Below are 136,993 nucleotides of genomic sequence, written 5' to 3'. Positions count from 1 at the left end.
CTGTCCCTAAGAAGAGTAATGGTTGGCACTCTTATGGCGACTGTCATCAACTTATCAGCAGACTGATACTTGATCGTTATCCTGTGGCACATATTCAAGACTTTGATGTGCACTTTCATATACAAACTGTACTGCGAGAAATGCTGAAAACCACTGTTAACACGCCTCTTGGACTTTACAAATTTGTGTGAATGCCTTTCTGACTGTCCAGTGCCACTCAGACTTTACAGCACTACATGGGTGAAGTAACTAGAGACATAGGATTTATTATGTCTACACTGATGGTCTAGTTGTAATGTTGTCCAGCTAGGCAGAGCATCTAGCACACCTGCAGCGGCGGTTCACTAGACTGCCACTAGAACGCCATTTCTTGGGTCTGACGAAATTTTATCTGCGTATTGTGTGGAATCATGCAGTGACTGTTGTCCATCACCTTTCAACGAAACACTGAAACGTTGGGCTGAAACTGGAGACACGCTACAGTGTACTGATGAAAAGTAAGTATCTTTGGCCTGAGTAAAAGCTGCTATTACAGATGCTAAAACTGCAACTGAAGCTGTGTTACAACAACATGAGCAATAGGACTGTCGCCTTTGACAAAGAATTTGGTCAACGTACGATTGCAAGCCCTATGTGGCATATGCCTCAGTCAAGAATCTTAGGCAAATGATTGAAGGTAGATATTTAACACTCATCACAGCCTGTAAGTCACTTGTGTTTGTTTTCCGTCGGAAACCAGACAAGTCATCACCATGCCAATGGCGGCATTTGGAATTCTTTGTGCAGTGTATTACTAATATTCAACAGGACGATGGTGAGCATAATGGACCACTAACACGATTGTGAAGAAACTTGAATTCGTAGCATTTTCCAACACATATGAAGGAGACAGCGAATTGAAGAATTGAAGGCATATCTTGGAACATCATCTGGCTTACAGTTCTAGTGTACACGAATGCTGAGCTCGAACGTAGCGTTATATTGTGCCATGTCAAAGTCGCAAGTGTGATCATTTGTTATGGTAGATTTTCGTAAACAGGCAATGTCGTCTCTTCAGAGCATCACTCATCCATGAGTAAGGGCTGCTGTATGACTTGTGAAGAAGGCATATGTTTTGTCAAACATCGAGAAAGATTATAAGTCATTCGTTCGCTGATTCAGTGCTTGTCATCACAACAAAATAATGTAGCAGTTTACAATTCCACTTAGTACTTTCATCCCACTTGAAGCATGTCTACAGTGCCATCATTGGACCTTTACACCACCAGAAAGGTACAAATACTGCCCAACAGCGATTGACCATTTCTCTCATTGTCTAGAAATCTATCCTATGCAAGATGCAATGATAGTAACTGTAGCCACAACTTTCGTTTGTGAGTGAATCCCACATTTTCGCATTCGTCTTGATATCACTACCGATCAGGGCAATCAATTGGAGTAATATCTCTTTAAAGTACTTCCGACATTGCTTGGTATGAACTGTATTCGAGCCTATGCTTACCACCCTGCCACTAATGATTTAATGAGACTTCTCCATCGACAATTAAAGGCCTCACACATACGTTGTGCCACAGAGCACTGGACTGACAGCCTTTCTAATGTCATACTTTGGCTCCAGACAGCAGCCCAAAGATCTCAATGCAACAATGACTGAATTAGTGTATGGACACATACTTTGAGTACCGAAAGAGTTTGCTGACAGATCAAACAGTTTTATTGAAGTCTTCAGCTTTGCACATCTTTACTTGCAGATCTGCAAGCTTCTTGCTGCCATTTCAAAAGAACATTCTACCGAACGATCATTCTTTTCTATGGCTCTCAGTTCTTGAGGTTTTCATCTGACACGAATTCAAAAACCTCTACAATCGCAATTCAGTAGTCCATACACAGTATTTGCACATCATGAAAAAACATTTAATGTTGCCATCAGTAGTTCTTCTGTCACGATATCATCGACAGACTCAAGCCAGCCATTACGTCAATGGAGACTTACACCAGTACAGAGGCAGCAGCTAACACCCGAGACACTGCCTATGATTGTTCCATGAGGACACGAAACACACACAGTCTTCCACTGCCACAGCAAGTCACAACCCGTTTTGGGTGCCATGTACATTTGAAAACCAAATATTATTAAGACTTGGAGCCGAAGGGATATGGATAGTGAATTATCTGCTACGTTTTATGTGTACAGTGTAAACTCTCTGATTCTTCATGCTGCCTCTAAACTATGAACAAACGTTAGATATAAGTGGCCCTTGCAGTCTTATGATTATGTGCTGTAACTAATCGCTTATGTTATTTTGAACAAATCAACCGCCTTTTCTCACAACATACTCAGTAGATAACATTCGGAACTCATTGGGGAGCTGGCTGGCAACCCTATGAGTTATGCTTAGAATGTTTAGATGTATCAGATATCCATGAACGACGAAGTTGTCTTCATGTAAAGTCGCAATGTTACGGGTTGCAGAGCCTAACAATGTCTCATAGCATCGCAAAGTAAACTTTTCTTGTCACTTTAGTTGACTTTATGCTTTTCTGTCTTCTTAGTCTTTATTTTATTGTTAATTGTTTTCATGATACACTAAAAATGCTCCATGACGACTCGGATATTTATCCTATGAGCGTTCTACAAAACATACCAGATATTTTAAAGCAAACAATGTTGAAGGTTTTACAAAGGAAACCCTGTATGTAAATAATAACATAACTTTATCGGAGAAATTTCATTAAATGGGTTATCCTTTTTCAATAGTGAACAAGTCATCTCTGCTGAAGGAGAGGTATTAAGTTTTTTTTATTTAATATGGTACTTAGATAGAAAAAATGCAACTTATGAGCTAACGAGGAACTGTGTATTGAATTCTAAATGTTGTCTGACGCATTTGTACATCTATATTTTTTTTGGCAAATAAATGTCGATGTTTTGAAATGTTTCAAAGAGATTTTTCCTACTTTTTTCACTCCTTGGTGTTTACCATTCAAATTTTGTCGTAAATAACCATATAAATTTTTTGTTTGTTTGTGAATAAACATTAATTATCGTTAGTTTCTTACATCTGATAGGTACTACATTCCAATTTTTTATATTACAAACCATGTCGTAACCTCACCTGCAACGTTTGGCATTGGGGAAATCGAAATGACATGTTGACATTCCTTCTAATGTGCACACATACACAACCGACTCTACACAAGGCAGTGTCGTGAGAAGTGCCAACTCTATGAAGAGAGCATATCACTGATGTATAGCACTGTGTCAAGAGAAATATAAACTGTGAACATTTTGAGTGTGATTGTTGTGAGATGTGCAGTGTCTGATGAACTGATTCTATAAACGTTCAAAGACCGCTTCTCTGTCTATAAAAGGGAGTTTTCAATTGACTTAACAACTCAGTTTTTTCCAAACTATTCAAGTGAATCGAGTAAATCTGAGTCTGAAAAAGAACCAAACGAAAGAAGTCTGAAGTGAGAAGAATATCTTGATTGGAAAAATGAAGAGAGTTGCTTATTCGCAACTATCATTTTACGTCCAAGCAGTTTATTATTTCCAAGAGATTAATTGCCTATTGGAAGCATTTTGGAGAAGAGGACATAATAGCAATTGATACTCTCAAAGATTTCCGTGGAAATCAGCAGAGGTAATCATGAGCTCGGCCAAATGTACATGAAAGAGAGAGTATAAAAATTATCCCCAAGGTACCACATTATTCAAGTGAATCTACTCAATCTGAGACTAGAAGAGAACCAAATGAAAGAAGACTGAAGCGAGGAGAAAATATCCATTAAAGAAACGAAAAGTGTCTTAGAGAGAATGTGATTAAAAGCTTTACAGACGTGTGTGATAATGTAGATGAGATTATCGACAGTGGCAATGGTACCACACTGCAAGAACAAGAATCACTAACTTTCTGCAGGATGACAGCGGAAAAATTTAAAAAATTCAAAGTAGTGTAAAGATTGATAGCTACAAACTTAGTGCTCCCTTAACCATTTCACATGAAAATAAGTCATATAAACTTATTTCTAAATAATCTCATGATCAGTTCTTATATCCCAATTCTAGTCTTCAACAGTTGGTGTTCCTGATTAAGAAACTGTGGTGATATAACAGAACAAAGTACAGAACTGTATATACCAATTCAAATAACGCTAAGCATCCCTTATCCTGCATAAAACCGTTAAACTTACGTGACTGTACAATAAAACAATAACCGCATGGTGTGTGTATTACATGTAATACGCGGTAGCTTTTTACCAACATATGGGAATATGTGTTAACATAGTGCATTTCCTCCTGCATTCCCTAGTCTTTAGATTTCCCTATGAGTAACTGCTTCTGGACATACAGATACCAGGAATGAATCTATCAAAACAGCTCATCAGAAGTGCATTGACTGTCGAATCAGACATTCTGCTAAATTCTACTGTATGTACCAGAGGTCTCCAACCCATGATCTGTGGGCTGCATGTGGCCCCAAGCAAGTATCAATGTGACCTAAGAAATGAGCATCGATCACACAACCAGAAGAAAATACGTTGATATATATATATATATATATGTTGTTGTTGTTGTGGTCTTCAGTCCTGAGACTGGTTTGATGCAGCTCTCCATGCTACTCTATCCTGTGCAAGCTTCTTCATCTCCCAGTACCTACTGCAACCTACATCCTTCTGAATCTGCTTAGTGTATTCATCTCTCGGTCTCCGTCTACGATTTTTACCCTCCACGCTGCCCTCCAATACTAAATTGGTGATCCCTTGATGCCTCAGAACATGTCCTACCAACCGATCCCTTCTTCTGGTCAAGTTGTGCCACAAACTTCTCTTCTCCCCAATCCTATTCAATACTTCCTCATTAGTTATGTGATCTACCCATCTAATCTTCAGCATTCTTCTGTAGCACCACATTTCGAAAGCTTCTATTCTCTTCTTGTCCAAACTATTTATCGTCCATGTTTCACTTCCATACATGGCTACACTCCATACAAATACTTTCAGAAATGACTTCCTGACACTTAAATTAATACTGGATGTTAACAAATTTCTCTTCTTCAGAAACGCTTTCCTTGCCATTGCCAGCCTACATTTTATATCCTCTCTACTTCGACCATCATCAGTTATTTTGCTCCCCAAATAGCAAAACTCCTTTACTACTTTAAGTGCCTCATTTCCTAATCTAATTCCCTCAGCATCACCCGACTTAATTAGACTACATTCCATTATCCTTGTTTTGCTTTTGTTGATGTTCATCTTATACCCTCCTTTCAAGACACTGTCCATTCCATTCAACTGCTCTTCCAAGTCCTTTGCTGTCTCTGACAGAATTACAATGTCATCGGCGAACCTCAAAGTTTTTATTTCTTCTCCATGAATTTTAATACCTACCCCGAATTTTTCTTTTGTTTCCTTTACTGCTTGCTCAATATACAGATTGAACAACATCGGGGAGAGGCTACAACCCTGTCTTACTCCCTTCCCAACCACTGCTTCCCTTTCATGTCCCTCGACTCTTATAACTGCCATCTGGTTTCTGTACAAATTGTAAATAGCCTTTCGCTCCCTGTATTTTACCCCTGCCACCTTCAGAATTTGAAAGAGAGTATTCCAGTCAACATTGTCAAAAGCTTTCTCTAAGTCTACAAATGCTAGAAACGTAGGTTTGCCTTTCCTTAATCTTTCTTCTAAGATAAGTCGTAAGGTCAGTATTGCCTCACGTGTTCCAGTGTTTCTACGGAATCCAAACTGATCTTCCCCGAGGTTGGCTTCTAGTTTTTCCATTCGTCTGTAAAGAATTCGTGTTAGTATTTTGCAGCTGTGACTTATTAAACTGATAGTTCGGTAATTTTCACATCTGTCAACACCTGCTTTCTTTGGGATTGGAATTATTATATTCTTCTTGAAGTCTGAGGGTATTTCGCCTGTTTCATACATCTTGCTCACCAGATGGTAGAGTTTTGTCAGGACTGGCTCTCCCACGGCCGTCAGTAGTTCCAATGGAATATTGTCTACTCCGGGGGCCTTGTTTCGACTCAGGTCTTTCAGTGCTCTGTCAAACTCTTCACGCAGTATCGTATCTCCCATTTCATCTTCATCTACATCCTCTTCCATTTCCATAATATTGTCCTCAAGTACATCGCCCTTGTATAGACCCTCTATATACTCCTTCCATCTTTCTGCTTTCCCTTCTTTGCTTAGAACTGGGTTTCCATCTGAGCTCTTGATATTCATACAAGTCGTTCTCTTATCTCCAAAGGTCTCTTTAATTTTCCTGTAGGCGGTATCTATCTTACCCCTAGTGAGATAGGCCGCTACATCCTTACATTTGTCCTCTAGCCATCCCTGTTTAGCCATTTTGCACTTCCTGTCGATCTCGTTTTTGAGACGTTTGTATTCCTTTTTGCCTGTTTCACTTACCGCATTTTTATATTTTCTCCTTTCATCAATTAAATTCAATATTTCTTCTGTTACCCAAGGATTTCTACTAGCCCTCGTCTTTTTACCTACTTGATCCTCTGCTGCCTTCACTACTTCATCCCTCAAAGCTACCCATTCTTCTTCTACTGTATTTATTTCCCCTATTCCTGTCAATTGCTCCCTTATGCTCTCCCTGAATCTCTGTACAACCTCTGGTTCTTTCAGTTTATCCAGGTCCCATCTCCTTAAATTCCCACCTTTTTGCAGTTTCTTCAGTTTTAATCTACAGGTCATAACCAATAGATTGTGGTCAGAGTCCACATCTGCCCCTGGAAATGTCTTACAATTTAAAACCTGGTTCCTAAATCTCTGTCTTACCATTATATAATCTATCTGATACCTTTTAGTATCTCCAGGGTTCTTCCATGTATACAACCTTCTTTCATGATTCTTAAACCAAGTGTTAGTTATGATTATGTTGTGCTCTGTGCAAAATTCTACCAGGCGGCTTCCTCTTTCATTTCTGTCCCCCAATCCATATTCACCTACTATGTTTCCTTCTCTCCCTTTTCCTACACTCGAATTCCAGTCACCCATGACTATTAAATTTTCGTCTCCCTTCACAATCTGAATAATTTCTTTTATTTCATCACACATTTCTTCAATTTCTTCGTCATCTGCAGAGCTAGTTGGCATATAAACTTGTACTACTGTAGTAGGTGTGGGCTTCGTATCTATCTTGGCCACAATAATGCGTTCACTATGCTGTTTGTAGTAGCTTACCCGCATTCCTATTTTCCTATTCATTATTAAACCTACTCCTGCATTACCCCTATTTGATTTTGTGTTTATAACCCTGTAGTCACCTGACCAGAAGTCTTGTTCCTCCTGCCACCGAACTTCACTAATTCCCACTATATCTAACTTCAACCTATCCATTTCCCTTTTTAAATTTTCTAACCTACCTGCCCGATTAAGGGATCTGACATTCCACGCTCCGATCCGTAGAACGCCAGTTTTCTTTCTCCTGATAACGACATCCTCTTGAGTAGTCCCCGCCCGGAGATCCGAATGGGGGACTATTTTACCTCCGGAATATTTTACCCAAGAGGACGCCATCATCATGTAATCATACAGTAAAGCTGCATGCCCTCGGGAAAAATTACGGCTGTAGTTTCCCCTTGCTTTCAGCCGTTCGCAGTACCAGCACAGCAAGGCCGTTTTGGTTATTGTTACAAGGCCAGATCAGTCAATCATCCAGACTGTTGCCCTTGCAACTACTGAAAAGGCTGCTGCCCCTCTTCAGGAACCACACGTTTGTCTGGCCTCTCAACAGATACCCCTCCGTTGTGGTTGCACCTACGGTACGGCTATCTGCATCGCTGAGGCACGCAAGCCTCCCCACCATCGGCAAGGTCCATGGTTCATGGGGGGGATATATATAATGTCAGATAAATATTGTATCTTGATCTTTCTAGAATAAAGAACCATATATTAACAAATTTACTTAAATCTGTTACCTATGTACCTCTGACCATCCTTTTTTTCAGTAGTTATTGTAAATGGTATTGTGAGTGTTGCCTGAAAGTACTCATCTTCTGCCAATGTGGTCCAGGTAGGATGAAGGGTTGGGCTCTGCGGTTTATACTGACAAAACTGATGATGAATTTCCTTTGACTTAAGTGACTTACAACTACATGCTGTGTGTTCCATGTAATACACAGTAGCATCCCTTAATCCTTAGCATATAATATCAAATAAATGATGTATCTTGATTTTTTTTAGAATAACGAATATTATATTAATAAATTTACTAAAATTTGTTAACTATGTCCCCCTGATCATCCTTTTTTCAGCAGTTACTGTAAAGTGTATTATGTGTGCGGCCTGAATATACTCATTGTTGTTGTTGTTGTGGTGGTGGTCTTCAGTCCTGAGACTGATTTGATGCAGCCCTCCATGCTACTGTATCCTGTGCAAGCTTCTTCATCTCCCAGTACCTACTGCAACCTACATCCTTCTGAATCTGTTCAGAGTATTCATCTCTTGGTCTCCCTCTACGATTTTTACCCTCCACACTGCCCTCCAATACTAAATTGGTGATCCCTTTATGCCTCAGAACGTGTCCTACCAACCGATCCCTTCTTCTAGTGAAGTTGTGCCACAAACTCCTCTTCTCCCCAATCCTATTCAATACCTCCTCATTAGTTATGTGATCTACCCAGCTAGTCTTCAGCATTCTTCTGTAGTACCACATTTCCAAAGCTTCTATTCTTTTCTTGTCCAAACTAGTTATCGTCCATGTTTCACTTCCATACATGGCTACACTCCATACATATACTTTCAGAAACGACTTCCTGACACTTAAATCAATACTCGATGTTAACAAATTTCTATTCTTCAGAAACGCTTTCCTTGCCATTGCCAGTCTACATTTTATATCCTCTCTACTTCGACCATCATCAGTTATTTTGCTCCCCAAATAGCATAACTCCTTTATTACTTTAAGTGTCTCATTTCCTAATCTAATTCCCTCAGAATCACCCGTCTTAATTCGACTACATTCCATTATTCTCGTTTTGCTTTTGTTGATGTTCATCTTATATCCTCCCTTCAACACACTGTCCATTATGTTCAACTGCTCTTCCAAGTCCTTTGCTGTCTCTGACAGAATTACAATGTCATCGGCGGACCTCAGAGTTTCTATTTATTCTCCGTGGATTTTAATTCCTACTCCGAATTATTCTTTTGTTTCCTTTACTGCTTGCTCAATATACAGATTGAATAACATCGGGGAGAGGCTACAACCCTGTCTCACTCCCTTCCCAACCACTGCTTCCCTTTCATGCCCCTCGACTCTTATAAGTGCCATCTGGTTTCTGTACAGATTATAAATAGCCTTTTGCTCCCTGTATTTTACGCCTGCCACCTTCAGAATTTGAAATAGAGTATTCAAAAAATGGTTCAAATGGCTCTGAGCACTATGGGACTCAACATCTTAGGTCATAAGTCCCCTAGAACTTAGAACTACTTAAATCTAACTAACCTAAGGACGTCACACACACCCATGCTCGAGGCAGGATTCGAACCTGCGTTCGTAGCAGTCCCGCGGCTCCAGACTGCAGCGCCAGAACCGCTAGACCACCGTGACCGGCAGAGAGTATTCCAGTCAACATTGTCAAAAGCTTTCTTTAAGTCTACAAATGCTAGAAACGTAGGTTTGCCTTTCCTTAATATATTTTCTAATATAAGTCATAGGGTCATTATTGCCTCACGTGTTCCAACATCTGATCTTCCCCGAGGTTGGCTTCTACCAGTTTCTCCACTCATCTGTAAAGAATTCGCGTTAGTATTTTGCAGCCATGCCTCATTAAACTGATAGTTCAGTAATTTTCACATCTGTCAATACCTGCTTTCTTTGGGATTAGAATTACTGAATTCTTCTTGAAGTCTGAGAGTATTTCGCCTGTCTCATACATCTTGCTCACCAGATGGTAGAGGTTTGTCAGGACTGGCTTTCCCAAGGCCATCAGTAGTTCTAATGGAATGTTGTCTACTCTTGCGGCCTTGTTTCGAATTAGGTCTTTCAGTACTCTGTTTAACTGTTCATGCAGTATCATATTTCCCATTTCATTTTCATCTACATCCTCTTCCATTTCCATAATATTGTCCTCAAGAACCGAGCGAGGTGGCGCAGTGGTCAGCACACTGGACTCGCATTCGGGAGGACGACGGTTCAATCCCGCGTCCAGCCATCCTGATTTAGGTTTTCCGTGATTTCCCTAAATCGCTCCAGGGAAATGCCAGGATGGTTCCTCTGAAAGGGCACGGCCGACTTCCTTCCCCATCCTTCCTTAATCCGATGAGACTGATGACCTCGCTGTTTGGTCTCTTCCCCCAACCAACCAACCAACCTCAAGAACATCGCCCTTGTATAGACTGTCTGTATACTCCTTCCACCTTTCTGCTTTCCCTTCTTTGCTTAGAACTGGGTTTCCATCTGAGCTCTTGATATTCGTGCAAGTGATTCTCTTTTCTCCAAAGGCCTCTTTAATTTTCCTGCAGGCAGTATCTATCTTACCCCCAGTGACATGCGCCTCTACATCCTTACATTTGTCCTCTAGCCATCCCTGGTTAGCCATTTTGCACTTCCTGTCGATCTCATTTTAGAGATGCTAGTATTCCTTCTTGCCTGCTTCATTTACTGCATTTTTGTATTTTCTCCTTTCATCAATTAAATTCAATATCTCTTCTGTTACCCATGGATTCCTATTAGGCCTCGTCTTTTTACCTATTTGATCCTCTGCTGCCTTCACTATTTCATCTCTCGTAGCTACCCTTTCTTCTTCTACTGTATTTCTTTCCCCCATTCCTGTCAATTGTTCCCTTATTCTCTCCCTGAAACACTGCACAACCTCTGGTTCTTTCAGTTTATCCAGGTCCCATCTCCCTAAATTCCCACTTTTTTTTACAGTTTCTTCAGTTTAAGTCTACAGTTCATAACCAATCGATTGTGGTCAGAGTCCACATATGCCCTGGAAATGTCTTACAATTTAAAACCTGGTTCCTAAATCTCTGTCTTACCATTATATAATCTATCTGGAACCTTCCAGTATCTCCAGGCTTCTTCTATGTATTCAACCTTCTTTCATGATTCTTGAACCAACTGCTAACTATGATTAAGTTATGCTCTGTGCAAAATTCTACCAGACGGCTTCCTCTTTCATTCCTCACCCACATTTCATATTCACCTACTACGTTTCCTTCTCTTCCTTTTCCTACTGTCGAGTTCCAGTCACCCATGACTATTAAATTTTCGGCTCCCTTCACTATCTGAATAATTTCTTTTATCTCATCATACATTTCATCAATCTCTTCGTCATCTGCGGAGCTAGTTGACATATAAACTTGTACTACTGTGGCAGGTGTGGACTTCGTATCTATCTTGGCCACAATAATGTGTTCACTGTGCTGTTTGTAGTAGCTTACCTGCGTTCCTATTTTTTTTATTCTTTATTAAACCTTCTCCTGCATTACCCCTATTTGATTTTATATTTATAACCCTATATTTACCTGACCAGAAGTCTTCTTCCTTCTGCCACCAAACTTCACTAATTCCCACTATATCTAACTTTAACCTATCCATTTCCCTTTTTAAATTTTCGAACCTACCTGCCCAGTTAAGGGATCTGACATTCTACACTCTGACCTGTAGAACGCCAGTTTTCTTTCTCCTGATAACAGCATCCTCCTAAGTAGTCCCTGCCTGGAGATCCGAATGGAGGACTATTTTACCTCTGGAATATTTTACCCAAGAGAACGCCACCATCATTTAACCATACAGTAAAGCTGCATGCCCTCGGGAAAAATTACAGCTGTAGCTTCCCCTTCCTTTCAGCCGTTCGCAGTACCACCACAGCAAGGCCGTTTTGGTTAGTGTTAGAAGGCCAGATCAGTCTATCATCCAGACTGTTGCCCCTGCAACTACTGAAAAGGCTGCAGCTCCTCTTCAAGAACCACACGTTTTTCTGGCCTCGCAACAGATACCGCTCCATTGTGGTTGCTCCTACAGTATGGCTATCTGTATCGCTGAGGTATGCAAGCCTACTCATTTAACGTCAAGGTTCATGGTTCTTGGAGGAGGGCGGAATATACTCATCTTCTTCCTATGTGGCCAAGGTAGAATGAAGGGTTGGGGTCTGCGGTTTATACTGACAATACTGATGATGAAATTTCTTTTACTTAAGTGACTGTACAATAAATCAAAAACCACATGGTGTGTGTTACATGCAATACACAGTAGCTAGTTACCAACGTATTTTACACTTATTGGAGTAGAAAAGAAAATGCAATGTGTTTTGAATGTATATATCATACATGTTACCGCATACTTGATAGCTGCACGACATTTTTTTGTTTTTTCGTGTATAATAATTTCCATAATGTGTTCAGACCCAAAGCCAGGCTCTGGGAAGCATCGAAGGGAAGTAGGGTATGATTAAAGAGGCTCTACAAGACACTGCAGAAGCAGCTTTAGGTTTAAAAGAAAGGGTGAAAACGGCAGGATGGTACAATGAAGATTGTAAAAAGACATTGGAAGAGACAAATGAGGCAAGGAAGAAAATGATAAACAGGACAACAAGATCTTATACACAAGAATTCATGAAGAAAGGGAAAGAGTCAGATAGGATTTGCAGAAGAAAGAAATGAGAATTAGAGAGATGGATTACGAAGCTAGAAGAAGAGTATAATGATCAAGAAGTAATAAAATTCTACAAGAGAGTTCAGGAACAGATGAAAGACTTCGACCCACATACAGTATTCTGCAGAGATAAAGAAGGAAATTTTATAGGAGAATAAGAACAGGTTCTAGACCTATGGGGCGAATACTTCAGTGAACTGCTGAATATCACTACATAAAGAGAAGTTGTGGAAGAAAATAAAACAGAGGGTGACCAACTGTGGCAGAATGTTAGTCAGGATGAGAGACCTCTACCTATACCAACAATAGAGGAAGTTAGGAAGGCAATTAAAAGCCTAAGGAATAATAAGGCTCAAAGTAACGACAACATTTCAGCAGAGATGATCAAGTGTTGAGGTGAAGACCTAACAAGATTGGTATGTTAGCTGATAGTGGAAATACAGGGAAAGGAAGAGATGCCAGACGAATGGAACATGGCCATTATCTGCCCGATTCATAAGAAGAAAGACAAAGCAAACTGTGAAAATTATCACGGTATTGCATTAGTCAGCATGGTGTGCGAAGTATAAGCCAAAGTCATTGCTATGAGACTTGCACCAATTACAGAAGAAATACTCGGAGACTACCAGTGCTGTTTTTGATGGGACAGGTCAACAACTGACCAGATTTTCATTATAAGGCAAATAATGGAAAGGTGTTATGAATATAATGTGGAGGTACACCAGTTTTTTGTAGACTTTAAATAGGCCTATGATAGTGTTCAAAGGAAAAAGCCATATCACATCTTAATGGAGATGGAATTCCGAAGTAAACTTATCAGACTGGTACAAATGACACTCACCAGCACAAAATTACAGGTAAAAGTAGAAGGAAAACTTTCTAAAGAATTTGAGGTCAACCAGGGATTAAGACAGATGATGTATTATCCACGTTACTCTTGAACATAAGGTTGGAGAGAGTGATGTAAGCGTGGAGATTGATAACCGAGGTGGCACTCTGTTTAACCATGTGCACCAAAAACTAGTTTATGCCGGTGATGTGTGTATGCTGTCTAAAAGTTTGAAAGAAAGTATTTGGCATACTGGAAAAGGAGGTAGAATAGTTAGGATTTAGAGTAAACAACATAAAAACACAGTATCTCTTTGTTTCCAGCAAAAAAGCTGTTGTTAAAGAGAAATATATTAAGTTAAACAGAGGCAACTACGAGAGATTTGAGAAGTCCTGGTTACAGAGGATTATAGAATAAGAGAAAAAATAAAATCTAGAATTGCTGTTGGAAATAGAGCTTACTGGGACCTGATCAAGATCCTTCAATCATGTAGCCTGAGCAGAAAATCGAAGACGACTGTCTATCGAACAGTTATAAGACCATTGGTAATGTATGACTGAGAAACATGGACAATGACTGTAGCAGAAGAAGAGCTCTTGGGAAGATGGGATAGGAAAAGATTAAGAAAGGTTTTTGGTGGCGTGCATGAGGCAGTGCAGTGGAGGATGAAGAGGAACAAGGAATTGGAAGAACTGTATAGAAATCCTGACTTTGTGACTGAAATTAAGTGTAACAGATTGAGACGGCTGGCCATGTAGAGCGAATGTTGGAGGATCGAGCTATCAAAAAGATTTACTCAGGAAAAACCAGGTGGCAAAAGGAGCAGAGGGAGACGCCGGAAACGATGGCTGGAGGATATGGAAAATAATTTGAGAAAGAGTGGAGTCAGGAAATGGAGGAAACGATCAGAAAATCGTCAGGATTGGACTGTGATCATCAGAGAGGCCAAGGCCCTATACGGACTGTAGCGCCAAGGGTTCAAATGGTTCAAATGGCTCTGAGCACTATGCGACTGAACTTCTGAGGTCATCAGTCGCCTAGAACTTAGAACTAATTAAACCTAACTAACCTAAGGACATCACACACATCCATGCCCGAGGCGGGATTCGAACCTGCGACCGTAGCGGTCGCTCGGTTCCAGACTGTAGCGCCTAGAACCGCACGGCCACTCCGGCCGGCTAGCGCCAAGGGATAAGTAAGTAAGTAAGTTCAAATCTAATAATGTACCATTTAAATGGGATTAATAGTACTGTTTTGTTCTTGTACACCTGCATCGAAGTATTGTGCTTATCTGTGTGCAACCGACGTGTGCTACAGTATACTTCACTACTACACAATGTTCCGTTTTCGTGTTTCGTAACTTTCCAACTCCTGTCAAAATTCCGTTTCTGGCTATTTAAATGGGAAGACATTAGTAATCAATTACTGCGTGCGTAAGTTAATCAAATTAATGCATATATTAAAGAGTGTAACCATCGTGTAAGTCTGGCCATTTATTTGACAGCTACGCGATGTTGTCATATTGAAAGCATCACCGACCGAGGTGGTGCAGTGGTTAGCACACTGGACTGGCATTCGGAGGACGACTGCCCTTGCCCGCGTCCGGACATCCTGATTTTGGTTTTCCATGATTTCCCTAAATCGCCTTAGGCAAATGCCGGAATGGTTCCTATGAAAGGGCACGACCGACTTCCTTCCCTACTCCATTGGGACCGATGACCTCACTATTTGGTACCCTCCCCCAAATCAACCAACCAACTAACATAGTCATACCATGATTTGACGGCGACGTCGCCTTTCGTTCCGTTAACGTCCAGTATGAATCGACCGTAACGATATATCGTAGTAATGATTTCATGTGATATCTTTCTGAAACCTCTGTGAGCCAACTGAGAGTTTAGAAAGGTCAGAGAGTGTGGTCCGGAAGAGTTGTGTGGTGTTGCGGAATACCGGTGTTGATTTCTGTCATTCGGTGTTCGTCGTGTCGGTAATAATAAATACACAAAAATGACGGCTTTCGAAGGTGTGTCTGCATTTGTATATTTTGTGTTCCAAAGTGAGATAGATAACAAGGTTGTCTTGCAATGAATTAGGAATTGAAGATTTTAACTCATATTTGCTGTCACGATAAATAGTCATTTGGCTTCGAGAAATCGTGTGTGCTGATGAATTTCGACTTTTGCCAAAGCATCATCCTTTGAAAAAACCAAAATCTTAAAAATTCGTCTGTCTTTAATCGAAATAATATAGCCAGTGCATTAATAGTGGAGCAGCTCTTTTGTGCCGTCACTTTACATTATTTGTATTTCTCGGTTACAGTGGAAGGTGTTCTGTGGGATGTTGAAAGAAATCGAGAATGTACATTCTATTTAAATGCACTGCAGTGAAAATACATTACATTACCGTATTACAGTGGTTATTCTAATTATACATTAACTCAAAAAATTTCCATGAAGATACTTTTCAGTGGAGAAGGAGCCACCATAAAAGTTTTTAAATTTGGTTTTAAGCCCAACTACATTATCTGCCTGATATTGTATTTGGTCCTGTAGGTTGCTGAACACATACCTACCAAAGTGTGTGACTCCTTTCCGTACTAATATTGACCCTAATGAGGTCTCTATTGAAATGATTTTACGCCCGGATGCTTTTCTCGTGGTTTTCACTATTATTTGTAAAATAAGAAACATTGGTAATGACAAGACTTCAATATACGTTTTGTGAAGTAGGTGTCAAAATGAATTTTGAATACATTACTGCGGGACATTCTTGAATTAACACCACATATAATTCTTCTAATACACTTCAGATTATTGAAAATACCGTTCTTATAACTTGAATTTCCCCTAAAAAGTAATTCATAACTCATTAGTGAATGGAAATGGGCAGGTCAAAACTAGTTTCTCCATTCTTAAATCACTTGTAGCAGTTGTGAAGCAACTGCATGCATATGCGAACAAAGCAGTTCATTAATTCTAGTTGCAGCAAGCGTCAGCTGCAAGGCTCTCTATCTTCAGTCCCAAAAAATTAACACTTTCTCCTTCATGTATATAATTCTGACAAACATTTTTATAGCGTGAGGAGTACTGAACTGTATGTACCAAATGTTGCCACAATTGACTGATAGTCAAGTTTGTATTCAACTGTATGTCAGTGTTTTTGAATGTTTAATCAGGTGCCCTTTGAGTAAGAGGACTGGTGCTGTATTTTATTTCTGTAATTACATCAAGTTAAATGCAAAAAGTACAAAATTTATGTGTATAAAAAAATTAGTTTTCATTTACTCCTGAAGGATATTGTACGAAACCTATCAAAACAGATTGGTTTCCACTTCCAGTGCAATGTTATATTATCATTAGCATTTCCAGATTTATTCTTACGTTGCTGGTGAAAGAGTGAGAGCGTTTGATAGTGTCTGCCACTTCTGCTGACAGAAAATCAGAAATATCATTAAGCAAGTGTTGGTAGGTGTTCCTGAGACAAAGCAAATTGACCTTGTGTTCTGAGGCATCAAGGGATCACCAATTTAGTACTGGAGGGTAAAAATTGTAGAGGGAGACCAAGAGATGAATACACTAAGCAGATTCAGAAGGATGTAGGCTACAGTAGGTACTGGGAGATGAAGAAGCTAGCACAGGATAGAGTAGCATGGAGAGCTGCATCAAACCAGTCTCAGGACTGAAGACCACAACAACATCACGTTGATATGAAAGTCAGAACAGTTTTGTTAAACGACATTCATATTTGACTAGTTTTATTTTTGAGAATAGAGAAAGATCATCCAGGTCTATGTCTGAGCTGTAAAGTGGAGGTCGAAATGTGTAGATAAGGGCATCTCTGAGAATGGAGTGTGCGTACCTGGATTTTGTGCTTTGTTGAAATGCATTACAGCAAACCAGTCTGCTGTTGACATTGTATCCTCTGAAGTAATGTTTCTGAAGAGAGACAATTAGCTTGTTCTCACAGCTTATACTATAAAGTTTTTGTAGACAGTAATGATGAATCCCTTGATAAATGACTAGTTTCATGTGTGATTGGAATGGTGCAGCCATGTTTTGTCACCAATTGCAATGTTGAATATTGATTTTGATCTACTGGAATTAAACTTACCAGCTGCTTGTATTCATATATCCTAATTCTGAGCATGTTACACCTGCTTAGACTCCAAGGTTTCGTGAGTCTCAAACCAGAGTTAGCTTCCAATCCAATCTGAGAAGTAGGGTAAGCGGGCTGTCTCATCTTCACTCTTCAAAGTAGACATTTTTTCCTTAACGTTAGCTGTTGCTAGATACATAGCTGATTTAATATGCCAGAATTTTAATTCTGTCAGATTACATGGAACAGTAAAGACTGGCTATGGAAGGATTATAATTCCAAAACTCAGTCACAAAAGACACGCATTGATACCCAAACTTAATTTGAGAGTGTTGAAAAAGTCATTGCAAAGAAGTGCTCTCATTATAATGCAAAAATTAATATATACTGAACACTATACAGGGTTTTGACAATGGAAGCTGTTCCACTGATTATAACTGACACCAGTGTCAGAGCTTGCAAGAAAGGAGTGTTCTGATATTAGTGAGTTTCAGAAAGTGAAATAATTAATCTGAACTCTTTCTAAAAATCGTAAGTGAATCACATAATGATGAGAAGGATAAAAAGTCAGAAGTGCACTGTGGTATCAACAACTTCTCCATTGTGTAAATTTTGGTAAACAAGTGAGAAAACAGTGTTCGATAGAAGTTATCATTATGTTGAATGTATGAAATTACGTGGCGCCATGATGAAATATATTGTGTTGAATGCTGTCATGTTAAACAGAATATTCCGCAAAATTTAAACTGTGCTCTTAGGTTCTAGCCAAACCACCACCTTGGAAATTGGCGATTACAGAAGCGTCCGATTCCACCTGTCTGCTTTGACCCATGGCATCACCAATATGGCAGAAATTCTCAATGTTTTCAATATGGTGCCTATGATGTTATTACATAAACACGACAGCAAACACGAAAATACGTGTAAAACCAACACACACATCTCCCTCCAAAAATATAATCAAACTAGCGGTACCAGCGCGGGAAATAGGGGTTTTTGGGTGGGGACAAACTAAATATAAACACTTACAGACACACACCACAATCCCAAACCACACAAAACGACGACGTAAAAACACCACAAAATTCCCAAATTCTGCTACACTTACAATATCGACAGGAATCGGTCACTTCCCTTTACCTACATAGCTCAACCACAATTGTCAATACCACAAAATAAAAACCAACTATTCCAAAAATAATAACACTGTGACTGCCGATACCCCAAAACCAACACCTACAACAACAAAAATTGAAATCGTACATTTCCCTTGAATTATATAGGTCAACAGCAGCTCACAACACCAAAACACACACAACTATGACGACAAATTAGAATCGGTCACTTCCCATGATTTATATAGCTCAAATACAACTGAAGATACCAAAAAAAATTGAAATTGAGTACTTCCCCTAAGATACATATTTCAGCCACAAGTGCCGATACCAAAACATGAACAACCAACACATGCATTAAATAACATTGGCCCAACAGCACGTAAAAACCCCACCGAACATCATAACACACGAACAGTAGACCCAAAAAAAAGACTACCTACCACAAAAAAGTTCCAGCGCTACACACTAGGTCAGCCACCCCAATCACACACGCCAAAAAAAAAAAAAAAAAAAAAAAAAAAACAACAACTTGCATATTGTACTTGCATACGCTGCATTTCACTATCTCTGCCAGAAGCCCAAAAAGTTGCAGAAACTTAATGATGGACATGTCATCTCCCATTTCAGCCCGCAGATGCGCAATATTAAACTTTTAAGTCATTCCATACCTAACAAAAAAGCCACAAATTGAATTAAACGACTTACACCGTGACAAACAGCAAACCACTAACATCAAAAGACATCGCAATAACATAAACACAACGGAAACTTAATTCTTAACTCACTGAAACTAATGTCCGTTCTTCTATAACAGTCACAACCGATAAATGCACACTTCAAGCACGGACACCCAATACACCACATAACACACAGACCATACACACACCACCAGAGGACACCACCAACTGCAACAAGACATCTATACAACACAATGCACTCATAAACTTAACTCTGTGCCGTCATGACGTCACTCACAACACCCCCCCTTGCGTCACGGGTCAAAGCCAACGGGTGGGATCGGACACCTCCGTTGATGGGAAATTGAGACAGTCTGAAAATATGCCACAAATTTTTTGAAATGATCGTGTTACACTGCAGATCAGTATGTCGTGACAACCAGGTTTCTTATATCCACATTTGTTGGCTTCATCAATTCACAACCAAACTATAACATTGGGATACAAAACAGTATCCCAAGAAATCCTTTCATATTCTCAGAAAACCATTAACAAACCTTGTAAGCTATAACACACAGTTCAAAAATTGTCAGTCACGCACTCTTCATGTTGAAAGTAATTCATTCATATCTTCTACCAAAACAAGTCATTAGATTCACTGGTTCTCATTGGCTACCATATACTATACTTGATTGGCTACAGCCAGTGGGAAAGAATTGCTGACATCAGCACGCAGCGACACAAATGCGCCAAACTGCACTGTAGCAAAAAAAGTATCCTCAGCATAGACTGTGTCCCCAAAGCCAATTTATAGTTGCAGTATAATCCTGTGTTCTACAGAAAATGCTGGTCAAAATGTTTCCACAGTATGAAAGGATAAAGTGTGATATTGGACATTGCTGTTTGATTGTTGTGACAACCTCATTTGTAACATAGCCCAAGTTCTAGGTTAGGTGAAAAGTTGATAATTTGATTGTGAGTTGGCAAAACCAAGAAATGTGAATCACTGAATTTGTGGTAATAGATTGACCTGTAGACTATCCTAATGTTTATGTTTGCGCTGTATTCAAATGCACGTTTTGTCATAAAAACTAAAACTGGAATTCAAAGTCAGGAAATGTTGATGCCCCAACACATTTTACACAGTACAAAAATAGAAATTCTTATATGGAATTCAAGAGTTGTTAAGAGGAAACTTTTCCAGATTGTTTTCAAATTTAACTTGACTATCTGTCAGACACATTGTGTCATTGGATAAATGATCAAAAATTGTGGTAGCAGTGTTGTGCAGTCTTGTTTGTGCTAAAGACAATCTTAATTTGGAGTAATTGTCATTCTTTCTTCTGCCATTGTAGTAATGTACATAATCATTCCTTTTGAACTGAAGTGGATTATTCACAGCAAACTTTGAGGGGATAAATATGTTGTATTACAATAGTCTAAATCCAAAATGAATTTTTTAGTCTGCAGTGGAGTGTGCACTGATATAAAACATCATGGCAAATTAAAACTGTGCCAGACAGAGACTTTAACTCAGGAGCTTCGCCTTTTCGGGCAACTCCACTGAGTTGGTTGAGCACTTGCCAGACAGAGGCAAAGGTCCTGAGATTGAGTCTCCATCCGGCACACACATTTAATTTTCTGGGATGTTACATTAGTCAAAATGCCTCTCCCCTTAAACAGTTGTCTAAACTTATTGATTTGCCGTTCCCCAAGATTTGCTACAATTGAAAGTGCAAATGTTGCTGAAATAAGATTTACACAAGTTCCCAAAATGTGTGTTTTTCCAGTTTAAATTCTCCTCAATTTGGACACCAAAAGTTTTTTAATTTTCCACCCTAGTGATTATGTCCTCACAATATGTTAAAATTATTGTTGCTGCAGTACCTCTAGTGTGCGGAACTGAATGTACTGCGTTTTTCTTAAACTGAGAGTGACATCGGCAGAAAACCACTCAGTAATCAGACCTTTATGTGTGTATTGATTGCTTTTATTATTTGTATGGCATCTTCAGTGGCAAATTTTGTAGATACTGATCTAAATGTGTTTTTCCTGTCTTACGTATGTTGTTCTGCTTTCTGCCGTACAAAATTTCATTTTCACATCACACATGGAGATTAGTGTGTATGAAATTTGCCACTGAAGGTGCCTCACAAATAATATAGGTGTAACATACATGGTAAGAAAAATATGTTGTACTCAGTTGTGAGTAGACAGTTCTAAAGTAATAATCAACATAATATTATATGCAACTGAGGAAAAGAAATAGTTCAGCCTTTCTGCATTCTTTAAGATTGATATGACATACATTGATTGACCACACCATCAATTCCATAAAACCTTAATTCAGACGAGAAAGTTGTTGTTGTTGTTGTTGTGGTCTTCAGTCCTGAGACTGGTTTGATGCAGCTCTCCATGCTACTCTATCCTGTGCAAGCTTCTTCATCTCCCAGTACCTACTGCAACCTACATCCTTCTGAATCTGCTTAGTGTATTCATCTCTTGGTCTCCCTCTACGATTTTTACCCTCCACGCTGCCCTCCAATGCTAAATTTGTGATCCCTTGATTCCTCAAAACGTGTCCTACGAACCGATCCCTTCTTCTAGTCAAGTTGTGCCACAAACTTCTCTTCTCCCCAATCCTATTCAATACTTCCTCATTAGTTACGTGATCTACCCACCTTATCTTCAGCATTCTCCTGTAGCACCACATTTCAAAAGCTTCTATTCTCTTCTTGTCCAAACTAGTTATCGTCCATGTTTCACTTCCATACATGGCTACACTCCATACAAATACTTTCAGAAGTGACTTCCTGACACTTAAATCTATACTGGATGTTAACAAATTTCTCTTCTTCAGAAACACTTTCCTTGCCATTGCCAGTCTACATTTTATATCCTCTCTACTTCGACCATCATCAGTTATTTTGCTCCCTAAATAGCAAAACTCCTTTGCTACTTTAAGTGTCTCATTTCCTAATCTAATTCCCTCAGCATCACCCGATTTAATTTGACTACATTCCATTATCCTCATTTTGCTTTTGTTGATGTTCATCTTATATCCTCCTTTCAAGACACTGTCCATTCCGTTCAAGTGCTCTTCCAAGTCCTTTGCTGTCTCTGACAGAATTACAATGTCATCGGCGAACCTCAAAGTTTTTACTTCTTCTCCATGAATTTTAATACCTACTCCGAATTTTTCTTTTGTTTCCTTTACTGCTTGCTCAATATACAGATTGAATAACATCGGGGAGAGGCTACAACCCTGTCTCACTCCTTTCCCAACCACTGCTTCCCTTTCATGCCCCTCGACTCTTATAACTGCCATCTGGTTTCTGTACAAATTGTAAATAGCCTTTCGCTCCCTGTACTTTACCCCTGCCACCTTCAGAATTTGAAAGAGAGTATTCCAGGTAACATTGTCAAAAGCTTTGTCTAAGTCTACAAATGCTAGAAACGTAGGTTTGCCTTTCCTTAATCTTTCTTCTAAGATAAGTCGTAAGGTCAGTATTGCCTCACGTGTTCCAACATTTCTACGGAATCCAAACTGATCTTCCCCGAGGTTGGCTTCTACCAGTTTTTCCATTCGTCTGTAAAGAATTCGTGTTAGTATTTTGCAGCTGTGACTTATTAAACTGATAGTTCGGTAATTTTCACATCTGTCAACACCTGCTTTCTTTGGGATTGGAATTATTATATTCTTCTTGAAGTCTGAGGGTATGTCGCCTGTCCCATACATCTTGCTCACCAGATGGTAGAGTTTTGTCATGACTGGCTCTCCCAAGGCCATCAGTAGTTGTAATGGAATGTTGTCTACTCCCGGGGCCTTGTTTCGACTCAGGTCTTTCAGTGCTCTGTCAAACTCTTCACGCAGTATCTTGTCTCCCATTTCGTCTTCATGTACATCCTCTTCCATTTCCATAATATTGTCCTCAAGTACATCGCCCTTGTATAAATCCTCTATATACTCCTTCCACCTTTCTGCCTTCCCTTCTTTGCTTAGAATTAGGTTGCCATCTGAGTTCTTGATATTCATACAAGTGGTTCTCTTCTCTCCAAAGGTCTCTTTAATTTTCCTGTAGGCAGTATCTATCTTACCCCTAGCGAGACAAGCCTCTACATCCTTACATTTGTCTTCTAGCCATCCCTGTTTAGCCATTTTGCACTTCCTGTCGATCTCATTTTTGAGACGTTTGTATTCCTTTTTGCCTGCTTCATTTACTGCATTTTTATATTTTCTCCTTTCATCAATTAAATTCAATATTTCCTCTGTTACCCAAGGATTTCTACTAGCCCTCGTCCTTTTACCTACTTGATCGTCTGCTGCCTTCACTACTTCATCCCTCAGAGCTACCCATTCTTCTTCTACTGTATTTCTTTCCCCCATTCCTGTCAATTGTTCCCTTATGCTCTCCCTGAAACACTCTACAACCTCTGGTTCTTTCAGTTTATCCAGGTCCCATCTCCTTAAATTCCCACCTTTTTGCAGCTTCTTCAGTTTCGATCTGCAGTTCATAACCAATAGATTGTGGTCAGAATCCACATCTGACCCTGGAAATGTCTTACAATTTAAAACCTGGTTCCTAAATCTCTGTCTTACGATTAATAATCTATCTGATACCTTTTAGTATCTCCAGGATTCTTCCAGGTATACAACCTTCTTTTATGATTCTTGAACCAAGTGTTAGCTATGATTAAGTTATGCTCTGTGCAAAATTTTACCAAACGGCTTCCTCTTTCATTTCTCCCCCCCCCCCCCCCCTCAATCCGTGTTCACCTACTATGTTTCCTTCTGTCCCTTTTCCTACTGACGAATTCCAGTCAGACGAGAAAGTATAATTGCGTAAATAGACAGCCCACCCCCAAACCTTTCTTTTCAAACAGTTACACACACACACACACACACACACACACACACACACACACACACACACACACACACACACACACAGAGAGAGAGAGAGAGAGAGAGAGAGAGAGAGAGAGAAACACCAGTATCTGTCCTCTTTGGCCAGACTGCGGATTACAGCTGCATCTGACGTGAGCAGCAATCTGTTGTGGGTGGTGGGGACAAGGAACAGACATACATGGGGCAAGAGGGAGAGAGATGGCAGGCTGTAGGTGAGCGAAGGTTAGTGCTGCTTATAGGCATGTGCAGAGATGTTGTGGGTACATGGCTAAGGCTACTAGATGCAGTCATGAGGTTTGGGGTGAGTGAGTTGGAAAGGAACGAAGTAAAGTAGATGAGGAGAAAGGGACTAGTGGCTTTGTTGGAAAAATAGAAGTCTGAAGAAGTCTTTTCTTCCCATCCCATCAGGGAAGTCTCCCGACTGGGAGTTCTGCAAGACTTTTCCGTAATTCTCTCCATTTCCTAAATCTCACCATTCTTTTTCCTCTTTGTTCCCTCTCCACTCTTTTGCCAGGAAGAGCCTCTGACTCCAAAAGCTTACACATTTCCTTAACTTTTGTACATGTTTGCTCCTGCCACCACTTTGTGAGTAGATTTTTATCCATCCAATTATATTATAATCTATCCTTTTCAAAGTATTGCTTTTATTTCGTCATAGACTTTCCATTGTATGATAACGGTAAGCTTTGGTTGGAGTGCAGACAATGAAAAGAATAAAAAGTAACAACTTATGTTGTTGAGCCATTGAGTTGTCATACACTTATACCCAAACCTTCCTCAGAGTTTTTTAAGAAAATAATCAATTATGTTCCAGCACGATGGTCTGTGCTATTGATGCTTGTGGAGCTATGTAGTTTGAGGAGAAAGGTATGCTCCCACAGGAAGCTAACTGCTTACTGTTGCAGTGTGACACCATGCAGTATTTAGTCTTTTGGATTTTATTTTTTATTATGTGCCCTACTTATGTTATTAAACAATAGAAAGTGCGGGCTGGAATAACCAGAATCAGCCATAGTGGTCGTGTGTATGCGAGTTATGCTTTCTGAATGTTAGTGTATTGTCTACTTCAGAAGAATGCCTTTGGTCGAAAACTAAAATATGTATCAGTCTTTTCATTGTGCCTGTCGGCAATTCAACACCACATGTATACGAGTTGTAGTAGCAGTCTATTGTTTCCATGATATTGTTATATTTATTTACCTTATTATATAGTTATCTTTGGGATTATCGCCTACCACATTGTGTAAGTATTTAGGAGTAATACTGAAAAGCAGTATGAAATGTGGTGGCCACATAAAATAAATACCAGTAAGATGAATGTGAAAGAGTTGTTAGGAGAGTCCTGGGAAAATGAAGTACATTTGTAAAGAAAACTGCATACAAGAAACACGTGCAATAAATTTTACAATATTATCCCACCATTTAGTCATTTTCAAATAAATTTGACAGCATACATTGAACGAAATGAAGTGCTACTAGACTCATAACTGTGTGGTGCAGCCTTTTTGAAAGTGTAACATACATGCTCAGAGAACTTTAATGGGAAAAAAACACAGTTCTCATGAAACTCTGTCGGTTAAATTTAGAGTATGTATTTTTTGAGAAAGACTGTTTGCAACTGTTGTGTAGCTTGCATAGGGATCATGAGAATAAGGTAAGAGGAATTAGGGAGTGTGCTGAAGGGTATGGACAGTCATTTTCAATACACAAATGTAATAGAATAATGAATAGCCGATATTAGTATGAAGTGTCCTCCACTGTGCTCTTACAGTAGCTTGCGGAGTATATGTGTAGATGGAGAATATGATGTTGCAGATGGATTTAGGTAGCAGATTACTTGTGAAGTCTAAGGTATCACTGAAGAATGTTGTGTATTTTTCAATATAGTGTATGAGACATTTCATTCCACATCCTTCTTCTCTACTGTTTTATGTATCCTTTCAAATTTCATTATTTTGTGATTTGTAGACATGGTTCCTCATCCCTTTGTTAGCTTCCGTATTGTGAATGTTAGTATGATTTTATATAAATATTGCACCTGCCAATGCATATAATTACTTCTCTTCCCTCTCCCTCCTCCTTACCCCCCTTTACACAAATTACAGTATTTTTTTGATGTGACAGAGGGTCAATATCTCTGTTCTGTTCACTGATGGAGAAGGAGAAAGTGTGTTGCTTGGTCTCATATTGGGTGCATAAATATATAGTAAATCTGTAGGACATTTCAAGCTAACAGTTTCAACAACACCAGAATGAATATGAAAAAAAATTATTTGGTTGCAATGTAAATTGTTTTCACTTTTTTGATATAAAGTAAAATACATGTATGTTCTATTACAGAGATGGGTGTATTGCCAGAAATTGCCAAAGCTGTTGACGAAATGGACTGGATGTAAGTTCTAATAGTTGTCTTTCATCTCTTAATTTAATTTTTGACAGTCACATTATGTTAGGTATTCCCTGGAAGCTTCTTTAAATATACATTTAATAAATTAAATTTTATTGATTCGTGTTACGTGTGTAAAAGAATAACAGTAGTTTGTCAGCATACAGACTCGGTTTAAAATAGTAATTCTCTGTAGTGATACATTTCTTGAGTCATTCCATTCATTCATTGACATTTACAGTTACACCAGATCCAATAAAAGTCAAGAATGGGTGAATAGTGGAGAGAGAAAATTACATGACAGAATTGAAATTTAGTGTTACTTTTGAATTCAGACATCAGTGTCCACAAATCTCAAAATAAGTGGGCAGCTTTTTGAAATGTTTTTATTCATTTAACCTATTTTTCTATAGGAAATATTTTAACTTGCATATAACAGTCGGAAGTTTGAACATAGCACTAAGTTACACATAATGGCTAGTATTTTACAAGCCAGAGACTGGATATTAGAAAATAATGTTAATTTCCAGAGTAATTTGTGTTAAATTTAGTATTAGATGTTTCCTATATGAGTAGCATGATTTTACAGCATAACTACTTCATTTAATAAAAATGTACATGTTAAATACAATTTAAAAATTGCTTTTTTACCAGTCAGGCAATTAATGTTATGAGGCAGATTACCAGAGACTTTTGTGAGCCACTGGTGAATTTTTGTATGTTGGTGTAACAATATTGAAAAAATGAAAGTTGCTACACACCATCGAGTGGAGATCCTGAGTCGCAGATAGGCACAACAAAAAGACTGTCACAAACTGAGGCCTGAAACTGCAGTCGTGTGTGTGTGTGTGTGTGTGTGTGTGTGTGTGTGTGTGTTTTGCTGTCTAATTTTGATGATGGCCTTACTGGCCGAAAGCTATTATTTGTGACAGTCTTTTTGTTGTGCCTATCTGCGACTTAGCATCTCTGCCATATGGTGGGTAGCAATATTTCCAATATTGTTACATTCCATCCTGGACTTTCCATTGTTTGATTTGTATGTAGATGTGTAGCTGTGGTAAATTCTTCTCAGTCTTCAACTGATCATTTTTTGATGCATTTAAAGGGTGGTGATTTTTGATGAATTTTATTAATGATACATTAGAAATAATATTTTTAAGGGCATTAGGCTGTGGTCCAAGGCTTATTTCTCTGTTTAACATTGTCTTCCTGTGTTGGAGACATTGAGGCTATTATGATTGAGGAAGCAGTTAGAGTTCAGCACACCAAACTGTTTATCATATAAATGGGGGTGTTCAGATAGGCTGTTATCTAGGTGTACAGCTCCTCGAAACACACACAGTGGCACAGTTGCAGGTTGGTGGGTGCAGTATTATGTTATGTGGAACATCCCCATCGGTTTCCATGGGCTGTGACAATATGCAAGGCCATCATGTAAGATGTGGACTACATGAACATTATTGTGGACCTCCTGCATCCCTTAATGCTTGATGTCTTCCCTGGCAATGATGGCATCTTCTAGCAGGATAACTCTTCATGTTACAAAACCAGAACTGTGCTACAGTGATTTGAGGAAAGCTGTTGGTGAGCAGTAGCACCATAAATGTGCACATGTTTGTAAGAAATTATTAAATGAATGATAACTGTCTCTTGTCAGTCAGACATGAAGATGCAACCTGCGCATCTCTTTCAGCTTCTGTCTACAGATTAATATAGTTACCTTGCTAAACTCTTGCTCATGTCACACTGTGTTTAGGATTTGTAAGTACATGTGAATAAGGCTGTAATTTACTACAGGCGGAAAGTAGTAACGTGTGTAGAAACCCGCATAAAAGTTGCCGTTCAGGTTGCTGGGATGAGTGTTACGAATTATTTTGTAGCTTTAACTCAAACAAAAGTTGTTTCATGTATTGAAGCTTTAAGTGAACTTACATCAGCATATATTAATTACCAACAACAAAATCGTTGCTTAATAACCATGTCTGTGTATGTTAAGGTTACCAATGGACGTCCAGGCTGAGGCAATACCATTGATTTTGGGTGGTGGAGATGTTTTGATGGCTGCAGAAACTGGCAGTGGTAAAACTGGTGCCTTTTGTCTCCCAATAATTCAAATCGTCTGGGAAACTTTGAAGGATCTTGAGGCTGGCAAAGGCAGTAAAGTTATTGCTCAGACATGTGAGTAACAGTTATTGCTTTCAAAATATGTTTTGTGTTATTACACTAGTGTCAGCAATAAAGGAGAAGAATAAATTGCACACACCCTTACCACAATAATAATAATAAATCCATTTGGCTCAATTGTATAGTGCAGTTCTTTCGACTAGCTGCCACTTCAGGGATTTGTGCGCCCCACCTACTCTATAATCCTACCAGGGAAAATGGACCTACAGTTTAATGTGGAATGCAAACTACATGTCATTACTAGTGAATCTTCACCTCATCTAGAGGTGAAGGCTAAGTTGAAGGCAGACTATAATATTCTATGGTCTGGCTGAGATTTGATCCTGTAAACTTCTGGTTTCCATGCATGCACTTTATCAACAGACCGTCAAGCGAGACCTTCATGCTGTGAGTTCTGTCTTGTCTGGTATTACATTATTAATTCAATCAAATTACATTGTAGCTATCAGAGCCAAGCACATATTATATTAATCTACCACATATTTCTATAGCAAGTATTGTGACACAGTGCATAGTGCACACTTTTCATTTGAAGTATTGGAGTTAAATATTTATATTCTCATTTTACATTTGTATGTATATTGTAGCACCAAAGGACTGTATACCCTTTTATTTTCTGTGTTGTTTTAGGCTTCATTAAAAAATACAATATATGTTGATATGACACCTACACTGAGCCAAATATATAGGATGTACTGTAGCTCACTTTCTGTTGGTTTCCTGTATTGCTCTTGAATAATCTTAGCTTGTTAGTTACTTGTTTCCTATTGATTATTCCCGTTAATATGTATCTGAATCATTTTTATTTAATCTGAATGGCTAACAAATGGGTGTGAGGATACAAAGATATTTTTTGAATCAGTACATGCTAGGTAATAAAGTTAAGTCAAGTGTCAATTGATAAATGGAATAATTTTGCTTATATGACTGTGTAAAACAGTCATGGTATGCATGCGATTGCAGTTGATAGTATACCATAAGTGTTTTGTATAGTTAAGCACCAAAAGCAAAAATGCATCTTAATTGGTGAAATGTCATAAGAAGTCTATAATTACAGTTTTGACACGTGTTCACATGAGTACAGTGTGAAGGACATCCCAAAACTGAAACCACTGAGATTTAAAGTATAAAATGTTGTGACAGCCACCCCATTCACAAGACATATCCTTCAGTTTCCATACACTATCTTAGCAAAATTATCCAGTCACCCCTATGTAATTCAAAATTGACTAACAAATGCCATGAAAGGCAGACCTGCCAGTGTAAAAGGTGGGTAGTGTTGAGTTAGCAGACTTGGTCGATCAGGAGAGCTCAGCGAGAACATGGACTAATCAGTTGACGTCACTTGACTAATAAAATTGTGAAGTGGAAATGCGAAGGAATTGCAGTTAAACAGAGACAGGGCAGACCCTTGAGCACTGACAGACAGGGTCTGTCGAACATTGTGGAGGGTGGTTGTAAAAAAATCACATGAAATCTGTCAAAGGACGCTCTCATGAGTTCCAAACTGCAACTGGTAGTCCAGCTAGCACAGTGACTATGTGTAGGGAGTTAAAAAGAATGAGGTAGAATGGTCGAGCAGCTCCTCGTACATCACACATTTGTTGTGTCAGTGCTAAGTGATGGTTCAACGAGTGATTGGGAGTGATGGATCCGCTACACCCTGTGGAAGGTATGGTGTTAGCGAATGCTTGGAGAATGTTAAAAACTGTCATCTGTGATGCCAACAGGGAAATATAGAAGAGGTAGTATAATGGTAGGGAGGTGCTTTTTGCAGTGAGGATGCACTTAAGAAAACATTAAGTGCAGAAGAATAAAAACACGTTTTGCAGCATTGTGTACTACGTAAAGTAGAGGAACATTTCAGAGATGACCTTTTGTATCAGCATGACAATGCACTCTATCATAAAGCAGCATCTGTGAAGCAGTGATTTGTTTACAATAACATGACTGAAATGTACTGGCCTGTCCAGAGTCGTGACCTGAACCTAATAGAACACATTTCAAATGAGCTACAACGTCAATTTTGCTTCTGACCCCAACGTCCAACATCACCACTTACTCTGGTTTCTGCTTCTGATGAAGAATTGACTCCCATTCCTCCAGAGATATTCAAATGCCTCATAGAAAGTGTCCCTAGCAGAGTTCAAACCATCATGAAGATGAAGGGTGGACACACCCCATATTAATGTCCACCAATAGGTGTCCAAATACTTTTGATCAGATAGAGTATATTTTAGAGCTAAAGAAATTTTTGCTGTGAAGCATTTGAGAGTTCATTGAAGTTGTTCTTGTAATTGTAAATGAGTTTTTGGCGACCTTCTGGACTAACACTTCACATATAGAATGTGCTTATTGCAAAAACATTGAATAAAGTGTTTGGTCTAAGAGGGAACTTTATTGAAAAATAAGTGTCATTTTGACACTAAAAATGAATGAATATATCGTTAAAAATACTTCCTCCCAGGCTAGTAGTGAAGCATCAGTTAACACAATTGAGTACTGGGCTCTTTGCAATATGTATGTCACAGAATCCTCTGTGTTCTGGCATATCTTTAAGTACCTACCATTTCATCATAACCTTATACAAGGTTTACAAGGAGGACTGGTCAATATTCAGAGATATGAAAGGGATGCTCATTTGAAGCTAAAAATGTATGGACATATGCCCTATTCTTGAATTTTTTCTAAGATAGAATACATTTAATGCACATTTGTTTTTGGGCTTGTGGCACATACATATATGTCTTACACACCCAACCTCTTTGACATTTTATCCTGGTCTGAGCTACCTCTTTCATCATCTTTGCTTGAGATGTCATTCTGGTATTAAATTAGCCCATTGTACACCCAGTTGTCCGTGGTGAGTTGTGTGAATTAGTGCGAAGGATTGAGAATGTATCGTAGATAAGCATCAGTTAACTTGTCAAATGTTACATCTGGAGCATTGCAATGTATGGTGCAGAGACCTGGACGTTGAGGAAGGAAGATGAAAGAAGATTGGAGGTACTAGAGATGTGGATATGGAGAAAAACGGAAAAGTGAAATAGGAAGACCGTGTAAGGAATGAAGAAGTATTAAGAAGAGTTGGAGAAGAAAGAAATATGCTGGAAGTCATCAGAAAGAGAAAACTGAACTGGATTGGACACTGTTTGAGGAGGGACTGTTTATTGAATGAAGAAATAGAAGGAATGGTGGAGGGAAAAGGAGGAAGAGGAAAAAGGATATCGAATGCTGGACAATATCAAAGGAGACAAATATTCAGAAATGAAAAGATTGTCCATGGACAGACAAAAGTGGAAGAGGCTTAACCCATGACAAGACATGCTGTAAGGCAGAATACCATACTACCATTACTAACTGTGTTTGTACATGCAGTGGCTAAAATGCACTTATGAAGAGTATGCAGGTACGGTGTATGTGCATAGCATCTGCGACAGTAGTGCTCCGTCTGCTGTTGAATAATACCGTTGGACCATTCCGGCTGACGAATTTGTGATCGTTGAGCGTTTCTTCCAAATTCCCTTTTTTCTTCTGAAGTGTAGTTCAACAATCTGTGCAGGAACAGCAACACATTGTTGAATGATGCAGCATAGTCCTGCTACCAGCACCTCAACTTTCTGCAGCTGCAACGAACACATTAGATATAGATGATTTGTGCCTGTTTTACATACAGCCATGTATCAATGTCCAACGAACACATTAGATATAGAAGATTTGTGCCTTGTTTTACATACAGCGTGTCCACAATATTTATATTGGTGCCAATGCCACATGACTGGAATTTCGTCACTGGTTAAATGCCAGTCATCTGTTTCTGTCAAAATTATTCACTGATACAGCCATGTTTACATGAAGGGAATCCACACACAAAATAATCATCAGTGGTTGCAGGAAAATCCACATGCTTCAGTAGAAACCAGGTTTGTTTTTTGAACGGTGTCTGGTGGGACGTTATTGGTAACAAGTTGATAGCTGCAGTCATTTCAGAAGAATGAATGACAGGCAGATTTTCTTGCATTTTTCGGGAAATTTGTTTGTAGAACACCTTGAGAATGTTTCTTTGTCCATGCAGGCTGCAGTGTACTTCCAGCAGGACAGAGCCTCCACATTTTACCAGATTTTCTAGGGAACGTCTCAGCTGCACTTAACTTAATCAGTGGACTGGCCTTGGTAGTACTATTAACTGGCTACCAAGATTGCCAGGCCTCATGCCATTAGACTTTAGTTTGTGGGGGTTTGATGAAGTCTGCGGTCTGCAAACGAAAGGTGATTAAGTGAAATAAAGTGCTTGTTTTCCTCGTGACTCCTGCTGCCATCATCAGGAAATGTGCAGAGACACTCAGACAACCAACATTACATGTTCTCCCTAGAGTACACAGTTAACACTGGGATATTCAAACATGTATTGTGAGCTGTACAATAGCTAGATTGTGACATGTATGATAATGCTTAGAGGTCCTTAGATGTCAATGTGTTAAAAATATGAATTTTCAACTGACACTTTGTTGTAATGTTTACTACCTCTTGTACATGTGTAAACTAGATGAAGTGGTGTACAATACAGAAAATCAATAACAATGTACATTAAATATATTCTATCACTGAAAATGTTTGGACTAGGGTGTGTGTCCATATGAAGTTTTTTGCTTCAAATGATTGTTACTTTCATATCCCTCAGCACTAACTACTCCTTGTGGGACACTGTGTGTACAAAGATGAGTATGTATTTTCTAACGGCTTTGGAAGATAATTTGATACCCAAACTTCCACTTCTTTTACGAGATGACTTACTTGAGACGCTCGGCCGACCTTCCTTGCTGGTTAGCCTGCTGCTGCAAACTCTTTTACCTCTTCTCCAAAGTATGCTGCTAGGTACAGGAATCTCTTAAGACTCTTTCTACTCACAAAAATAAGTAGACATACAAAGTTTCGTTTGCTTCAACTAACGACGTATATTTGAATTTCACACATTTTACAAATCCCACTCTTCACATAAATATAAACTGTTTAGTAAGTCTTTCCTGTCTCCAAATGTCAGAAACAAAATAATTTACATATAAGAGGAAGGTGGCTTAAAAACCCTGTCCATTCTCAACATGAATCGGAATACCCATCTTCCCTTCAGCAAGGCTAAGACAAGAGTTTTTCCCAAGAGTACCTTCTCAACTGTTCCTTTTTCACTATTATCACAGAGTTACATAAATACTCCGTGGTCCTCTCATATGCACTTTCTCTGAAACTTCCATGGATTGCCCGACAGGTACTTGTTGTTGCCGTTTGACCGCTGTGTCTACATTCTCCTCGCGACTGAATTTTAAACCTGCACACACAAACACATGATGTGCAGTAGGAAGGATTCTATCACCCCACCCTCACTTCTAAAATATCGTTACTAACAACAATTTTCCCTTGTATGGTGTAATTAAAACATTTTGCTGTGCAAATTGGAACTTTTCACCCATAGTACTACGTCACTGTTTCTTCTCTTGCAGACTTCCCACTAACTGCAAAAGTGTTGCCAATGCAGGATTTTGTGCGTGAACTAAGTCTTGATTATGTCTCATAAATGTTCAATGGGATTCATGTCGGGTGATCTGGGTGGCTAAATCATTCACTTGAATTATCCAGAATGTTCATCAAACCAATTGCAAACAGTTGTAGCCTGGTGACATGGCGCATTGTCATCCATAAAAATTTTGTCGTCGTTTGGGAACATGACATCCATCAGTGGCTGCAAATGTTCAAGTAGCCAAATATCCAGAGGACCAGTCCATTCCATGTAAACACAGCCCACACCATTATGGAGCCGCCAACAGCTTGCACAGGGCCTTGTTGACAACCTGGGTCCGTGGTCTTGTGGCGTCTGACCTTACTTGAATCTTACCAACTGAAATCAGGATTTATCTGATGATGAGGCCACGGTTTTCCAGTCAGCTAGGTCCAATCAGTATGGCAATGAGGCTGGAGAGGCACTGCAGCAATGTTGTGCTGTTAGCCAAGCCACTCACATAGGGTGTCTGCTGCCATAGCCCATTAATGTCAAATTTTGCTGTGCTGCCCTAATGGATATGTTCAATATGTCCCCACATTGATTTCTATGGTTATTTCACACAGTTTTGCTTGTCTGTTAGCAGTGACAACTTTACGCGAACGTCACTGTTCTTGGTAGTTAAGTGAAAGCCTTTGGCAACTGTGTTGTCCATGGAAAGAGGTTATGCCTGAAATTTGGCATTCTCGGCGCACTCTTGACACTGTGGATATCGGAATGTTGAATTCTCGTAACGGTTTCTGAAACGGAGTGTCCCATGTGTCTCCAAGTACCATTCTGCTTGCAAAGGCTGTTAATTCCCTTCGTGCTGCCATAACCACGTTGGAAAGCTTCTCACATGAAACACCTGAGAACGAATTATAGCTCTACCAACGCACATGTAGGTGATACTACCACCACCTGTATATGTGCATATCACTATCCCATGACTCTTGTCAACTCGGTGTATATTATCCGCCGTTGGTGGTGGCCTTTTGTATGAAAACACAGTGGGAAGGTAACTGTCTCAGCTGATTTTACAAACAAAATTGTGTAACGCAATTGTATCAAAATATTAATTCATACATGCGTCTGATTCAAAAGGAATGTCTTCAGAGAACTCAACATAATCTTGGCACATTGAAAAATTGAAAGCTTCCATTCTAGTCATGGTATTGTACTTATTTCTGAAAGGAGCAGAAATCAAATCATTGCCCTAACATCCTGATTAAGTTTCTAAAGTTTATTAAAAAAAGAAATCAACTGAATCTGTGATGGGTCTGTAAGTAAGCTATTCCTGTTTTTCCAACAGAACTAATGTTAGACCATTTGCTTGCAGTTGCTTCCCTCTACTCCTGAATTAATCTTTTTGTTGCCCTCGTAACCTCTGTAATATTATGGTAAGACTGTGCCTAGTGCCTCAAAACTATCCATCTCTTTTGCCTATGTTGTCAAAAAGTCATATGTAGAAAACTATTAACCATCAATATTTACCTTATTGTCATAACATGGTGTACATACAATCCAAAAGTTTACCCCCTCCCCCTGAGAGCCTACCAGCATTCATGTCAGTGACAGAGTTACTTGTTGCGTATGTGAACAGTCCACCACATTATCAAGGAAAATGAATAGTAATAAGTGGATTGTACTAGTAGAAAAGAGCATTTAACTTCAAACCAAATTCTTATTATCATTCAACTGCAACTCCTCAAATAAAAGTGCAACTGGTGCTCTTATTTGATTGCAAACCTTCACTGTATGTGCATACATGTGTGTAAAGATTTGAGTTTTCACTCTTCATGCCCTCTTCTTGTTGCAGATGTGGTCGCCTTAGTTCTGAGTAAAGTGTGTTAATCTCATTGAATGTCACACATTAGATTCTTGAGTTCTTGTGTGTGGTAACTAGTCCTGTCAGGGGGTAGGAAATTTGGTCAGTTCAGCTTTAAAATGTTTTTTCCAAATGGCATCAAGAATTGTTGTGTATAGTTATAAGGCTGTTGATTCTAGACCACGGTATAAAATACATCAAACAGAGAACATAATCCATTATTATCATTATTATTATTATTATTATTACCTACCAGCTTCAAAATTCACTCATTTAGTTGCTTCAGTGCATCAAATTGCCTTACACTAAAGTGATACAATGGTTTGCATGGAAGAAATGTTAGAATGATAGTGCTGCTAGAGACAAATTTAACTGTTTGTCCACCCCTTACTGAAATCAATGAAATACAGTCAATTCAATAATTTTTCTCATGGTGACTTTAGAAGTGACCTGTTTCTTGCTCCATCTCTTGGGTACAGGCTGCCTGAAATCATGTATTGTCCATACGCACAAAGATTTTTAATATGGAAGTAATCCCCACCAACACGGTGTCAACATTAATTTTATCTGGTACTAGTGTTGAGTTGTTGGGTACTGCCAGTTGACATACAAATGTCAATAGACTGCGAATCAGACTCTTAATGTGTGTGTGTAGTTGTGCTCTCAAATTTAGTTGAGAACTAGTTGTAAGTGAAATTTGTTGTTAGGGTTACTCAGAATGCAAACAGTTAGTATCATTAACAGTTGGCAATTGAATTTACTGGAGGACACTGTTATTGGAGAAGATGGACTACTTTTGAATCCATCAGGAACTGCCTTGTCCATTGTATTAATTACAGTGATCGGTGGCACAAGATAACAAAATTAAGGGACTCTGAACGGAATGTGTGGAGAACAGTCTGCTAGCCATACAGATGAAAAAAGTCACTCTAACAAGATTGAAAATATGGGCACTGTGCATTAATATACAGGCACATTTGGTGTTAAAAGGGCTCACTACTTTTCAATGTTTGTGCTGTACCAGCCACATTGCGTCACAGTTCTAATCGTGTTTTATATATTGACAAGAAAACATACCTCCAGGTTGGTGGACACACCTGCACTGTGTTCACTGGTGTGAGTTGTGCAAATTTTAGAATTCTGTATGGAGTTGTTTGTTATAGGTAATTGTAAGCAGATTATGATTTTGCCTAGTGGCTCACTCGCCCACTTTCATTAATCAAATAACATCTATTTTCTGTCAGGAATTCGTTTATGTATGTATTGTTGCTCCCTTCAAAAATAAATTTTAACCCTACAATTGGGGAGGGGGGACTAAATAGTCAATTTGTCTCTGTGTATTAGGGTTGCTCCAAAAGAAAGGCACTATTTCTTTAAATATCCAATTTATTTTCCATATCTTCAATATTTTTATAGTATGTGGATGCCTTACTGAGAGACAGTGTCATTTTTTCACATAATTTCTGTCCCTTTCAATTGTCCTAGTCCACTGCGAACCTAGGGCTTGTATACTTACACATTAGGATTCAGGAGCAGCACCTTTGAGCCACTGTTTAGCAGCCTTCACAAGATAGTTGCAATCTTCAAATCTCATTCCGCTAAGGGATTACTTCAGTTTTCCAAAGTGGTATTTGTCACATAGTGCCGGATCGGAGCTGTAGTGTGGATATATTTCCATGTTGTCTACCCAAGCTTTGTGATCTCAGTGGTGGTTTTCGCACTGGCGTGTGAACGGACGTTACTACGCAACAGATAAACATCGTGTTTTTGCCAATGTTGTCAAATGCAACACATTCAAGCATGAAGTTTTTTATTGCTTGCTACAGGCAATGGTCCTTCTGAATCAAAAATACACAGTAGCCACCACTTCTCCAGCTGAAGATGCGGTTTTGTGTTGCTTCTCCTTTGGCAAGTTTGCATTATGCTATTCTGTCACTTGCCTTTTCATCTCAGGTTCAGAGTGATGCAACTAGGTTTCATCTCCCTTCACAATTCTTGCAAGCAAGTCATCTTCAAAATTTTCGTACTGTTCCAAAAGTTCACTGTGCAGTTGCCTTGCATGTTTCTTTTTGGGCATCCATCAGCACTTTGGAAAACTCCTAGTGCAAACTGTTTTCAGCTTCAACTGTCTCAATATTATGCACGTACTTGCTACTTCTTCTACTCCAACTCAGAATGACAGTTTGTTCACTGTTAAGCATTTGTAAGCAAAATCAGATCATGAATACGCTGCACGTTGTCAGTGCAGTGGTCAGTCTGCCGCTCTGCGGAAGGTCCTTGACTATCGCCACTTCCACATTCACCAGGGATAATCTGCTGGCCCAGCAACTTACTTTCCTTCTATGGAAAGTTATCATCCCCATACATCTTCTTCAGTCTTGTGTGATCGTTTGCCACTGTCTCATGCTCACAATACAGGATGCACATAGAGTGCAGCAGGCATCTTGATGGAGTGCTGTGACAGCGCAACTTGTGGAAACTGGTTGAATTGCAGTTGAGTGCAAGTGGCAAAAATGTATTGATGACCGCTGTGAATAGCGAAGGTGTAGAACAGAAGGTTTTTTTTTTTTTGGGGGGGGGGGGGGGGGGGGAGGTAATGCATTACTTTTGGAGTGACTCTCATATAACATGTTATTTTACTGCCACTTTACGTTTACATGTTGTTTTTTGTGGGTATTCAGAAGAATAACAGATTTGATACTTGTCAAAGGCAGGCAGCTGACTGCTTCTTCGAAAAGTATAAGAACCCTTCTTCACTTTCTATAACATTTCAACCAATCAGGCATTTCATTCTTGGTGCATTTAAGGAATTACTTATATTGCATGTAAGGCATTTCTTATAGTGGCTTTACATTAATGTTTGTTTCATGCCATTTTAGAAACTTTAAATAATTCAACAAGACGGTCAACTATAATCATAAGCTTTCTCTCTTCTTAGCACCACACTGGACCCTCAGTTTCTTTGATAGGGGTCATGCAATGGCTGTAACACCAGATGGACTGAGGTGTCAATCACGGGAGCAGAAGGAATGGCATGGATGTAGAGCAACGAAAGGTGTCCAAGGGAAGGGTCGTTACTATTACGAGGCAACAGTTACTGATGAAGGCTTGTGCAGAGTTGGGTGGTCCACACTACAGGTCAGCATGACAACACATACAGCAAAAAAATTAAGTTTCACATTTTACAGGATTTGTTGTTCTAAACTGAAATAAATTTGATTTTGAAGGCTAACCTCGATCTTGGAACTGACAAATTTGGCTTTGGATTTGGAGGCACTGGGAAGAAATCAAACAACAAACAGTTTGACAGCTATGGTGAAGAATTTGGGATCCATGACACCATTGGGTGCTTTCTTGATTTGGACTCAGGGGAAATAAAGTTCTCAAAAAATGGTGTTGATTTAGGCAAGGCTTTCTCAATTCCACCGCAAATAAAAAACTCTGCATTCTTCCCAGCAGTTGTTCTAAAGGTAAGTGTGTGTGTGTGTGTGTTCAAGCTTAATTAAGAAATGAGGAAATCAGTATTCCAACCTTACTCTTGCTCTATCTATAGTATACATGTGTCACTTGCCTACTACGTGTGAAAGAAGAGTGTGCATTTCAAGATTTCCTATGGCGTGTCCTCGTACCACCTTTAATTAATTTGATTTAAGTGATTGCTTGTCTATAGTTTTATTTTGTTATTTCTATCCTGGAATGGCCTTTGTAACCAAATTACTCTTCTGTTGTGTCAGCTTTCTTAATAGAAAGAATGGCGTACCGTGATATTGTGTTCCACAGTGTTGTCTTCAAAATGCTACAATGATCTACATTATCAAATACATTGTTTCTGGAGAGCAGAAATTTTGTTGGCTCTCAAAGCAAATGATTTGTCATACATTACAAAGAATTCTAAGAAGCACTGTGATGCTCCTGGTGGAAAACTTACTGTGTGCTTCTGTTAATGGTCAGATTGATCTAGATATGACAAGAGCTTGGTGTTTGTGATTTAACTTCACACAGTGCCACATTTGAAGAAATAAGTGTACTAATGAGGAGGTTTGTGGAAAAGCTTTACGTAACAGACTGTCTACTACACTGTTCATTCAGATAGTTAGGAGGGTTTCAGAGGTTAGCATCAAGCTCAAGGCCGCTCAGGCTGAGTATCAGTCACTCGAGAGTGCTGTAGCAATGGGGAAGACTATTGTCTGGTGTACCTCCAGTAAGTGAATCCTTGGAATTATTTTGGCATATAGTGCTGCCATCTGAGAGACCATATTATAAGGAGAATTGAATGTTAATTGTAAGCAGAACACTCACTGGCACAGTAATATGTGATTCAGTCTGTATTTTGGTGCGAATAAATGCTTAAAATTATGCATTTTCCAATATGAATGTCATTACAGGGAAAAAAGACCTAAACCTATTTATCAGACAAAAACTGTTTATGTTGATGTCCATATATAAAACTCACAAAGTGAAGGCTAGAAACTGTATTGATGTAGACAAAAAGATGCAAACATTGTAAATAACGAAGACAAAGTATCAAGAAAATCGGCAACCAGACAACAAAGAACATAAAATCTTGAAGTCAGTAGATGATCAATCAGCTTCTGAAAAGGGGTAGGGAGGGGGAAGATTGTGGTTTTTTCCTCACTTATCAACAAAGGCTCAGTAGCTCTAAACACAAGTTGCTACATTTTAATGCATTTTATTTCATTTACATCTATACCCTGGTAATTACTGTGAAGCACGAGGCAGGGTGCTTTTTTTCCATTCCGTTCACATAGGGAGCATGGGAAGAATGATTGCTTAAGTGTGTGTGTGTGTGTGTGTGTGTGTGTGTGTGTGTTTTTGTTTTTGTGTGTGTACTGTAATTACTGTAATCTTATCTTCGTGATCCGTATGGGATATCAACAATGTAGGAAAAGATAGATTGCTACTTACTGCAAAGAAGACACATTAAGTTGCGGACAGGCACAGTTAAAAACACTCGCATATAGCTTTTGGCCATAGCCTGCATCAGTAGAGAGAGAGAGACTAGCAATCTATCTTTCTCTACGTTGTTGATTTTCCTACCTGGAGTCTCCATTGCTTGATCCCTATGGGGGCAATACATAGGGGTTGAATTTCTTTCCTAGATTCATCACTTAAAATTGGTTGGTTGATCACATCTCAAATCATACAGGCCATGTCAACTCATGGTCGTGAATTTCTCTGGAAAAAATATATATTAGACCTCTATATCATAAGTGTTGAGAAATAAAGTATTTTCATTTTATCTTAATTTTGTAAATTGTACAGCCTTTTGAAAAATGTATGTTTTGTAAATAACTCTTAAAACAGTAGTGAACAAAAAAATAAAACTAATAAACCAAAAGTACTGGAGACCTGACATATTTTTGGGTTAAAGCTCCATCTTAGTGTATTGAAATTTAGTTGACGCCTGCACACTTATGGACTTGCCTCAACTTACAAACTTAAGACAAAATACAAAATTAAAGTTAATTTTTCTCTTAATTTTTTTTCTAATTTGGAAAGTCACAGAATGCCAAATTATCAGATACTACTGATGTAATTATAAACAGTATCTTCTCTGCTCCAGCTATCTGTAAATATTTATTACTAAAATTGTAAAAAAATTAATTTTTTATGAGTATTTATGAATTATTTAATTGAAAAACCCCCATCCAAAAACTTTTGAGAATTAAACAAAATATTATTTGTCAGTGAAAACACAGTGGGCAATATTTTTCTGTGTAAAGTGTTAAAAATTTTTCAACATTCTGCATATTTCACATCACTGAATTTCTAGTGTAAAATATGCATGTTGGCACACTGTTTCCAGCACTCTTCTGTTTATAACAAACGAGTTATAACTTGCACATAAACCATTCTACAGCGAGTTTTGTGTTTGGTTTGAACTTTTTTGTTAGATACAGTGTCAGTGAGGAAATACAATAGTGAAAGTGAGGTGTGTGAACTATGAAAAAAGACACAAGAAGGCAGTGTTTAATAAAAGTGAAAAACACTTTACAGTTGTTGGAAATCTGTCAAAGGTATTCCAGAAATATCTTTATCTCCAAGCAACAGTATTAAGATCGCATCCATTGTGCAGGAATTGCTACATTCACTACGAGAAGAAATTTAATGACAACCCACCTGAACGATCACTACTACCCAAATGTGAAACTGAAGAAAACAGTGCAGATGGTTATATTCCTGGGTGTGAAGTTGTTATTGCATTGTAGGTTAGTGTTTCTGCTGTAGCCCCTACTATATCCCCCCTTAAACGTCCAGGAAAGGTAAGAAGCACAAGAAGAAAACAATATGTAAAAAGAAATGTGGAAGAAATTGAAACAAGTTTTACACAAGCAAAATCTTCAAAACTTTGTGGAGTTTATAATGTCGATGCACTTGAGAACCTGAGATAGTGATATATGCACGAAATGTGATATGTGGTTTCAAATCCTAAATACTGATATTCAGCAGTGACCTACATTGAGAAGGTACAGTTACTGATACCAAGTAGCTACTCTAAGCAGCAGATACAGAAGTACATACCCACTTTATCACATTGATTTCAAAAGCTCATAAAATGAAGAATGAGAAAAGCATGCCCAGATTCTTACTGTGGGCATCCATCGCAAGATGATATGCTTACTACTGTTCTGGAATATCACCTAACCAGGCTGATGTTACCTCTGTTAGTGAAAACGGTGAAAAAGTTAAGAAGGTAAAAAGATATATGACAAAATCGATAAGAGAAATATCTCATAATGAAAAAGGAGAACCTGAATTTAAAAATTGGTCTTACAAAATTCTACTCCTTACGACCAAAATGGATAAAAAGCCAGCCAGTGAAGGAAGTATGCACATGTATTTACTGCACTAATTTGAAACTTGTTTGTTTCATACTAAGCAGTGTCACAGGAAAGAAGTACACAGCTGGTGCTGAAGTGATGACTGTTGAAGCATTGCACGTTCAGGATACTGACAGTGACGTAACCTATGCATTGTGGGAGGGAAGAGAGTTGGTGAAGAAGACAATAGAGCCAGAGAAGTTTGTTACAGAGGTTAAGCATTGGGTCGTGTGATCATCATATCTGGAGGATTCAGAGACAGGCCATAGCAGAAGTAAAGCCAGTCACATTTCAGAATACTGACATATTTCTTCAACTCGACTTTGCTGAGAAATGTGGTCTGTTGCTTTGCAGAATGAAATTCAAAATTACCACTGACAAACCACAGGTATAAACATACACGTGTTGCTCGCTTTCTTGGAATATCACACTGTTTTGATATTGTCAGTGATGATCTCATTCATGACATTGCACATGCATGCTATGCTGTCAGCATGATAATTGATGACTGGAAGCCATGCATTTCCTAAAATGTGTATATGACTGATGGTGCAGCATCTCATTTTAAAAACCACTTTCAGCTTTATGAGTGCAGGACTTAAGACAAAAAAATTGATATTTACAGCTGCAGGTCATGGAAAAAGTGCATGTGATGGGGTAGGAGATCTCTTAAACATCTTGCAATCTGCAGCATGAGGCTGTTGATGCTACAAGGGATGCTGCTGGATTTACACACTATATCAAAATTAGTAACAAAATGAAACTTTTTAATGCTAAATGAAAGTACATTAAGGGAATTCCATTTTAAAAAAGAGAGAAGAGTGGTCTACTATGAAGCCTGTGGTAGGAATTCAGATCCCAGAGTGGCACATACATTGCAAGAACGGTTATCCACGAAATGCAGCCTGTTACTGTGTATGAAATGCAGAAACCACAGTGTACATTAGAAGACTTTGCAGTGAGCCACTTCATTTCTTGAGTGCATGACAATTAGTGGTGGGTGGGACAAATAATAAGTATGTCTCATGAGCTGTGAGATATAACCGTCTCCCATGACACCTCATGCTCCTGCTAATGCTTTGAAATGACCATCATCAAAAGATCAGTGTGCGATTTCCATTTCCCAAGTACTGCTCTTGTTGGATCATCTTTGCCTGTGTGCAAACTCAGCTCAGCTGTACAAGTTCAATGACAAGCAGATGAAAAAAACAAATGAACTCTTTTCAACAGTGTAGTATTGATTGTTACATTGTAGGCAATTTTAATCCATCGAAAGTCCTGAAAAAGTAAAATCATGATAGAGGACAATAATAATCAGTGAATAATATCATAAAAAGAAAAGTGGGTATAAGTATTCTGCATCTCATTTTTGTTATAAAATGCTTTTGAACAAGATTATGAATTATTTTCTCAGTCACGTATAATATTGTAAAGTAATTATTTTGATTCAGAAATACCAGTTTTTCATGGCATTTACTTAAAATCAGCGATCAATATTGACCTTGAGAGTAGAGCTAGGTCTACCTACAAAATTTTTCACATTTTGTACAGACAAGTATTGCCCACTCTGATGGTACATTCCCAAAGTACATTGACCAGCTAATGTACCATGATGTTTTTAGAACATTTAGGATGGAGGCTTTGGGGAAAATAATTTCTAAATAACCAAAAAATTTCGGATTCTTTCATCTTTATGTACAAATATTTTGACAGTTTAAAAATTTCATGCGTTAACATCATAACTGACAGCAGTCCTTCCACTTTGCCATTTCACATGACAGTTAACATTCTGTGACTATTCATATTTTCAAAACATAACTCTGTAATTTACAAAAGTTACAAATTTTCATCGTTTATTATTCTAAAGAAAAAGGAAAAGAAGAAAAGCTCAGAAGTATATTCATCATGCCTCATAGTATGGGGAACAAAGTATTTATTGGAAATAAATTCAGATCTGGATCACTTTTGGTTTCGTACCATCTACATCTACATCCATACCATCTACATCTACATCCATACTCCGCAAGCCACCTGACTGTGTGTGGCGGAGGGTACCCTGAGTACCTCTATCGGTTCTCCCTTCAGTCTCGTATTGTTCGTGGAAAGGAGGATTGTCGGTATGCTTCTGTGTGGGCTCTAATCTCTCTGATTTTATCCTTCGCAAGATATACGTACGAGGGAGCAATATACTGCTTGACTCTTCGCTGAAGGTATGTTCTCGAAACTTTAACAAAAGCCCGTACCGAGCTACTGAGCGTCTCTCCTGCAGAGTCTTCCACTGGAGTTTATCTATCATCTTCGTAACGCTTTCGCGATTACTAAATGATCCTGTAACGAAGTGCGCTGCTCTCCGTTGGATCTTCTCTATCTCTTCTATCAACCCTATCTGGTACGGATCCCACACTGCTGAGCAGTATTCAAGCAGTGGACGAACAAGCATACTGTAACCTACTTCCTTTGTTTTCAGATTGCATTTCCTTAGGATTCTTCCAATGAATCTCAGTCTGGCATCTGCTTTACCGACGATCAACTTTATATGATCATTTCATTTTAAATCACTCCTAATGCGTACTCCCAGATAATTTATGGAATTAACTGCTTCCAGTTGCTGACCTGCTATTTTGTAGCTAAATAATAAGGGAACTATCTTTCTATGTATTCGCAGCACATTACACTTGTCTACATTGAGATTCAATTGCCATTCCCTGCACCAGGTGTCAATTCGCTGCAGATACTCCTGCATTTCAGTACAATTTTCCATTGTTACAACCTCTCGATACACCACAGCATCATCTGCAAAAAGCCTCAGTGAACTTCCGATGTCATCCACAAGGTCATTTATGTATATTGTGAATAGCAACGGTCCAACAACACTCCCCTGCGGCACACCTGAAATCACTCTTACTTCGTAAGACTTCTCTGCATTGAGAATGACATGCTGCATTCTGTTATCTAGGAACTCTTCAATCCAATCACACAATTGGTCTGGTAGTCCATATGCTCTTACTTTGTTCATTAAACGAGTGTGGGGAATTGTATCGAACGCCTTGCGGAAGTCAAGAAACACGGCATCTACCTGTGAACCCGTATCTATGGCCCTCTGAGTCTCGTGGACAAATAGCGCGAGCTGGGTTTCACATGACCGTCTTTTTCGAAACCCATGCTGATTCCTACAGAGTAGATTTCTAGTCTCCAGAAAAGTCATTATACTCGAACATAATACGTGTTCCAAAATTCTACAACTGATCGACGTTAGAGATATAGGTCTATAGTTCTGCACATCTGTTCGACGTCCCTTCTTGAAAACGGGGATGACCTGTGCCCTTTTCCAATCCTTTGGAACGCTACGCTCTTCTAGAGACCTGCGGTACACCGCTGCAAGAAGGGGGGCAAGTTCCTTCGCGTACTCTGTGTAAAATCGAACTGGTATCCCATCAGGTCCAGTGGCCTTTACTCTTTTGAGCGATTTTAATTGTTTCTCTATCCCTCTGTCGTCTATTTCGATATCTACCATTTTGTCATCTGTGCGACAATCTAGAGAAGGCACTACAGTGCAGTCTTCCTCTGTGAAACAGCTTTGGAAAAAGACATTTAGTATTTTGGCCTTTAGTCTGTCATCCTCTGTTTCAGTACCATTTTGGTCACAGAGTGTCTGGACATTTTGTTTTGATCCACCTACTGCTTTGACATAAGACCAAAATTTCTTAGGATTTTTTCAATTTTCCCTTTCAGTGCAACATTTTCACAAATATTCTCATTTAAAGAAGTCTGTAGTGTTTTATTTATATTTGAAATAGTGGTGTGACACATTCACTCTAGATCTGTATGATTTGAGATGAAATTGTGCAGTTCATCTGTTGATGTAACTAAGGTAGTGTTGAAAGTATAAACTACTAATCCATTTTAATGTTATATACAGAATGCAGAGATGTCATTCAATTTTGGGACACAACCTTTCAAACATCCACCAACTGATGGATATTTGGCCATTTGTGAAGCTCCTAAAGAATATGTAAAGCAAAATGAAACTGGAACTGGCGCTGCTTCATCACAGAGCAAGTCAGTGAAGAATGCTCCTCAGGCAATTGTTATAGAGGCAAGTGGTCTGCTATTAAAATTAATAAGAATATTTGAGTAATATGCAGTGTAAGTAGGACTTATTATTGCTGAAGAAATAAGTTTGATTTTCTGTGTGCATCATTTATTTTGCCATCAGATGTCATGAAGAATATTGCAAGTGCAAGGTAAATATTGTATAGGATATTATGTGCATTTCTTTGAAAGCTAGAAACTGTAATGACACTAGACAGCATTTTGCTTACAGTATTTTTGATGTAGGGCTGGGTGGGGTAGTTTGAAATGATTTACTAGCTTCCTATATTCAAATGAGTTATTTTTGTAATTTTTAGATGTAGTAGGCCTGAAATACAAACTCTGCTCTCTGATTATTAATCTGTTGATTCTAACTGTCACTTGTTTACTTTTACCATATGTCTTCACATTTATCCCAGGTAAGGAGTGAATGGAAACAGCAATCTCAGAAGTGTGGCATGTATATGGATTTGCCAGCAGGAGTAACTGTAAACCAACACTTGCAAGAGTTTGACCAATGTGTATGTTGCTAAGAAATGACACACCTGCTCTGTAGTACTCGTCAAACACCTGACTAGATGAAATCTTCTGAAATCTTGATTCAACACCAACCTCTACTAAATCAGTCCTCAGACAGCTGCAATAAGATTTTATTAAACATTGACTGTAGATCAAATGAGATTCTTCATTTATACAACAAAAAGACTGTTCCACACTCAGCTTTCACCCAAAGTTTTCTTCAGAAAAGAAAGGAAAACAAATCCATCCACATAAGCAGGTACACCTCATTCATACATGATCACTATCTATGCTTGATCTAGCCAGGCTGCAACTCTTGCATTGTTTCAATGTGGTAGTAGGGGCTGGGAAGACGGAGGCAGGGACTAAGATGTGGCTGGGCAAGACTTACAGGTGACAGCCACTGCCCCTAGTTCCTGTATGATCCACCAGACAGTGCTCTTTTCTCCCACCATCCATACCCCACTCTCAAGTGCCTGCTTTCTTTCAGTGCAAGAGTTGCAATCGAGTCAGAGTGCTGGGGTAGTTTTAACGTGTGGGTGAGGTGTGCTGTTTTGTTTCCATTGTCCCTATCTGCAACTCAACATGTCACATTTACAGTCAATGACAGTCTATCCTTTCATAATTGTTGATATTCCAATCTGGACATCCATTGTTTGTTCATTTATATATTACACTAGTATGGTTTTTCCCATTGGTCAAATTATTTTTTTTTTTTTAATTTTTTTTTATTTTATTTTATTTTTTTTTTTTTTAATTCTTACCAATAAAATACCAGAAAACTTTGCATCCTCTCACACTGTGCTAAGACTTCTGAACAGTTTCCTGAATGAGTATATCAATATTTACAGTTAATTTATCAAAAAACAAAGATGATGTGACTTACCAAACGAAAGCGCTGGCAGGTCGAAAGACACACAAACAAACACAAACATACACACAAAATTCAAGCTTTCGCAACAAACTGTTGCCTCATCAGGAAAGAGGGAAGGAGAGGGAAAGACGAAAGGATGTGGGTTTTAAGGGAGAGGGTAAGGAGTCATTCCAATCCCGGGAGCGGAAAGACTTACCTTAGGGGGAAAAAAAGGACGGGCATACACTCGCACACACACACATATCCATCCACACATATACAGACACAAGCAGACATATTTGAAGACAAAGAGTTTGGGCAGAGATGTCAGTCGAGGCGGAAGTGCAGAGGCAAAGATTATGTTGAATGACAGGTGAGGTATGAGTGGCGGCAACTTGAAATTAGCGGAGATTGAGGCCTGGTGGGTAACGGGAAGAGAGGATATATTGAAGAGCAATTTCCCATCTCCGGAGTTCGGATAGGTTGGTGTTGGTGGGAAGTATCCAGATAACCCGGACGGTGTAACACTGGGCCAAGATGTGCTGGCCGTGCACCAAGGCTTGTTTAGCCACGGGGTGATCCTCATTACCAACAAACACTGTCTGCCTGTGTCCATTCATGCGAATGGACAGTTTGTTGCTGGTCATTCCCACATAGAATGCATCACAGTGTAGGCAGGTCAGTTGGTAAATCACGTGGCTCTGCCTTTGATCATGTACACCTTCCGGGTTACAGGACTGGAGTAGGTGGTGGTGGGAGGGTGCATGGGACAGGTTTTACACCGGGGGCAGTTACAAGGGTAGGAGCCAGAGGGTAGGGAAGGTGGTTTGGGGATTTCATAGGGATGAACTAACAGGTTACGAAGGTTAGGTGGATGGCGGAAAGACACTCTTGGTGGAATGGGGAGGATTACATGAAGGATGGATCTCATTTCAGGGCAGGATTTGAGGAAGTCGTATCCCTGCTGGAGACCCACATTCAGAGTCTGGTCCAGTCCCTGAAAGTATCCTGTCACAAGTGGGGCACTTTTGTGGTTCTTCTGTGGGAGGTTCTGGGTTTGAGGGGATGAGGAAGTGGCTCTGGTTATTTGCTTCTGTACCAGGTCGGGAGGGTAGTTACGGGATGCGAAAGCTGTTTTGTGGTTGTTAGTGTAATGGTTCAGGGATTCCGGACTGGAGAAGATTCGTTTGCCACGAAGACCTAGGCTGTAGGGAAGGGACCGTTTGATGTGGAATGGGTGGCAGCTGTCATAATGCAGGTACTGTTGCTTGTTGGTGGGTTTGATGTAGACGGACGTGTGAAGCTGGCCATTGGACAGATGCAGGTCAACGTCAAGGAAAGTGGCGTGGGATTTGGAGTAGGACCAGGTGAATCTGATGGAACCAAAGGAGTTGAGGTTGGAGAGGAAATTCTGGAGTTCTTCTTCACTGTGAGTCCAGATCATGAAGATGTCATCAATAAATCTGTACCAAACTTTGGGTTGGTAGGCCTGGGTAACCAAGAAGGCTTCCTCTAGGTGACCCATGAATAGGTTGACGTACGAGGGGGCCATCCTGGTACCCATGGCTGTTCCCTTTAATTGTTGGTATGTCTGGCCTTCAAAAGTGAAGAAGTTGTGGGTCAGGATGAAGCTGGCTAAGGTAATGAGGAAAGAGGTTTTAGGTAGGGTGGCAGGTGATCGGCGTGAAAGGAAATGCTCCATCGCAGCGAGGCCCTGGACGTGCGGAATATTTGTGTATAAGGAAGTGGCATCGATGGTTACAAGGATGGTTTCCGGGGGTAACAGATTGGGTAAGGATTCCAAGCGTTTCCCACAGGTTTTAACGTCATTATTTCTTCGTCAGACAATTGTTAGCCTCATTTTCATAATCTACCACCACAAAACCACTCCTTTTAATACATTACATGCAGTTTTTTCGAAAATTTCCCGAATTTCTCCGTCCTTCAACTTGTTTTGGCGGCAACACAACCACCTAACCTTTGTGCACATCGTTGTCGACCAACCCAAGTCCAACATAGCCCAGCTGTAACCAACACCTTTTCGCCTTTTTCACACCAGATCTCCAGTTACTTTCCAGTTCACCTTTACTCTCCCCATATATTTTTATTTTCATTTCAGCCTCATGGTACACTTTCCACCTTCTAATACCATGTCACCCTTACAACACCCCCACAACGACCCCATTAAGTTTTATTTACATTCCCTCCACAAACATGCCTTCGCCCTAGCCAGATTACGCTCCCACATTCTATTTTCTCAGGCTTGTCTAACATTTGGCATCACCCCCAAAGGCCTCACACTTAAAGTTTCCATCTCTGGCTGTAATCCTTCCTTCCATCAGTCCCTATACCAGTTCCAAACTGAACAATCCATTGCCCTCACCCACCTAATCCTTCACCTACACATCAACTTAGCCAATGAACACACCCATCAACTCCTACCCTTAATAAAAGTCCTTAATCTTTCCTCTCCCACATCCACACCGGCTGTTCAGAGCATCCTTCTACAGGCCAACCGCAATTTAGAACAGCATGCCACCCTCCACCTCACAAAAGTATCCAATCTCCTGGTTTCCCACCTCCGGAAAGGCAACTCACTCACCCTTCACAACCTTTCCAGCAAACCTCAACCTCCACTCATTGCACACAAACCCAGTCTCTCCCATCTACTCAATCTCCCACTTCCAGTTCCACTCCCTCCAAAACCTCAAAATTCCAATCAACACAGTCGGGAAACAAAACACCCTAATTCAGTAGTTAACTTTTCCTCCAAACCTCTCTCCCAATCCGAAACCTTTGTCCTATCCAAAGGCCTCTCACCTTCAGCCCCACTCCCAGATTCAACCAAACAGCCCTCGTCAAAGATTTACTGTCCTACTCTCGTACTCTCTGCTGGAAATATCACTTTGCCACGAAGAAAAATGATCCCAATCCTACTCCTAATGATCCAACTCCCCAAGACACCATCCAAATTGAACCCTTCCTGGAACAGTTCCGTCCTCCGTCACAGCGGGACCCACCTCCTCTTCCTCAAAATCACCCTCTCCAAACCTTCCAGGAATTTCTGACTTCCAGCCTTGCATCTCAATCCTTCTTAAAAAACCTTAATCCTACTCCCAACATCACCACTGCTGAAGCCCAGGCTATCCGTGATCTGAAGGCTGATCGATCCATCGTCATTCTTCCGGCGGACAAGGGTTCGATGACTGTGGTACTTGATCGTCGGGAGTATGTGGCTGAGGAACTGCGTCAGCTTTCAGACAACACCACATACAAAGTTTGCCAAGGTAATCCCATTCCCGATGTCCAGGCAGAGCTTCAAGGAATCCTCAGAACCTTAGGTCCCCTGCAAAACCTTTCACCTGACCCCACCGACACCCCGCACCCCTACCTTCTACCTTCTTCCTAAAATTCACAAACCCAATCATCCCGGCTGCCCCATTGTAGCTGGTTACCAAGCCCCCACAGAACGTGTATCTGCCTACGTAGATCAACACCTTCAACCCATTACATGCAGTCTCCCATCCTTCATCAAAGACACCAACCACTTTCTCAAACGCCTGGAATCCTTACCCAATCTGTTACCCCCGGAAACCATCCTTGTAACCATCGATGCCACTTCCTTATACACAAATATTCCGCACGTCCGGGGCCTCGCTGCGATTGAGCATTTCCTTTCACGCCGATCACCTGCCACCCTACCTAAAACCTCTTTCCTCATTACCTTAGCCAGCTTCATCCTGACCCATAGCTTCTTCACTTTTGAAGGCCAGACATACCAACAATTAAAGGGAACAGCCATGGGTACCAGGATGGCCCCCTCATACGCCAACCTATTCATGGATCGCCTAGAGGAAGCCTTCTTGGTTACCCAGGCCTACCAACCCAAAGTTTGGTACAGATTTATTGATGACACCTTCATGATTTGGACTCACAGTGAAGAAGAACTCCAGAATTTCCTCTCCAACCTCAACTCCTTTGGTTTCATCAGATTCACCTGGTCCCACTCCAAATCCCACGCCACTTTCCTTGACGTTGACCTGCATCTGTCCAATGGCCAGCTTCACACGTCCGTCCACATCAAACCCACCAACAAGCAACTGTACCTGCATTATGACAGCTGCCACCCATTCCACATCAAACGGTCCCTTCCCTACAGCCTAGGTCTTCGTGGCAAACGAATCTGCTCCAGTCCGGAATCCCTGAACCATTACACTAACAACCTCAAAACAGCTTTCGCATCCCGTAACTACCCTCCCGACCTGGTGCAGAAGCAAATAACCAGAGACACTTCCTCATGCCCTCAAACCCAGAACCTCCCACAGAAGAACCACAAAAGTGCCCCACTTGTGACAGGATACTTTCCGGGACTGGACCAGACTCTGAATGTGGCTCTCCAGCAGGGATACGACTTCCTCAAATCCTGCCCTGAAATGAGATCCATCCTTCATGAAATCCTCCCCACTCCACCAAGAGTGTCTTTCCACCGTCCACCTAACCTTCGTAACCTGTTAGTTAATCCCTATGAAATCCCCAAACAACCTTCCCTACCCTCTGGCTCCTATCCTTGTAACCGCCCCCGGTGTAAAACCTGTCCCATGCACCCTCCCACCACCACCACCACCTACTCCAGTCCTGTAACCCAGAAGATGTACACGATCAAAGGCAGAGCCACGTGATTTACCAACTGACCTGCCTACACTGTGACGCATTCTATGTGGGAATGACCAGCAACAAACTGTCCATTCGCATGAATGGACACAGGCAGACAGTGTTTGTTGGTAATGATGATCACCCTGTGGCTAAACAAGCCTTGGTGCACGGCCAGCACATCTTGGCCCAGTGTTACACCGTCCGGGTTATCTGGATACTTCCCACCAACACCAACCTATCCGAACTCCGGAGATGGGAAATTGCTCTTCAATATATCCTCTCTTCCCGTTACCCACCAGGCCTCAATCTCCGCTAATTTCAAGTTGCCGCCACTCATACCTCACCTGTCATTCAACATAATCTTTGCCTCTGCACTTCCGCCTCGACTGACATCTCTGCCCAAACTCTTTCTCTTTAAATATGTCTGCTTGTGTCTGTATATGTGGATGGATATGTGTGTGTATGTGTGTGTGCGCGAGTGTATACCCGTCCTTTTTTCCCCCTAAGCCAAGTCTTTCCGCTCCCGGGATTGGAATGACTCCTTACCCTCTCCCTTAAAACCCACATCCTTTCGTCTTTCCCTCTCCTTCCCTCTTTCCTGATGAGGCAACAGTTTGTTGCGAAAGCTTGAATTTTGTGTGTATGTTTGTGTTTGTTTGTGTGTCTTTTGACCTGCCAGCGCTTTCGTTTGGTACGTCACATCATCTTTGTTTTTTGATAAATTTTTCCCACGTGGAACGTTTCCCTCTATTATATTAATATTTACAGTTACCTCAATGACCATGTAATAATTCCAAAATGAGAAAATTTTGAAAGGAATCAGTTAAAAATAAGTAACGTTTGGAAGGAATTCAATAACATCATTAAAACTGAGGTGGTAGATAACATACTCATTGTGAGTACCCATAAACAGAACACACAAACACTAAATCAAATCTTAGCCAAGCTTAGCCAAATATTTTTAACAGGGCCAAACACATATTTGTCAGAAGGCTGTGTCTGTCAGGTAAGTAATTGTGAAATCACACTGAATGTTGTTTTGTACAACCATATCCACTAATTGTAGACTAACAAGTCTAGGACGGAAATCGTAGCAGCGCTTTTGTTATAACCCAAGAACACTGTAATTCATTGCTCGAACAGTACACAGACATGGAAGGCAATGTGCAATACAATTAATAATAAATAAGTGGCTGGTAGAGCCGTGTGCTCTGGCCTATATATTCATCATTTTGAAGAGGGGCGTAGCCGGCAGGCTGCGCACACAGCTGCTGTCATATTATCAGCTGGGTGGCCTCTAGTGGCCGAATCAAGCACAAACTTCATGCACAAACTGTGAAGTGACACATACATACAAAATTGGTAGTTACAGTTGACTGGGTAATTTGTGAATTGTATGACTTTTTTATATATGAAGGATATAAGTTGTAGTGAACCAGTGATAACATCCTCCCATTTGTTGAAGCAGCATAAAGTGTCCATGGGTAAGTATTACTCGAAGTCCATTGACTCTGAACTGCTCCATCCTTACATGTGATCAGCTGTGTCAAGTAAATGTTATCTATAGCAAAGCAGACCAAATCAATTGTTGATTCCCTGAATGATCCAGCAGAGACCCTATTCAGTGGCTTTCCCTCTTCTCCAAGATCTCTGGCCCTAGTTGGGTCTTTGCCAAACCCAGACTCACCACAATTCTAGACAAAACATAATTTCTCATTATCTATTAGTCTACATATTTAATCAGTTCGTTGTAGAAGGTATGAACTATAGATGTCTATCTAGCATCCTTTTGGGACTTGCAAAGGCATTCAGGTTTCTTCAAAGAAATGCAGGGATTGCGCTTCATAAAAGGCTTGATAACAATCCTCACTAGGGTAACCATGCTTAAATGTTGTTTCAGTGAACTCTGTTTAACATATAGTTGTACCAATGACTTAAGTTCCTTTTTGTCATATGGATATCCCATTCCTACATGAGCAAAACGTGTTTCTGGCAATGTAATTTCCTTTGTGCAGTTTATTGATGCTATTTTGCCGTGATGGTTTATCATTTAGATCGTAAGTTAAGATTTCACCTAAATATTTAAATTTATCAACGATTTTGATCTCTCTATCTCCTATTGTAATTTTGTTTGCAAGTGGTGGGTCAGTTAGCATAATCTGAGGCCAGTTTTCTGTGCTGTTTCTTGTGATTTAACTTGTTGCCTGGTTTCTTGAACATTGTTGGATAGAAGAGAAAGATCATCAGCTAATCCCAAGCAGTTCAAACTTACTTACTTTTAGCACTTCCAGTTCATATGTTCTTTGGGTTATCCTAGTACGATTCTCTCGTTATGTATTCCAGGACACAGTTGAACAGTAATGATGATAGTCACCTTATATTAAGCTTGTTTTTATAAGCAGTTGTTCAGAAATTTCTTCTGTAAATGTAACTTTCGATTTGCTGTTGGTTAGAGTAAGTCCTATTAATTTAGTTAGTTTTGGTTGGAGTCTTACATTCCGTAAAATTTTTAGTACTGGCGGTCTATGGAGGCAACCATATGCCTTCTTAAAATCTACAAATGTTATTGCAAGCAATTTGTTCCATTTCATGTAGTATGCCATAATCATTTTTAAAGTAATGATCTGCTCCGCACAGCTGCTTCATGGTTTGAGACCTCCCTGTTGTAGTTGTTCCTTGACTGTTCCTTGATTGTTGCGTATACAATCTCGGATAAAATGTTGTGTGTGCAGCCTAGGAGTGAGAGATTCCTCTGTAGTTGTCTGGATTGCTTATCCACCACCTTGTGTAGTATGCATATGATGGTCGTGGTCCAATGTTCAGGGAATTGTTCTGCTATCCAAATTTTTGTGAGAGCATTGTGTAGTGAGGTCCTGACTATGTGTCTTAAATATTTCCACATTTCAACAAAAACCTGATCTTCTCCACATGCCTTATGGCTTTTTTTGTCCTTTGAGGACACACTCTACCTTTTGGAAAGTTGGGGGTCTAATTTGTTAGGTTCAGTTTTGATTGGGGTATTTACGTCAATTTGTAAGAGTTCTTTGGGTTATTCACAATTCAGAAGTTCATTAAATGCTTTTGCCATTATTTCAGCATTTTCTTTGTCAGTGTGTGCCGGTCTGTCATCTTCATTTTTCAGCATTAGTGTCAGCAGCCCATACTGTTGTAGTTGTTTCCCAAAGATAGTTATTGGAATTGGTTTTGTGGTACTTATCTTTTACAGAGTTTATTATGTCTTTATGGAATTCTCTCTCAATTCCCCTAACGTTTTGTGTGAATTTTTTCTTTTCATTTTTGAGGTTGATGCATTTTCTTTTGTTTTGCTTGTTTGAAACTTTAACCATGCCTGGTCTCTTTCTTCCTGGAAATTCACATTCCTGAGTCCACCATGCATGTTTTCTTCGTGGATTTAAGGGAGCTAGATTATTTGATTGTTTCTTGAGACTTGGTACCAGTTCTTCTGGATCATCTGTTACTTTAATGGTTTGTGTTGTGTGTTGGTATTTGTCATTTTTAATTATCTAATGTGGGTCATGCCTTCTCCTTGTTCTGTTGCTTTCTCATTATTTTTCTTTGAGTGAATTTGATTTTAATTTTAACTAAGCAGTGGTCTAAGCCTATGTCTACTACTCTCAGTACGTTAACATTGTATATTTCGTTATGAAAATTTTTGTCTATACAGACACGGTCTAGCTGCCACTCTCCCTTCCTCCAATCTGGGTGTTTCCATGTTTTTAAGTTATTTGGCTTCCTCTTGAAGCATGTTGTTCTATAAGACTTTGACCATTCTTCTTTGTAAAGTTATGTGGACTCCATTCTCCTTACTTTTCCCAGCTTGGCGTTGAAGTCTCCCAATAAGACTTCTATATTCCTTGTACTTATTCTGTTTACAGGTTGTTTGAGAAGATCCCAAAATTGCGGCATGAGCATTTATAATAGTGTAGGTTTTGTTCATTGTTTTAAAAGTCAGAGTTGCAATTCTTGGTAATATTATTCAAAAATCCATTATTAAATCTATTATTTTTACATTCACTATAAATCCTGTTCCAAATTGGGCTGTCGCTTCATAACCCTGTCTTCGTTTTCCCATAATAAATTCTATGAATGGGTCCTCTATCATGTTTCTTATTTCTTGGAACCTCCTTATTAAAATTTTTTGCTCATTTAATTCATCTGGGGAATTCCGGTCTTCAGTAGGGAGTTGATGTTGCTTGTTGGTACGAGGGTGGTTTGAAAGGTTCTCAGAATCACCACAAGAGGTCAGCGCTAGCACAACGTATTGTTTGGACTGTTCCCTGTAAACTCGTGCCATGTCAGTGCCTTGGAAGAGAGCTGTGGTGGTGATGTGGCTCTGTGTAGTGGTTTGCAAAGATGGAAAAAATAGAGATTCAAGCAGTGACTAAGTACTTCATAAAGAAAGGTATGAAAGCAAAGGACATTCACGCTGATTTCCAGAATATGCTGGGCGGACTCTGCTCCTTCTTGTTCAACCATTGCCAAGTGGACAAATTAATTTAAATTTGGTCGGGAGAGCTTAGATGATGATTTGCACAGTAGTTGGCCAAGATGTGTTACTACTCCAGAAATCATTGCAAAAGTGCCAAAAAAGGTCATATAAGATAGCCGATTGAAAGTGCGTGAAATTGCTCACACTTGCCAGATGTCATCTGAAATGGTATATCACATTTTAACTGAATAATTAGAAATGAAAAAATTTTCTGCAAGATGGGTGCCACGACTCTTGATGCTGGATCAAAAATGTTTGAGAATGGACATATTGGAACAATGTTTGGCCCGTTTTGATTTTTTGCACCGGTTTGTGACCACAGATGAAACTTGGATGCAATACTATACCCCCGAGACAAAACAGTGAAAACATGCTGATTCTCTGCCACCAAAGAAAGCACAGACAATTCCATCAGCAGAAACTGTCATGGTACCAGCGTTCTGGGATGCGAAGGGGATTCTGTTTGTAGATTATCTCCCCACTGGGCAAGCAATTACTGGAGAATATTATGCTAACCTCCTGGACAAATTGCAATGAAAGATATGCGAAAAAAGGCCAGATTTAGCAAGGCAGAAAGTCATCTTCCATCAAGACAATGCGTGTCCGCACACATGTGCTGTCGCCATGGCAAAATTACATGAACTAAGGTATGAATTGTTGCCACACCTGCATTATTCACCTGATATGGCTTAATCGACTTCCATCTCTCTTCAAAACTGAACATCTTTCTTGGTGGATGAAGATTCAGTTCAAACAAAGAATTGATAGCCAGAGTTGAAAACTATTTTGCATGTCTGGATGAAACTCATTTTCGAGATGGGATCAAGGCACTGGAACATCCTTGGATCAAGTGCATTAATCTACATTGAAAAATAAAAAAAGTTTCAGTGATGTAAGTACTTTCTTTCTATTCCATTCTGAGAACTTTTCAAACCACCCTCGTATATAATTTAATTTCTTATGTTGACTCTTTCTTATGTGTGTCAGTTAGCATTTGGATGATTGCAAATGCTCTGATTCATTGCCGTCTTGGCTACCCACCAAGTCCAATCTAGCCCTTACCTTCCTTTTTGGACAGTATGATGGAATTTTTTCCCTAAGAGACCTTTCCATAATTAACTTTCAAAGATAATTAACCTTAGCTGGTGCAAGCTCCAATTTACAACTGCGGTTGTTAACTGCAGAGGGTGTTTGGTCTGTGGGAGCAATTTAATTTCACTAAAGTCCGCCAGTAAGCTGGTTAGGACCCCCCCCCAATCAGCCACTTCGGATATGCCACATCACCTTTCCTCTTGTTACAACAGCATAGTATGTTTGTTAGGTCTAATGAACAGAATGCGATAGCACAATTTCTGAAGTTGAAAGTTACAATACTTGATTCAGACTGACAGACCTTGAGTGAAGCATCATTTGGTACCAAGCCTAGGGGACTCGATGATGACGGTCATCCATGGAGGCCAAATGCAGCAGTAAGCATAGGGTCCTTGAGGAAGGACGTAGTCTGTGAAGCTGCAGTTAGTGGTAGTTGCTTGAGGCCTCGGTCGAAAGTGAGCAATTGGTGCTCGAGGATGGACGTGGTTTATGGAAGCCCCATTGTCCATGGATGCTGCAGTGAGAGCCTCCTTGTTGACTAAGAACTGCGAGTAGTGAGCTGCTAGGTGCAGGCAGATCAGAGCATGTACTGGTTGCAGAGGTGACGTACACACTCACCTGATGGGAATATCGAAGGAGGCACATGGCTTGTGGACGCATGGTAGTGCTACTACGGCAGCACCTGTTCTTATGCCAGTGGCGAGAGGCTGGTGCCAGGTGCTGTTGTGGCTGCTGGAGGTTCAGTTGTAAACAGTCTGGCATGTTTCTGCTGACGAGTAATTGTGTTCCATCTCCGGAGGAAAGAGCTTTAAGCAAGCTGAAGTTGCAGCAGCCCATGATACACGACTCTGTGATTGGTGATGATGTTATAAGGCGGTATCCAGAAGATTCAGCATTCCTTTGCCTCTGAGGGGAGAGTGCATAGCCATTACTGAGATCATGCAACGTCCAAAGGAAGGAAGTGCTCCAGGGTCGAGGAGATAGTCCGTGGCATGGATGCTCGAGACAGTAGTTTGGACCTAGAAAGTGTTGGCTGAAGACAGGCGGCTTCAGTACAACTGTTGAAGATGGGTTTGGCTCAAACTAGGACTTGTAAGAGTGAACCCTGAAAAAGGCACATTCAGTGTCACTGTCTGGGAAGGACGATTTGGCTGGTGATGATGATGGCGACTTAAGCCGCACCCAGCATGGTCTGGGCTTTCTTCAGAGGTTCCAGGGATGCTGAATCAGAGCCTGAGGGAAGTTCAACTGGTGGCCATAGAAAGGCATGCACACAAGGAATGGCTGTAGCTTTAAGTGATGCAGAGGGCCCTGGCTGCGAGTTGTGCAATCAGAATGAGTGGTCTTGGAGAGGCGACCTGGCAGGGATGGTTCAGGGTTTGGATCATCTGAAGTCTTGTTGGTTATTGCAATGTCAGTGTCTGAAAATAGTGTAGGAGAATTAGGCATGTGGCCTTTCCAGGAGGGAGGATGATGGGTGAAGCATGTGAGGTCCCATATAATGGTGCAGAAGAGATGTGCAAATTATGGGTTTGTGAGCAGATACAACTGGAAGTGTGTGGGGTCTGCGGTGTGGAAAGGAGCAGAGTGTGCTGCAAGATGGTGAAGATGGCAGCTAAAGGAGTGAGGGGGGGGGGGGGGGGGGGTTTATGTGTGGCTCTGCCCACACAGCGTCAAAGGACCTCGTCCTTACTACTAGAGTTCGTGGCAGATGGATAGAGAGTTAAGGCCAACCGGTAGCCAAAGTACAGTGCAAAGGACAATACAGATTTTATTATGTGCAGATGAGTGTGGAAAACTGGAAGTCTGGTGCTTTGGACACCAGTTGCTTTCGGGACAAAATTCTGGAGGCAGTTATCGTAGTTGCCATTCATAGTATCGGAGACTGAAACAGAACAACACACTACAATAGAAGTGGGAAGTGTAGTATAGAACAGTTGTATGTTCATCAAAGCTAATGAGCAAAATACAGTAGCAAGATTTCTTTAGAAGTGAATTGTTTACTTGGTCCAGGAAGATTGTCAATGAGTAGAGCCGCACTCTGCAGCAAACGTAGGGTGCTCAAGGGTGGGAGTAGTCTTCTGAGCCTTGGTCAGCAGTAAGCGTTTAGTGCTCAAGGCTTTGATTGAGGAGGATCTGTCAGTTTGGCGAGGCACTGTCAGTGCTCATGGCCTACCTCGGCAAGGTGCTGTCGGTGTGCGAGGCCTAGCCCGGCAAGGTGCTGTTGGTGTACAGGGCCTAGCCCGGCGAGGTGCTGTTGGTGTACGGGGCCTAGCCCAGCGAGGAGCTGTCGGTGGGCGGGGCCTAGCCCGGCGGGGAGCTGTCGGTGGACGGGGAGCTGTCAGTGGGCAGGGCCTAGCCCGGCGGGGAGCTGTCGGTGGGCGGGGCCTAGCCCGGCGGGGAGCTGTCGGTGGGCGGGGCCTAGCCCAGCGGGGTGCTGTCGGTGCGCGAGTCCTTGCCCGACAGTGAGCAGTAAAGTGCCTGAAGATTGATGATGTCCATTTATGCTGGGGGAGAGATTCCTTAGTAGTTCAGTGCGCACCTCAGAATGATGAGTTGCTAGCTGCAGCTGGCAAAATCCCAGAGCACATACTGGCTGCAGAGTGGTCAGACAACAACCTAAATACTTGCACATTTGGGGGGGGGGGGGATATTATGTGTCTGCTGGTCGTTTGGTTTTGAACAATGCGGTGATTATTGTTCATGTTTTATCTCCAGGGGAAATTGTCACAAACAGGAAGTAGTTGCAGCAACCTATGGTATATGAGTGTATGGTTGGTGGCTCTGCTGTAAGGCAGTATGTGGGAGATACAGTGTAGATATTGTGTGATTTTTAATGTGGTTAAAAAATTGGTATTGTTGACTACAGGACTCCAGCATTTCCAAGCCACTAATAATTGAAATAAGTGTCTAAACACCAAAATGGGAACAAATGTAGCAAGACTTTACAGACTAGCAGAGCATATACAGTATCCCTTAAAAATAATGTACAAATGGGTAGACTGATTTCATTTCAAAACATACAGCTCAAGAATGAATGTGTTTCATCAATATCTCAGAATTTTGCCAAAAAAAAAAAAAAAATCATTGAACTTGCTCAGGACCGCCTGTGAAAAAATTGAAAATTTTAATTTTCTTTTGATTTGTAAAAATGTTATAGTCCTATCCAAATGAGGATATTTGTGAAGATTTCTTAATGGAAGGGTAAATGAATACAATGTAATTAAAAATTTAAAAACAATGGAGATCTGAAGTCATTTTGAATGAAAACCTTGTGTCAAAACGGTCAGACATGGTTTGTAATGTTTTGCAGACTTAAAAATTGTGTTTCAGAAGTATGGATAGCCATAGGATGATGATATGTAAACTCAACAGTCAGCAGTGACATTAATGCTTTAACTTCTTAAATTATCCAAATGTTTCTTCATAAAAATGAGATAATCTGAAATGTTTTGAGCCTTTATAAAAAAAATTTCTTAAAAATCCTCATTCTGAATATTCTGAAAACTGCATGGGATACTCTTTGTCCATTGTACTTAAGGAAGGTCCAATCAGAATAGGCAACTTTTGGATTAGGCCTAATTACATTCAAGATCAAAAAGTATGAAATACAGGGCGCAGCTAGATAACTTCCTGATTTCAGAACACAGTAAAACCTGTTTTATAAATCAGAATTGTTTTTAGTAATGTACAGTTTTGAAAATCGGAGGTAGGTGATGGCCCCCATTGCCCATACATTGAATAAGTGAATTTCTGGCATTTCTTGTGACTCTTACCAGCATCAGGTCTTTTAGGGTCCTTGGATGATTGTCATAAACATAGGATTTTAAAAAAAGAAAAAAATATATATACCAGGGGGCCAAATTGGGGGGACTGGGCTGGCCTCATCAAATCGCCTCATATCGAGATGAGGTGCTTCGGGGAGTGTTCCCTGAAATGTGAACTGTTGCTCCATCCTGTTGGAACCAAATGTCCCCTAAGTCCAATTCATCAAGTTGTGAAAACAAAAATTCCACCAAAATGTTCACATATGGTTTGAATTCAATGTCATTGTTATCCCATTTTCTTCAAAAAACCGGGGCCAACACTCCTAGCTGAGGAAATTGCGCACTACACTGTGACTAGATGACTGTGGAGCCCTTTGATGCAATTCCTGGGAATTGGTTGTCATCTCAATAGAACTTGTTCTGTTTGACATATCCAGTCAAGTGAAAATGTGTTGTATCACTGAAAAAACAGTTCTTTCTTCAGAAATGTTTTTGAAAAGTGCCTCACGTGGTTTCTTCAGAGAATTGAAGTTTTGTTCAGAGTGTTCTTGCATAATCATCAACTTGTAAGGATGGTTTTTCATCTTGTCATAATCACTATTTGTCGGAATGTAGTGAGCCATGTAATAATTGATTTCTGGTCCAAGACATGGTGCAATGGTGCTACATTGAAGTGACTTTGGAAGGCTTGCTGGATTGCAATCACAGCATTGATTCGAAAAGTAGGCCGCGATGACAAACACATGGTCCTCACTGTTTTGACGCTTGAGGTGACTGACCTGGAAGAGAACACCATATCAGAACTGCACTGTCAAATGAGGCATCCTACCCTGCTACAACCACTAAAGCCTGAATGGTACGCATGTCAAACAAGGAAGTTATGTTGCCTCACCCGAGCAGTGGGTACACCACCTATGTGATACGATTTTCAAACTGGTGTAAAAAAAACTCCTAGTGCCTACATGACTAAAAAAAATTTTTTAAATCTGATTCATAAAATGGGTTTTATTACATGTTGAAATCATAAAGTTGTGTTGGTGCACCCTGTATTTTAAATAATTGCTGCCATTGAGTTAAAGTAGTGCAAAATTAGATTTCTAACAATTGTGAAGTGATTTTCACTTTTCTTAAACATAATCTTCTTGTCTGTTTCACTAGTCCACATATCTAACCCTTTCACTTCTTTGCTCTCTCACTGACTTTGTATATGAAAAATTGAAACCACACACACAAATCTAAAAAGAGAGCTGAAAACAGTATTGCCAACATGCTTAGATTACACTAGAGGTTAAATGCTACCAGGTGTACTGGTATGAAATGAGCGTTAAGATACAAATGTGTCGATAGGGAACATTTGTTGTGAACAAGCCTTAATTTTTTTTTTTTTGTTTGGTTGGTATGACATCTGTCAAATATATGTAGTATACATCAAGTCATGGAGCAAACATCATCATATGTTTTCGTCGTGTTAACAACGTTGAATTTTGTACCAGAAAGTGATGATTTGCGGAAAGCATTGATTTTTTGTTTTCATTTGAAAAAAAGTGCTGCAGAGTCCCATCGAATGCTTGTCGAGGCATATGGTGATCATACTCTATCAGAAGCAACGTGCAAAAGATGGTTTCAATGGTTCAGAAATAATGATTTTGATGTAAGAAATGAAGAACGTGAAGACCACCAAAAAAGTTCGAAGACGCCGAATTGCAAGCAATATTTGATGAAGGTGATACTTTGAGTCAGAAGCAAATTGCAGCAATGCTAAATGTTGCACAACAAACAATTTCTGACCATTGAAAGCTATGGGAAAGATCCAGAAGTGTGGAAAATGGGTGCCACATGAATTGAATGAGAGACAGATGGAAAACCGAAAAACCATTTCTCAATTTTTGCTTCAAAGACATGAAAGAAAATTAATTTTGCATCGAATTGTTACTGGCGATGAAAAATGGATTTATTTTAAGAATCCTAATCGGGAAAAATCATGGGTTAATCTGGGACAACCATCAACATCGACTGCAAAACAAGATCGATTCAGCAACAAGACAATGCTCTGTGTTTGGTGGGATCAGAAAGGTGTGGTGTATCATGAGCTTCTAAAACCTGGTGAAACTGTGAATACTAATCGCTACAGACAACAAATGATCAATTTGAACTATGTATTGATCGAAAAAAGACTAGAATGGGCCAGAAGACATTGCAAAGTAATTTTTTTACATGACAGTGCACCTGCACACAAAGGAAATCTGGCTCAGGATACAATCAAAACACTTGGCTGGGAGCTGGTACCCCACCCACCGTATTCACCAGACTTGGCCTCTTCTGACTACCATTTGTTTTCATCAATGGGACACGCATTCGCTGAGGAGCACTTCGATTCCTATGAAGAAGTCGAAAATTGAGTGTCTGATTGGTTTGCTTCAAAAGAGAAACATTTCTGTTGGCATGGTGTCCACAAATTGCCAGAAAGGTGGTCAAAATGTATAGAAAGCAATGGTCAGTACTTTGAATAAAATGCTTTTACTTTTCAATTCAAAATTAGTGTTTCATTTTCACAAAAAAAAAAAAAAAAAAAAAAAAAAAAAAAAAAAAAAAAAAAAAAACACGCTCATTTCATACCGGTACACCTGGTAAATACATAGTGTGCTGAAAATTTTCTGATACTTTACACACAAAAAAATTGCCTACTCCAATTGTACTAACTACTGACACAGTAACCAGGTAATTTACACTGCAGTTCTCATAAATTTTTAATTGGGATTTTGAGTAAATAATTTGTTAAAAGTGATTTTTTAAAATTGTTTAAATATATATTTACAAAATACAGGTAGCTGGAGCAGAGAAGATATTGTTAACCTTTTTAGTGGTGTCCACTTCACAGGTGCACAATTTTTTTATTTCCCTTGCCACAGTTGGTGGCCGTATTGTGGTGCACTTTCTCTAAGTATCCTCCAGATCTTCATACTTATGATGGCCAGTTGCGCCACTGCCCGTGATAACAGATTGTCTGTACAACTGGCTTGCTCTTAGCCTCACAGGTGTTGTGACACCATTTGTGTAAGTTTTCCAGACAAGAGTTTTGCAATTTTCTTCTCCATCTTATTGTTCTATCATCTGCGAGTGTGTTGGGGAGTTAATTTGATCATAGAATAAATTGCAGGTACAAAAACAGGGTTGTTCCTAGTAAGTGTAGTGCCACCATACATATAATTTCATATGTTATATTGCACAATGGAGACTTCATGACGAGCCTCCGGTGGCATCATCCCTCAAGATATTGGCAGACTGTACAGGGCTCTGTTTGGTGAGAGACTTTGGAGGATGATAACCAAGTTGGTGACCCTCCTGATGCCAACACTGAACACAAAATTGAAGTACGTGCTGAAAATTCAGAACCTGAACCAAACTGTGAAGAAACAGATGACACCGAAGAGCCCAGTGATGATTTGTAATACAGGTCTAAACAACTGAGGACCAAGGGGGTCATTGGCCTAATCCAGTGGAATAAAAGTTCCCTACCTAACAGGAGGAAACTTGGTAAGCAAAAGCTACTTGCTCACTTTCCTTGGGTGGAAGGTGAAGATAGGCATGGGAAAACCAATGCTGAAACATGGCTTCTGCTTTTCGATGACTCAGTTCTGAACTCAGTCATTACATGGATGAACCAATACAGTGACGAACTGAGAACACCTTTCACCCGTCCTAGGAATGCTATGTACACAAATCTGTTTGAAATTAAAGCTTTTATTGCTTTGTTATACCTCAATGGTGTTTATCACATATCGCGCCTAAATTTGGAAGAGCTGTGGGATACCAAAGGAGATGGTGTGGAGCCATTTAAGCTCACCATGTTGTTGAGGAAAATTTTTTTTTTAGGAGATGCTTTTGATTTGGCAACAGCAACACACAAGCAAAAGAGAGGAAAATGACCAACTGTCTTCCTCCAATAATAAAATGTTTGAAATATTTGTTGCTAACTGCCAAGAATATTACTCCATTGGAGAAAATTTTACTCTCAATGAAAAGTTCAAAGCTTTTCATGAGCATTGGGTATTCATCGTTACATCACATCCAAGCCAGCAAAGTATGGCATATAGATATTTGCCCTTGTTGATGCAGAAATGTACTACACCTGCAAGATGGATATACATGCTGGTAAGAAACCGGAGTTGGAGCATCGTGTCAGTAATCACACTTCTGTCATCCACAGTATGGTAACACAAGTAGTCAATAAACCAATCTGTTGGCTGTTGATGACTGGTTCAGTGATGACCCCCTGATGAAAGAACTGGCAGGTAAAAGAATATCAGTCATTGTCACCTTGAAGAAGAAAAAAATGACATTCCAGTTGAGTTCAAAAATGTGTAAAGGGGCAGAAAATATTCCAGCCTTTCTTGTTTCAGGGGAGAGGTAATGATGGTTTCAAGTCTGCACTTGGCGATATGATTGAGGACACAACTGGGCCCATGAAAAAACCCGAAATTATCACATTTCACAATCAAATGAAAGGGGGCATTGACATGGTTGATAAATTGTGTGCTACCTTTTATGGTTACACACAGATGGCAATAAACAATGGCTTTTTATACCCTCCCCCCATCCCCCTCTCCCCTACCTCAATGTGGCTGGTATAAACATTAAGGTTATACACACAAGAATCCACTTTGACTCTGGCAGCCAGACGGTCTCCTTGTGCAAACACCCCCCCCCCTCCCCCCCCTCTGGTCGAGGAAGGTTTGTCCGCCTCTGGATGACCCAAAAAGGGGCACCACTGATGGAAGATTAATAGTTACAGCAGTTATATGTGGTAATATAACATGTAAAATAACATTGTGTGCATTTCTAAATAAAAAAAAAATTATGTTGAAGATTAGAAAAATCTTAAACTTAGGAATTTTCTTGTTAAATTTGTAATTCATAAAAAATCTATAACTGTATTTGTCAACCAAGTTTTAACATATTGAGAAAGAACTTAAAGCAAAACATCTGTCAAGCCTCTGGCACTTTTGGTTCATTTTTTTTATTTTTTTTAATTCCGATTTTGGCCGTCTAGGGACTGCGTTAAACAACTATTTTTCAATGTACATTTCTCCTATTGCGCTCCTCCTCTTTTCTCTTCTTCCAATATGTCTTCATCCTCTCTCTGTGCTGCTCCCTTCGGTCTTCTGTCCACACTGTTCCTCCAGTTCTTCTCTTCTTCACTTCAAATCCTTCAAAATGTTGAATTTTGTCTCTCATTAAGTCTCTGTTGGTTATATCATCTTCTCCTATACCCATCTCCTCTAAGTCTGCTTTGACTTCTTTGAACCAGGTAATTTGGGTTCTGGGGTTCTTGTCAAAAAACATGAATATTTTCTTTGTCAGCCTTTCATCATTCATTCTTTTCAAATGGGCGTAAAAGCTTACTCTTCTCTTCCTCATAGTATCTCCCACTTTCTCAATTTTGTCATACACTTCTCTATTACTTCTAAGCCTCCAAGTCCCATTCTCAAACCTCGGCCCAAGTACTCTTCTAATTATTTTTCGCTCCTTTTTTGCTATAGCTTCCATTTCCTTGTTAGTGTTCATTGCTAAACATTCAGATGCATACAGACACTCTGGCTTAATCACAGTGTTGTAGTGCCTTATTTTTGCGTTAATTGATACTGACTTCTTGTTGTACACATTCTTTGTTAGCTGGAATGCCATTTCCATTTTTCTTGTTCTTGTTTTATTTCCTTCTTTATCTGAAGCATTGGGCTGGATGATTTCCCCTAAATATTTGAAATTAGAAACCTTCTTTATCTGGCCATACTTTGTAATCATATTGTTCGGTGCCTCTTTTACATTGGTTAGGTACTCTGTCTTTTCAAAGGAGGTTTTCAGTCCTGCTTTTTCTGCTGTTTCATTCAGAATATTGATCTGTTTGACTGCTTCTTCCAAACTTCCTGCCTGAATCGCTAAGTCATCAGCAAAAGCGAGGCAATCTACTTCTAATCCATGCTTTATTCTTCCTAATCTGATTTTTTGTATTCCTTCTTCAGTCGTTTTCTTCCTCCACTCTCTAATAACTTTTTCCAACACACAGTTGAATAGGGTAGGTGACAACCCATCTCCTTGTCTTAATCCTGTTCTGATTTTGAATGGTCTGGATACCTCACCACGGAACTTTACTTTTGCATAGGTATCCGTAAGAGTTTCTTTGACGATTGCGACTGTTTTCTTGTCTGCTCCAAACTCCCTAAGGATGTTAACCAAGGTTGTTCTGTCAACGGAGTCGTACGCCTTCTTGAAGTCAACAAACGTGATAAAGATGTCTTTTCCTCTTAATCGTCTATATTTAATAATTAACTTCAAGTTTAAAATTTGCTCCACACAAGATCTTCCCTTCCTAAAGCCTGCTTGGTATTCACCAATTTCTTGATCAAGTTGTTTCTCCAATCTGTTTTGTAGGGCCTTAGATAGAATTTTATACGTCACCGGAAGTAAAGATATCCCTCTGTAGTTATTTGCATCGGTTTTATCCCCTTTCTTGAAGATGGGGTGGATTAATGCAGTTTTCCATTCTTCCGGTATACGTTCCGTTCTCCAAATCTCATTGATTATTCCCAGTAGTTTTTCTTGAGTTGTATTATCCACACTTTTCCACATTTCTGCAATTATCATGTCTTCCCCTGGTGCTTTATTGTTCTTAAGGTTTTTAATGATTTCTCTGATTTCTATGAGGCATGGGGGTTCAGAATTATTGTTTACTGTGTTTGGGGTGTTGGCTGGTAATTTTTCAATAGGTTCCTGACAGTTGAGGAGTTGTTCAAAATATTTTGCTAATATTTCACAATTTTCTTCATTATTCATTGCTAGTTTTCCACTGGTATCTTTAAAACACAGATTTGGTGCTACATATTTTTGTAGTTTCTGTCTGAATGTGCTGTAAAAGGATCTGTTATTGTTTCTCTTAAAATCTTTATCCATTTGTATAAGTTGATTCTTTTCAAATAGTCTTTTTACTGATCTAATGAGTTTTGTTGTAGAAGATCTTTGCTGTTTGAACTCCAGGTAGTCCTTATCACTTTTGGTTGAGTGCCATTTCTTCCATGCCTTCATCCTTTGTTCTATTGCTTCCTCACATATCTCATCCCATGGTTCATTAGTTATATTTTCTTTTAGTTCTCCACTGTACTAAGAGTTACTTACAAAATGCGTGTTTTTACAGGTCTCTACCATTTTGTAAAAAATCAAGAGAAAATGACAATATTTTATTTTGTAACAAGTGTGGTATAGAAGTCTAATATATATTTTTTCTAGAGAATCTTGTGATGTTAAATTGACACACACTGTATGAATTGAGATGAAATTGCCCAATAGGTGTTACTGTATTTGTAACATATTGTTATGATTATGAACCCCAGTTTTAGTGTGATAATTTGAGGCTAAAGGATTTCTTTCCTTTTCACACTTTTTATCATTTCTGATATTATAAGAACATACAAAATATCTTATGGATAATGGTAGACAGCTGTTAAAAGTTTGGTTTTTCTTAAGCATTTTTTTATTTTTTATAGTTTGCTAGTTGTGTGAATGAGTTGTTGTGTAGGGAGCTGTAACATTGTCTGTAAACAAACATAAGTATATCCTTATTTCATAACAGAGAACATGTGAGAAAGAAATGCGTGCTTTACACCACAAGTAATCCTTACACAGTAAGCTCCTATCCTACTCAGATGAAAGTTCTGTACCAGGATTGAGGACTAAATTTAAGAACATGTTCATCTCCTTGAGTGTTTCCTGAACATGTTTTAAAAAGAAGCTTTTATTTACAGCCATCTCGTGAATTAGCTGAACAAACATATAACCAGATAATTAAGTTCAAAAAGTACTTGGAGAATCCAAAAGTACGTGAACTGTTGGTGATTGGTGGTGTCAATGTTAAGGATCAAATTGCAGCACTGATGGCAGGAGTAAGTTCATCATACAATTAAGTGCAATCTGTGAACATGCTGTACACTCATTTTTGAAACGAAAATACATTTTGCTATTTGAATGAGTGTAGCAAATCCATTCTTAATATTTTAATATCACAACAGGTTGACATAGTTGTGGGAACACCAGGCCGCTTGGAGGATCTGATATCTGCTGGTCATCTCTCTCTCACTCAGTGCAGATTTTTTGTTTTGGATGAAGCTGATGGTCTTCTCAAACAGGGCTACACTGAACTCATCGACAGATTACATCGTCAGATCCCAAAAATTACATCTGATGGCCGAAGACTGCAGATGATTGTCTGTTCAGCTACTCTACATGCTTTTGAAGTGAAAAAAATGGCAGTAAGTTTCATTTATGTGTTTGACACTAATAAGAAAAATGGGTTTGATGGTTTTCAAATTGTGAAAAATATCTGGTTCCAAGAGATAAGGAAAAACTAATGTAATGTTTACATAGGAACGTCTCATGCATTTTCCCACATGGGTTGACTTGAAAGGTGAAGATGCTGTTCCTGAAACCGTACACCATGTTGTGGTAATGGTAGACCCCCAGAAGGACTCAAATTGGCACAATCTACGTCGCCATATTCAAACTGATGGTGTCCATGCGAGAGACAATGTTCGGCCAGGAAATAACACTGCAGGTTAAATTATAGCATAAATTCATCTTTAACACTCATCAGTTTTCTCTTAATGAGCATGCACTTATTTAAACTTTTTTGTTTTAGAAACACTTTCTGAAGCCGTCAAGATGCTGAAAGGTGAATACTGTATGCGTGCAATCAATGAACACAAAATGGATCGGGCAATAATATTTTGTAGAACAAAGCTGGACTGTGACAACCTGGAGAAATACATGAACCAATTGGGTGAGTTTTGACTTAAGTAATAGCTAAAACGATGATGTGACAGAGATACGTCAATAAAAGAATGCAGTGTGTTATTGCCTTTAAAATATTAGCAGTTTATACATTCACACTCGAGCATTTGTTTGTTTGTGAAATTGTTATAGTTTGGAGCATTCTTTCTTTGGCCAACAATATCACATTTCAAAGATGAGATGAATAGTTCATTATTGGCATTTTGTTTATTGAGACATACTTCATTTTTTGATAAAAGCTATCTATTTGTCACAGAAGGATTCTTTCCATCAAGGAGCAACTTTTTTTCAGAATTTTATCCCATAACCTTAGCTCTGCCAGTTTTTTGTGCACATGAAAAATGTTGGAAATCCATGCTGGCATTATGGGACTCACCTTCATATTATCATTACAGCCACTTACATATAATGGGTATTTCCCCAAAAAACAGAAATTGCTAGCAGTAATGTCTATTTGTAGTAACAGAAAAGCGTGAGTAACATCTAGTTACAAAATTAGGTAAAGTATGCTAGAATACAAACCAATTTATCTGATAAGTGGCTGTTAGCAACTTGTCAATTTTACTTGCATGGTGGCTTATCTATAGACTGTTATTTTTAATCATAAAACTAGAGTTCAACAAGAAAAACTATACTTCTGAAAACATCAGTTCCCTTTGGTCTCACCATCCTTCCCTAGGTCTCTTCTGAAGAAAAGACAGCCACACACAACCTGAAAACAGATCCAGACTTCATCATTCTCCCTGAAGACAAAGGCTCCACCTCTGCTGTGATGAGTCACACTGATTGACTCAAGGCCTCTACCAGGGGCCTGCCTACAAGCTTGGTCAAAGTGATCCCATCCTGGAAAACCAACATAACCTCTAATCCCTGCTGAAATCCATAGGCCTTCCCAGAAGCACCCACCTGAGTCAATCTCCCTCCTCACCCCAACATCACCCCATACACCCATCTTTTACGTGCTCCTCAAAAATGCACAGCCCAACAATCCTGGACACAACATTGTAGATGGCTATTACACTCCCACTGAAAGAATTTCCGCTCTTGTTGACCACCGTTGCCACTCCTTTACCTCGTGGATCCCTACTCATCACTGTTGATGCCACCTCCCTATACACAAACTCTGAACCCAACACCTCATTTTTATACACATTATCAACTGTATCCTGACCCACAACTACTTTTCCTTCAAAAGGAAGTTTCACAAATAAATATGCGCCACAGCCAAGAATGTGTGCATTGCACCATTCTATGTCAACTTGTTTACGGGCCATCTAGAGGAAACCTTCCTGGCTTCCCAAGACTCCCAGCCTCTAGTATGGTTTAGTCTCATTGATGGTATCTTCATGATCTGGACTCATGGCCAAGACATCCTATCCACATTCCTTCACAACCTCAACACCTTTTCTCCTTTCTGCTTCACTTGGTCCTGTTCTACTGAGTGCACCAATGGATGTTGACCTCCATCTCGTTGATGGCTCCATTCCCACCTCTGTCCACATTAAACGCACTAACAGTACCTGCACTGAGACAGCTGCCATCCCTTCTACACCAAAAAGTCTCTCCCTTACAGCCTAGCTGCTGTTGATAACAAATTTGCAGTGATGAGAATTTACTTGCCCAGTTTACTGAAGGCTGCACAAAGATCTTCACAGACAGCTAATACCCCTCAAATCTAGTCCAGAAACAATTTCCTGTGCCATATCCTCACACAACCCCAATCCTCCCACCACTTGCAAGAATCTGCCACAAAGAAGCACCCTCTTGTCACCAACTATCACCCTGGACTGAAACAGCTGAACCATATACTTTGCCAGTGTTTTCTCTCTCATCCTGCCCTGAAATGAGGAACATCCTACCCAAGATCATGCCCACCCCTCCCAAACTAGCATTCTGTCACCCACCTATCCTACACAATATCCTGGTGCATCCCTACACCACACTCACTCCCAACCTCTTGTCACAGGGGTTCCTTCCTCATCCTTCCATAATCGAATGAGACTGATGACCTTGCTGTTTGGTCTCTTACCCCGAATCAATCCAATCCAGTGCCAAATGTTGGGAAAGGTGGGACTGGCCGCCAGTGCAGTTTAACAATTTAAAGGCATTTCTAAAGCTGCTATCATGATAAAATTCACACACAACATAGATTAAACTGTGTAGATCAAGAAAATAATATTTTTGAAAAATAGATTTTTTTGGACCAAAATCCATTACATCCCCCCTTAAACAAGATCGTCCTTCTTCCTTGTATCTGACAGTCTGATTTCAGCTTAATGAATGTGAACTTCACATAACCTCTGTATATGTTGTAGGTGGTGGTCCTCACAACCGGGGCAATCCATATTCTTGTGTTTGTCTACATGGAGACCGTAAACCTGCAGAGAGAAAGAGCAACCTTGAAAAATTCAAACGCCAAGAAGTGAAGTTTCTTATTTGTACAGATGTAGCAGCAAGAGGTTTAGATATTTCTGGACTACCATTTAGTAAGTACTGATTTTTTTATTACAATTTGTTAAATTATCATTGGATTTCGTTCATGAAAAACTAATTTTATACAAATGTTTTTGTATGACCAGTGATCAATGTCACATTGCCCGATGAAAAGTCCAATTATGTACATCGCATCGGTAGAGTTGGACGAGCGGAAAGGATGGGTCTAGCAATTTCACTTGTGTCATCTGTGCCAGAAAAAGTGTGGTATCATGGCGAATGGTGTCCTAGTCGAGGGCGGAATTGTCACAACACTAGATTGACTGATGAAGGAGGCTGCTGCATTTGGTACAATGAACCACAGGTATTCTAAACACATTTTTTGCAGAATGTGTATTGTAATAACAATTGCAATTTACCACTGTTTGAAAAGCTCACAGAAATGCAACTTGATATGGAAGTCAAAGGCAGATGATAAATTTCACCAAGTTTACTACTGTAAAATGTTTCATTACACACATTTTGAGTGTTTTCCGAAAGTGAAAAGATTAGCAGAAGATGGAGGAGAAAGACAATTATTTTTTTCTATAGGATTGTTTATGATCAAAACTGCTAGCATTGTTTTGTTTGCATGTGACTGTGTCACCATGCTAATTCTTGTCAGTATTTACATTCCTTGGGAAACGAAACTGCTGGTGAAAGTTATTTAAAAGTAACAGTGTAGTTTTTTCCTTATAGTTCTTTGGTATTGGCTTATGTGTGCTTCCAAATTGTTAGTATAGTTATTCTTATGATTTTCTGATAATATTGTATGGGAGTAAAAACATTATTTTTTTTTAAAGTTTGATAGGCACTGTTAAGTTGTTAAAGAGTTCTATATATTTTGCAGATAATAAGTTTCCAGATGCTTACATCCAGATATGTACCTGTCCTGCACAGAAGCCCCACATCTTTAAATTGGAGTAACGTTTTGTTAATGCCCCTGCAAAACAAGACTTTGTATTTGGAAAGGAAGATAATGAAAATAATGTTGTGGAGTAGGAGTCCTATTGCACTATGTGTTTCCTTTCTGGAATATACAGGCTTAAAATTGGACAAACAAAAAGTAAAAGCTAGTTCTGAATGTTTCCATTGTACTGATTTTTAGTATATTCTATATAGTTTTATCAGTAGGAAGAGAGAAGTTTTCTTCTAAAAACTTGCTAAAACCCACAAAGAGAAAGAAAGGGTGGCTAGTTCTTAATTTTAGAAGGTGTAACTCCTCGAAACAGTTGAGATAGGAAATTACATTGCTTGCTATGCGAACCATATATTCCACCTGCAGAGAGAGGAGGGTTTTTTTGGAGGGGGGGGGGGGGGGGGGGGAGTGAATGGAGGGAACAAACATTTGGCTCCAGAAAATAAAAATAGGAGTAGTATTTTGAGTTACAGAATTTCTGTCTATAGTACTGAGAGTTGCACCTCCTTCGGGAAATTTTGGTTAACCTGTCAATCTCTATAATTTAAAATTTTCTCCCCAGTTGAATTTGTCACTTTATACGTATTTATTAATTAACCTATTTACAGTACTTGGCAGACATAGAAGACCATCTGAATGTGACTATCCAGCAAGTTGAACCCGATTTAAAAGTTCCTGTTGATGAATTTGATGGGAAGGTTGTTTATGGTCAGAAGAGGCAGAATGTTGGTGAGTGTGGAGATTAAAGTCTACACAATACAAACTTTTAATGTTCTAAGAAGCTTTTATAGATATTGAGTATTTCTCAGGTAAAAATGCTTTTTACAGTTGTAATTTATGGCCTACAACAACATGTTTAGTTTCCAAGATAGGGCACATTAAATATTTGAATGAATTTCAAAATAAAAAATAAATAAATATGGTGGATGAAATAAGTGTTACAGTAGCCACATAAAAACAAGACTGAAAACACTGCTAAGCTTTTGGACAAGTCCTCCTCCAGAGGTAACACAGTGCGCAAAGATGCTCTCTGTGTGTGTGTGTGTGTGTGTGTGTGTGTGTGTGTTTTAGCAAGGCTGTAAGTCTTCAATGTGCCAATACTTCTACTTTTCTTTTTCTCACTTTTTTTTTGTTTCTTGTCTACTAAGATGGGTCATTTTATTTTTTTACTAATTTCAATAATAATCAAATCATCCTCAGACACAGAAATCATTACCATAGAACCCTTGGCCATAAAAAATTATCTCGTTAAAAAAACTTGGTCACTATATTGTCAAAAAAAACAACTACTTTCAGTGCACGTACCCCAAGTACATAAGTTTAAATAAGAAAGAAATAACAGAAAAATTAAGAATATTGAGTTTTAACAGCTGGACAGAACAGTCAGAAAAATGAAAGAACTGATAAAGTGGGGGCAACCACTAAGAAAAATGTATGAGAAATGGAAATACCATATTTACCCGAGTATAAGATGACCCTGAACATGAGACGACCCCCCTTTTTTAAGTCTCCTCGAATTTTTTTGCAAATTCTGAAAAATCAAAATTACCAAGTTTTATTAATGTAAGGGATCTGTCTAGAAATTTAACATTAAACCTATTCTAAATTTATGCCAATTGTCTGTGTTTTGATAATAACAGAAAAAATAAAATAAACAAAAAGAAATTGTTACCTTAATTTCTATCAGTGCCCTTTTTGTTTACTTAGCCTGTCATCTGTGGTATCACTATTTTTAGTCATTATCATCATCCTAATGGGACAGCTGTGAAAGTTGTATCTCCGTTGTCGTAAATATGTGGCTGTTTCTTTCGAATATGGGAGATTTCTGAAGTTGATGTAACTGCGGGACCCGAGAACATAGCCTTTTTTTCTGAACACACAGTGGATTTCACCTCTACGCTGATGTGGCATTCCTTCTTAGCATTAGAAGTACGTGTTTCTGTAGTATCACATGTCAGTACCATCCCACAGGTGTCGAAGTTGGCAGTGGAATTAATAGTTTCCGCCAGACGCCAGTAGTGGTCGTGTGGGATCCTGCGGACCCAATGGAGCACACCTGCTGACCCACACCTCCAGCGACTCGGTATCATGAGTGCCATCTGCGCCGCAATATAGGACGGCCGGCAGCGCTAGACATCCCACGGTCCCTATCTAGACGTTGCGGGCTTTCACAATAACTACGCACCCTCCGACTCAGAGTTTCAGTATCAGGAGTTTTGGTGGTTTTGTTGTCTAGGGGCTGGGATACGTAGTTGCCACATTACAGGACAAATACTGCCGAGTCTACAGTATACGATAAGAATACACACATGAATCGAATTATCGAAGGTTTCTGTCACTTGGCAATTGTGAAATATGAATGTAACATATGAATTTATAAATTAAAGATTTCAATTAAATAAAATCTTGCAGTACTATCTTAACAGCTTTAAATGATGAGTACGATAGTAGAAGTACTTTTGAGAATGCGGTATATTTCTGCAAAACACTTATTGGTGTCGATGGTCCAGCAATTAAATAAAATATAAGTTGAATAACAGGGAAACAATAGAGTTGTGCAGCACACAATTAGTTATGAACAACACAGCTCGCTTGATATTCGCTTCTAAACGCACACTACATCTTCACTGTAGAAGCCACGGAAATCTCACAAGTGCACAAGTCGGCACTCCAAAGTATTTCTATCTGCCGCGACCACATGCAAACTGCTCCACTGTCCAAGTCTTTCCACCGACTGTGCATCCATCGCGCTATACTGTCCGCGTCCAGCACTCACTCCCGTGTCCTCTCCGGAAACGATACTCCTCCCCCAACCTCCATACATCTCTCTTAGTAATGAGTGCTGTGATTGGCTACAACGCTTGTGCCATGTCTTCATGCCAACGCACCCACACAAGAATAATGAAACATTTGAAATACTGGATTTACATTTAAATACTTGAAATTAAGTAAATATTCCTACAACTGGACCATAAACACACTCTAACACACATTGTTAAATACATAAACAATTAAATAAACATATATCAAAAGAAAAGAAGCAAATTGTAGGCCAGGAGCCTAATGTCTCTGTGCTTTCTAAAACGCAGTAAATAATTGACCAGTTTCTTCATGAATAGCATATATCAGATATTAACAAAGACATAGATGAATCAATATATTTATAAGCATGCTGCTACCGTTTTTTCGTGTAACTGTGGAGTACTTATGGCCTGATGCGATTGTTAGTAATCGGCCACTTTGACCTCCAATAACTCGTGTACTACTCGAGTTACATGCCTGTAATTCATACTAATTTAGGTTTACACCAATAGCTTTCTAAAGATATAGCAATTGGCAAAATCAGATGAAGCGTTAAGATCTTGGAAATTCGTTGCTGGGTGTTACTTGTATAATTTAGTCAGATACTTAATTTAAAACTAATAAAGATATTTTGAAAATCTGGTTACACCATCAGAATCATCGTGCAAATAGTAGTATTATACATGTCTCTATTTGAGGTACCATATCATATTTCATCTGCCTACTATTAATTTCTATACGAACCGTGAAATGTCTGCCATGATGGTTTCACAAAGTCCACCATCTTTGGCGCTTTCGGCATACAAATCTCTTTCTTTGACACAGCGTCACTAAGGAACTCCCAGCCACGTGCTCGACCTGGACCATGCGCTGGGGCTACCCCTCTCGTCCGGCTAATGTTCGGCAGCACATGTTTGCTGCCAGGCCTTGGCTTTGATGGGCGTCCTGTGCGGCTGCCCAACCTCCAAACATATAATATTTCCAGGGCACCACAACTCGCCCGTTACCTCACAACGTCAGTGTCTTTTGTAGACATTTATGCTACTGTTGAGTATGTGTCCAGTTTTGAAGTTAGTTCAGTACCAAGTGCAAATGCATTCAAGCAAATTGCAGCTCAAATATGGTAAATATAAATAAAAAGTCAAAGTATGCAGTATACATTCCCAAGGTAGGCTGGAGGACAAAATTTCTGCCTGCTCAATACTTCCTCTCTGCACTCATTGTAATTCTCAGCCAAGCTGAGTCACTGTCTCCCTCCAACTTTCGTAGTGTTGCGCTCGAGCAACAATGAAACATGGACAACAATATCTTCTAGGGTGCACATCACATGTCCAAACAGAAAGATCACAGTCACTATGCAGTCCAATTATCGATCTGTCACTCGTCCTGCGATCAAGTAACATCTGTCCATACTATCTCCACAGCAGGTCTTTAATTTACTCTCATGACAATAGTTTAATATGATTTGTTTCATTTGTTATACACTTCATTCTGGATTAATTTTTCTTCTCATTTTATCTGAATGTCATCATCTTGTTCTAAAACTGATTAAAAGCTGGTAATTATTTTCCCCAGTGTTCCAAAATATATAGCAATCGAATTTGTCATTTGCAAGCCACTTGCTAAATTGTTAATTTTTCATAGCCAAATAAAACATTGACTTCAGTTCAGAATGAAGTAATAGTATTTCAAGGACAAGATTTTCACCTTTGAAAGTTGCCTTCACTTAAAAACCAACATAAGTCTACGTATACAGTAGAGGACATTTATTGCAGTACAGATACAACAAAAGTTTGTTAGTTTACAGAATTTAATGTTGTTTTCTCCTGTGTTTCAGAAAATTTTCAGGTTTTAAGCAGAGCATTATAGTGTTGTAGTTGTTAGCTTACAGTTTCTCACATATCCCTTGCACTAACGCTGCGAATCAAATATTACGTGATTGTTTCAGCAAGTTCGAAATTGTATCAAGCACTTGGCATATGGAAAATCTTGAGCCTATCAAATGCAAGTATTGTTTGATGTGCCCTACCCGTCAAGATTGTTAAAAATAAATTTGTACGAAACCTCAATAACCAAAGCTTCATATGTAAATGTGAGACATTTCCTAGATTAATATGTTAAATAATGTATAAACATTGACCTTGGCAACAATAGTTAAATCTGCGAATGTAAGACAACCCTGTATTTTTCGAATGTTAAATCTGGAAAAAGCCTGTCTTATAATAGAGTAAATATCGTAATTCAACAAGGTACAGAAGACCTCTTTGAAAATAATCCATAGAGAGAAAAAAACAGGTTACAGAAACATGTCCAAGGAGATAGAAAAGAACTTCAACAAAAACACCACACACAATTTTTACTGAATATTCAGAGAAAATATGACAGGGCATCAACCACCGGGCTAATGCTTCAAAAAACAAGACAGAGCACTGGAGACAAAGATGAGAAAAAACTGTGAAATATTAGCACGGTAGTCTGACGTACCCAAAATCATTGAAAAATAATAAAGGACCTGGAGAAGACTGATTGGTTTTAGGAATTTGGAAATTAAATCATGAAAAAATCACACCCAAAGTACATAGAATCATTGGAAACATGTGGAAAATAGAAAAGTTAGCAGGAGAATTGAATTCGGCCCTAATACATCCCTTCCACAAGATAGGAGACAAAATGCCGTAATAAGTGCAGAGGAATTTCACTAATAGCTGTCGCTAACAAAATTTTATACGAAGCCTTGTTAAATTGGCTAGAGCCTCAGATAGATTCACAGGTAGGAGAACACCAAGGAGGCTTCAAGAAGGGGTCGTCATGCAGTGAACAGATCTGGTGTAGATAAACACTCCTCCACACACTGGAAGAAGTGAATGGACAAGAAGGCCAGAAAGCTAATTCAGGAAACATTAACAAATACATCATCTGAAGTGAAGTTCATGAGAGGCGTCTCGGAACCATTCAAAATAGAGACATATGTAAGAGACAGAGATGACCTGTCACCCATTGTATTTAACTCGCTCTTAGAGAAAATAATCAGGACATGTGACAAAGGAGTCAATGGGGTAAAGATGGGGAGAGACAATGATAGAACCATCAGCATAAAATGTCTGGTTTTTGCTGATGCTCCATCAGTGCCAAATTAAGACACTACTGTAGTCTTATCAGAGGCCTTATATGCCTCAGAAACAGCAATAATCAAGGAAATAATGAAAGTCAAGGAGACAATAACGAGGGGTAAAATACTGAGAAAGATCTATGGGCTGTTTCAGAAAGGGGTCTTGCTAGAGAGACTGTACAAATAGACAGACTGTTATAAGCATCAGGAAAAGAAGGGCATAAAGTGCTAGACACATACATAGGATGAACAAAGGCAAACTGACCAAGAAGTTTTCTTTAATATAGTAATGACCAATGCAGTGAAGTCCAACTGGGTAAAGAAAATTTTGGAAACCTTCAAAAAATTAAATATCTCCCCAGAAGACATGAAAGGCAGGTAAAACACAGAGAAAACTCTGAAAAGGTAATGTTGAGCAAATTGTGACATTACTGCTGGGAATGTGAGTAAATATAATTACTTAAAACTGCTAACCATTAATGCTCACTTTGACATCTCATTGAGTAGTCTCATCAGAAATAAATAATAAAAAACTTCCCTCCACCAGGTACAGAACACGATGTGCTTGTACCGAAAATTTAAACTGAAACTATAAGAATTAAAGTGCCAATAAAGTTCTTTGGTGATGTAAACTCGCTGGGAGAATTTAACACTCAACTTTTAGATCTTCGTATCTGCTTTGCTGCTAATGTCCTGTTGTCCGTAATACTGTGTTATAAGAAAATGTAACAATCTTGCCACACCGTGGAAATCATCAAAGACTACATCTCCACACTCTGAAAGCGACAGTGATGTTGCACATCAATTTATACTTATAGTAGCAATTAGTAGTGTTGTTTAAGACTCACATTTACAAAATTACAATAGAAAATTAATACACAGAGATGAACTGCGGACAGTGTAATTTAGGTACATTATTTCCTGATGAGTATGTATAGGTAGTTGGTGAAATGAACAATTTAGAAGTTTGTAACAAGGTAATGTGTGGAAATTAACAATGCTAATTACATTTGATTAATTTATTAGCAAAATATAACTTGTCATTTTCCTAATATAAATTGGAGTTAAAAATTAATTCATTTAATAGAAGCCATACATTCAAAAAGATTGCTAGAACTGAAGATCAGTATATGTTTATAGTTGTAATAAATGACTGTGTGACCTTTCTTTAATTACAAAGTTGCAAGTATTTTACCTTGCTTGACCTATTAGACTGCAGACTTTGATGAAATAATGCATACAATGTGAACAGGTTATGAAGCAAATATAAATTCTAGTGAACATTGGTAGTTACCAGGTTTTCACCAGAGAACATACATGGCTCTGAATGGGTCCTCTATAAATTACATTCAATAAAAAATTTAACAAGACATCCATACCAGCATTTTTACTCTTCAGTAATTTCCATAACCAAAGCCCCCCTGGTTGATACCTGTATGCTTTGTCCTTTAAAATACCATTGAGCAATACTGCCCTGAAATCAGATAGTCTTATAAGCCAGTCATGTTGAATTTCAACACTAAACAGGGCTCTCACTGTCTCAAATCTTGCCTATATACAGCCCTGTAGAGCTAAATGTGTCAGCAAAACAATCAGTATACCCTGTTGCCACCAACTGAACCTTAGATTAAACCACTTCATTGTTTGCATTTAATTTTGTAGCAAAAACCACCAATTTTGCGTTACATTATTTGTTTTAGTTTAAACTAGTTCTCATGTTTTTTTCTTTAGAGCATCATTTCTTCCTCCAGTCTTCCGTTTCCTGACTACACCTCATGTTTATGATTCCTTGGTGCCTCACAAGAGAGTGTCATTCATGGTTGATGGGCAGAATTTTAACAGTAACATAATGGCTTCTTTAAACCTTTCCATTCAGGTAAATTGTAGCTTCCTTTTTCTTCATTTCTTGCTTCCATATTGCTCTCAACTCGTTCCTCAACGTCACACAAATGGTTGCTAATCCTTTTGTCATTTACAGCCACATCTCAGTTCATACAATCCCATTGACAGTCCTCTGCAAAAGACAGTTTCGTCGACATTTTATTATCAATACACCTTTTTTGAGGAAAATAAACATAGTATCCACAATCATCATAGCCAACAATCACATATTGTTTGGAAAATATACTGTCAATCTTCTTAAATTCTTCTGTGGGAATGCAAGCATTGCATCCCATTCTAAATATCATCAGATCATCGAAATAACCTTCTTTATTGAAACATTTCAAGTAGAGTTTTAATTTTCGTGGGACCAGTTTGATTGAGTGTATGTTGTAGCCAAAATTGCCTTACCTCACAATGATTTTCATAGGTATGTGACAGAGCAGAGCCAAGAATGTGCTATCTCACAAAGAATTCAATTTTCCCACGCAGCAACTCTATTCTGTTGAGGAGCGTATGATGCAGTAATTGAATGTTTCAGTCCAATTGAATCAGCAAACTTACTTACTTCTTTATTACAGAACTACTCGCCTCCGTTTGTACATAATTCTTTAAGAGTAACACCAGCCTGAGTCATCCTCATTTCCATGAGTAGTGATTCATCAATTCCATGTGTTGCAAAAGGAATGTCACTCTGAAACTGGAAAAGTCATCCTTAGAAACAATAAAGTATCGATGACCCTCCAAATGATTTTCTTCCTTTGGTCTGCAAACACCTGCATGAACTAATTCTTCAGTTCAGTGGGATTCTGCACTCTTCCACCAAACGCCAGCCAATAATGTTTACAGTAGACGCATCTCTCTCAAAATCTGTCTCTGTACTGCAATGCTTCAAAAACTATCACATACAGCATTTATGTTGATAACACTTTCTTTCATGCCATCTCTGCAAAATATCATCAGTTTCAGCGACAATACAAGACTTTCTTTGATGAAAAACTTTCACAGCTTAACAATAAAGCTTGTTTTCACCGGTGGATGTAGCAACAGCAGTTGCAATATGGTTTTTGAAAAATATTCACAATTTGCCATCTTCAGTTACCTTATTTATTTAATTTTGTACAGTTTTCCTAATAGAAGATTAGTTACAGATCCATATTGGCAAAATCTAACATTTTCAAAATATCACTGTTCATTTCTGTCCATTGAATCAACATCAGCACGTAAATCAATACATGTGTACATCAATTCAAGCTGTACCAAATGCTCAATGTGTACACCTTTCTTGGCACTATCCAGCTTCATTGAAATTTTGGATGGTTCATACGTAGTGTACAAATCATGTGATGTGTCACACCACTGTCAATGTACCACTTGCCATAGATCAGTTTGTTCATATCTATAGAAAAATTCTCTCACACCAGCAACATTTTGGAGAACAAGCTCAAGCACCAGCACAGCTCTGGCCACATCACTGTTTTCTAAAGGCTACACCCGAATATAGCTAGGGCCACAATTTTCTCAACACACAAATCACCCATCACTCGAAAACTGGACCCATGTCATATAAGAACAACGTACGGACATCTCACTACCTGCCCCTTGACAGGTGCTGCCTTTTGTTGTCAGTTTCTACAATTATCTTCAATGAAGTATTAGTTAACGTAACAGCGAATGGCCAAGTGACTGACATAATTTCATTCATTTACTTGTTAGGTTTCACAGTGACTGTAATTCTGTTCTAAATACAAGGGGTATTCGGTAACTTCAGATTGTCCGTGAAATGGAAACCACTATAAAACTCAATTTTTTTCTATTCACAACAGTTAGCTACAACTTCCAGCTATTATCTACAAAATCACCACTCCGACTTAGGTTGTACCAACTTCCCAATGCACTTGTCATAGACAGCAGCCGCCAGTGCTTTCCGCCAATTCTCTATGCTGGTCTACAGCTCATTGTTAATCCCAAAATATTCTCTTCATAGCCAGCGGCTGATGTGAGCAGAGATGAAATTCAGAAGGAGCAAATTATGGGCTGTATTTTGCGTGATCAAACACTTCCTGTTGAGAATGTTGCAGGAGCATCTCCGTTGCCCCTGCAGGATGTGATTGAGAATGGTTTTGGAGAAGGAAATGCATGATAGTTGTGTTAAGTGGGCTGCATAGCTTCAGATTAAATTTCTCACCAGGCCCTCGTACTTGGCAGGAGAGCCTATTTTCTAGGCATCTTTACGTGCTCATTGTGTACTCAGAACTCTAAAGAGCGACATGACACTATCGACAGTTGTACTAGAGACACTGCCCAACACATCTGTGCAAAGCTGCACTGGATTTTTCACAGTGGTTTCTATTTCATGACTGATTGGGAAGTACTTTCCGAATAACCCTTTTATTTCACATTTGTTTAGTGAGCAAGAAAGTTTGTAAATTCAAAAGGAAAAAATTCTGCAGTAACTTATCTTGCACCTATGTGGTAGGATAATTATACTTTTTATCATAATCATTTTAAAATTTGTGATGTATAAAAGAACTAGAGCAAATATGAAAAATAAATCTGGAAACTTTGTCCTTTTTTAGTATGTATTACTCTTCCAAATATGTCAATTACACATGTGCCAGTAACACTTTAAATAATGGCATAAATGGCCAGTATTCTTGGCCTGATATTCCTTTATGTGACCAGTCTTCAAAGCGTTAAAACTCCCTTCTCAATTTTTTAACCTCTTGCTGTTGTTAAACAAGTTGGTAACATAGATCAGTTTTTTATTTTGTCTGCGCTAGTACATTCATTTGATTTATGGTCTTACATTTTAAACAAACCGAACGTGTTTCATACTGTTTTGATAAGTGCCCTACTTTGCCAAATGAAAACCATTTTCTCTCTTCATTCTTTTATAATGAAATGTCTTTGTTATATCTGCTTTAGATGAAGCTTGATCACATCTTATTGCTATTTGTTATACTTTACTTTTGACATCATTGTTCTAGCAACACTTTCATCAACATAATGTTAAACAAAGGTCATCATTGTTGATTGGATTGTCTAACGAAGTTAACTTTGTTTCATCAAATGTGATTAGATGGCCTCATATACCACCAGATGCTTCCCACATATTGTTGAGACACCTTTGTGTTCAATCAGATCAATGTTTCAGCTGAGCAAACTTAATAAATCTTCTCCAGCTTGTCTTAAATACTTTTGGTAGTCTTGCAGTTCGCAACATGAAGTAAAGGCTTGGTGTCAAGCAGTAGAATTAGCTATTTCCTTGCTTTGGCATTAGCCTTCATCCATTTAGCAAGATTACTTGTGTAATTTTGCCTGTTTCCTGCTGTCTTGATGAGCTACCCATTTACAACATCAAAGATTTCGTCACACTGTAAAGTAGTTCTCATTAAGATTCTCTAGGTTCCCCAATTTTCTTCTCCAGTTAGTGTTCAATTCACTGCCTTTTGTCACCCATTGTGTCATCTCTTGCAGTTATTGTCAAAATTGGCTACCACTGTCACACTTCATATAAACTTTACCACTGACTCTTTTACGATGTTGATCAAACATTAAATGCCAATTTAAAATAAAGCATCTATTTAAAATATCACAAAATTACAACAATCCTAGAAGAATATGTCAAAATGAGAATCACTATCATTCTGATGTGAACTCGAGAAGTTTCTGTAGTTGTGCAAGTGACAAACTTCAAAGATAAATAATTCTTTCACAGATTGACTGACATAATTATTTCATTGGTTTAACTTTAGAGCCTTCTTATCTTAACATTGTTTTCTTTATTTAACAGATATGTTTCACTTTTACAGGTTCATCATATGAGAATCACGTAGCACAAATGGCACCTTCTGTGAAGGAGCTAGCACAGCTGGAAAGCAAGGCACAGCTCATATATCTTAAACGACAATACATAAAGGAGGGCCGTGCTTGGTAACTTGACATCTAATAAATGTTCAAAAAGATGCCACATTAATTCAGAATGACTGTGTAGGTCCTTTACAGTGGGGCAGCTTACAACATGAAGTAGCTGCAGTGTATCTCATAATATTAATTTCTGTAAACATCTTATTTATAGCTGTGTTTCTGAGATTGTCAGTCTTGAATTAGACTTTCAGAATTGACTGGACAAGGAAATTCAAGTTTATGGCAGTGGTAACATTCTGATGATTCACTACAGATGAGACTTAACTTGATTGCTGTTCTCCAATAACAAAAATAAAATAAATGTAAAAATTTGCTCATTAAATATTTATATGTTGAACTCAATTTAATTGCCTTTGGAAGCTTGTGATATTACTGATGTTGCTTGATTAAATCTATAGTGTTTTGAATTGTGAGAAAATCACACCTCTGTGCTATCTTACATGCATTAGTATACCCTCAAAGTAATAATACTAATTGTTTACTCTTCATGAACTGACTGACAGGAGTAGCTGTTTAGATAGAAGTTGGATGACAGTGTGTGACTGTGGACTGATATTAAGTTGGTTCCGAATGCTACCGATGATAGCTTTCAACACATTGTGTATTGTAGACACATTGTTCCTATGTTAGTTGACCTGTGATTTTCATCATGACAATGGACATCTACATCCCAGCATTTAAAATTAATAATATAGTCTCATTTATGAGTATACAGATGCACTGAGCACAGTGTTGTCTACTAGCTAAGGCTAACAAGGTTGGCTGCACCAAGAAAACAGTTGGTACAAACGAATACATTCGACTTCTATCAAAACAGCTACATCAACGAACCACCACACAGACAGTCTTGAAGTGAGCAATTACCAAGGAAGAATTGTATTTTTTGTCACACTGAATCACATTTGTATTATTTGTTCATGGAGTTTGCTGTGATATCATCATTTTATTTCTTAATGCAGCGGCATCTTCTGCATCAGGCTTTCTGAAACCTTCATGTTCTTATACAGAGAATGAAATCTCTTATCGAGGGGACATCAAAGTTACTGTGCTGCTGCTGCTACTTAATCATCAAAATTTTCATTGTTTTTGTTAAATCGGCAAACAGTTTGGAAGATTTGATAATACATCTTATGTAAAATTCTGTTTGATCAGCTGAGGATTCTGTGAACCCAAAGCGTACTTCAGACTGCCATTACTGTCCTCCACTTTTAAATAATAGTAAATATAAATATACTAGATTGAACCAAAGGATGTGGTCTGTAAAAAGAAAGACACAGTTCTTTTTTGCAACCATAATGACCTTTTATTATCAGTTAACAAGCATGCCACTCAAAAAAGAAAACACACACACACAATCTCTCTCTCTCTCTCTCTCTCTCTCTCTCTCTCTCTCTCTCTCTCTCTCTCTGCAACCACATGCTCGCAGAAATCTCGGTGTACTACTGTATTCTGTCAACTATGCTGCACCTTAATTTGAAGCAATTAAAAAAAAAGTCTCCCTCCTCCTCCTCCTCCTCCTCCTCTTCGTCGTCATAGTTGTCCTCTTCATAAACAAGATGGTCTTCACTGCCACCGAGAGCATTACTTACGCTGCACTTCTTGAAAGATTTGACAGTAATGTCTTCTCTCACTCTAGACTGCAACAGTTTTATCCACTCACGCACTTGATTGTAGGTCATTTGAAAGCTCTCTTCGGTGTGAATTCATGTTGGGTTTCATCTGTCGTCCATTTGTTAGATTTGTCTCTCATATGCACTTTAAATGGTTTGTTTATCAAGACATCAAGAGATTGCAATCGTGAACTAAGTCCCTGAAATAACAGCATGCTCTATATTTCCCAGTCTCAATTTCTCTTTCACAGAATTTTTCAAATGACTACTGAACTGATCCAGCACAAGAAGAGAACTCTTCTTCAATACAGCACTTTGCTTCTCTCCCCCTCTATGTTAATCCTAATTTCATACCAGCCTCATCCATCCCACTCTAGTCATGTAAGTGACCACCACCTGGTGGTTTTTCAGAAGCTTTTGGAATTGCTTTGCACTTGAAAATCATCATTGGATTAAGTTTAGTACTATGAGCACAAATGAGCGTTAGCGCGCACTGCCACGATTGCGTAAGCCGGCCGCGAAGCGAGGTCAACAAGGTCAAGCGATAACGATATATAAAAACAAACTGTTGCATCCTTGAGCCCCCGGTTCTAGATGTACTCTTTGAAATAAAGTTAAAAGTACAGATCAGTTTAGACAAAAAATTTATTTATGAAAATACAAAGTACAGTCACCAACAAACTTTACATATTCACATACACCTTTACCTTTAACCCAAATGAACACTGATTTGTTTACAGATATTCTTCTCTTACTACGAGTATACAAAGACAGTGCAGATGGCGAGGTATGAGCAGATTTACCAAAGTCTTTATTAGCAAGTTCAGCTACATGATAGGTCCGATAGGCAATAATGTCTCTATCAACAAAACTTTCAAATCCACCAACACTAGGTACACCACGTACAACAGCTACTGTGAGCCAACCATTCCCGTGTGAAAATGTATCATTAAGGTCAATACTAAAATTAAGCCTACAGCCACAGAAAACACAAGGTCCGTCGACAAGTGTGGTAGCAGCGACACTCTTGACTGGTATGCGGTTCTTCTTATCACCAGCTATTAGCAAACTCTATGTTCTCGGTGGTTTTATAGACTGTTTGTCTTGCACGTGTGTGACGATTCTCAGTAGGTCACGCGCAATGGCTGGGCTGATGGAAGATGAAGTTCTGCAACTTTTGATGGAGAATGATATTGAGGAAGATGAGTTTTCATTCTCTTCTGGTGATTCTTCAGATGATGAATCTACTGTGCAGGATGCAGTCTCTCCTGACTGGAAGGAATGTGACACTATTTCTATACCTACTGCATTTACATCGAGTATTGCTGAAGGTAGGCTGAAACTCCAAAATCCTGCCAATGCAGGGCCATTAGCTTATTGTTCTTTGACAATGAAATAATAGAAATGATTGTGAAAGAAACAAATAAATATGTGGCAATTTTTTTACAAAAGGAAAGTGAAAAAATACTTTCTCTGAAGAAATCTTGATTTGTAGAGGTTTCCAACTGATTCTGATGAAGTCAGAGTTCTTTTAGCTCTATTTTTATTGATGGGGATTCTGTGTAAAAGATCGGCTAAAATGTATTTTACCAGAAGGCACATGCTAGAAATGCCCTTCTTCCCTAATGTTATGAATGAAGAGAGATTTCATCTCCTGACAAGATTTCTACATTTTGCTGACAACACAGAACACCAAAATGTATGTGGCAGTAAAACCATTTATGAAATTGTGCCTGTAATAAAGCATTTGAAAGCAAGATTTCAGAGAGCTTATGAGCCAGAACATAACAAAAGTGTTGACGAATCCTTGTTGCTGTAGAAAGGGAGACACTATTGGAAGCAGTACATACCTTTGAAAGCAGCACACTTTGGGTTGAAATTTTTTGAACTGTGTGACAAGATTGGGTATTTATCGAACTTTATTTGTGCACTGGAAGAGATACTGATCTCAATTGTCAAATAACAAAAGATGATGACCACAAAAGTGGTGTTAAATTTGTATGGAAATTGGTTAGACGTAGGTAGGTGTGTGTATATGGACAATTACTATTCAAGTCCTGACTTGTTCCAAAGACTTGTGGACAAGAATACTGATGCAGTAGGAACAGTTAAAACTTCTAGGAAAAGAATACCACATATTGTAAATAGGAAGTTACAGAAAGGACAGATCATTGGTGCACAAAAGTGGAAATTGGTGGGTCTGAAATTGTAGGATAAAAGAGAAGTTACGAGTAGACTAAAAAGACCAGTTACTGGAACTGTTCCTTGTGGAAAGAAAGCAAAGTAAGGTTTGGTACATCACTGGTAGCTGACCTGACCCCTTTTTGTTATTCCAGAGTCGGATCTTCATGCAGTTCCAAAATACTATTGTCATTAAAAAACAATAGATTTTTTTTAACGAAAATAGTATTTCGGAACTGCACGAGTTTCCAACTCCGGAATTACAAAAAGAAGTCGGGTCAGCTATCAGTGACACAAAATTTTTAATCAGACCTTTCCATAAGAAAATGCTTATCAGCATGAACCCTCTGCCCCCAAAACTTTGTTCTCAATTCAGAATTCACAAACCTAACCATCCAATATGCCTGATTTCTAATGGTATGAATAGCTTGTACCATGATTTAGCCAAATTTCTTCATAAAACTCTGAAAAAAATCATTCGTTTTCAAGAACAATTATTCTGTCCCCAATAGTGACGCCTTAGTCCATTAAATAAAAGATTTAGAATGCAGCCCAGATACCAAGTTGTTTTCACTAGACATCAAAAATCTTTATACAAACGTTATCTAAAAGGAAAGATGATGAAACTTACCAAACAAAAGTGCTGGCAGGTCGATAGACACACAAACAAACACAAACATACACACAAAATTCTAGCTTTCGCAACCAATGGTTGCCTCGTCAGGAAAGAGGGAAGGAGAAGGAAAGACAAAAGGATATGGGTTTTAAGGGAGAGGGTAAGGAGTCATTCCAATCCCGGGAGCGGAAAGACTTACCTTAGGGGGAAAAAAGGACAGGTATACACTCGCGCACACACACACATATCCATCCACACATACACAGACACAAGCAGACATTTGTAAAGGCAAAGAGTTTGGGCATTTTTTGGGCAGAGAATGCCCAAACTCTTTGCCTTTACAAATGTCTGCTTGTGTCTGTGTATGTGTGGATGGATATGTGTGTGTGTGCGAGTGTATACCTGTCCTTTTTTCCCCCCTAAGGTAAGTCTTTCCGCTCCCGGGATTGGAATGACTCCTTACCCTCTCCCTTAAAACCCATATCCTTTTGTCTTTCCTTCTCCTTCCCTCTTTCCTGACGAGGCAACCATTGGTTGCGAAAGCTAGAATTTTGTGTGTATGTTTGTGTTTGTTTGTGTGTCTATCGACCTGCCAGCACTTTTGTTTGGTAAGTTTCATCATCTTTCCTTTTAGATATATTTTTCCCACGTGGAATGTTTCCCTCTATTATATTTATACAAACGTTCACGTACAAGAAACGCTTACAGTCATGGAAAAAAAATTTTACATCTTTTCAAAAAGCAACTTTCAGAGCAACAAACCACTGACTTTATGAATCTAATTACAGTTGTTGTCAAATACAACTATTTTGAAATTAATGAACAATTGTTTGAGCAACCCGACGGTCTCGCTATGGGAAATCTGTTAGCTGGTATCCTTCATATTCTTCACCAGCAAACTCAAAAACTAGGCCCATCAATTGAATTTTCTTGATTTGATGTGTACAGGAGAAGAAAATAAAATCTCATTTAATGTTTTCGTAAAGAAACATATACCAATCAGATCGTACCTGCATCTTCTATGCACGCACAATGTCATAACAATGCTTTCTTTCACGTTGCTATTCACAGAGCTACTTCTGTTCCACTCCTGAAAGAAAAATTCGAGGAAGAAATTAATATAATCAAAACGATAGCAGTTAATAACGAATACAAACCTGCCATAGTGGATAACATTCTTAAAAAGAAAATGTAAAAAGAGTTACTACACTCGGCAGCTCTATCGTTGAGTCCAGCATAAAGTAGTAGTTTTTTTCTACTCCTTTCTTGGGGCCCATCTCCTATTAGAGCCTTCTTTGTTATAAATACAACTGTAATGTCGCCTTTTCAACCAGTAGTAGTTTGAAAAGTCAACTAATTCCCCTTTGAAAAACTCTGGTATGTCTAAGATTCTTTACGACACCTTCTCTTCTTACACATAGGACAAACAGACGTGCCTTTACAGTCAGATACAAAGAACACCTTTTAAGAAAAAATGGTACTAACACACAAAATTTGTCTTTTGCTGACCATCTTTTGATTACAGGCCACGCTCCTAAAGCTGTTGACGATATCAACATTTTGCATACTGAGAAGAAAGGGCGTAGATTAGATGTTCTCAAAGAATTAGAAATTTTTAAAACATCTTCCTTGAAATGATGGCCTCATTCTTAATGAGAAGCTACAATTACATAATAAAAGCTTCTTCAACTGTATAAAGCCATTACTTGATATATGATTTCGTGTTTTCTCGTGCAGTTACCAAAATATTTCTTCTATCTAAGTCAATTCATAACTATTTGCTCCTTAAATGGTTTATATTAACTATATTTCATGTTATACCGTTTTTCTATTCGCTAATTTATTCAGCTCCCTTTGTAATTCTGTAACGGCGCTTTTCAGCCTTTAAACTGTACTTCTAAGCTCTTATGTAGACTAATTGTTACCATGTCTGCTGCTGTTACATAAAATATTGCCTCTTACTTCATGTATTGCACATTTCACCTGTCTATATTTGGAATGTTAAGTAGCCCTTTGTATTTGCGGCTACTAGATGACATTTTCGGAGTAATGTTCACGTGCTCAGAATTGCTAATGCGGACACCTCAGTCTGATGCCACCACAGCTTGGCATGTGGTGCAGCCCTTAGTGGCCTGCCTCTATATTTTCTATTTTAATATTTTGTGACTAAAGCGTTATCGCTTCATATTTATTTTATGTGTGACATACCAGTTTTAAATGTTTTATTTCTGATGAAGGCACTCTTAGAAGTGGCCTAAACCCAGATCAAAGAGACTTCATTTTCATGACCAAGGGCTGCAGTCATTTTAATTTTTGGGCATTTTGCATTCAGTCCTCTGTTCGCGCATTTAGTCTCCCTCATTTTTTTCAGTTTTTCTTTACTAGCCTGTCAATCGCAAATGGGTTTTTCTGTTGGTGGAGAGCCAAAATGCCGCTTGGTTGCTCTGTTTCCATTCTTCTGCACTCGCTATTACTATCAACTTATAAACTGCATCATATGAACACCTTTTATTTTTTTCCTTTATGAAACTAGCTACTGACAGAAATATTGTACTGCTACCGATAACACAAATCACTTCCATTTCAAGTTCACTGGCGCCATATACTGCAATGATACATCATAGGCTAGACAGTGTTCTGGGTTTGTGATGGCAGGGTGGAAGGAAGACAGTGTCAGCAAGCTTGTGAATCACCGCAACTCATGTTCCTCGCGTCGGTGTACTGCTGCTGCCAGTTGAATCCAATGTTGCCAAATAAAGATAGCTTCCATGCCACATCGATTACATTGATATTTTTAAGCCTTGGGGGAATTTCAAATCAAAGACTGGACATTTTTAAATTAATGTAGGGTATAAGACACATCTGAATTTTGGAGGCAATTTTTCAAAGAAAAGAGACATTGTGTTATAGGGAAGTCAGAAATTACCTTAAAGAAATATCCCCTTCATTCCTAATCATTTCTTTTACCTTTCACAGATTGTGGTTTCTAGGAGTAGAGCGAGAAAGAGGATGATCCAATGTCATTACTGTACATATATCTTGAAAATGTTTTGTCCGCCTTCTTACTCCTCTTGTAGCCGTATAGTTATTTGCTTCATCCATTCATACTTCCATCCATCCTTCAGACAATCTTAGAATAGAATATTTGTGCAACACTGAATTTATAATTTTATTATTATGGTTTGGAGAAGAAAATGCAGTCACTGGTACAGTACTGGAAAATCTTGGTTGGAATATAAACAATGGAAAGTGTACATATGCATTACCACTGACAGTATAGCTACAGCAATTAGTGGTAGAGTCACTTAAACAAAATTTAAAACTTATAGTTCACTGTCAGACTGAAATAAAAACACACACACACACACACACACACACACACACACACACACACACCGGAGGCTATCATATGAAATGAGGTAATATACAAAGGTCACACAGGATTTGAGACTGGTGGCTTTCAGGTCCTTGTCACACTTTCAGCATAGAAGTACAATTTTATAATATAGTCTAATGTAATGTATTGTCTGATACGAATTGTTTTTAAACTAACCTTCTAAGCAGGCATATCATTAAGACTGCGAACTAGAAGGAAAAGAGAGATACTGCCCAGGTAAGTTTTGAAAGAAACAAAAGTTCTAATATTTGTTGAAAATTTTAAGAGAATCCTTTATATTGACCTCAGTTGATGCCTGTGTAATTATTAAGTATAATGGAATCACTCCACATTCATTATATTTGCTTATGTCAGTTTTGTGTAACAGATATTATCTGTTCTGTGATACAGAGGTAAAGTGCTAAGAACAGGTAGAAGTGACATCCTTTTAATGCCAGAGTATTGATGTAAATAAGATAATTGAGGAGTTGACTTTATGTTGTTTGACGCCTAATTTCTGCGAGTTAGTGAAAATAAAATCTTTTGTAACTTCACCAGTGTCAGGTGAGGTAGTTTGTCTTCAGCTTGCACCACTAATAATGTATATACACACTGTTACATATCAGTAGTTCTTAACAGAACCTAAATTAATAAAACCACGTCTCTTGAAACTGTATGTCTACATTTATGAAGGATTACACAGTCATTTTTCTACACTGAAAGAGTCTTGGAACATTATAGAAGTATGCCCAGCAGAAATTTATTTACATTGATTTCACTTATATCTTGCAGTATTGAATTTAGCAGTGTATTTTATTCGAAAGTACACAAATTCTGAGAAATCTGACTTGCTCTGCTTCCCTGCCTGCCTACTGTCTTCGATATTGCCAATACCGTATTTAATTCTTTTGCTGTGTTCCAACTGAAAATCGTCTAATTCATTTTCCTATAATTTTGCTCCTTTTTATGATGTGTGTGAGTGAGGGAGAGGAGCACGGATGTTGGGTTGTGATGGAATATCTAACTTGGATCTGTTGGTGTGGATAATTTGAATTTTGAGTCCTTTAACAGTTTTTGACTCTGACATTCATCAGACTTCCTCTCAATTAATGAATATCCAGTGAGAATTTTTTGATAACATACTGCATGCTTGCCCATTCCTATCCATACATTTTACAAATTGCTTCATTAATCTCAGTTCTTTCATTAATCTCAGTTCTGTGTTAGCAGTGAGCATGTTAACATTGTGCACAGTTTTGTTGCTCACCTTGTGTTGTTTCTCAGGGACCAATATGCTTCTCATATGCTACCATCACAAGTTTGTGTGTACAAATAGTTGTTCACTCTTTCAGATTACTGCCCTATTGCCACTATTGCTCCCCATATTCAATTGTGCCAAGAAAAAATATTTTATAAATCTCTTCTAAATATACAGCAGTTAAATGTTATGAATATTTGTACTTGTGAATAAGTGTGGCTTTAAAATCCTTCCCTTCCCCTCTCTGTTACACACACACACACATAAGGGGAAACTGTTCATTAATCTGCTGAAAAATATCATAAAGACAAAGAACAACACAATAATTAGTGTATTGTGAGGTTCTGTATCTTGATCATGCAGTTTGAAAATACAATGTAATTGGATAGATCAAAAATTTACTCACAAAGTGGCAGCAGGGGAAAAGAGGTTAAGAAGATGTGCAAGCTTTCAGGGCAGTGGTTCCTTCTGGAAGAGGAGTTGAAGGCAAAGGAAGAGGGGGAAGAAACTGGACTGGTGAGTTTTAGGAAATGGAGAGAGTTCGGAAAAGTCACCCAGGTAACTGAGAGTGGTCCTATCAGAGGAGACGGTAAATGCAGAATGTCAATAGCAGTAATAGTGTTTCTGAAAATGAGAAATTTGTAGCATCATGGATGTGTATCCTTTTGCGGAAGTGAAACATGAGCAATAAACAGTTCAAACAAGAAGAGAATGTAAACCTTTGAAATACAGTGCTACAGGAGAATGCAGAAGTTTAGATTGTTAGACTGGACACCTAATGAAGAGGTGAAGAGGTGTTGTATTGAATTGTGGAGAAAAGAAATTTGTGGCACAAGTAATGGAGGTAAAAATTGTAGATGAAGATGAAGCCATGACTACACTAAGCAAGTTCAAGTAGTTATGCAGAGATGAAGAGTCTTGCACAGGAAACACTAGTGTGGAGAGTTGCATCATATCAGTCTTCTGACTGAAAACAACAACAACTACTACTACTACTACTATTTCCACCACCACCACCACTCCCCTCTTAATGTAGAAACAATGGAAAGAGTAAAAGATGATGTCGCAGACAGGCACAACAAAAAGTCTATTAAACATGTAAACTTTCTGCCAGAGGGCCACCTTCTGAAATAGAAACACATACACACACACACATTATCTCTGGCTGATGAGGCCAGAGCCTTCTGGCCAAAAGCTTACGTGTTTTCATTGTGCCTGTCTGCGACTCCACATCTCCACTATATGGTGAGTAGCAAATTATAATTTTTGTGATATTGTCATTATTCAGTCCTGGATTTTCCATTGTTCGAAAGAGTAAAAGTATAGTTGAGTGGCTGACAGCCCGCATAAACAAGATTAAATTGGCTACATTGTTCCAGTGCTGCATCTAAGGTGGGGTAAAGTATTGTGTTGTGAGGAAGGAGTGAGAAAAACTTAAGTTGAGGTTGAAAGGCAGGGAAGGAGAGAGAAGCAGCAAGGGAATGAGATTGGAATGTGTGCAGTTGTGAAAGAATGCAGCCTTATTTAATGTGTTAGCTCTTGAGGCAGGACAAGTGTGTTTCTATACAGGGAGCAGAAATGAGAATTATATTCTTGTATGACTCAAGTTCTGTAAGTGAACTATATGTGATGTGAATTAATTTGCCAGCACTATTCATTAATTTTCATATCGCACACTCAGGACGACATCTTTGCTATTGAAGTAGAAGGCAGTTGTATGGAGTTGTTAACTTTTGTTTGTAAGTGCTTGAAAGCCAACACTTTCAGACTAAATAACATTGTCTGTGCACCAATAATTGCTGCAAGAAAAAATTCAAAAGCAGAAGATAGCCTATTTAAGTTTTCTTCACTTTGCATGCACATCCTCTTTCGCCAATATGTACAAAAGTGGTTTTGTTCTTCAAAATATCCTGACTTGAATGTGACAGCTGCTACTCTGATCATTCCACACCTTCAGTATTGACAACTTTTTATTTTTGAAATTATTGTAAATTATCTCTTTCAACAATATAGTTCCCTGTGTGTTGCAAAAATCCTGGTACAGCTGATGCATGAAATTTAACTGTGTAAATTCTGTTTCAACATGGCCCAGAGAACTGATCCCTGCAATACAGCCTGGACACTAATTTTTTAGGGAGTATCAGCCGAAGACATTTAAAAAATGTCCAACTTCAATAACACCACTATCCCTGGTCTTCACATAGCTCTTAAAGTTTTCAGTACCTGTATCATTATATCAGTAAATATTATTGCATAATGCTAAGAGGAGTGCATAAAATTTCATGATATTTACGTGAATGATGCAGAGTTGCATATAATGTCAAAATTGTATATGCAGAAACCTGTTGACAAACAATTTGATATGTATTATTTGTATTTTCAAGTATTCTCTAGCATTACAAATTATTGTGACCGTGATTAGTCATAACTTTGTCTCTTAAATTTCATTCCTCATACTTTTTTTTATGAAGAATGTAATCAATATTCCATTGGAACTACTGACGGCCGTGGGAGAGCCAGTCCTGACAAAACTCTACCATCTGGTGAGCAAGATGTATGAAACAGGCGAAATACCCTCAGACTTCAAGAAGAATATAATAATTCCAATCCCAAAGAAAGCAGGTGTTGACAGATGTGAAAATTACCGAACTATCAGCTTAATAAGTCACAGCTGCAAAATACTAACACGAATTCTTTACAGACGAATGGAAAAACTAGTAGAAGCCAACCTCGGGGAAGATCAGTTTGGATTCCGTAGAAACACTGGAACACGTGAGGCAATACTGACCTTACGACTTATCTTAGAAGAAAGATTAAGGAAAGGCAAACCTACGTTTCTAGCATTTGTAGACTTAGAGAAAGCTTTTGACAACGTTGACTGGAATACTCTCTTTCAAATTCTAAAGGTGGCAGGGGTAAAATACAGGGAGCGAAAGGCTATTTACAATTTGAACAGAAACCAGATGGCAGTTATAAGAGTCGAGGGGCATGAAAGGGAAGCAGTGGTTGGGAAAGGAGTGAGACAGGGTTGTAGCCTCTCCCCGATGTTGTTCAATCTGTATATTGAGCAAGCAGTAAAGGAAACAAAAGAAAAATTCGGAGTAGGTATTAAAATTCATGGAGAAGAAATAAAAACTTTGAGGTTCACCGATGACATTGTAATTCTGTCAGAGACAGCAAAGGACTTGGAAGAGCAGTTGAATGGAATGGACAGTGTCTTGAAAGGAGGATATAAGATGAACATCAACAAAAGCAAAACAAGGATAATGGAATGTAGTCGAATTAAGTCGGGTGATGCTGAGGGAATTAGATTAGGAAATGAGGCACTTAAAGTGGTAAAGGAGGTTTGCTATTTGGGGAGCAAAATAACTGATGATGGTCGAAGTAGAGAGGATATAAAATGTAGGCTGGCAATGGCAAGGAAAGCGTTTCTGAAGAAGAGAAATTTGTTAACATCCAGTATTGATTTAAGTGTCAGGAAGTCATTTCTGAAAGTATTTGTATGGAGGCCACAGCAGTCCACTCACCCATCCACCGTACCGCCCCACACTGATCTAAGGGTTATTGTGTGGCTCGGCCCCCGGTGGAACACCCCCACCCCCTCCCCCCTTCTCTCCCCCCCAGGAACGTCTCATACCATATGAGTGTAATCCCAAATTTTTGCGTGGTAGAGTAATTATTGTGTACGCATACCTGGAGACACTGTTTGCGCAGCAATCGCCGTCATAGTGTAACTGAGGTGGAATAAGGGGAACGAGCCTGCATTCGCTGAGGCAGATGGAAAACCACCTTAAAAACCATCCACAGGTTGGCCAGCACACCGGACCTTGACACTAATCTGCCGGGCAGATTTATGCCAGGGATCGTCATGTCTCCTTCCAGCTCAGAAACCAGCGCGTTAGACCACATGGGCTTTTTGAGTACTAAGTATGCTGTTCAGTACCTCCCTCACATCACACGGCATATGTTTTCCTACTATAGTGAAAAAAACAAGTATACAGGGTTCACATAAGAGTGGATTAAAACATGTTCACATATAAAACTTTAAGAAACTATTCCTAATATTTACAGTACATATGAATAAAACTAGTCTTCACTCAATTTACCACAACACCCATTAGTTTACTCAAAAGAGTTCATGACAATTAATTTTAATTATTCTCTGCAGAATCTACAGAAATCATAATAATAATATTTAACACTAATAGCAGTCTAAGATGTTGTTGTTGTGGTCTTCTGTCCTGAGACTGGTTTGATGCAGCTCTCCATGCTACTCTATCCTGTGCAAGCTTCTTCATCTCCCAGTACGTACTGCAACCTACATCCTTCTGAATCTGCTCGGTGTATTCATCTCTTGGTCTCCCTCAACGATTTTTACCCTCTACGCTGCCCTCCAATACTAAATTGGTGATCCCTTGATGCCTCAGAACATGACCTACCAACCGATCCCTTCTTCTGGTCAAGTTGTGCCACAAACTTCTCTTCTCCCCAATCCTATTCAACACCTCCTCATTAGTTATGTGATATACCCATCTAATCTTCAGCATTCTTCTGTAGCACCACATTTCGAAAGCTTCTATTCTCTTCTTGTCTAAACTATTTATCGTCCATGTTTCACTTCCATACATGGCGACATTCCATACATATACTTTCAGAAACGACTTCCTGACATTTAAATCTATACTCGATGTTAACAAATTTCTCTTCTTCAGAAATGCTTTCCTTGTCATTGCCAGTCTATATTTTATATCCTCTCTACTTCGACCATCATCAGTTATTTTGCTCCCCAAATAGCAAAACTCCTTTACTACTTTAAGTGTCTCATTTCCTAATCTAATTCCCGCAGCATCACCCGAGTTAATTCGACTACATTCCATTATCCTTGTTTTGCTTTTGTTGATGTTCATCTTATATCCTCCTTTCAAGACACTATCCATTCCGTTCAACTGCTCTTCCAAGTCCTTTGCTGTCTCTGACAGAATTACAATGTCATCGGCGAACCTCAAAGTTTTTATTTCTTCTCCATAGATTTTAATACCTACTCCAAATTTTTCTTTTGTTTCCTTCTCTGCTTGCTCAATATACAGATTGAATAACATCGGGGAGAGGCTACAACCCTGTCTCACTCCCTTCCCAACCACTGCTTCCCTTTCATGCCCCTCAACTATTATAACTGCCATTTGGTTTCTATACAAATTGTAAATAGCCCTTCGCTCCCTGTATTTTACCCCTGCCACCTTCAGAATTTGAAAGAGAGTATTCCAGTCAACATTGTCAAAAGCTTTCTCTAAGTCTACAAATGCTAGAAACGTAGGTTTGCCTTTCCTTAATCTGGCTTCTGAGATAAGTCATGGAGTCAGTATTGCCTCATGTGTTCCAATATTTCTACGGAGTCCAAACTGATCTTCCCCTAGGTCGTCTTCTACTAGTTTTTCCATTCGTCTGTAAAGAATTTGCGTTAGTATTTTGCAGCTGTGACTTATTAAACTGATAGTTCGGTAATTTTCACATTTGTCAACACCTGCTTTCTTTGGGATTGGAATTATTATATTCTTCTTGAAGTCTGAGGGTATTTCGCCTGTCTCATACATCTTGCTCACCAGATGGTAGAGTTTTGTCATGACTGGCTCTCCCAAGGCCGTCAGTAGTTCTAATGGAATGTTGTCTACTCCCGGGGCCTTGTTTCGACTTAGGTCTTTCAGTGCTCTGTCAAACTCTTCACGCAGTATCATGTCTCCCATTTCATCTTCATCTACATCCTCTTCCCTTTCCATAATATTGTCCTCAAGTACATCGCCCTTGTATAGGCCCTCTATATACTCCTTCCACCTTTCTGCTTTCCCTTCTTTGCTTAGAACTAGGTTTCCATCTGAGCTCTTAATATTCATACAAGTGGTTTTCTTTTCTCCAAAGGTCTCTTTAATTTTCCTGTAGGCAGTATCTATCTTACCCCTAGTGAGATACGCCTCTACATCCTTACATTTGTCCTCTAGCCATCCCTGCTTAGCCATTTTGCACTTCCTGTTGATCTCATTTTTGAGACGTTTGTATTCCTTTTTGCCTGCTTCATTTACTGCATTTTTATATTTTCCTCTTTCATCAATTAAATTCAATATTTCTTCTGTTACCCAAGGATTTCTACTAGCCCTCGTCTTTTTACTTACTTGATCCACTGCTGCCTTCACTATTTCATTCCTCATTCTTCTTCTACTGTATTTCTTTCCCCCATTCCTGTCAATTGTTCCCTTACGCTCTCCCTGAAACTCTGTACAACCTCTGGTTTAGTCAGTTTATCCAGGTCCCATCTCCTTAAATTCCCACCTTTTTGCAGTTTCTTCAGTTTTAATCTACAGTTCATAACCAATAGATTGTGGTCAGAGTCCACATCTGCCCCTGGAAATGTCTTACAATTTAAAACCTGGTTCCTAAATCTCTGTCTTACCATTATATAATCTATTTGAAATCTGTCAGTATCTCCAGGCTTCTTCCATGTATACAACCTTCTTTTATGATTCTTGAACCAAGTGTTAGCTATGATTAAGTTGTGTTCTGAGGGAAATTCTACCAAGCGGCTTCCTCTTTCATTTCTTAGCCCCAATCCATATTCACCTACTACGTTTCCTTGTCTCCCTTTTCCTACTACTGAATTCCAGTCACCCATGACTATTAAATTTTCGGCTTCCTTCACTATCTGAATAATTTCTTTTATTTCATCATACATTTCTTCAATTTCTTCGTCATCTGCAGAGCTAGTTGGCATATAATCTTGTACTACTGTAGTAGGCGTGGACTTTGTGGCTATCTTGGCCACAATAATGCGTTCACTATGCTGTTGGTAGTAGCTTACCCGCATTCCTATTTTTTTATTAATTATTAAACCTACTCCTGCATTACCCCTATTTGACTTTGTATTTATAACCCTGTATTCGCCTGACCAAAAGTCTTGTTCCTCCTGCCACCGAACTTCACTAATTCCCACTATATCTAACTTTAACCTATCCATTTCCCTTTTTAAATTTTCCAACCTACCTGCCCGATTAAGGGATCTGACATTCCACGCTCCGATCCGTAGAACGCCAGTTTTCTTTCTCCTGATAACGACATCCTCCTGAGTAGTCCCCGCCTGGAGATCCGAATGGGGAACTATTTTACCTCCAGAATATTTTACCCAAGAGGACGCCATCATCATTAACCATACAGTAAAGCTGCATGCCCTCAGGAAAAATAACGGCTGTAGTTTCCCCTTGCTTTCAACCGTTCGCAGTACCAGCACAGAAAGGCCGTTTTGATTAGTGTTACAAGGCCAGATCGGTCAATCATCCAGACTGTTGCCCCTGCAACTACTGAAAAGGCTGCTGCCTCTCTCCAGGAACCACGCGTTTGTCTGGCCTCTCAACAGATACCCCTCCGTTGTGGTTGCACCTACGGTACGGCTATCTGTATCGCTGACGCACGAAAGCCTCCCCACCAACGGCAAGGTCCATGGTTTATGTGGGAGGGGCAGTCTAAGATAAGAACTTTATTACCAGATATTTAATGGCGTTGTCCCATTTCAAAATTGTAAAAGAATCTACTCATTTAGTCACATGGCATATATGTACTTAATTCTAAAGCACATATCTATTACAAACAGAATTTGAATGAACCTGCAAATGTAGTGTATATTTTGTTCCAGACTAGGGATCACGAAGCATCCATGTTCAAAGTTCTTGTCTTCTATACTAAACGTTAGCGCTACCTGAGATTTTGCCAATTTGCTTTGATTACTTGTAGCTCCTCTTATCTTGAACCTACAATGGGCATTTCCACAAAAATCTTACTATACTTGATCTTGTCCCAAATTGTTCAGATATACCACAAATCGGGTTACCTTTATGAATCAAACAGTTACTTTCCCACTGGTCAGTCTTAATTTTAATGTAAGGACACCCAAAATCTGAACCGTACTCTCTGTTGTCAGACAATTCATGCAAAAGATCACTTCCAATTTCATCAAATGCCACATCCACATTGTCTTCACAAGGTTTTATCAACTTTACAGGTATCATTTAACATTACTTTGATGGCTCATGTTGTCAGGCAAAGATTGAACATAATGAAGAGATTCCATGGCACAACTAACATCACTTGTTACAGAATGAACACAAAGCACAATACTGTCAAAATTACACTTCCTGCTTAGATCCTCTTTCACTTCATTCCATCAATTTGGATACAAATTCTGAGTGACCAAAGCTATCTTATTCCACACTGCACCTTTATCTATGTTATCATCAATCTGATACCAAACAAACTTCAAAAAGTTTTCACCTTTATTCTCCAGGCTTACAGATAGCTCACCTTTACCATTTGGATCTGTACTCTGCATCACATTAATGTAAAACTATTTTGAGTGGACTGGTATTCCATGACCCTCACTTACATCACATACATCACTTATCTTACCATACAAATAACTCTGAAACTCCACGAATACCTGATCATCATATTCCGTCAAAATTACTTCATCAACAACATTACTATCTATACAAGTCTTATTTCCATCAAAGTCACTTACTTCACCTACATTCATTTACAGTAAGCCAGCGACCAGTCTCAGACCAACCTCAGTTACTCCGCAGCTCTTTTTCACATCTAGATCAGAAATATCACCTAGTTCAGATCCATTACTGTCATCACATGATTTACATACACCAACAACACTATTTTACAATCAAGAGAAGAAATCATTAGTACATACATCAAAATTCTCACTACTCTCACATTCTGGTTTGTATTTAGCACCAAACTCATTTTCTAAAACAGTAAATTTATTTTCTAAAATATCATATTTTTCATTCACACTTTTTAACCTCTCCCACAAACCATTTTTTAACTCTGAAGCTTGGGGACTGATGACCTCAGTAGTTAAGTCCCATAGTGCTCAGAGCCATTTGAGCCAACTCTGAAGCTTGATTACTAAACTGATCTATCCGATCTTGTACATCGTCCATTTTGCTTTTGTTTTCAGTTCTTAATTCAGTTAACTAATTATTAACTGCCCTAAATTTTCTTGTTATCTGTCGTCATTTCCTCTAGTTTTGCCAAAATTAACTGCAAAATATCAGTTTTTGCTATTTCTTTACTGACTACGATTTCACTCAGCTCAAACATGTCTTGACTGGATCCTACAGGTTTCACTTCTACCTCACTTTTCCTTTCGTCCCTATTCATTTTGTTAACAAGCACACGAGTCCACAAACAAATTAACTTCACAAATAGTTTGTACATATCTTTCCTTTTTGATGTCCTTGGTTGTAGTTGTAAAGTCCTCTTCACTGTCATTCAATCCAGTCTGTCATTATTGGTAGTACATCATCACTGTTGGTATGATTTGCTGTATTGGGCAGTGATCAAAAGTTTATTTGTACATAATTTTCAAAAATGAATAAAATAGAGCACTTTCTGCAACAGTTAAAACTTCATTGTTAATCAGTTAATCATGGACGATGCCCACACTTGTAATCTAACCCCCCCCACAAGCTTATACTTTGAGAATACAGTACTCTTGATCTGTAACACCTATAAGACGTTGCGGTTTTATTTCACCACTTATAACGGAACGTGAAGCAGTATTAGAAATAAGAGATGTGAGGCATAACATTTTCATGGATGTTGATAAAAACCTGCTGCAATTTGAGTGATATTACATGCATGATGAACCATAAAACGTTGCCCAAACTAAACGTGCCTTCAAAATTCATCTCTTCGATCAGCCGTTACGATAACTAACCCCCCCCCCCCCCCTACCTACTTGCATCTATTGTCCACTATGAGCAAGGTCTTGTCTGAAGATATGAGAGGAGTATGATTATAATAAACTTCTTAGTTTGCTTGTCTTTTCTTGTAGAGTTGGCTCCAGTTCTCCTTGTCTAGGTGTCTGAATCTTGAAGCTGAAATTCTCACATTGTAGGACCTCATGGTTGAATTGATCTAAAGAATTTTGAAGATTGTTGATACAGAATTTTTGTTATTATTTTATTTTGTCACATTTTAGTATATCACACAGTCTTTTGAATTTTCACATTAACACACCCAAAATACAAAAATGCGTCCAATCACATTCGAAGCATGCTTACTACTACTAACTCACTCTACGGTAATAATAATATTACAAAGGGTTTACAACTTTTCTTGACATATTAATTTCTATTAGTTTCGATTCTTATTTCATAAATGAATCCCGAAATAATCGTAATAATAAACAATACTAGATTGCGTAATTAAAAATAGAAATTTTAAGTGTGCCAAATAATTTGTAATTTCAACTTTTTCTTAAAAAAAATCAACTGTGCATTCAGAACTAGTATTTATCAGTTATAATATTCAAAATAATAACTATTCATAAATTTTAGCTTGGAATACAACGTACTGTGTATACAATTATATGAGATTGTTCAGAAAACCAGCTGAGATAATATTGACCTGTCAAAATTCGAAAAGTATTACAGGTATCAACTACTGACGTTGAGGAAAAGTAATGGTAGACGAGGATGTCCAGTTACAAGAAGCATCTCTTTTTCTTAAACCACTATGCTAAAGCAATTTTAAATGTGCTCTAGGAAACAGAACATGGATTTTTTAGAAGTCTTGTAAAATCTGGGGCCACGATATCGCTAGCCCGCCGTAGGGTAAATCAGTTGATTTTCTTGTTCTTGTGTTGTGTTCATTTATTGACGTTAATTATATTCTCTTTAACACTGAGGTAGCCACTGCTCATATAAAGGCCAGGGACTGTTCATAGTATTGCGACCTTTGAAATGGTATTTACACAGTTCTCGTGGAGTAAGTGCTGCCATACATTTTTAGTCCTTTTTTTTTCATGTCTATTTGTCATGGTGCACCCTCATTTCCTCTCAGGTGTAGAGTGTAAAAGTTCCTCAGTTTTTGAGATTTATTACAGTGGTTCAGCTCTTTTTGCAATATTTGGGACAGCATGAGTCAAGGTTTTAAACTCTTTAATTCTAAAAAATTTTTGTTGATTTGTTGTCAGATATTTTTAGTGTGTACAGTAATATATCCCAGTTTATATGATATTAGTTGTTATCCTCAGTTTCATTCTTCTTAAAGCCTTTCGGAAGTTCGTGAGGCCGTTAATATATTGACTTCTTATACTTAGCGCCCAGAATCAGCCGTTAACATTTATGTCCTCTTCTCGCATATGTATCAGGTTCGTTATTTTTTCTTTGAGAGACCAAGTTTTAGGTTCAGCAACAAAAAAAGAAACACTGCAGACAAAAAATGGTTTTGAATAACGGATGCACAATGACGTATGAAATTTACAGGTGCAGTGCATACAGTACAGTATTTTTCCATTAGCATTGTAAACCACACAGAGGCTCCCAAATACCTCAAAAACTGAATAGCGAGAAGCACCTTCGTGAGTCCGTAACCAAATTTGGGACTAACTTAAACGGGAATTGCTCGTCTTTTATTCCTGTGTCACTATCAAATCACATAGATTAATCATGCTCACTTATTGCTAAATAAAGCGATAAAAATGGCTCAACCAGTATCTGAAAAAAAAATACTCTAAAGGCGTATGCGGCGTTACCACGGCAACGCCGAGTCCGCATTTTCTGCGTATGCAGCGACACACGCGTCAGCGTCGTTGGTAGGACGTTCCAGGTACCATGACACCCCCCCCTCCATGCGGGCCGTAGCTCCGTCTGATTGGTCGAACTAAGCTGTCACAGATACCGGGCGCATGCGCGCGGGTGTGTGTAGTCTGCTGCCACTATCGGTTCCGACGGAAAACAAATGGTCGGATTTAGTATTGTTTTGCCTGTTAGTGCCGTACGTTGTTGTTCTATGTGAAGCATCGCAAGTGGAAAAAAAAGTGTGTTACCACGCTGTAACTTCGTCTGTGTGAAAACTTTGTTTTGCTCGGGAATTTTGTGTGTTTGTGATGCTCGGTGTTTAACAATGTGCCAACAATGAGTTCGGATGAGGATAAAGTCGGCGACTTGAACCAACGGAATAAGGATAACTTCGCCATCATAAGGGTAAATATATTGTACATTTTTCAGTCAAAATGCCGATACAGTTTGGTTTCTTCATATTTCGGTCGTAGTTTAACAAGGTAACTAGCAACCAAAACAAAATAGTGGCAGACCAGCAAGTTACCTGTTTGCGAATTGAATGATGAGTGTATATTGATACGGCAAAAACGGTTTTTCGTCCCCTTCTTTTCCAAGCACGCTCTTTCGTTTATTTTGTTTGGAGTAAACGGGACGTAAACATCGTATCTTACATCTACTTTTGTGATTAAGACAGTGAAACTATTTCACAGTTCGGTAGGTGCTGTTGCGGCTCTTTTCGACGTTGAATGAATTTGAAGCAGTGATATGCAGCGTACATATACCGCTATAATATGATAGCAGAAATTTTATCTGCGCGGAAAACGTAACCGGCTCACTCATCTTCAGATTATCAGACTATCGAAAACCGACAGTAGTTGAGATAGCAGTGTGGTAGCATAGTACCTATATGTACCCGTGAAAGTGAGATATTGCTGCTTGATACGCCCAGAGAAGGTCGTGCGTAGCAAATTGCTGTTAAGTTTCCGCGTGTAAAAACAAGGTTAGACCTCATTCATTAGGAGACTCATTAGCTTCTCCGCATTTAGAATTTTACACCCCAGCATCACTACAAATGAGTTGAACACAAAGTAGACGACTGACTCAGATTCTGATTACTGCCCACAAATCGTTTGCCTTTAAGTCTCATGAGCAGAACGATTGAAAATTATTATTATTAATTTTTACACTTTTATGTTAAGGCGGACGCAATGATTGTTTCACATGACTAATTCTAGAAATAGCTGGAGAAGATTTTTTTGTGTACCAAAAAGTTGGGTTCTTTGTACTGATTTTGGGAAAGTTGTCTAACGATCGACGCCCATAATGAGTAGAGTTGTTTGGATACACATTTGGCTAGAGCGTTGATTGCGAAAGGCGAACGAACGGATCCAGTTTCCATACCGGGACCCAGTTTTAAACCGTAAGGAAGTTCAGTTACAATTACATCATACATTACGCGCCAAAGTGAAGTTTCGCTCTAAATTTTAAATGTTTAATGAGCAAAGAACATAGTCAATCTCTACCACTACTCGGTAATTAATTGCTGTTTGACTTAGAAGGAAAGGACAGAAATAAATTTTCTGTCGAAAGTACTTGCTTCAACTACCGTACTATTTACTCTGATCATACTGTAACGCTGCTGTTGAATTCTGCTTTTACCCCCATCCTCTTTCAAATGTGTTTGGGCGGTAGTTGTGTAGGACTACAATGCCTGTGCTACATCTACTCTATTTCCGATCAGTTACGGATAATGTAAACAGAAAGTTCAGCACTGCATACGGTACAACGTAACAGTCGTTTCCTAATTCGTATGATATAGACAAAAAAAATCATGCTGCTAACGTGTCAGGAGATATTAAAGATGCACAGTTGTGTTGCATTGCATTTAGCCGTCAATAAGTAAACGAATATCTGCTTGTTTATATTGATGCAGTGCCTTCATTTTGATATATGCGTCACGGTTTGGCGGCGACATGTTCTGGCTGGGCAGTGGTTTAAACAGTATTGCTGGTGTGATTAAAAGACTGTTTCTACTACTCCCAGCCATTTATGAATTCAGTTATATCGTGAATAATGCAAAACCAGAGCTCGACCCCCAGATTTCTTGCATGTCTCGTGCTGAGTACGCCTTAAGGCCAGACACAAATTTCGGTTGTCAGTGGTTTTGTTCATGCTATTATTATTATTTCCAGGTAATTTTACTGACATAAAACGAATGATGTTTGTGGGAATGAAATCTGTCATGTGGAATGACGTGAAATGATATCCGTGAGGTGATGCTAAGAAAGGATAAGTTCCAGTATAATTATTACGTGGTGGCTAGAATTTGTGCCAGACTGAGGCACGAACATGAATTTCGTGCCGTTTATGAGCAGACCCCGCAAGCATTAATCCTAATGACCACTGGATGGGTACACAGCCCGGGGTGAGTTGTTTTTAAGCGACCCGTCCGCGCCTGTCACTTGGTACGTGAAGGGACTTCTAGGGTATTCCTTCAATTGGAATCTTTGTTTCATTTCTGACTCCTGTTTGTATATCACATAGTCACAAAGAATAATCGGCGAATCTACCAGACTTTGTCTTAAACATATTTTACATGTACACAAAGTAATGGTTATTACGTTGAGAAGTGTAGCAAGTTGCCATCATTTAACTTTATAGTGAATTAAAGTAGATTTGATGAACGAATTGTATTATTTGCTTTGTATATTTGTGACTTGTAACATGCCTTAACTAGACTGCTCAATGTTGCGGATATGTTCCGCTGACAATTTCAGAAAATCTGTTTTAATAAGGGGGCTTAACGTGAACAGGTAGCATTTTTACTCCTTAACTTGAGAATGGATATCTGTTGTGAATGGGAGAGTAAAGATCACCACTACATTTTTGCCGGTATATTCCGCAAGGTAAAAGACGCACTGGAAAATCAGCAAAGTGTTGGGAGTACGAAATATAGCTGCAATAGACTGTGTAAGGCATGCCAGAAGAAATAAGACGATTTTGAAAATACATTACTCTTGATCCGTTGCTGTTATACGTCAACACTACCCAAATTTAGACATAGCAGTATTAGAAATTACATCTTTGTAATTATGATAGTTTAGTTATTATAACGCCTGATCGACGAGATGAACTTTGAATGCACGTTTAGTTTGGGCAACGTTATATGGCTCATCATGCGTGTAATATCACTCGAATTGCAGCAAGCTTTTATCTACATCCATGTAAATGGTATGCCTCACATCTCGTAGTTTGGATCATAGATAAATGTAATTTCTAATACTGCTTCACGTTACGTTATAAGTGCTGATATAAAACCGCAACGTCGTATAGGTGTTATAGATCAAGGGTACCGTATTCTCAACGTATAAGCTGAATTTGCTACCTATTGACGACCAGGTCGCCTTAGTTACGACTAGGTTGTAGCTTGCAGAACGAAAGGCTATGGTGTATTGAAATGTAGTGATAATTGGCTATTACGTTCTTAATCGGTGGAATCAGCAGACACAGTCGTGTTGCCAGACCCAGAAAGTAATACGTACAGTCTCCGAGGTAGATGCTGTGTTCCTTGACTTCCGGAACGCAGTCGATGAAGTTCCTCACTGCCGCCTAATGAACCAAATACGAGCGTGCGAAATATCAAACCAGCTCTTTGATTGGACTGGAGAGTTTTTAGCAAACAGGACACAGGATGTCATTCTCAACGGAGTGAAGTATTTGGACGTAAAATTAATTTCGGACATGCAACATGAGTGTTATAGGACCATTTCTTTTCACAATATATGTACGTAAATAACCTTTTAGACAATGTCGGAAGTTCCATGAGGCTTTTATCGAATGATGTATACAGAGTAGTCACGACGCTAGAAAATAGCGAAATGCAGGAAGACCTGCAGAGGGACGACGCCTGGTCCAGAGGGCAGCAATTGACTCTCATCATAAATAAATTTAACGTATTGCGGATTAATAGACAAGAAGACACCATAGTGTATGATTACACAATTGCAAAACAATCATCGGAAGCAATTAAAGTTCTGAGAGCATAGGTTCTCAGAAGTCACCAATATATTGCCGCCTCCTACGTAGATCTCGCGAAAACACCTCAAGATGAAATTAGCTAGATTTCGAGCCTACACGGAGGTTCACAAGCAGTCGTTCTTCCCGCGAACCACACGCGACTAGAACAGGGAAGAGAGGGAAGATACACAGAAGTACCCTCCGCCACACACTGTAAGGTGGCTTGCGGGGTGTAGATATTGATGTCATATTACCGACGGGTTAAAACAGTTTTCAAAATTTTGATACCTACGGAGGTATATGCGGATTACAGACCTATGGCTGCGGATAAGGCACTTGAGGATGCAGATCTCCTCTGTTCCATTCTCGCCGACGTCTAGGTATGGTCCGTGGTGAAGTTTGACAAGTCCATCCATTGTCAAGGGGCGGCCGCTGCTCCGCTTCCATAGGCTTTGGGAGCAGCGCATCGCCGGCGGCCAGGCAGACGCTGGTGAAACGGGAGATTTCTCTCGTCTGAGAACGCACGTGGCGGAGAAAGCCGAACGAAGCGTCTGTGACACGCCCACCTCAGCCGCATGCTGCCGGCGACCGGACCAAAGCTTGGATCAGATTTGTCTGGGAGGTCATCTACATACATGTATATACATAACTTCGGAAGGCACTGTATGACGAAAGGTACGTCGCACCAATATTATCAATTTTTGGCAATGTTAAATCGCAATCAGCTCGACTTTCCGCGTCAATTTGTGACTGTTGACGGAACCTGGATCCATCATTAAACACCTGCGTCAGAGCGGCAGTCAAAATGATGGACAAATGCTGCTAAAAGTGAACCGATGAAGGCAAAGACCATTTTGTCAGCTGGTAAGCTGATTGCCACTGTTTTTTCGGAATTCCAATGGAATAATTCTCATAGATTACCCGGAAAAAGATAGAACCATAACTAAGCCCCATTATGCTTCGTTGTTGGATCGTTTGAAACTTGCGTTGGCTGAAAAAAAAGCCACGGTTGGCATGCAAAAAAGTAGTCTTTCACCAGGATAATGCACCATCCCACACATCAGCAATAACAATGACGAAAGAGCCTGAATTGGGCTTTGAATTGGTTCTTCACCCACCCTATTCATCAGACTCAGTCAAAAGTGACTTCTTGCTGTTCCCTAACTTGAAAATTTGGTCTTCTGGGAAGAAATTTTTATCAACTCAGGAAGTGATAGTTGCACCTATAACCCGATAACACGGTCTTTTTCGGGAGTACAGGTTCTTTAAATTTAACCAACCTCTCTTCCAATGATTCCCATTTAAGTTCCTCTAGTATACCGATCTGTTAACGAGCATAGCAGCAAATCACCGAAATAGGCCGATTTGTATTGTCATGCCTACTTGGTAAGGACTCCAAACGGTGGAACAGTACTGTAGATCTGGTCGCACTAGAGTCTTGTATGCGATTTGTTTCACAGGTCCTTTGGCTTTTCCCAGAACCCTCCAACAAGTCTTCCATTCGCCTTTCCTAATTCTGATTTTACATGATCGCCCCATTTCATGCCACTTCTTATTTGTTGCTGTTGTGGGCTTCAGTCCGAAGACTAATTTGATACAGCTCTCCAAGATAGTCTGCCCTGTACAAGCCTTATCATCACTGCATAACTACTGCAAGCTATCTCCATTTGAACCTGTTTAGTAATTCAGGCCTTGGTCTCTCTCTACAGTTGTTACCCCTCACACTTCCTTCCGTTACCAAATTGATGATTCCTTCTTGGCCCAGGATGTGTCATATCGTCTGATCCCTTCTTTTAGTTACGTTGTACCACTAACATCTTTTTTCCCAAATTCTATTCAGTATCTCCTCATTAGTTGCTCTATCTACCCACCCAATTTTCAACATCCTTCCTTAGCACCACATTTCAAAAGCTTCTATCCTCTTTTTGTCGAACGTTCACGTGTCACGTCTGTACTGTGTCTGTACAAGAGTACATATCAAGAAATACCTTCAGAAAAGCTTTCCAAACAGTTGAATTTCCGTTCGATGATAACACGTTTCTCCGCTAGCAGGGTTGAGAAAAACCTGGGTACTTTCTTAAAACAGTGGTTAAAATTGTTTTTTTACACGGGTTTTATTGGTGTTTTGAGAGTTTTTCGTATTGAAGATTAAATAATTGTGCTGAAATTCCTGTGATTAATTTATTCAAAACACAAACCCATTCATACAGCTACTTTATTAGTGCCTCATTTCTTACCCTGCCTGCACTGCGTCCTTTAAGGGTATCTTCTCCTCAGTCTACAGGCTTGTTTGGTCAAAATTAAGAAATAATTTAGGAGAGAAAAAATATGAAAATTTAGTGAAGATTTACACATTTCTGCATTCAAACTAAATTGTACCTTACAGTCTCTGTGATTCTACATCAAGTTAGTTTTTTCCCAAGAGAACGGAGGGATTGAAATCGAAGGAAAGAGACTGGCATACTTAGCCTATGCAGACGACATCTGTTTACTCTCTAGGTCGGAAGAGGAGTTGGAGCAAATGACCAAAGCACTAAAGGAGGCTGCCAGCAAATTTGAGCTAAACATTAACGAAGCTAAGACAGAGTACCTCGTTATGATACGTGGTCATTGTCAGACTGCTGATCATCTACAATCACTGCAGGTTGGGGACCATTCCTACAAGAGAGTGCAAGAATCCAAATACCTAGGGGCACTTTTCACTGAGAACTCGTCATGTGAAGCAGAGATCAATGCCAGAATACAAGCAGGAAACCGATCTTACCACAGCCTAGCACAACTGCTTCGGTCCAAATCTCTCTCCAGACAGTTCAAGATTCGACTATACAAAACCCTGATCCAGCCTGTTATTCTATATGGCTGTGAGACATGGAGTATCCGGAAACATGACTTCCATAAGCTCCTTGTCTTTAAGAGAAAAGTGCTTCGGAAAATCTTCGGTCCGGTTCTGGATGCAGATACAGGGGAATGGAGGATCAGATACAACCAAGAGCTTGAGGAACTATACCAGCAGCCCAACATAGCAGGAGCTGTCAAATCCAAACGAATGCAGTGGGCCGGCCATGTGGCCCGGATGGAGGATCACAGATGGCCTCGGAAGCTCCTGGATTTCACACCTACAGGAAAGAGACCGCCAGGGAGACCCAAGAAGCGTTGGAGGGATGGACTCCATGAAGATTTAAAACAAATGTCAATAGATGTGGACGAATGGCGGATAGCAGCAATGGACAGAATACAGTGGAGGAGGAAACTTGTAGATGCGTGCGGTCCACTGGGCCTGATCACGTAGTAGTAGTAGTAGTAGTAGTAGTAGTAGTAGTAGTAAATGTTATTTAACTGTGTTTCTTATATTGCAAGAAAAGTTAAAATACAATATTAATAGTATGGAAAATCCAGGATGGAATGTAATAATATTGTGAAAATGGAAGTTGCTACTCACCACGTAACGGAGATGCTGAGTTGCAGATAGACACAAATTTGCGTGGGTTTGTCGTCTAATTTTGACGAAGGCCTTATTGGCCGAAAGCTATATTTGTGACAGTCTTTTTGTTGTGCCTATCGGCGATTCAGCATCTCCGCTATATGGTGAGTAGCAACTTTCCTCTTCACAATAATATTAATAGAATAAATTCTTGTGACAGTAAATAGTTGTCTTCTGTAAATACGATGGCTCTTTTTAATTCGTCAAAGGCAAACAATGTAACTTTTCGTATATTAATTAAATTTTCATAATTATATGTAGTTATGTTTCATTCAGTGATTTTTTAAAAAGCGTATTTTTTCGGGTTAAATTACAACCACCCTGCATCTAAGTATTGTCCGTAAATACTAATACGACGCGCTATGCTGAAGATTTTCACCAGGATGTTTATTTGAGCATTCTCGGTGCTCCAGCGTTGTCCTTGTTTCTCTCGCACATTACGGCATCGATCGCTGTTATAAATATTAATCCCGCGAAGTAGTATCGATAATACAGATTTTCTGACGAACAAATCTCGAAAAGTTTTCATATAATAATCAATACTATTGTCGACATAATAATTTTTCTGATCGTGCATCTACGGAAGGCGAGAAGCGTAGAAAGAATGACATGGCCTACGTATCTAGAGGGGGAATGTTTATTTGTTTCTCGGTCAGTACTGGCAACACAGATGCTCTCGGCTCTTACCAATCAGCAGCTATTGTGTAAATGAGACACTAAAATAACAAGACTCGCGAAAGCAGATTATAGAGATGTTCATTTTTAAACGCACTCGTTGCGTTATTTATCTCTCAATTGAATCACACAACACAACATTTTGCAACGCTTCGAAATAGCCAGTACTGATAGATCGCATTACTTGGCAGCAATAGAAAACTTAGGACAGTCAACATGAAATGTGATTTGTGTATTTCTCTTTCCGTAGTCGTACCTACTATACTATACTGTAATATACCATAGTGCACTATACTATACTATACCGAGTCTTATAACACGCTTTTGCTCTCTAATAACCATTTCGTTTATGGAGTTACCCTGAAACATGACATATTTGAGTAAAAGTAAGCAAGTATGCCAGTTTTTTTATGTTTGTGTCTCCTTTGTCAGCCATCCAAGAAAACACGATGTAGTTTTGCAGTTGAAATTTATTGCGACTAAATCTCCCGTAAACTTCTTTTAAAATCAGGGTCATCTTCCTCAAAACAATGAGCAAATGTTGGTAGCCGTGGAGTCACGATACTCCTGCTCGCTTCTTGTTATAGACTGCGACATCAGCGCTCCAAGCGGGCAGAAAGCTACATTTCTGAATACGATATCGGATGAGTGCGACTAGTATCGTTTATATTGATTTGTAACATAGATTTTACAGAAGGAAACGTCTTTCTTTAATTTCCTAAGGTCCCTCGCAAGTATTAAACGGTATATTAGTAGATAGATTCTCTTTTAACCAACAGATATTTGATAAAAATGTCGTTTTCTTTCAAGAATATAAAAATGGCCAGCAAGCAGCTGAAGGTCTGACCTTCGCGTAAAGACGTGTATCTACTCAACAACGTGACAACTACACTACACTTCTAGCCAAGTCACTGAAGGTGAGCGCAGGAAACTTGTGTGGAATGCAGTATCAATTGTTTAATATACCAAATAAGCCACCACAACTGTAGCTGAAATAAAAACTACACAGACGTGATAACAAAACGTTAAAAGCCATAAAACTGTTTCCCAACACATAAGAATAGGAAATCAATGCCACAATTGTTGCTACATCTGAGCCACAAACGGCAAGAATTTTCAACACATTCGCTTTTGAGGTAAAAGTAATTACATTTACAAAAATATTCATGTGTTAGGAAGTCGAGCGAAGTCTAAGAAAGTGCGAGTCATTATACTCTATCAAAATTGTTACGTGACAGGGGAGCGCCAGGCGGACAACAGAATAACATGCTGCCCATGAATCAAATATGTGTTTATATTGCATTCACCGGGGTAAGCTGCAGTTACACGCATGTTCGAGAGTATTTCTTCACGAATAAGTTGTAGCTTAAATCACTGAATCAGCGAGATTCGACTTTTTTTACATTTGTTTCGCTATCAGTCATATCTCCTGATCATTTACTAATGCTTGAAAAGCAAAAGTAAGGTAAGCAATTATAAACAATCAATCTTGCGGCTGGTATTTTCGCCGCTAGGGGCACTAGTGTCGGCCCAACTGTCAGACGGCAGCATCTTTCACAGCAGTGTGTGTCGTGACTGTGTACGCTAGACTGTGTTATTAGCGCCTTGTCTCCATAGTGTGACTAATTTTTTTGTGCTTTGTGCCCATATCGATCTGCTGCGAGATTAAGTTACAGCTTATATCGAAGCGCACAGGCCTAGAAAAGTGCTGCGGCGGCGAGCACTGGAGTGGCTTCCACAGCAGCCTCCGAAGGGCTTCGCGAATTCTTGGCGCTCCATAAGGCTGTCACCCAGACGGTCAACGGCTTCTTTGGGGGACGGGGTGGGATGACACATAAATCGATTAGCTCTATCTTATAAAAAATCTCGTTTACACCGGAGCGAATTGAAGCGAACAAGTATTCGCAAACATTTCGCCAGTGTTTACTACAATTCGCATGTACCTATGAATAAGCGTTTACACTGGAGTATACGGAAGAGAATGAGCATAGGGAGCCAATCATACGAATGCACAGGCATTGATTCTTTGGCGCTAATAATCGTCGCTCCGATTTCAACGGATGCAACAGTATAGATACGTTGAAAAATTTGTATTTCGAGACAGTATTATTTTGCATGCAAAACGGCGTAGTATGAGGGACGTTTGAAAAGTCCGTGTAAAGTCCGAGAGATGGCACCTGCAGCGCGTATCGAGGTCATGTTTAGTTAGCAGCATCTTTGGAAAGAACGCACACCAAGTTTCAGCCATATTGGTCTATTTCTTTTTATTTGGCATTCGCGAATCAAGGAAGTCGAGTGATTATCAAAAAATGCACAAAAAAGAATTTCGTGTGGTGATTAAACATTACTTTATGAAAGGCAAAACGCCTCAGGAGACTAAAGAGTAGCTTGATAAACATTACGGTGACTCTACACTTTCGATTAGAACAGTTTATAAGTGGTTTCAAAATTTTCAGAGTGGCCATATGGACACAAGTGATGCTGAACGTTCTGGACGCCCTATGAAAGTTACGACTCGAGATATCATTGATAAAGTCCATGATATGGTGATGGATCACAGAAGAGTTAACGTGCGTGAGATTGCTAGTGATGTAGCCATCTCGAATGAATGGGTACATATTATTTTGCGTAAACGTGTGGACTTGAGAAAGCTATCTGCAAGATGGGTTCCGCGATTGTTCACGCTTGACGAAAAACGGAAACGCGTGAAGTGTTGCAAGGATGGTTTGCAGCTGTTCAGGAAGAATCCACAAGACTTTAAGCGTCGTTTCGTAACTGTGGATGAAACATGGATACATTATTATACTCCTGAGACTAAACAGAAAACTAAACAATGGGTTACCAAAGGAGAATCTTCACCAAAAAGGCGAAGACCATTCCTTCGGCCGGAAAGGTTATGGCGACTATCTTTTGGGATTCGCAAGGGATAATCCTCATCGACTATCGGGAAAATGGTAAAACTATTACAGGTGCATATTATTCATCATTATTTGACCGTTTGAAAACCGAGCTGCAAGAAAAACGTCGGCGATTGGGCCGCAAAAAAGTCCTTTTCCATCACGACAATGCACCTGCACACAACCTCAGCAGTTGCGGTCGCAAAATTATTGGAAACAAGATTCCAACTCGTTTCACATCCCCCCTACTCTCCAGACTTGGCACCGTCGGTCTACTATTTGTTCCCCATTTTGAGGAAATGACTGGTAGGACAAAGATTTTATTCAAATGACGAGGTGATTGCAGCAACTAATAGCTATTTTGTAGACTTGGACAATTCCTATTATTCGGAAGGGATCAACAAATTAGAACAGCGTTGGACGAAGTGTATAAGTCTACAAGGAGACTATGTTGTAAAATAAAAAAGGTTTACCCCAAACACGTAAGTAGTTTTTATTTTTGCACGGACTTTTTAAACGCCCCTCGTATAAGAAGGCAGGTGTCAGAACTAATACGTAAGCCGAAAAGCCGTTGAGGCAGTGCACTAACACTGAATTTGCATTTCCAGCGTTCCTTAACATTATTCCAAAATTTTGTACATAATATGTAGATTGATACTTTTCTTTGGCTTCTAACAAGGGAAACTCCCCATCGCACTCACCTCAGATTTAGTGGTATCAGAGCCCAGTGAACAGCCCATAAAAAACTGAACACAGATCAAGCATGAAAACAGGAAGAAGATGTACTGAACTGGGGGGGGGGGGGGGGGGGGGGGGGGGGGAGCGAAAGAGGAACAGTGAGCAGTCCACGCACAAGAAGTCCAACATAGAGCAGTGTTGTAGAGCCTGGGTGTCATGTTTAAGTCGTCATGTTGGATTGCAGAGTAGAGGGGCTGTGGTCAGACCTCCCTGGTGCAATTTTTTTTAAATTTTTCCCCCTGTTCGTTGTTTTCAAATTTGTGTCTGTGTCGTGGTGTAACGTCCGTTTGCAGCAGTGAGGTATAAGGGAGGGACCTACAGTGAATGCTGATTCTGCACAACTATTCTATTAGCAGCAGATAGGAAGTGGCTTTCGAAAAGGAACCGCAAACGTTTGATGACAAGGCGACAAGTCAATCGAATCCTCCACCGGAAAACACGTCTGGTTTGTCATACACGTCATTAATGACAGTACGTGTGTTAGATGACAGGAGTCACTTACCGACGCACCTAATTTGTACGCCTGGCGAGTGAGTGAAACATGCCTCCTTGCCCGATTTAGGTGTTCGTATAAATGTGAATGTGATAACTCCCAAGAAAATTATGAAAACGTAATAGTTTGTCACATAATCTGCAACAAATGGCCGGCCGCGGTGGTCTAGCGGTTCTAGGCGCTCAGTCCGGAACCGCGCGACTGCTACGGTCGCAGGTTCGAATCCTGTCTCGGGCATGGATGTGTGTGATGTCCTTAGGTTAGTTAGGTTTAAGTAGTTCTAAGTTCTAGGGGACTGATGACCACAGATGTTAAGTCCCATAGTGCTCAGAGCCATTTTTTTTGCAACAAATGGACACAACAGGTCACAACCAAACAGTTTCTCTGTATTCTGTCAAAAACATATGTTTTTAACGATTATAAGGTTGCGTCTCGTTTTGCAAGTTTTGATTCTTAAATTGCTTTGTTGTAACAGAGTTCACACCCGTTTATTTGGTGTTTTCATTTCTGTGAGACGTCTATGTGGTATCTCGCCAGCTCTCACTATTTGTCACATTACTTGCGACGGTAACGTATTCTTACATGACTCAGATTCTATAACCAATGTACAGTATGACAACTGCCAAGACTACAGAAAGAGAACAAATGTTTCAATGACCTGGCGGACAGTTCATAATGGGGGGGGGGGGGGATAGCACGAGGCAGTTTTAAACCCGCCCGTCCGCTGTGCAGTGCAACACCGTGCCTACTTAACCACATCGCCGTGGCTCTTCCACTTTCCCGGATGTTTTACATGTCGCTCTGGGGCCGTTTATATATATTTTACAGTTCAGTACTCCTTCTTGCTCTTTTCATGCTTAATATGTGTTCAGTTTTTTGACGAGATATTGACTGGGCCATCTCGCCACTAAATCCGAGGGAGTTTCACTTGTAAGTGCAATCTAGAAGGAAATTTAAAAGCAGAATACTCATTACCGGTGAGAAACACAACCTGGAGGAAGCATTTTCACTCTGGTTGATAGCAACTGGAGACATTGATTAGTGAATATTTCGCATTATAATAGGTGCTATGTTTCAGATAGTGCTTGTCAACAGCAGCATATGTGTAGCACTTCAAAAGGTTTATTAAAGTATATGCAAGGAAGATAATGTAAGTAAAATGTGAATAATGAAATGTTAACTATACGTATAGCCTGTCAAGTGGGCTACTTGATAAGAATATATAGTTTGTTGGAGGAGTGACAGCAAGATAGTGGGAAAACTAGTTTTATTTACTCGTGTATTACACCAAAGAATGGCTCTGAGCATTATGGGACTTAACTTCTGAGGTCATCAGTCCCCTAGAACTTAGAACTACTTAAACCTAACTAACCTAAGGACATCACACACATCCATGCCCGAAGCAAGATTCGAACCTGCGACCGTAGCGGTCCTGCGGTACCAGACTGTAGCGCCTAGAACCGCTCGGCCCCATGGCCGGCCGGCCTATTACACCGAAAACAATTAAAATAATAATGACACGTAAGCCATATACAGAGTCTAGTCCCATTAATGAGGCCACCGCGTATGTTCGACGTGAATGTGCAATAAACAGTCATCGACGGCAGGTAGCAGCACAAATAGTGGAGGGTACATAAAGCGTGCCGGGAGACGCTCAAAACAGTGTAGTCGTTGATGTAATGCGGAAACGGAGAGATTTATCTGACGTGCAAAATGGCATGGTCACTGGCTTTCGAGCCGCGGGTGGAAGCATTTCCGAAACGGTTAAATTTGTAAACTGTTCACGTGCCGCCGTGTTTAAAGTATACCGTGTATGGCAAAATGGTCCTATCCAAAGCAGGTGACGTGGACTGTGGAACACCACGGGCCATACAAGACGGGTGAACAACAGCTGCGGAGAGGTGTACGGTCAAATAGATACGTAACTATTGAGGTACTAACCGCACAGGTGAACCAAGGGGCTACCAACAGTGTCTTCTCAACGACCGTCCTCAGGAGGCGCGCGGTTCATGTGCACCTAGCACTGACTACTGTTCATCGGCGACGAAGGCTGTAATTTGCACGCCAGTACAGCAACCGGACGTCCATTCAGCGGCAACAAGTGACCTTTTCAGTTGGAAATGTTTTATGCCCCATTCGTCAGATGGCGTTTGGCGATGCACGTCATGAAACGTCTGAAAGCAAATAACCTGCGACAATCGTCGGAAGCGTCCAGGCCGGAGGAGCGAGTATTGTGGTCTGGGGAATGTTCTAGTGGCATTCTCTGGGTGATCTCGCCATTCTGGAAGGCACAATAAAGCCAGTACAAGTATGCGTCCCTCCCTGGACACCATATTCAGACTTTTGACATCTGTTGGTTTCAGAGGTCTTCAGCTGCTCACCCGGTGCCAGCTGTAGCAGCCGTTACTTACTAGGAACGGGCAACATTTAGCTTAACAACTAACACTGTCATTGAGTCGTACCTATAAGCAAATAACACTTGCCGTGCTGGACACCGTTAAAATTTTAATGGAAAAGGCTTCACCAACAGAAAGGCGAGTTTTTACCGTTCGCCTCGTTTTTAGATAGCAGTGAGGAAACTCTTCAGATTTTATCTTTTTGCTGTTAAAATACCAGTTGTTTTAATGAAACCAATTACACCACTGGCCATTAAAATTGCTACACCACGAAGATGACGTGCGACAGACGCGAAATTTAACCGACAGGAAGAAGATGTGATATGCAAATGATTAGCTTTTCAGAGCATTCACACAAGGTTGGCGCCGGTGGCGACACCTACAACGTGCTGGCATGAGGAAAGTTTCCAACCTATTTCTCATACACAAACAGCAGTTGACCGGCGTTGCCTGGTGAAACGTTGTTGTGATGCCTCGTGTAAGGAGGAGAAATGCGTACCATCACATTTCCGACTTTGATAAAGGTCGGATTGTAGCCTATCGCGATTGCGGTTTATCGTATCTATGTTTTTCGTCGCGGCGAGATATATTTACGAAATTTCGGTCAGCAACTTTCTCTTCCGAATGCGAAAATATTTTGTTCAGCCCAACCTACATAGGTAGGAATGATCATCAAAATAAAATAACAGAAATCAGAGCTCGAACAGAAAGGTTTAGTTGTTCGTTTTTCCCGCACGCTGTTCGGGAGTGGAATGGGAGGGAGACAGTATGATTGTGGTTCGATGAAACCTCTGCCAAGCACTTAAATGTTAATTGCAGAGTAATCATGTAGATGTAGATGTAGATCGCAACATTGCTGCTCGCGTTGGTCGAGATCCAATGACTGTTAGCAAATATGGAATCGGTGGGTTCAGGAGGGTAATACGGAACGCCGTGCTGGATCCCAACGGCCTCGTATCACTAGCAGTCGAGATGACAGGCATCTTATCCGCATGGCTGTAACGGATCGCGCAGCCACGTCTCGATCTCTGAGTCAACAGATAGGGACGTTTGCAAGACAACAACCATCTGCACGAACAGTTTGACGACGTTTGCAGCAGCATGGACTATCAGCTCGGAGACCATGGCTGCGGTTACCCTTGACGCTGCATCACAGACAGGAGCGCCTGCGATGGTGTACTCAACGGCGAACCTGGGTGCACGAATGGCAAAACGTCATTTTTTCAGATGAATCCAGGTTCTGTTTACTGCATCATGATGGTCGCAACCGCCTTTGGAGACATCGCTGTGAACGCACATTGGAAGCGTGTATTCGTCATCGCCATACTGGCGTATCACCCGGCGTGGTGGTATGGGGTGCCATTGGTTACACGTCTCGGTCACCTCTTGTTCGCATTGACGGTATTTTGAACAGTGGACGTTACATTTCAGATGTGTTACGACCGTTGGCTCTACCTTTCATTCGAAACCTGCGAAACCCTACATTTCAGCAGGATAATGCACGACCGCATGTTGCAGGTCCTGTACGGGCCTTTCTGGATACAGAAAATGTTCGACTGCTGCCCTGGCCAGCACATTCTCCAGACCTCTCACCAATTGAAAACGTGTGGTCAATGGTGGCCGAGCAACTGGCTCGTCAAAATACGCCAGTCACTACTCTTGATGAACTGTGGTATCGTGTTGAAGCTGCATGGGCAGCTGTACCTGTACACACCATCCAAGCTCTGTTTGACTCAATGCCCAGGCCAGAGGTGATTTATCTGGGTACTGATTTCTCAGGATCTATGCACCTAAACTGCGTGAAAATGTAATCACATGTCAGTTCTAGTATAATATATTTGTCCAATGAATACCCGTTTATCATCTGCATTTCTTCTTGGTGTAGCAATTTTTATGACCAGTAGTTTACATATGTGCTTTGTCATTGTAATAAGCAGTCTGGGACGTGTGTCTCACAACCTATTTACGCGCAGATGGTTCCCTGCAATACGTGTATTACTCGCATTCTAAAGTTCTATGCTACGAGCATCCGTGTTGTAAACAAGAAAACATTATTGCAGTTACTGAGTGACTGTTGTGCATTTTTCTTATGTTTCCATTACTGTTAACTCCAGCATATGGACGAGTTATCTTACTCCACGTACGCTGTGGCTGTAAGAGGCGATCGAAAAGTTTCCATTTGAGGGCGTTGCTGCAGCGAGTATGTAACCCAGTGTGACTATGGTGCGGATATATAAGCACCACGGGTTCGGAAGGGTTTAGTGTGGTATTCATGTATTTTCGACATGCTTGCGGTAGATGCGGAAACGTGAAGTATGGAGACGTTATTGTCAAATGTGTCGAAACAGGACCAACGTTTTGTTATTCTTTTCTTGGCTGCTGAAGGACAAACACTTGTAGACATCCATCGGAAAATGTAAAATGTGTATGGGACAGTATCTCTCGTAAACCACCATTGTGGAATGGTGCGCGAAATTCTGTGCTGGTAACGATTCGACATAAGACGTTGGTCGATCTGGGAGGCCAGCCTCGTCCATTACAGACAACAACTAACGGGAGCATGATGATCCGATTAGGATCGACCGGCGCATAAGCATTTCTCCGCTGGCAAAGAATCTTGACATCACCTGCAGTAGCGTGCAACACACTATCAGGCAGGAGTTTGGCTAACGTAAGGTCTGCAGCCAGAGGACACACGGGGCGTTGATTGCCGAACAAAAAGTGAACCAGATGGTTGTCTGCCAGAAGTACCTGATGCGCTTAAATGTTGAAGGTAACATGTTCCTTGAGCGCATTGTTGCAAATGAGAAAAGCTGGTGCCACTACTGGGTTGGAATTGGGTTGACTTGGGGGAGGTGACCAAACTGCGAGGTCATCGGCCTCATCGGATTAGGGAAGGATGGGGAAGGAAGTCGGCCGTGCGCTTTCAAAGGAACCATCCCGGCATTTGCCTGAAACGATTTAGGGAAATCACGGAAAACGTAAATCAGGATGGCCGGACGCGGGACTGAGCCGTCGGCTTCCCGAATGTGAGTTCAGTGTGCTAAACACTGCGCCACCTCGCTCGGTCTACTACTGGGAACCGGGGGTGTCGTCCATCGTACCCTCGTCCCAAGACATTCAAGACGCAGCCATCTGCTGAAATGGTGGTGCTCACCCAGTTCATTGGTTACTGGGGCCCACTGCTTATTGATTTTAATCCTTTCGGGACTGAGCGCGTTTCCCCAAAGCGGAGCAATTTGGCGGCGCTGTGCGGGTTCCATATCCCATAGGTTTCTTTCGTCGCTTATAAAATCTACAGTTTTTTACTTATCGGTGTTTTTTTTTTGTAAATGAAGCTGAAGACTCACCCTTTAATGGCCTACTATTTGCATTATTCCATGTCGCGCATTTTTGGCTTGGTGGTGGTGTTAAAATAGAAAAAAATGAAAAATTTGATTTTTTTTACCTTTTTTTAGTTGAGATGTGATGCATTGAATTAGAATATTAAAATTAGTTGTGTCTTATTCTTTAAATAAAAAGACGTATAAAATATAATTTTATCCCTTATGGGACGTCCGTTGGAAGATAAATAAGAAGTCCATTTTGAGGGATGAAAAATTTGATTTATGTCGATAAAATCCAAAATTTCTTAAAATTTGCTTAAAACAAACTTTTTAACTTTGGCATATCGATTTTTCGATAGGCAGCCATATTTTGCAAGTCCTTTCGGTGCTTTGCTACTTTGTGACACCTGTTGAAGCATTCAGGCACATGAAGAGGAGGGTTGGACGGACAAGTTTCGCAAAAAAAGGGGGACCGTTTTCGCCCTCCTGGCTTGGAGCGATCACTGCAGACGACACAGTCACCCTGTTTTCCGGTGTCCATTCTTGCGATAGCATGGTACAGGCCGTCCATCCTGTGTAGGTTACCATACTCAGAGCGTGGCCTCTTCCTCGATGGGTTGGTTGAGCCCTGACGTCTCCCACAAGCTCCTTGACGAGACTCTTCCGAAACTGCAAATGACTCTTTGGTGTCTCTCCTCTTTTCCTTACTATGATGACATATAACAAGTAAGCGCTGACGATCTCCACCTGAAATTAGCCAGAACAATTACCATTTTGTCAGGATGCGCCCTGTCCGTGTCGACACTCCAAGCCAGTCCCTAGATACAGCGCTGGGTGTGTGAAGCGAAAAAAATGGTTCAAATGGCTCTGAGCACTATGGGACTCAACTGCTGTGGTCATCAGTCCCCTAGAACTTAGAACTACTTAAACCTGACTAACTTAAGGACATCACACACATCCATGCCCGAGGCAGGATTCGAACCTGCGACCGTAGCGGCCATGCGGTTCCAGACTGTAGCGCCTTTAACCGCTCGGCCACTCCGGCCGGCTGTGTGAAGCGACAATCGGTCCACGTATACGGCCCTTGCGTCCCATAGCGACTGCCGCGTTGGGACACGTATACGGGCCTCGCGTCCCGAAAGGGTTAAGGAAACTGGTGTATCTGTAACTGGGGAACGCTATTGTGCAACGCTGGAGACATTACGGCCTGCAATTAAGGCGAAACATTTGGGAAAAGTGCGACAAGGGATGCTGCTGCTTCTTGATAACGCACGTCCCCATATCGCAAATGTCATAACGCAGAAGTTACACCAACTCAAGTGCGAGACACCCGAGTACGTGCGCCGTAGTCCTGGTCTCTCCTCATGGGATTTCACGCCTTCGCTCCCTTAACAAGAGGTCTTGAAGAGTCGACGATTATTATCGGACGAGGATGTGGAGCCGGCAGTCAAGACCTTCTTCACAACAGGACACGGTGTTTTACTAAACGGGTATCTTCAACCTCGTTCATTAGTGGTATGATTTCCTCAGTGCTCATGACGATTTTTCCAGATTGGCATACTGATCTAGGCTGTGCTGCCTTCGAAAGGAAACTCTCTGATCGTCCCTATAGTGCAGGGAGTCAAAGTTAATGTTGTGCTTCGGTTTTAATAACGTCATGTTTACGTGAATGGTACACTCACACACGTTTGTGTATATATCTTGAGGAAGTGGACTACCAAATAAAAAATATAGCTACGGTGCTATTTAGAAGAAGACGTAATGCTGATCATATCTTCGTAACGAACAATGTTGAAAGTAAGGCAACAATGTTGGTTAATGTCCCCCTGGTAGTTGGCCGGCCAGTGTGGCCGAGCGGTTCTAGGCGCTTCAGTCTGGAACCGCGCCACCGCTACGGTCGCAGGCTCGAATCCTGCCTCGACAAGTTCTAGGGGACTGATGACCTCAGATGATAAGTCCCATAGTGCTCAGAGCCATTTGAATTTGAAAATGGTAGCTAAACAACATTCGCTTGATAATTTATTATTTTGTTATGGATAAAAGGCTATTTGCGTGGCCAAGGTAATTGGGACACCCGGTATGTTTCTTTTAGCGTTCTTATAAGCGAGAGTGGCTGACATTCTTATCCAGTGACGTGACAGAAATTCGTGATAATCACAAAATAAACAAAAAAGATTCCAAGAAACGGGCTTATCTCTCGGCGTACGCAGTTTCAGAACTAGTTAATTTCTACCTGGTGATGTCTAGGATTTTCTCTGCATCTCAGAGTTTCGTATCACGTTCCTTTTTTTGTTAGTTTGGTTAATATAGGGTGACAAAACTGAAACTGCCCCGTATTTCATGATAGAATGATAATTCCACCTCGTGCAGAGGCAGATGTTTTATTTTGTTTTGCTTATAATCGTTTCAGCACCACCTGAGCTCTCTTCAGCGCTTAACTCGTTATTGCACGGAAAATTGTGAAAATATAACGATTTCCGTATATTTTCTATTTCTCTTCCAAAATTAAAAGTAAATGTCTGTGGGAGTATGTCAATTGTAAGTGTTAATTGTTGGTACCTGTTTTAAAATGTTTTCAGTTGTCAGAGTTAGAAAACTATTATAAACTGACATTATGGAAGTAATTGGCTCTGTGTTCAGATTTTATGCTTGGTGGATTCTAGTAAAAATTGTTCCGACGAGGATTTTCGGAGGTAATTTTTGGCTTTAAGGGAATAACGGGAGTTATCCCCCAAATTTCATCCAGACAAAATCACAGTTTGGAGAAATACTGACCACGTTTATTACCACGGTCGATAATACAATTTACATACAAAACAATAACCCTATGGCTGACAAATAAATATAGCACTATGGCTGACAAATAGCTTTCACATGAGCCCTAAAACAGCCCACACTCATCCCATGATTGGGGAATGGAATGACCAGAAAAAAAGTTGTGTTAAATGTTCACCTTTGAACGCGACAGATGTGTTCGGTTTTAAGCTCCGTGCATGTTTCGAGGTAGATGCGTCATCCCCACGTGGTGTTCGCCACTTGTACAACATATCTGAAGTTTTGTTCGATATTTGTTAGTAAGAGGAGAACGGACATATGTTGGTTTGAAATTAAACACAACTTTTCAATACTCTACCTTTCTTTAGCACAAGTGTGATATTTGTGGGGTTGTATTTCGTTGCCGTCCTCAGATTTTCCGATGTTACAGCATACCGTCTGCAACTATAGCGATTTTTTGAAATTAGCATGGTCTAATTTCGATATGACACTCATAATAGAAATTTCTAATCGCAAGAAAATAATTTGAAATTCCTAAGCCTCTTTATTACCGAAGCCAATTTGTTTTGTACACTCATGGTTCAAATGGCTCTGAGCACTGTGGGACTTAACATCTCAGGTCATCAGTCCCCTAGAACTTAGAACTACTTAAACCTAACTAACCTAAGGATATCATACACATTCATGCCCGAGGCAGGATTCGAACCTGCGACTATTGCATTCGCGCGGTTCCGGACTGAAGCGCCTAGAACCGCTCGACCACCGCGGCCGGCTGTACACTCACGTTCAGAAGAAACAGTACACCATGAACGACTAGAGATAGGACTTTCATATTCACAGGACATGTACATTAATATGTTTCGCAGATATTATTAGCATTTGAACCATGTCGGCCAGCGGGTTCAAGGTTAGCATTGATGTCGCGGTGCAACGCCATCTATCAGTAAAATGTGGCTGTCGTTGTCGCTGTAAACCGAAGGTAATGGATCAGCTTGACTTGGGCAGACGTAGAGGATGCCTCATAGATTTATGCGCGAACCGCACCGTCAAATCAGAGAGTTTGAAAGAGGGCGCATATTCGCATGGTAGAATGTGTTGCATCCATCCGGGAAATTGCTGCTCGTGTGGGACTAAGTGTCTCGACAGTGTGACGGGTGTGAGCAGAATGGTTCACGGAAGGACGTAGAACACGACGAGATGGGTCAGGTTGCACAACCCAAACCACACCCCGAGAAGATAGACATCTCATCCGAATGGCATTGCAAGCGTCCTCCTGGACTCTGGCCCAACAGTGGAATAGTATAACACATTGTACGCTATCAGGGATGACAGTCCGTCGTCGTTTATTACGGCGTGGGTTACGTGGCGTCCATTTATCCACCTACCTGGATGTGCAGAAACATGCTAGACGGCAATGTTGTATGGAACGACGTCATAGGGGACAGAAATGGCATCAGATAAGTGTTTTCGGACGAGTCGGTTCCGTTTGTTTGAAAATGAAGGTCACATTTTGTGTCGCTGCAGACAGGGGAAGTATCATCACGGTGACTGCGTTCGCACACGACGTACAGCGCTAAATCAAGCCTTTATGATATGGGCTGCTATTGGGTACAACCAAAAATCACAGCTGGTGCGTTTCCAGGACACTATGACTAGTTTGACCTACTTGAATGACATCCTGTATCCCGTAGCTATACCCTTTCTTCACAACGCCCCAGACGCCATTTTTCAGTAAGACAATGCGCGACTACATGTTGCTGCACGGACACGTGCCTTCTTGGTGTCACAGAGTGTCCGCCTTCTGCCCCGCCAAATCTCCAGACTTGTCACCAATCGAAAAGGTGTGGGATATGGTGAAACGACGGGTGCATCACTGACGCGATGAGAACCATCACAGATGAACTTTGGAACCAGGTGAATGCAGCTTGGATGTCTATACCACTGGACCCATTCGCGCCTTATCCGCTTCGAAGCCATCTCCCAAGGGACAAGTTATCAGGGCCCGTAGCGGACCGTGTGCCTACTGGACAACAGGACACATGCTGAACCGAGGTGAGTGAAATGCGAATCATTTCTGCAGAACATACTGATGTACATGTCCTGTGAATGAACATCCTCTCTCTAGTCGTTCAAGGTGTTCTGTTTTTTTTTTTTTCGAACATGAGTGTATATTCCACAGACCTATTGTAATTTCAGTGATGGCACTAGCCGGCTGGAGTGGCCGAGCGGTTCTAAGCGCTACAGTCTGGAACCGCGCGACCGCTACAGTCGCAGGTTCGAATCCTGTCTTGGGCATCGATGTGTGTGATGTTCTTAGGTTAGTTAGGTTTAAGTAGTTCAAAGTTCTAGGGGACTGATGACCTCAGAAGTTAAATCCCAAAGTGCTCAGAGCCATTTGGACCATTTTTTTTTGCAAGTAGGACCCGCGCACGGAAGGCTCCGTACAAACTTAATGGAGACTTCATCCATCTCAGGAATCTGGAATGTCGGCGACTTTTATCTGTTGTCGGTATCGGTACTGACAAGATGTCAAAAAATATGACATAAATGACAATATCATTCGTTTTCATTGACGTAGAAGTTTAAATTTTTTACACCTCCTGTCGAATTTAGCATGTGACATAAAACTCGACTTGATACGCGTACCTGCTCCTGAGAAAAAGGCAGCCTTAACAGACAGACAGATAGATAACACTACAAAAAAAATATTTTTTTTTTTCGTGTGATGTAATTATAAATAAAGAAATGTCGGTTTTTTCCTTTACTTGTATTGTAAAATCTCGCTTCTTGCCATATTTCATTATTCTAGGTCAACGGTAAGTACCCCATATGTTTTGACGAGTAACTTTGCGAGTATCAAAATATGTAACATAAATAGCCGTATCTTTTGATTATATCGTCTTGGTAGTTTAAAAGTTTTTATACCGCCAAGAGACCGTAGGCGTTAGTTTGTGACAAACTGCAACTTCATACGCTTGCCCTCAGAAAAATGAGCGTTAACAGCCGGACGGACAGAGAGACAGACAGATCATATAAGGGTTCCGTTTTTACCGATTGAGGTACGGAACCTTAAAAAAAAAAGACTATACGATGTTGCTACTTTGTTTACTTTTTCCCCTTTTTCTATTGCGATGAATGCGGTTCTTTTTTAGCACGTAAGCTTGATCAGATTTATTTGCGCCTACCTTTTATATTTGAACTGAGTCAGAGGTCATGTAGAACCACAGGTGGGAAATGCCCCACCTATATAGCCAGAGCGGTGTCATGTTGGAGGGGGGAGGGGGATTGGTTGCGAAGCAGATGCATTACCGGAAAAGCTGCTATTGTCGATAGTGTATGAGCATTTCCCCCCTCCCCCCACCCACCTGCCGTTCTCGCAGCTCCTTAGGGGCTTCTAATGCGATGACCATCTACGGTCTTCCGACGCGTATGACGATGGGCAACGCATCAGCGAACCATAATGGATTTACCACTAATGACCCGAGAAGTGACAGGCACATCAGTTTCGTGCGGGATCGTCCGTTTGACGTCATTTAAATATGCATCAAGCAAATGTAATGCCATCCAAGCGTGAATAGGGTGCGTAACGGCACTGTTTCTTGCGTTCCTTATCCGTGACAGGTGGAACCAGGCTGCTTCAAGTCATGCTGTGCTAGGGAACAGACTAAACAGATCCGCCGAGTTTTTTAAAAGAATCGATCTTGCCGCTGCTTTAGATAGGACTTAAGCAGCATATAAGATACGTCTGAAAAGTTCGGTGAATGGTCTCAGAAAATAAGACACAAGAGTTACACACAAAATACCTTCATTGGCCTTCACAGTAATCACCATTAGCTACAACAGACTTCTTACATCCATTCTAAAGCTGTCGGAGAACTGTCACAAACGCTTCTTGTGGAATCGCTTGAAGCACCGTGGTCACACGTTGTTGGCTATCCGCATCGTTATGGGAGATAAGCCCAAGGGACAATCGGTGGCGTTCATCGTCTTCCCTGCCTCCTTCGCGTAGAAATTCGTAATGGATCAATTGTTTAATGTAGAAAACCGCAGTCAACGTCGCCTTTATCTTGGATTTTGTCAAACGATTTTTTTTGGGAGACGAGGAAGACGAGGAGCACCATGCCGTTGACTGTTATTTAGTCTGTGGAGCGTATTGGTAGCAACAGGTGTCATTTCCTGTAATAATGCGGATATCTAACAACGCGTGACACAGTGCTTCGAACGATTCCACAAGAAGCGTTTGCTGACAATTTCCAAAAGCTTTAAAACCATGTCAGAAGTGTGTTAAAGCTAACGGCGACTGCTTTGAAGGCCAGTAAAGGTATTTCGCTTGAAACTTTTCTGAGACAATTCACCGAACGTTTCAGACTTACCTTGTATATTGCTACACGACTAAAAGGGTCGCCCGGTCCCAGTTGCAAGTTGCAGTGTGATTTTCAGTACTTCACATAGTTACTGATCCAATTTAAAATACTGTTATAATCTACTGATCAAGAGGTATAATCTTACGTTAAAGATTTAACACAGTAAATTAAGTATTAAAGTTAGGAATTGGGTATATGTCTCGAGACAGCCTAACTCATGGCGCGCAAATACTCAGAATACATTCATTAAGTGTATGAGAATGAGAGCAAATAGCGACAAACTTTATACGTAATTTCAAACCATTTAGAAACATTTTTCGCTGGTGTTCCCCATAAAATAATGAAAAGAAATAAATTTGTCGCTTATTACATTTTCACTGTACGTACAGCAAAACTTCAGCGCCAGACACGACTTTTTGTCATTTCTTGGCCACTAACTGTATTCGCAACACAGTACTGCAGACAGTATCCACATATACCAATGAATGTACTTGCAAAAGTATATCATTTTAAGGCTTCAGGAGATATGGTGTCATAAACATTGAGATAGAAGAAGATTTCACATACTTAAAGTCAAAATGTTTAACAAAATAACTCGTTAGTAAGGTAATCAGACGTCTGAAACTGTTTTATACATGGAAGTTTGATTATTTAAATATTCTTGGTGGAGGGGGCGGGGGAGATTAGTGACTAGAAGCTCTCATCGCCGACGAGATGGGGCACTAGCTTGGACGAACGTGCATGAGGAATGACTGATGTAAGCAACTCTCTGAACATCTAAATCAGGATTATCAAAACGGGACCTGAAACTCACTCTTCCCAAATACGAATCCGGTGTGTTAACTATTGATCCAACAAGCTTATTGGTACGGTGTAAATAACACCTTCACCTACATAACTACTGCGCAAACCACTGCACAAGGTCGGCCTCTGTGGCCGAGCGGTTCTAGGCGCTTCAGCCCGGAACCGCGCTGCTGCTACGGTCGCAGGTTTGAATCCTGTCTCGGGCATGGATGTGTGTGATGTCCTTAGGTTAGTTAGGTTTAAGTAGTTTTAAGTCTAGGGAACTGATGACCTCAGATGTTAAGTCACACAGTGCTTACAGCCATTTGAACCACTGCACAGTGTGTGGCGGACGGTACATCGTACCAGTATTACCAGCTCTCTTTCCTGTACCATTCGCTTATTGAGCGACGGAAAAATTGCTGTCTAAAGTCCGTTTTTCACGAGCGACTATCTGGTCAAATTCAACTACTCGAAGTGCGTACGCCTTTCGTGCCTACTTGTAAATCAGCGACCAACCACGACGCGAGTGTGTCTGTGACATCTGTGATCTGTAGATATCACCAGATGTGGATTTCTTAGTGTCCGAGAAGGCTGCACACTGCCCATACGCGGAGACAGGGACTACAGTGGCTTCTGCTTACTTACGTGTGATTTGTAGATTATCCATGGAGATGCTAACATCGGATATTCTGCACGACTTCACTCCTATTATTAGAAATGAATTTTGTGCTTTCGCGCCTTCTTAATCTTTATTGTATTGTTTGCTTCGTTTTCGTGGCACACTGAAAAGTTACGCAAAGCCCTTGTATTTTTTCCTACTAGTGTTCTCTTACAAGAGAGACGAAGTATTTGAAAGCGAAGAGGTATTTACATTTTATAGAGCATGCATAAATCTGAAGGTAAACATGTAGACGTTTTATTGAAAATTATCTCAACAAAGAAAAAGTCAGAATTAACTGACGAGAAAAATAATTTTCGATGTTATTTGACACTTAGTTTTCAGATATATAATTTCTCGTGCAAATAAATGTAGATGTTTTGAAGTGTTACAATTCTCGCGAGTGTAAAGAATTTATGACACGATCTTTGACAAGAACTTTCAGTATGAACTCTGCATCGGTCATTAATAAACTCTATTATCATTGCGTGTTCCTACATCTCGTTACTATATTTCAGTTTTTTCGTAGAAAGGTTCATCCCTCATAACCTCACTGTTACCGTTCACATGCCAAACTGCACAGCAGACACATGCCATTTTGGGTTGAATGGTGAACGAAAATGACCATTCGACACAGACGAGACTCAGTGCAGAAACAAAACGCCAGGGGTGCTGCAGTCGACTTACATATCTCGTGCAGTCGACTGAGACAAGAAATTCGATCGTATAAAAGGTGTTTAAATGCTTCTCTACGTGTCTTTTTCTCATGATCCCTATGCGAGATATACTTTGGTTGCAGCATAATGGTCGCGCAGTCATCTTTGAACACAGTTTGTCTAAATGTACCCAACAGGCTAACGCTAGAACTGCATCGTCTTTTTTTCCAAGGATTCCCATTTAAGTTATCCGAGCATTTCTGTTGCACTGTTGTCTGGAATATGTCGACCTATTACGAGTCCAAATACTCGAACAGTATTCTGGAATTGGTTGCACTAGCGTCTTGAACACTATTTGCATTACATATGGTGTAGGTAGTACCACTAAATAAATATACGACGTGACGTGCTCAAGGTGCTCACTACTAATATCGGGTCCTTTCTCTTTAATATGAGCATTAGCTTACATTTATCCATATGTAAGAAGAGCTGCCATACAATACATCAAGTGGAAATTTTGCCCAAGCCTCCCTGCAGTTTCTTACGATCGTTCTACGATCTTGTTTCATGTGCCAACAGCATCGCCAGCGAACAGCGTTATAGTGCTGCCGGTACTATCTATGCGAAACTGCCATCCACCAGAAGGTCAGTTTGAACACCGCAAAGTTTTACTAGGTACGGTCCTATTGGAGATAGTGTGTGCCTCCCTTCCTTTTTAGTGTGTGCCTTCCTTCCTTCGACGTTTGAACTGACTTTCCGAGCCAATTATAGGAGAAGGTATGAGGGACAATCAAATGAAAACCGAACACACGTCACGGCGGGACTTGGGAATGCTTCCATTCCAAAGTAGGCACCACACGCATTAAGGCACTTATCCCACTGGGGGACGAGACGACCAATTCCTGTTTCGTAGAATATGGTCGGCCGTTGACGGATCCTCAACTGCACCCACTCTAGCGCTTCCTCGCCCGACTGAAACCGATGCCCACGCTTGTCTTTCTTCAGGTTTTTAGGAACTGGAAGATAGTGCTTCTAGATAAATGTCTAGAGAATATGTCGTTAAAATTTGAGCAATTTACTGCTGTTAATTATTTAGACATCCGTTGCCGATGGCGAAAAAATGGTGAAAAACACTTTTTTCCGAGTTTTCTCAGGAACAGCTCGTAATCTAAATGGTGCCTCCGTACGCCCCTTAAGGCGAGCCGTAGACCACATCTAATGCAAAAAGAATAGATCGATTTGCTCCATTTGCCTAAGCTGGAGGAAGCGTGTGAAGTTCAAACATTGGCCATGTACTGTAGGATAGTTACAGTAAGACAGAAAGTTTATAGCTCCAAAACGCTTGACCCTACCATTCACCGATAGAACCGAGTTATGAACGCCGGAAAAATTCCGTTTATATGCCCGGCGTTAACGAACATTTTTGTAGCACATGCCGTCGCATACATACCGATATTCTGTGTGTGTGGGTTTTTTTTTTTTTTTTTTTTTTTTTTTTGAGCTAATGATTCTCATTGTATTATCATGACCATTGTATATATTGTGAGATGAGATGATCTATGGATGAATGTGAAAGTAAATAAAATACAGGGTGTCACAAAAAGGTACGGCCAAACTTTCAGGAAACATTCCTCACACACAAATAAAGAAAAGATGTTATGTGGACATGTGTCCGGAAAAGCTTAATTTCCATGTTAGAGCTCATTTTAGTTTCGTCAGTATGTACTGTACTTCCTCGATTCACCGCCAGTTGGCCCAATTGAAGGAAGGTAATGTTGACTTCGGTGCTTGTGTTGACATGCGACTCATTGCTCTACAGCACATCAGTACGTAGCATCAACAGGTTAGTGTTCATCACGAACGTGGTTTTGCAGTCAGTGCAATGTTTACAAATGCGGGGTTGGCAGATGCCCATTTGATGTATGGATTAGCACGGGGCAATAGCCGTGGCGCGGTACGTTTGTATTGAGACAGATTTCCAGAACGAAGGTGTCCCGACAGGAAGACGTTCGAAGCAATTGATCGGCGTCTTAGGGAGCACGGAACATTCCAGCCTATGACTAGCGACTGGGGAAGACCTAGAACGACGAGGACACCTGCAATGGACGAGGCAATTCTTCGTGCAGTTGACGATAACCCTAATGTCAGCGTCAGACAAGTTGCTGCTGTACAAGGTAACGTTGACCACGTCACTGTATGGAGAGTGCTACGGGAGAAGCAGTTGTTTCCGTACCATGTACAGCGTGTGCAGGCACTATCAGCAGCTGATTGGCCTCCACGGGTACACGTCTGCGAATGGTTCATCCAAAATGTGTCAATCCTCTCTTTACGGATGAGGCTTCATTCCAACGTGATCAAATTGTAAATTTTCACAATCAACATGTGTGGGCTGACGAGAATCCGCACGCAATTGTGCAATCACGTCATTAACACAGATTTTCCGTGAACGTTTTGGCAGGCATTGTTGGTGATGTCCTGACTGGGCCCCATGTTCTTCCACCTACGCTCAATGGATCACGTTATCATGATTTCATACGGGATACTCTACCTGTGCTGCCAGAACATGTGCCCTTACAAGTACGACACAACATGTGGTTCATGCACGATGGAGC

General features: G+C 39.9%; 1 protein-coding gene across 1 annotated transcript; it reads left to right on the top strand.

The window, feature by feature from the left end:
• The first annotated feature begins 15,343 nt into the window (after positions 1 to 15,343).
• Positions 15,344 to 86,878, top strand: LOC124619358 (ATP-dependent RNA helicase Ddx1). Its single transcript, XM_047145678.1, has 14 exons — positions 15,344 to 15,474; positions 26,591 to 26,642; positions 28,633 to 28,814; positions 39,117 to 39,316; positions 39,406 to 39,648; positions 46,940 to 47,116; positions 70,303 to 70,440; positions 70,567 to 70,806; positions 70,922 to 71,108; positions 71,193 to 71,333; positions 73,660 to 73,830; positions 73,924 to 74,141; positions 75,344 to 75,464; positions 86,343 to 86,878. The coding sequence occupies exons 1-14, from the start codon at positions 15,459 to 15,461 to the stop codon at positions 86,465 to 86,467; spliced, it is 2,211 nt and encodes a 736-aa protein (XP_047001634.1). The 5' UTR covers positions 15,344 to 15,458; the 3' UTR covers positions 86,468 to 86,878.
• Positions 86,879 to 136,993: the final 50,115 nt, after the last annotated feature.

Source organism: Schistocerca americana, chromosome 6 (assembly GCF_021461395.2).
Source record: "Schistocerca americana isolate TAMUIC-IGC-003095 chromosome 6, iqSchAmer2.1, whole genome shotgun sequence".
In the NCBI taxonomy this organism is placed as follows: domain Eukaryota; kingdom Metazoa; phylum Arthropoda; class Insecta; order Orthoptera; family Acrididae; genus Schistocerca; species Schistocerca americana.
This window is presented reverse-complemented; position numbering and strand designations above follow the sequence as displayed.

Excerpts from the sequence above, each read along its gene's own strand:
- LOC124619358 (XM_047145678.1), top strand. Across the intron at positions 26,643-28,632 it reads GTTGACGAAATGGACTGGAT|GTTACCAATGGACGTCCAGG; the intron begins GTAAGTTCTAAT and ends GTGTATGTTAAG. Across the intron at positions 75,465-86,342 it reads TCAGAAGAGGCAGAATGTTG|GTTCATCATATGAGAATCAC; the intron begins GTGAGTGTGGAG and ends TCACTTTTACAG.